The 144179-nt window shown below is 43.3% G+C and overlaps 5 protein-coding genes and 1 long non-coding RNA gene across 10 annotated transcripts; 3 read left to right on the forward strand and 3 right to left on the reverse strand.

The window, feature by feature from the left end:
- The first annotated feature begins 1916 nt into the window (after positions 1-1916).
- On the forward strand, positions 1917-8481 carry LOC115373506 (m-AAA protease-interacting protein 1, mitochondrial). The gene is made up of 5 exons (XM_030071943.1): positions 1917-2414; positions 3121-3192; positions 3768-3894; positions 6050-6194; positions 7908-8481. Exons 1-5 carry the CDS (start codon positions 1992-1994, stop codon positions 7990-7992), a joined length of 852 nt encoding a protein of 283 aa, XP_029927803.1. The 5' UTR covers positions 1917-1991; the 3' UTR covers positions 7993-8481.
- Positions 8482-11392: 2911 nt separating this feature from the next.
- LOC115373508 (uncharacterized) lies at positions 11393-15734 on the forward strand. Its single transcript, XR_003929549.1, has 3 exons — positions 11393-11514; positions 14420-14732; positions 15455-15734. It is a non-coding gene; the product is annotated as an uncharacterized LOC115373508 (long non-coding RNA).
- Positions 12795-19342, reverse strand: efhb (EF-hand domain family, member B). The gene is made up of 13 exons (XM_030071942.1): positions 19149-19342; positions 18968-19027; positions 18576-18719; positions 17991-18168; positions 17716-17826; positions 17184-17313; positions 16989-17051; positions 16824-16882; positions 16340-16494; positions 15405-15609; positions 14411-14638; positions 13575-13756; positions 12795-13477 (listed from the first exon to the last, which is right to left on the reverse strand). The coding sequence occupies exons 1-13, from the start codon at positions 19215-19217 to the stop codon at positions 13331-13333; spliced, it is 1731 nt and encodes a 576-aa protein (XP_029927802.1). The 5' UTR covers positions 19218-19342; the 3' UTR covers positions 12795-13330.
- Positions 19343-21123: 1781 nt separating this feature from the next.
- rab5ab (RAB5A, member RAS oncogene family, b) lies at positions 21124-33958 on the forward strand. 2 transcript variants are annotated; one of them, XM_030071944.1, is made up of 6 exons: positions 21124-21320; positions 23406-23632; positions 26014-26165; positions 28522-28644; positions 28980-29073; positions 31769-33958. In XM_030071944.1, the coding sequence occupies exons 2-6, from the start codon at positions 23467-23469 to the stop codon at positions 31882-31884; spliced, it is 651 nt and encodes a 216-aa protein (XP_029927804.1). In that variant the 5' UTR covers positions 21124-21320; positions 23406-23466; the 3' UTR covers positions 31885-33958. The 2 variants fall into 2 exon arrangements, with proteins under 2 accessions (XP_029927804.1, XP_029927805.1); XM_030071945.1 differs by lacking the exon at positions 21124-21320 and adding an exon at positions 21522-21628.
- A 450-nt stretch (positions 33959-34408) lies between these two features.
- Positions 34409-35777, reverse strand: LOC115373714 (protein phosphatase 2C-like domain-containing protein 1). The gene is given in 3 exon segments (XM_030072215.1): positions 34409-34716; positions 35290-35665; positions 35667-35777. Coding segments are annotated over 3 exon segments (795 nt in total).
- A 16174-nt stretch (positions 35778-51951) lies between these two features.
- On the reverse strand, positions 51952-116039 carry znf385d (zinc finger protein 385D). 4 transcript variants are annotated; one of them, XM_030073242.1, is made up of 9 exons: positions 115985-116039; positions 113798-113931; positions 103123-103265; positions 83363-83470; positions 71170-71338; positions 59460-59810; positions 57890-58071; positions 54756-54860; positions 51952-53263 (listed from the first exon to the last, which is right to left on the reverse strand). In XM_030073242.1, the coding sequence occupies exons 2-9, from the start codon at positions 113883-113885 to the stop codon at positions 53015-53017; spliced, it is 1395 nt and encodes a 464-aa protein (XP_029929102.1). In that variant the 5' UTR covers positions 113886-113931; positions 115985-116039; the 3' UTR covers positions 51952-53014. The 4 variants fall into 4 exon arrangements, with proteins under 4 accessions (XP_029929102.1, XP_029929104.1, XP_029929103.1 ...); XM_030073244.1 differs by lacking the exon at positions 103123-103265 and having other exon boundaries at positions 113802-113931; XM_030073243.1 differs by lacking the exons at positions 113798-113931; positions 115985-116039 and adding an exon at positions 110199-110472.
- Positions 116040-144179: the final 28140 nt, after the last annotated feature.

Below are 144179 nucleotides of genomic sequence, written 5' to 3' on the forward strand. Positions count from 1 at the left end.
TCTTGGTAGTGGTTTGGTTAGTTTGTTTCCTTTTTATTCTTTCATAGATATATATTTACATTTAGATCTGCACATATCTGCACCGTGTTTGTATGTCTAACTCTGTGTAAGTACATGAGAGCTGCAGAAGTGACCCGAGTCAAATTCCTTGTATGTGCATAAATGCCTGGCGAATGAAACTGATTCTGATTCTGATTAACAAAAGCCAGTGTCACAGAGTTCATCTAGAGCCAACTAATCAATAATCAATCACAAAGCAAAATCAGTTAATTTACTGATTGAAACCATCATTTAAACCTAAGAAACTGATGAATACAGCATGCACGAAAAGACAGAATGCAACAGGCAAACAGAACAAAGCACAAGAGACAGAATATGTCACAAAATGATAAAAATGCACAGCAAAATGGACGATGACATGAGAATCAAGTAAGGCGATGAGAAACAGGAAGTGAGAGTATGTTTACTGATTGCTCGATTAGATTATCAAAAAGAAAAACGTGATGGTGAGAAGATGTGTTATCATAAACGCGTATCGGCACATGGCTTTGTTTGCGACTCATTCTGAGAAGCTCCTCAGTGCACCCTGAGGTCAGTGATTTCTCTATGACAGGCCGTTGTTTCACATCTCGTCACTCCAAAGTCGTGAAATAACTCACGACACGTGCAGTGAGACCTTTGGCACCTCCCTGGTCGGCACCTGCAGACAGTCCTGCTGGTCAACTTTTTAGCAGAAGCCTGTAATTACTCAAGTATGTAATAAAAATATTAAATCAACATTTGGTGGTAAAGAATTATTTGTGTTGGAATTGTAATTCTCTGCTCTGCATCAGAGTTTTTAGTCACCTTGTCTGCTCTTTGGACAGGGTGACTTTGATTTTTATGCTGAAGACACAGTTTTATTCGTCTGTACTGTTCCATTAAACTGGCTACTCAGAAGCTGCAGCTTGACTTTACTAATGTTCAAAGGCACTCATTAGGTTTAAACTAATATTGTATGCTTATAAAACCCAGATTATGTTTTTTTCTTTTTTTTTTTTTTTTGAGGGCCAGAAACACAGCCTGCTGGTCATCTTTACATGAACAGGAGTTGTTTTCCAATGTCGTGCAGAGAAAGGGTGGTTGATGTGGATGCAATTTACTGACATGCCGCCTCTTCTGTCCTCGAGTTCTTGGCTGCTGTTTACAATTCAGATTCATTACTGGTCATAAATCTAATACTCATTACTGCATATTATGTGGAAATTTTGGCTGTTCTTCTCGCATAGTGGGAGGACACCGACATTGGTATCTCTATTGCCTCCATACATTTTTACACTGGAAAGCCCATTATTCCTGAGCAGCAGAATGACTTGAGCCTCCTGGATCGCAGGTTTGATTAGATTTGGGACAGGCTGCTTTTACTTTTAATGCTCCAAGACCCTGGAATGAACTGAAGAGGACCTTTAAACTTGACATTTCTTCTACCTGAGGATTTCCAATGTCTACTTATGAATCTGGTTATATTTGATTGCATCTGTTTGATTTTTTCTCGCTGCTGATCGTTTATTTTATTGTTATTGGTTTCAGCACCTTGAAAGTGAGGACTTGGCTTCAAAGCCGTCAGGGGTTTAAGATTATTTTTGGTGTTTTTGTTTTATTAGATAGGCAGAGAGGAGAGAGATGAAATACAAGGTAGAGAGAAGGGATGGCATGCAGCAGTGGGTCAGTCAGTCAATCAATCGGTCAGTCAATCAGTCAGTCAAATGTTGCCTCCGCCTCCTAACTGCCCCACTTCTACCATCACAAATTCCCATTTCCCTGTGAGGACCTTCCCTCCTGTTTGGGTCGCTCACTTTGCAATCGCGACATTTCCGACGTCACTCGAAGGCAGCAATGCTGTGTGTGTACACACAGTCCAGAAGGATTATGGGTAAAGCATGGGGTGAGTTGCATAAGGTTGCCAGGGGAAGCAGCAATGGAGGTTGTTTCATCTCCGGCCCTCTGCAGAAATGCACAATGCAGCTGGTAACGCCGCTCTGATGCAGCGGATCAGCGGCCTCGCTGCATGCCGGGAGCTCGGCGGCCTGGCAGCCCGCTCGTACCGAGCCTGGCCCCGGGACAGGGGCTCAAACTCCGGGCTGCCCGCCGTGCAGTGGGCGGGGGTGCGTGTCTTCACCGGAGCAGCGGCGGCTCCGGGCCGGAGGCTGGGCAGGCTGCGGGGACGGAGGTTCGTGTTCGCCGGTCAGACGCACAGACTGTTCAGCACCGAGCCGAGCGGGGAGCCGGGAAGCTCCGCCGGGCACCGCGGCATCTCGGTGGTCGGTATCCCGGACCCGATCACATGGATCCGGTGTAAAGTCATCATGTACCTCATAGAGCTTTATTTTGAGTTAGGCATCACCTCGGTGGAGTTTGACAATGGAGTGAAGCAGGTAATCCACTGACAGGGCCGTGCATGAATGAATGAATGAATGAATGAATGAATGAATGAATGAACAAGAGCTTAATAATCTAATTTTAGTCAATGCCAAGTCCTTTGAGCTCAACTCTGACAATACAAAAACGTCTTAACGATGACAGTAAAAGTGATGGTGATTATACAATACACTTATCATAACCTGCATCTAAAGGTAGTGTGCATACTTTACAGAGGGAAAAAAAAAAAAAACATCAGCGAATATAATGAGAGAAATGTAAGACTTAGGAGAAACTACATTAACAGAAAAATAAGTATGCTAATGAGGACACGAGATTAAAACAAGAGCTATTCCATAAAGGTGAGTTGAAGAAGTCATTTAAAAAGATGCAGTATTTAGAGAGCTCTCACAAGGTACAGTATGAGGCTTTGTTATGGTAAATTTACTTTTGTCAAGGGTCAAAGTTATTAAGGTCCTCAGAGCCTTTTAATCTCAAGACATTTTAATAGTTTTAAACCCATTTTGTGTTCTTTAGGCAGATCAAAATGTATAGATACATGCAAGAAAGGTCTAAAATCAAATATGAAGCCTATTTGATTTTCACCGTAGCCAGCTGAGCCACCAGGATGCCAACCTAAACGTGTTTTGAGGACCTGCAGACGCCATTTTTAGTACGAGTGGATAAAAGTCACTTTACTGACCAGTCGCTCATCTGTCGCAGGCTTTGGTCCATGTTTCTAACAAGATGTCCAGGGGCAAGTTTGAGGAGCTGAGGGGGCTTGTCTCAAACGAGGTATCCAATCTCTCTGTGTGACACACACACACACACACACACACACACACACACACACACACACACACACACACACACACACACCAGGCCAGATGCCCTGGCCTGCAGATTGCATCCTCCAGATGTGAGAGGGCATGTTGTTTTGGCACGGGCCCCGGGGGAAATCACATCATCGTTTTGATATCCTCGGAGGTGAAAATGGAGATTGCGGTGCAGGGTTTGTCATTCCCACTGAAGTCATGACGACGTCTGTGGGATTAATCACACCATATTGTTCCACCCTAATTTTAATGTATGTACGTAAGATGCTGCTAAGTCTGGAGATGAATACCATGTAATATTATGCAGTGACTTAAAACCCAAGAAAAATTTCTCTAAGGGGACAATAAAGTATATCTTATCTTATAGGGGATGCATTCAAAGCCACCCGTCCATTTTCCATACCTGCTTACTTCTTTGCACCCACACAAACACACACACACTCATACACAACAGCAACATAGGATCGATGCAGAAAAAAATGAATTAACGCCCGTCAGTGTTCTCCTCTCTGACCTCCTCCGTCTTCGTTCCAGATGGTCAATTACGTGGAGAAGAAGTGCAAGTCTCTCACTGACGCTCAGCGACAGCAGCTCGCCATCTCGATGGACGATATTATATTTCTGCTTCCTGAGGACGTTTCTGTATTCTTCGATCAAAATGGTAAGTCTTGTGCTGTAAGTCTGCGTGCACACACAGGCGTGCACGGTGCACAAGGGCCGAGGCACAGATTTTAGTCTTTAACGTTGATGATCAGGTGTGTCAGAACTGTCTTTTTGTTGATTTTTACATGAAGTTTTGTACTTTTTCACTGTATATGAAATTGTAAGTCAGGCAGTTGGATTCAGTGGAAAGTCGCTGATTTAGTTCCATGAGAAAAATGTATGTGGGGAAGTTAATGAGGCTGTAATCACACAGGATGTTTTGTTAGAATATGTGTGTGTCATTTTTTTCAGTTATTTCCCAAGGTCTGGTCATGTCAGGGGTTGCAGATCTCCTCCAAACTGTGCGGCTCTTGTTTTGGCCGTGACGCGTTTGGTGTACGCTGCGAGTCACAGCGTAAGCCGCAGCACTGCACGTGGCCTGAATGTCACCCTCCAGTCAGCTGAGCCGTTTTACAAGTCGAGCAAGTCAGTGGAAGCGCTCGGCAGCGGCCCCTGAGACGGGCGCAACGAGCCAGAGCTCTTAGATGAGACGATAAGGCGCTCTCTGTGAGGATGTCGATGTCGTGCAGCCACATCCTCTGTTTGAGAGCAGGCTGCTCGTCTGACGTCTTCAAGTGCGAGCAGAGAAGCTGCTAACTTTCTCTTGCCACTTGTTATATTCATCAATGCTACACCCTTTGTCATCTCCGGTTGCTGTGAAACTTTATATTGTGCAGATAGGAATAAGAATGACGTAACCCCCCCCTTGCATCCTCTGACATTGGTGTCTCTTCTGCACTTGGAGCAGGAGACAGAAACAGTCCTATCTGATCACAGGCTTTAAAAAAAAAAAAAAAAAAAAAAAAAAAAAAAAAAAAAACTCTAAATCTACTCAGTAACTACTGCCCAGATCCAAGGCACCAAACCCCCAGCTGCTCCTCTGGCCAGCAGGAGGAAGCTGTTGCAGATACTGATAGGCCTAAAGAGAGACACTAATAACTGAGATTTTACCCAATGGTCACAGCTGATACTAAAAATCCCGAGGAACATGTTCAAAAATTCAAGCACACTGTATTGGCACAGAGAAGCCTGTAGTTTTGAAATGGAAAGAGGGGAAAAGAGAGATTTTACATAGGGATGCACGTCATCAGTGTCAGCCGATATTGGCTTTAAAACGAAATATCGTATCAGCCTGAAATGGAAAATCTCTGCCGATGTGACCCGCTGATATGTGAAATATGTCAAGATTGCCCTGGTTGTTGCTGTTGCCAGGATTTTCTCACGGAGAGCATCATCCAAACATGTTTAAAAAGATGAATCTTACAATTTTGTTTGAAAGAAAATATTTTATTTTGCATAACCTGAGTTGAAGTAATTTTCCTATTTTGTCCAGTGAATGTGAACATTTTGAAAAGCATTGTTGTGTTGTGTCTGCATCTGTCAGTGGGCCTTCACAATAAGAGCAGGCATAATAAACTGCTAATTCTACCACAGTAGAGACTAGATGTTCTCTGTAATTAGATGGGAAAAGATATGTACATATATCAGTATTTGAAGAGTTGAAAGTTATTGGTGTATCGGATATTGACAAAAAATCCAGTATTGTGCATCCCTAATTTTTTATCATTATTTGGTCCAGAGACCCCAAACTAACAGTCCAAGTCTCACAGTGTAGTGAAAGTAATGGATTAGATCAGCGTCATCATAAATCATCATACTTTAAAGTTTTACACTCAGCATCAGTGTTTTTATTTTATTATTTATACTTTATTGAACATGTGAAAGACAGGGATAAACAAATAGAAGTATGACATGTAAACAATATGAGCAAACAAAAGCTAAATTGACCGATCGTCAACCGAATAATATAGTTCATGAATTATATTATTCGGAATGGAAAAGGGGTAGGAAGAAGCAAGAAGCTTTTCAAGTCCTATCCCTTCATACTGGCTGTGTGACTCAAAAACAACAAATCATTGTTCTCTGCACAAATCCAATCATCTTGAAAAAAAGGTTAAAAGAAAAAGTGTTGATATTGAAAAAGTGTTATCATGCATCCCTGGATTGCAGCTGCAGTGCACCAGAAACCTCCTCTGGTCACTCAGAGTTTATAAACCTCCAGTGGTGTTAACCGAGCTGCCTGCCGGTCTCCGTCTGCCTTCTGCTCCTTCCAGGGAGGAAGTTCTGCTTCGTCGTCATGAGGTTTTGGCTCCTGTCCACACTGGAAGGCCCCGACGACCCCGAGGGCTCAAAAATCTTCAAAGTCACCTCCGACGAAGACGGCGGCCCGCGGAGGAAAATAGTGACCGCCGTCTATGAGTAAGCAGCACACCTCATTCAGCTCGTCCTACGTGCACGTCACAGTCGCACCATTCATCCAGATGCACGGAGGATCGACATCCAGTCTTTTCCGTGCAGCGCGCGCCGCTTCTTTTTGCGCTGAAAGCATATTGTTGTCATTTGCTATGATTTGCTTGGTGCCAAAATCGCTATTTAGTCTACTTTTTTTTCCATTTGCTCTGTGTTGAATCAGCCACATTTAGCAGAACACTGGCAAAGGCCCAGAATTACCTGCAGGCCCAGCGACGTATAGTATGTCTACATTCAAAAGGGTAGATACGAGAGCCAAAGCTATTAAAAAAAAAAAACATATTGCAGCAAGTTGAATGTTCTGCAAATCCGTGTAGAAGTTATGGTTTACAACTTGTTTATACCTTAAAGGGGAATTTTGGCAAGACGCACCGGAGTGTCATGTGTGGGCGGGATGGAGGGGTTCATGTAAAATTTAATGCCTGGTTAGAAAAATGATGAATATAGTATATTCCACCGGGGTATTGTCACTATTGTGCCTCAAAAAAAGAGACTCATTAACAGACATGTTGCAGTAAAAATAAAATTAAAAAGGTAAAGCAAATAATAAAACGAGTAAGGGACTGATCATGAATGGCCTGATTAATCATTTTCTGTAAGACAGCAGTGCAATTTCCAAACTTCAAAAAGCATGGCTCGATGGCAAAGTTAAGAGCCCGATTTTGCATCTTTGCCGCATGAAGCTGTGACAGGAAGTGAGCATAATTTAGATTTTATTGTAATACTTTAAGGAACTTGCTGGGACTTTCAGCGTCACACACAAACAACCTCGTCGACTTCTGGCATGCAGAAGAAGCGCTGACATGATTTGCTGCAGAGACAGAGAGAGAGGAAATAATTGCATGTCCGATCCATGGGATAGTAAAAGCCTCTTTCCGTTTCCAATCAGTAATCCGGTTAGGAGTTGGACCACACGCTGCGGCTATTCTACCTAATACCCACCTATCGAGTTAGCCAGATTCCCTCTCCCATTGTCTCAGGCCTTAGACTCCCCTGTCAGAAAGCCTATTACACCTCAAATGTTATCCCTGCTCGAGCAAACACACAGTTAAGCAGGATAAGGAAGCCGTTTTCCTGAATCCTCACCTTATTATTTTCAAGGTGAGGCGAAACAAAACTTTGAGTGAATGTTCATGTTCACATGCGTTGATCCACCTTGTCTCTCGGTGTGATGGAAACTTTTTTTTTTTTTTTTTTTTGCTTTGGAAAAGAATTAAACTGTGTTGCTCTGAAATCCTACCTGTCTGTATTCGGTGGTTCATCACTGACTGAAAGAATTAGAGAGGAAAAATAACTCCCAAGACATTTTTTTTTCATGAAACAGTAAGTGATGTTTACCTCATCACAAAAAACATTCATATGATAATTTATTTACCCAAGGACATTCAGCTTTGCTATTTTATCTTTTTTTTTTTTTTTTTGCTGTCTTGGTTTGTTCAGCTGTACTATTATACTGTTATGTTGACATTCAGTTACCAAAGATGAAAAAAGTGACAGGACCAAGGATGTTTTTTTTTTTTTTTTTTTTTTTTTTTTTTGGTTAAATCAAATCAAAATTTGTCTCGTCTGCCTTGTATCACAGCCTTAGACAGCACCTCATATTTAAAAGAGCGAGTGAAGTGTCTGAGGTCCAGTGAAATATGTTCCTGTCCCCTGTCCCAGATTCCACCGGGAGCTGACGACCGGAGCGCCGCCTGATTGGACGGTCACCAACGTCTGGCACTGGCACTGGAAACTGGCCGAGTGATCTGTGACGCCGGCCGTCAGGATACAGCAGCAGACCAATCGCAGACTGAACTGTACCTTTCTCTATGAAAGACAACATTCAGCTGGACAGTTTATGAGCCGAAAAGATGGCAAGAGTTGCGACGGTGTAGTGGTGCCACTGTGGGGAGGGAAAAAAATGATGGAGCCAGTGAAGGAGGAGGAAAATATTCAGAGAAAAAAAACCTCAGAAATTCTCTGAGATTAAAGTGGTAAATTTACAAGAAAAAAACTTACAAATTTATGAGAAAAAAAACTCAAAAATTCTGAGATTATAGTCACAAATTTGTGAGACAAAACTCAGAAATTCTGAGGTTAAAGTTGTAAATTTATGAGAAAAAAATCACTAAAAAACTTGGAAATTGGAGTCACACATTTGCCAGAAAAAAAATTGGGAAAAAAAAAAAATATATATATATATATATGTGTGTATATATATATATATATATATATATATATATTATATTATATACCATGGGATTTAGTAAGAAAGAAGGAAATCCTGGTGATTTGAGTCCAGAATCACAATATACTCATCAACATCTGGACTTTGAAGAGACATCGCCGTGACTTGGGCCGATTCAGGAGAACATATTTTGTGATTTTGTGCTAAAATCAGCAGGATTTCCTTCTTACTAAATCCCATTGCAAAGCAGAATTTGATGAGGTCATCGACTGCAGGCCTGATACACGGCGAGCGGCAGCGTCTGCAAAGTGAAGCCATGTGGTTTCTTTGTAAGAGTGTATTCTTCTCATAATATTTATTTAAGTAATTTTTCCTCTCCCCGCCGCGGCCCCAGTACGCCGTCGTACGACAGCAGGTGCGATCGCTGTCCAGTTGGATCGTATGAAATGTGACCCAAAGCCACGACACTTGAACTCCACCTCAACACCTCAAAAACTCCCTTTGTATATCAAATGATCCTCTGACCCTCAGGTCCCCCACACTCCACGATGCCTTCAAAGACCCCTCCAGTGACTTTAGCCCTGCTGGCATGACAACAAGTCACCGGTTTGCAAGGAGAAGCAGCCGGAGCGACGGCCGAGAGAGGCGCAGCTGCTCCTCCCTGCTCCTCCCTGCTCCGCCTCACCTGCTGAGCGGCAGAAATTGAGATTGATTGAGATTGAGATTTGTTGGAGGAGCAGCACTTGAACCGTGTTAAGTCTCGATAATACAGTAGATATACAGGATGAATGGGATGCTGAGGTCACTGGAGGAAAGATTTCCAAGTATCTTTTTAGCATAAAGTAGTGCCTACATGTTACGCTGAGTCTGTCAAAGAATTAAAATGTGTGAAATAAATAACCTAATCTGGGCACTGAACTGCATTTTTGTCTTTTTTTTTTTTTTTTATTAACACCCAGTCTACACCCCACTAACAGCATGCTTCACTCCTGTGGCGCTTTACCTTACACCTAGCACCAGTAGGTAGTGAGCTCACCAGCAGCATTTTAATGGGACAACTGTCCCTGCATCAGCATTAAAGGTGAAGTCCTCGTATTTCATAGTTATTTTCTCCACGTGATAATATGACTTGTATTTGGCACAAGAGTCCAAATATCAGTGTTGTGGTTCTGCTGATAACAAGCAGTGCGCAATAAGATAATCGATTTTTCATACCAAGCAGGAGGGGGCGTTTGTTCTGTATGGTTGTCGGCTGCGCAGTCGACTGTTTGAAGTACTTTGTCGGCCGACGAGAGATCACAACATGTGCAAGTCTTTAGCCAAATCATCAAAAAAAAAAAAAAAAAAAAAAACAGTTGTGCCGCAGCGCTACGAGCAAGAGTGACAAATTCCAGCAGAAAATTCCCCACCCGATCAAGTAACTCGAACGCATCCCGTGTTTTTTAGAGACAGCTGTAACTGCCAGAAACGTGTCACTTGTCAGACGCATCACGACTGACAGGCCGGTGAATGCTGCGTGTCATCCCATTCTGTTAAGGCTTGCAGCAACATTATTAATGTTGACAACATATCTGACAAAAAGAGAGAATTCTGTCATTAGCGACCGATAATTCATGCATAATCAAATATGCTAAGGGATTATTCTAATTTTCTTGCACAGTGATAGGCGGTCTGTGGAAGTTTGCGTGGGGGGTTTTCTTGGTTCCAGTGGAGCATTTCGAAGAGTCATAATGAGATTATGTGAGTGCGGTTAGCTTAGCACATGTCAATATGCTCGTGGATGCGGTGCGAGCACATTAAACAATTTCTCACGCCCGTGCGTCATTCAGTTTAATGGAAATTAACAGAGAACAAACAAAACAAGTGGTGAATGAACAAAAAGCTAATGGTTTTATTAGTAGTTATTTGACTGTTTTGTAATGTTCTGACATGTGGATCAGAAAAGGCTGCGTGCCAACTCTGTTTTCATTAATCTGGTTAGCGCAACTGATTCCAAATAATTCCTCTAACCGCTCCCTTTCTGTGTGAGTGTGTGTGTGTGTGTGTGTGTGTGTGTGTGCGTGTGTCTGTGTCTGCAGGCATCTCAGCCACAAATGAATTGTTGCAGCTGTGCCAGACTCACATTTTAAGGTTAATTAATAAATTTACAAAGTAGAGTTGAGACCAAAGTAACTCACGACCGAGGGCACAACAGGCAATAAAATGTGTAAATGTCTTTCTACATGTAAATGTGATAATATCCACTGCAGGTGTGAACTAAAAAAACAAATCACACAGAACATGCTGCTACATACAGGCTTCTGCAGATGAAATCCCTCAGATCGTTGGGGAGAAAATGACGAAAAAATCAGTAAATTCTCAATAAATAAATGTGAATAGGCAGGAAAAAACCAGAACTAGAATCAGGACTACAGCCCTGAAATGCTTCATAGTGGACAGAGACTGAAATATGGATATAGAATGAAAAAACACTAAGTGACAAATGTAGTGCTGAAATGATTAGTCACTTAACTGATTGGTCAAACAGCTAGAATATATTGATAAAGGATAAATTGTTTGGTGATACATCAAGTAAAAATCCCAAGAATTTGCCGATTCCTTACTTTTCTCCATTCATATCATTGTAAAATTATTGTTTTTGTTTGTTTTTTTGTTTGTTTTTTGCTGGTCAGACTAAGGAAGCAATTTAACTGCATCACTTTGGGCTCTGCTAATGAACATTTGACAGTTTTGACACTATATAGCTATATAACTAATACATCTATTAATAATTAAAACAACAAAAACAAACAAAAAAAAAACAGATAAATTGGTAATGAAAATAACCATTAGCTGCAGCCACAGTGCACTGAATTTATCCACCTGAGGGTGTTCTTCCTCTGAGGGAGATTCACAGAAGTCCGTCTGATGTTTCTGTCTGATTTGAAGACTGTCTCAGATCTTTCTGGCTCTTCCTCTTTGGCCACTGACACGGTGATCAATGGTAAGAGTGTAATGATGCCTTCAGGGTGCTTCCTCCTTCTTCATGCCAATTGGTGCTGTCAAAGTGCTGTCCGTCAGACTGTAACTCACACACCTGAGGAGACTCCCAGCCTGCAGGTCGGTCACATGCCTAAAAGGGCTCATTGTTTTCACCTTAATGACATTTTGGCAGGTTTGAGAGAATAAGCCCTTACCTGTGTCTCCTCCAGAGGTCGGGTTAATGACATTTGACTACTGCAGTAAAAGTAAAAAGTGTCTCATTTCAAATGTCCCGTCCTCCTTTTTCCAAACAGTAACTGTGTTAGCTGTGATCTTTTCCATGCTTTTAAAGGGCCATTCTGCAAAATTGAAGTGCAGGACCCTGTAGACTGACAAATGTAGGCTAAGCACATAATATGGCAGCTGAGTCTCCATGGTTCTCATCATCAGGCCAACTCATTGATATTTTTCCTCTTTTTTCCACACTTGTCCTACACTTTTTGCCCATTGAGTCTAAATGGTCCTTGCTACAGTCCTTTTTTATTGTGCAGCTTTTATTGTGAAATCTGGATATGCCAAAAAAGTAGAAGCAGATTCCTCTTCTTGTCTTTGCTGACTGAGCTTTTACTGTGAAAAGTTCGACAATAATTCATTGATCATTTGTTCTCTGTACTGGATGTGATTTAAAAATGTAGTGAAGTACAATCAAGGAAAAGTGTACCTCAGTAAAAGTATAATTACTGACTTTAAAAAACACTAAAACAGCTACTCGATCACAGTAACGTGAGTGAATGTAATGAGTTACTTCCGCCTCTGGTCAGGTTTTTCTTGGAGAAGATGCTTGAAATGGCTTGAAGGAGCAACTCTGTTCTCCGGTGTGTCATCACATGCCAGCGACTTGATGATCACTAGGAACAAATTAACGTATTGAAGAGTGTGTAGCAGGTGTGTCTCCACGCATAACCCTCTTCTGGTTGGGTGCTCTGCCAAAAACTACAGACTGGCTCCCAGCGAATCCACCAAGAAACACAGGAGTGGCGGCACTCCAAAAACCTTAATCCAAAAAATAGGACAAGGCACTACTCTGATGGAGGCTTATATGCCGAAACGAGTTAGCCTGATGTTGGCCATTGAAAAAAAAAAGTTAAAACTGAAGTTTACTTCTGTTTTTTTTTAAGTAGTTTTACAAGAGTGTTGCCATTCCTGTGTTTTTCATGGATCAGTTCAAATCCACCTATTCGTCAGTTAAAACATGTCTATACAAAATAACAATATAACACAGAGGGTAAACTCAAATGTTGAAAATAACAGCATTTACTCTCATTTTTTATGTAATACATACATATTTATTGATTTTCCGAAAACACAGCACCCAATCTTTAGTTAAGTCAGTGACCAAGTCAAATACACTCCACTAGCAACTATTGATAAGTCCAAAGACATCAGTTAAACACTAAACAGATCAATCTTTGGTAGCTTGCAATTATCAATAAAAGAAGATACAGCACTCCCAAGAAAAAAAAAAGAAGCTCAAACTGAAAATTGAATGCTGACAAGATAAACACTGACTTTTAGTTTATTCAGATCCACAACGGTTGAGTTGACCGAGGTGGCAGCTGCTCCTCCTGAGGTTCACAGTGCATTCACAAATTAAAAGTAACACGTTACTGCAGGCAGTTCACGGCGCTGACACAGATGGCCGAAATGCAAAAGAATGAAAGCAAACCCGAAAAACAGGTTGAGTAAATAACACCAGGAGTGCAGCAGACTGACCTATTGCCATTTGCACCGGAGATTTCTCTTTTGTTGCATTTTAAATTTTCTTGAGAATAATACTTATACAAAAATGTATTGTTATGTTTGCGCGTAAGAAACACAAATTTGCATACTGTCTGATTTTTTTTTATTTTTTTTTGATGAGAAAACACTGTGCAGGTGAAAGGAGCTTTGTGCGTTACATTGCTTTTATTTCCTTGAGCACGTTACGGAAAACCTCGACACAAACCTCCCCGGTGGGATGCCTCATGGACGCCAGCCTCCAGGCTTCCTCAAAGATCTCCTTGGAAACGCTCACCCCCATATTTTCGAAGATCTGTGCCATCTGTGGAGAGAACGGCAGGGCGCATGAGGTGAGACCATGCCCGTTTAAATATCTTTAAATACTTTGTGTGCACCGACTCCACCCCCCCGTCGCTTACCTCGTCCCTGCTGCGGGGACAGAAGAAGTGCTCCTTGTGAGCGCCGTAGAGTGAGTGAAGTGAGGGATACAGGAGATCTGCTGCCGTCTCGGTGTCACCGTAGTTATTAGTGTCACAGATTCTCTTGATCCTTGGGGCGGGCAGGTCAGTGCGAATTGTGGGGATCCCAAAGGTACGGCCGTCTGCGGAGAGAGAGAGAGAGAGAGAGAGAGAGAGAGAGAGCGATCACATGTCGAGTCCGGTTTGTGAGTGACTGGGAAAGAAGAAACTCTGAGTCTGAAAAGTGACGCTGTAAAACTGTCAAACAACAGGCTGCTGTCCACAAGCAGGCTCACGGTGCGGAAACATGAAGTGCTGAGGTGACAAAACAGGTTACAGCAATTAAGCAAATTTCTGTTTACGGCTTCGTGTGTTTGTTCTCTCTCTGAGCTCTCTGAAACGGCACTTCAGTTTTCCCCTCCAGAATGCGTCTTTCATATGTTTGTCAGCAGCTTCAAACACATCCATACACATTTGTGCAATTAAAATTCACTGGTATTGCAGTTTAAGGAAGAAAACACACATCAATGCACAAAGGAAACAGGAAAAAGCAATCACAATCCAAAAGCCATAGTGGAGTATGTAAGAAAAACAAATAAAAGTACAGAGCAGTGAATACAGAAGAAAACGTGTTTGTTGGCAAGGTCAGACTGATGATCTCTTCGACTGACACTTTGAGAAAGCATTAAGTTTGCTGAGTAAACTGAGCGTTTGTGAACGAGTCAGCTGTGTGAGACCAGAGACCGCAGGCCAGGAGAAAGTCACTCCTCACAACACACCTTTTCTCTCTGACTTACCTCTTGCAGACGGATCACCGGCGACGGCCCCGATGAGGGAGGAGGAGGTGCTGAAGTGGTGTGGGACCGTTTTCGGTCGGCTCAGGGTCCTGACGGTCTTCTGTGAGCTGCCTGGCTTCACGGGCTGCAGGTCTTCAGGCTGGATCAGCGGCCTGGAGTCCGGAGCGTCCGCTGAATCCGACGAGAGCTCCCTCTGCAAGCCGGCCGGGGCCGTGCTATTCCTGCACTCTGCGGCAGACAGAGGGAACGCAAAGCGAATGAAGTGAAGGACCCCTTACGGCAGATTCAACTGACGGAAAAAAAAACATGGTGTAATCTATCAGTGAGTCAGACTGGCAATGGGAAGCATGTAGATTCACTATCAATGAAAGAATGTAATCAGTTCCCGCACACACTTTTTCACCGCTGCATTGATCCATTGTGAGAAAGGGTCTTGTGATCAAAATGTTAAGTACCTCCCTGTGATGGATCAATGCAGAGGTGAGAAAGTGTGTGTGGAAATTGGCTCCATTCTTTCTCTGGAGGTGAATCTTCGGGGACATTGATTCCCTGCACCACACGACAGGCAGGGCAGGTGTGCGTGTTGCCTTGTACTCATCAACCATGTAGACGACCACTTTAATCAGCCCTTTTCAATTTTTCACAGTGTGCCTTTAAAACCAGACAAAAAAAAGCCTAAAAAAGGAATGTCAGATTAAGCAGCATTTACTTCAGCTGTGACCGGGCTTGTTACCAGGATGTTGGCAGTGCAAATACCCTGATCAGCTGAGTGAATCTGAAGTGGACAAATTAATAAGTAACATGCACCCCTGTGAAGGTGAAGCGGGGCAGTCTGACAAAAAGAGCACACCTGCTCACCAAACCCCTGAAGGTTAAAATAATCAGGCAGCGCCTTAGCAAATGTCTCATTGGTGATTTAAATCAATTAATGTCTGTATGGAAGTGAAGCAGAACTGGATGGAAAAAAATAAAAGAATTGATTCAAAGTCATCACTTGTTAGGATGTCTTGCTCCCGGGTGTTGATGGGCATTTTGTCCTTCCAGGTGAGGAAGTTGGCGAACTCCACGAAGTTGATGAAGCTGTCTTTGTCCGCGTCGCAGTCGTCCATCAGGTCGCTGAGGATCGGCTCGCACAGGTCCAGCTGCACCTCACGGCACACAGCCAGCAGGTCCTCCTTGTCAATCATCCCCCTGCCCTTCTGTTCAATTACACACACACACACACACACACACACACACACACACACGCACACATGCACACACAGTCATGGATGTGATTTCCTCCAACCATGGACTTTTTCAAAGTTTGTCAGTGGTACCACCTCATTTATCAAGTAAAATCCCAAATATTCTCCAGTTCAATCTTCACTAAGATCAAAGATGCAAAACATTTTCCTTTCTCTGCTCATGTCATTATGAAATACTTTGGTTACTGGTCATAATCAGAAAGCCATCTGAAGACTTTGGGCTCTGCCAACTTCCCACAAGCATTTGCTATAATTTCTGTTATTTTACAGAGTAAATGACAAATCATTTTTAAAAATTAAAACAAAAATGTATTATTGAATGGATTAACCATCAAATGAAAATAACAATTAGTCACTACTTATCTCAAAGCAGATAAACCTGATATCATGATATCATCAACAGTTTTATATGCAATACCCTAACTGATCTTATTTAGCGATACAAAATTATTTCATTAACTGTTTTTTGTTTTTGGTCCGGAAGTCATATTATATTGAATTTGATGATGATGACACTTGAGAAGCTTTTCCAAAATGCTGCACAAATTGCCCTGGATTGTGCTGCTGTGGTCGAGCTGCACCTTCTTGTGGTTTATTAAAATGTGATGAGTTCAGTGAGTGAGCCGACTGCAGGTTCAGGTCAGCAGTGCAGAGTGAGAATGTGGCCCGATCAGCTGCGTACCTTGTCATAATGCCTGAACGCCTGCAGCAGGGAGGGGAAGTTGTGGAAGTTGACCTTCTTGAGGAGATTTCGCACTGCGCTGACCAGGGTGTGCCGGCGGTCCCGGCCTGACGGGTACTGGCCTGGCTCAGCGCAGTGGATCAAGTCTCCAGCGCCTGTGGAGCGCCAAGGCAACACTTCATCAGCTGGCGTGAGCAAAAAAGACCCATAGTGCTGCTGTCCAACCAAAACCTTGTATCTCCATAATATGACCTTTCCAGAAACTAAGGAGAACAATCTTTATTTTTCAATTTATGTCATTCGTTTTTAAAGTTTTATATCCCAAAAGGCTGTAGAACTTTCTGAGTCCATGTAAATACGCTAAACCATGAACATCACCAAAAATGGAGATACAACGATTTCACCTGACAGCTACAATAGTCTGTGTATTTATTTTCGAGTGTATGTAACTGTGTTTTGTTTCAAACTTAGAAACAGACAATACCATGTTCATCTGGAGGCAACATAAGTCCAAAGGCACGATTGGATGGAGTGTTTGCTGTCCTGAAAACACAAAAGTGTAATGAGAGCATAACATAAACCAAGAATACCTGCAATATAAAAAAGCGGTAAATGTACATGGATTTCGTCAGAAAGCTCTGACACTTACAGGTTGTTCACTCCACCAAGCTGTGGCTGCTTTTTTTCCCTGAAGTTAAAACCTCTCCTACTCCTATGGCAAAATAATGTTGACAATGACATACTTTCTGCAAATACTGAACTGAATACTTTATTTGAATTGAAGTGGTGTGTGTGTGTGTGTGTTTTTGAGCAGAGGTGTGAGACACCTGAGGAAAGCACTTACCTCCATGTCTCCCCCAGCCACTGCAGAGATTTAGCGACACTGCGGCCGTCGTGTGAGTGGGGCACGGAGACCCCAAACCTGCTGTCTTTAGCACAGCGACTCCAGCTGTAGTTCCTGTCAACTCTCTCACCTGGAGTGCAGCAAAGCGGAGAGAAGAGCGAGTGACATTTCAGACATGGTTTCAGATTAAAAGTTGGAGAAAGACATGAAATGAGAAGTGACGCCCCATCAGCTGCAACTTCTTTTACCGTACGTGTTACAAAAGTGGCAGTCAGTCAACATTTTCATTTCCATAAGGCGTTTTCAGCACGAGCGACTTACAGCCACACAAATCAGTTAAAACAAAGTCAGATACTGTGTCTCGCTGTGCTTTCTTTAGGAGTCATACTTGCAACATGTTGTAGGAGGCACCTAGTAATCCAGCTGGGCATTATCCTTAGTCTTTCTTAGAGGTATAAACTCGCACACACATAAACCTAACCTAAAATGATCAAAGTGCAGGACACAATAAAGAAATGCTTATGCCTCTTACCGACAAAGTAGGCATTGTGGCTACGAATATAAGCCTGGTGTCCCTCCTGAGCCTCCCTCTCCACCTCCTCTGTTGTTTTAGGCGGGTTGACGACCTCACGTGCACTTAAACCTGAACACAGAGGAGCACATAAAGAGTTAAGTACTCAGTGTGTCCATCCTTTCAGTAAAGTGACTTGGTAACATAAGCTTTTTGAAAAAGAGTGGACCTTTTTTCCTAAGTCACATGAGGCCAAGTTTATTCTGACCTGTGACTCTCTTGGGTGTGATATTTACCTTTCAGTGACTTCACACCAAACGTGGTTTTGTCATTGTACCAGTTGGGAAGCCTGCCGCTCTGATCGTGCGACCTGCCCAGCGGGGCTTTTCGACTGGAGGCGTACACAGCCTCGCTGAGCTGAAGCAACTTCTGCTGACAGAAGCTCTGCCGTGAGGGATTCACCAAGCTTCCAACCTATTGGAATCAAGATTTAAAACAATAATAATAAAAAAAATACACCCACACCCCTGCTGAACTGGCATCCAAGTTGAGCATGTTAAAACTTGAAAGACTATGTTGATGTTTTGGCAAACAATGGCCAACCACTGTGGCACCATGTTCATCATTTAACACATTTTACACTGCTTTTTGAGATCAATGTGTTGCTTGTGTGATAAAACTGAACACAGATGTGAAACTGCTGCACGTTATGTTTTTGCACACCGTTGTGTTGATCCAAGAGCTTCCATAAGAAACTAAAGCAGATTTTCGAATTTGAAACACTATGACTTTGACAACTCCTTACCCTGACCCCACGTTTAAAGCTAAAATCTATCTTTTGCCCCTTTAACCTACAAGACGTCCAGCTGTGCAGGACTCACAGAGAGGGAGGATTTGGTGCTGACGCCGTGGACGAGGCTGCTGGCAACATCTGGATCATCTGCTTTCCCTCGCAGCACTCTAATGGCTCCTGGCTCGGGCCGGGTGTCGTTTAGAAACTTCCTAATCACCGGTGGGGTCGGAGCCTGGGAGGCCAAAATATGAACACAACAGCAAGAGGGGATTTATGCACCTGGGACTTGAAGAGTTCATTTTCAACTGAACCCATGCACCAATCACACACACACACACACACACACACATCACAGGCCATCAGTGTCAGAATACACAAACAGAGGCTACCTGTTCAACTCTGTTTCACACTACTCTCTCTCTTTTACACACACACACACACAGACACACACACACACACACACACACACCATGGACCTACCCTGGGCAGCTCTTGTAAGCAGGTTTTAGCTCTTTCCCCAACAGGTATCAGTTTCCCCGCCTGGTAGAAAGAGAATAATCTTTCATTAACTTCATATTTTCACCATAAAAGACAAAACGTGCATTTATATCGCCGGGTTTAGCTAGCATTAGCATCAGCAGCAGGTGGAAGCTGCTCTTACCGCCGGTATGTCCGGAAACCTGTCCGTGTATTTCCAGGTGTGTGTTGTGTTTCCGTCTGTCCAAATCATCCTGAAGACACATGTGGCAGCAGCCCAGCTTCAGGCTCTGTGTCTGGACACAGTCTTTGGCAGCTCGACAGAGAAAACCCGGTTTAGTTTAGTAAAGTTAGACGCTGTTGAGTCGGACAGCGTTAGCTAGCGCTCCGGGGCTGTACACAAGTTTAGGTCTGGTTGCCTAGCAACACATGCGACGTCCTTGTCACGTTTTATTTTTTATTTTTTTTATTTTTGTTTTTGCTTGTTTTTTTTACCCTCTCTTTAGTTAAGTATTGGTCCACAATAATTTACCTACTTTTCAATTTAGGGACTTGAAAATATTTATGACATTTAATAGTGAGTTTATAATGGCCTTATATCATACTTTTTAAATGATGATGTGTATCTAATTAAAAATATAACTATAACATCGTTACATATAATAATATAATTTAAAAATCCATAATAAAATGTAAGACCTATGTCAAGGATCGGTGGATTACATTGAAGTTAATGTAATTTATGATACAAGGTTTGCTATAATAGTCATAATATTGTTAGACTGATGACGTGTACCCTATCTCAAAATGCTATTGAGTTTGATTTTTTTTTTTAAACTCATGGTTTCACAATGATAGAATGCAACTGTGTGATTATAGTGACTTATTTTATTTTAGCTTTATATTATATGGTAGGCAATGGCAAGAGGAAAATTCTGTATATTTTCTATATAATATTTTAAAGTTTTGCTGTAGTATCTTTCTCAGATGAACATGGGATTTGTGGACTTCATGATCATCTACAGTGCATTATGAAGGTCCTCATAGATCCTGACACTTTATCAACCCTCCTATTATCTTTGGGGTCGATTTCACCCCATTCAATGTTTAACATATCCAAATAGATGATTAACATACTTTTTTTTGCTCACTTTTCCCAATTTAATGGGTACAACTGGGTCAACATGAAACTGATATTATGATATATTTTTGGTGTTCAGTGTTTGATCCTGGGCTCTTTTTTAAGCCTTATAAAACCCATAAGAAATATCATGTCACACAAATTCGTTTTAGTTGTTTTGGATGACACTGAGGAACTATAACAAGCCACTTATAATGGTCAAAAAAAATTCCTGTGCTTTAGGGCTCTCACCTGACATAAGGACACCTGTACTAGGGCCAGAACCACTGACAGTTAATGTGACATGTTGGATCATGACATTTGATTCCCACATGAACTTTGATGTATAAGGAGGATAGATAGATAGATAGATAGATAGATAGATAGATAGATAGATAGATAGATAGATAGATAGATACTTTATTCATCCCGAAGGAAATTCACAATTTCCAGCAGTATCCACAGAGTACAAGATTAAGTAAATCAAAAATAAAGAATAAGTAAATCAAAAATAAAGAATAAAGATGACCCTCGAGATCTAAAGATCTAAGTACCAATGTGCAAAAAAACAATGTGCAAAAAACCAATAAAACCAGTGTGCATCGATGTATACAATGTGCATAGATGAGGGCAATGTGCAAATTTACAGTATAAACAGATGATAAATAAATAAATAAATAGCACCCAGATGATAAATAGATGATAAAAAGCCAATAAAACCAGTGTGCATCGATGTATACAATGTGCATAGATGTGGGCAATGTCCAAATTCACAGTATAAACAGATGATAAATAGCAGACTGGTTAATGAGGTTATGTTTTTATTTTAAGGGCTATTTAGGTAGTCGACAAGACACATAAAATTGGGTAATAATTTTTATTATAATTATTTTCTGGACATTTTAATCACTGGGGTCAAAATGACTCTAACTGATTAAAAAAATAGTAAATTTGAGTGTAACAGGAGGGATACAGGGATATTAATTGGCGATAAATGCCGCGCTGTGATTGGCCCATTCGCGGCGCTACGTCACACATGTCAATTCCAGTCATACGATCTGTCATCATCCTTCGTACGATGCAAAAAAGGGAAGTTGAAAGAAGTGGGAGAGGGATATCGCAAGCCTTATGAAGCCTAACGTCAGCTAGACACACAGTCGTCATCCCGTGGACAGGCACTGAGGTGCAGCGCACATTTTACCGGGACATCCCTCACATTTAGTCGCTTCGGGATAGGTGAGTAGCTCGTCTTAGGCGGCTAGCGAGCGGCTAAAGCGGAGGGCTCCTCCCGATGCGGGCAGCTAAACGGCGTTAGCTTCACGTTAGCCAGGCCGAATGTCGTTTTTGTCAGCCCCGCTATTAGCTGGCTAGCCAACGTTAGCTAACACCGGTAGGGCCGACGTAGTAAGCCTAGTGAATTCACAGCACTTTCCTGTAGATGATTCACACAATAGTTATAGTTTAGTAACGTAAATAGCGGTTGTAATGTGATATGGCGCATACCTAGCGCTAACCGCAACTCATAAGACCGCTCACTAAATTAGGTAAGTTAGCCAGCGTTAGCTAGCTGACATTAGTTGTACACACCCAAAGCTGCATCATCTGTGTTGGGGTTTTTACTCTAAAGCTGAATAGTTAGAGCCACATCTTGTCTCGGTTTGTCAAATGTGTTCATCCACGCCCCGTCTGAGGCCAGATAAAGTTAGGTTAATTTGTGCTCGGTGACAGGCTGATATTGGTTTTTGTCGTTTCGCACTTTTTCTGGTGAGCTAGTCACCTTACCGACGCTAGCAGTCGTTAGCGTGCTAATTTGAGCCTGTCAACAACAACAGAACAGGTTATTTGTGGTTATCTGTGTCGTAACACGATTTCCAGCAACTTGACAGCGAGTATTTCTGGCCTGCTTGACTGTGTTTACTTGGTTGGTGGGGTTTGAGAAATAACTGCAGGGGAGAAATGCTAGGTAATTTGTTGGGATCTGGGGAATAGTTGTCTGCTAAGTGATCAATACGGCTATAATGTTAGATCCGCACACGCTTGAGCACAAATCAGTCTCTATTTAACCTTGAACTGTATACAAAGGTAAAGTTACATGCCCAGATCCCTGTCACACTAATCTGCTTTGAATCAATCTGCCTCACAGAAGTTTTGGCCTCTGGAAAAGTTGCTAGAGATTTTTTTCTAACAAGTTTCCACATGCAGATCTGCTTTGACAAACCACCGGTCAGCTCTCTGACTTGCACTTTAATCGGTACCGGTGACAGACATGGGCAGCTTTCACAAATGTTTTATGATACAGAGAGAATATGCCAAAGTGTTTTGGTGGATAATATACCCCAGCCACCTGAGAAACACTGTTGTGATTTGCCCGTACCTGGTGTATTTATTCATTCAGCAAGCCATTATCACGAGTTAATACCAATCCTGCAGGTTGTGTGGTAAAAGTGGCTGCTGAGCTCCATCGCCAGTGGGGCTGAAGTATATTTCCCACCCTGGTTGCTGTTTTTGGTGTCATTAAGGCCTCTATATTTGACCTGCTTGACTGTCCTACTTCAACATGCACATTTATGTCTACCTTTGTTTCGACATAACTTACTGTTTCTATATCTTCATTTGTTTTATTTCCATCTTATTGACATTTGTTTCACTGCCTCTGCTCTTTGTTTTTCAATTGATTGCTTGGTTTTAGCACACAGTATTTGCACTTACCTGTTTTATACTCTTGTTTTTTCACTTTATTGTGAAGCACTTTGAGCTACACCCCCTGTATGAAAGGTGCTATATAAACAAAGTGTTATCATCATAATTACTATTGTTAAATTACAGATGGATAGTTTTAAGAGGAACTATCTACATAAATACGTTTCATTTTGTATTTCTAACAATTTTCCACAATTCACGACAAAAGTGCAGCACTCTGTTTCTTGTCTCACACATGACTGAACATTTTTGACCATAGTTTCTGAGCGTATGGAGTCTTTGAGGGTTTAGATATGACAAGGGAAGTAATAGGTTTTAATGAGCGAGGTCTCGTGTTTGGCAGAAAAATGTTATATTGTATAACATGTACGCATATTTTTTTTATTCTGGGCTAGACTGAGAGCGGTCCTGTGTAACCACAACACAGATTTGAGTCATTACACAATAATCATAGAAGTTTCTCATAAACATGGGCAGACCTGTAAATGGCATTTTTACCAACTTTAGTTTGTCCGCTATTTTTTAATTCTTATTCTTTGCTGATGTTTTTTATATTCTGTAATTTTTTTTTCTGAAAAATCTGGTGGTGACACTTTGCTTCCTTTTCTCTGTCGCTTTCAGTCATTCAGGACAACTCCACACAGCACGTCAGTGTCCGGAGGAAGAGACTGGAGAGTGTGACATGGCAAGTAGAGGTGGAGCAACAAGACCCAATGGGCCAAATGCAGGCAACAAGATCTGCCAGTTCAAACTAGTGCTCTTAGGGGAGTCGGCCGTGGGGAAGTCAAGTCTTGTCCTCCGCTTCGTCAAGGGACAGTTTCACGAATTCCAAGAGAGCACAATCGGAGGTATGACACTTTACACACATGTAGATTTACATCATTAGACTACAAGCAGACAGCAGCAACAAGAGGAATGGTCAGAGCCATAGTTCCCCCACATTAGATGTAAGAAAATGCTGTTTGAATGATTTCAGGGCTAGAAATGTTGCTAAGAGCTAAGGAAGTGGGTAGAAAAGCATGTGTGGAGGTGGATGATAGAGAAGAGGGAGAATTAAAGGGGGACTAATTTAAGGGGGATTAGGAGAAAAAAAGTACTTTTTTTTGAAGTGCTGAGTTTTCAGCTTACAACTGCAGACAGAGTTGTGAGCATGAAAGTGTATTTTAGGAACACAGACAGTTGTAGGAATGATCGTGGGAACTCTCAGATATCCTTCTCTGGAATTTCTAGCGGCTTACATAATGTTAAGCCCATTCCTTATTGTCTCTATTAAAGCTCATACTAGTGTTCAGTCAAATTGTCCTCCTTTGTTTCTTGTTCTGTCATTAGATTGCTCTTTTCAAACTTGTCGTTTCCTGGAGGAAAACCAGAAGACCTTTAAATTCCTAAACAATTTCAGGAACGTTTCACAGACACTCCAAATATCAGGAAGTGTGACAACCAGGAAGGAAATATTAAAAAGCCCGTCGAAGCCCTGACGTAGACCTCCAGCATTCGAAATACATCGCCTTTTCAAATGTTTCCCTCCTCGTTGTCACATTTCCTGATATTTGCAGTGCCTCGATCCCCGTTTCCAAGAGCACCCAACACATTTTTGATATCTGTCTGATCACATGGCAGCATCCAGTGATCTTTTTCTGTTTGTCAATTTTGGGAAACGTATTGTAGCACACAAGACCACAGATTTCACCTGTTTTTCTTGTCTTGCAGTCTCATATTTATGAGCATAACTGAGATTATCCTGCTGACTCTTGATACACCTAAAACCTCCTACCTCCTGGGAACTCAGGCAATCCAGCATGAATGAAGAAGTAATAATATACACTGGAGAAACAAATAAATATGATTTGGGTAAAATCATGGCTGGAGAAATTCGGTCAGCATTGGATGATACACCTTTTATGTTATTTACTTTGTATTTTAATTTTTTTTTTTTTTTTTTTTTTTTTTTTTTTTTGAGAGCTGTAGAGGTGGCTGAGCTTTTTCAGAAAAAAAGGTTCTGGGTCCTCATTGGCTGCTGGCAGTGTCCACACTAAGGCCATGTTCACATGCAGCATTTTTTTTTCTCTGCTGCCACTGGCTTTTTAGGAAAAAGCATGTGTACGGCATAGGAAAGAAAAAAATAAACAGCCATTGAGGTTATTTGCACGCTGCTACAGAAAAACACAGACTGACGTCACAGACTATTTTCCTGTGTTTTAAAAAAAAAAAAAAAATGTGTCAGTACTTTTGATCAAGCCCCCCTTTTTTCTTGGACTTTCATTTTTACTGGAATGGAGAGGCTCTTTGGGTTTTTGCTTCCACTTCTGTCCAACCTGCAGATTGTTTCCCAAGAGAAGACGTGGAGGCACAAACAAATGGTTGGCAAAAAATGGAGCTCTCTGAGGAATATCTTCAATCATGCTATTTTAGAGAGCTGTACAAATCACCAGGACCATTAGCAGGTTGTGTTTCCTGTTGAAAGTCAGATGGACAGCCCGAGAGACCAATCAGAGAACGGTGGGATGGGTCTTTCTCCACAATTATCAGGGACCCTCTCCCAGGCTCTCTGCTGTAAAAGCCTGGGAATGAGGTTAGGCAGTGGAGCTTTTTAGGTGTCTGTTTTAGAGGGTCCGCTTTCTGAGCCGCTTCCCACAGGAGTCCATGTAAAAGAGGACGGAGGTGACAGCTGAAAAAAAAAAAATCCCCCAAAATACCACTTTAGGTCTTAAATATGACTCATACCTACATGCATCATTCATAATATAATATGAGAGCTGTTGCCAGGATATGAAAATTTAGGGCTGTGCAGTTTATCAATATTATATCGCTATTGTGATAGGAGGCTAGATCTTCCGGGATTTTGGATATCATAATATCGTCATATGGCTTAAATTAGTCTTTTCCTGTTTTTAAAGGCTGCATTACAGGAAGGTGTTCTAGCTGTTTTATTATTTGCCTTTACCCTGCTTAGTTATTATATAAGCATTACTGATGATAAGTTATCAAAAATCTCATTGTGTAAATATTTTGTGAAAGCATTTTGTGAATAGTCTTGGCTATAATATCTTCACAATATTGGTATCAAGATATTTCGTCAAAAATGTTGTGATATTTGATTTTATCCATATTGGCCAGCCTTTCCAATAATTCTCTAGTGTGTGTGTGTGTGTGTCCAGCCTAAGTGTCAAATTATTCCATTCACGGTCACATTTGTCATTGGCGTTTGACTGTTTTTGTGCCCGTGCAGCTGCCTTCCTGACTCAGACAGTATGTTTGGATGACACAACAGTCAAGTTTGAGATCTGGGACACAGCTGGTCAGGAGCGCTACCACAGTCTGGCTCCCATGTACTACAGAGGCGCCCAGGCGGCCATTGTGGTCTACGATATCACAAACGAGGTGAGTCAGGAGCCAGTTTCTGTGGCATGTGCTCACGCTGGTTATCACCCGAACAATGTTTTTGTCAAGGATGAGCAGATAGACAAAATACAGTGTCAACACCACTATCAGCTGTGAACACTCCTCAGTCATGAAGCCATCGAATATTTGCTTGTGGAGCTGGGCTTTGTTTCAGTCAACCACGCGCTGATTGTGCTAGTTTTGACTGTTGTGGTGCGTGAAAATGTAAAAAAACGTCCTCTTTCTCCTCTTTGAATATAAGACGTGTGCACGTCCAACCTGTTCCTGGCATGTGTTGGATAAAAATAAACTTTAGAGCAGCTGCAAAATACAATCCCCACACTGTGTTTACTCTGCAGTCGACGTACAACAAACAATACACTCAAACTTGGAAAGCAGCGTTTTGGCCAACATGGTCTGGTTGCTTTCATTTAGTTTTGGGCTCTTGAATCCAGTAAGTAGACAGATTTATATTGTATTTGTCCTCTTTCCTTTCTCTCAGAATATTGGAATGTTTTGCAAAGTGCTTGCTAGGATTTTAAAGCTCCACACATCCCGTTTAATATTATTTTACTATAATTATATTTTGCCTAAATTGCTAGCTCACCAGCAGTGACAGGATCCACCTTCAGCTGCTCTCCCTCTTGGCTGTAACAGCTGTACAAGGAGACTATAAGTGAACACCTTCCCCAGCTAATTAAAAATAAGCCGTTCCGTGTCTCCGGGGTCACAGAACATCAAATACCAGGCATGTGAATTGTATAAACCCAGCCCATTCAATTTGTGGCCCGCGGGCCACATCCAGCCCAGAGACAACCACAGAGTGGCCCAGTGAGCTTGAAATAAATACGATTATTTAAATAGCATACCATTTTAATTGTGATATTATTGTATAAAAGATATTTGTTAAAGCAATGTTATTCTGTAGCCTAAATAGTTACAGCACTGCGAGCATTGTCCAAAATCCATAACCAGTCAAAAAGGAAAAACCAGTGTGAGAAACACCAGGATATGTTTCACAAATCAACATTTTCTCATGAGACTCATTTCCGACCCTGCCTGGTAGCTTTTCAGAAGATTTGGCTTTTGACAGTCACAAGTAGGCAAGTGCTCTCCTGAAAATATGTCTCTGAAACGTAAAACTGACAATGAGAACCGCTGGTTTAGCCCTGTGTGTGTGTGTGTGTGTGTGTGTGTGTGTGTGTGTGTGTGTGTGTGTGTGTGGGAGAGGGAAGGAGATACTGGTAGGGAGAGACAGTGTGTTATTGGTTACTGTTATTGCCACTTATTGTGATTCTGTGCTCTGATAGCTCCTTTTTATTCAGTTTCTGCACAGAGTCTGATGTGTCTGGGTCAGATATGTGACCAATAAATAAATATATATATATATATATACATTTTTTTTTATTATTTCAAAAGTGAAACAAGTAACATTGCTATTTTTTTTACAACATTAATTTGGTTTGGTTAAAATTTGTCATTACCAAAAGCAAAAAAAAAAGTGTTTTTCAATCAGCTGCTGAAAATCTGGCCCAACTGAATTTGTAAATGCACAGCCCCGGTGTGAACCAAAACCTTACTTTACATCTTCCCAATATTAGCTGCAAAACAAATGCTCAGTGTGCTTTTAATCAGTGTGATCAGGATAACCTCGCAATAGATCCCTGGTTTTCTTTAAAACAAGGGAATATGTACAATGTCGACCTTGTTGAACTATATTTAGACAATTCCTTGTGACTGTTGACATTTATAAGTACAGTTTCTTCATTATTTCCCTACAACTTGTTATATATTTTACATAACTTGATGGATGAAGGCTGTCTTAGAGGATTATTAGCAGGAGGATACTGACTCATGAATGTGCTTCAGGCGAGCTAACTGTAAGATATTTTGTAGTAAGGGCAAAGTCATTATGGTACACAGTGGATTTTGCCAGTTTTAATCAACTAGCCTCTTCTTAGTCAAGAGAATCATTGTAAAATCATGTAACAGGTGACTCATACCTTGAAGACTCATTACGTCTTTGAGTGTTAAGAACAGGCATGTAGCCCACATTTTATTTTTTATTTTTTCATGTATGCACATCTAACTTCTGCACGCCAATATAACCCAAATCGTACTTCCCAGACATGATGTGGCTTTTACTCTGGAAAAAAACGCTGCTTTTGATTGTCATATTTCATCAGGTTATCTTCTGATGAGACTGTGTCCTGGACTCATATCGAAAGGCCAATCAAAGCCCAGCCAGACATTATGGGAAGGGTCCTGCTGTCCTTATCTTTCCACCACATCGGTCTTATTGTTATTTGACCGACTGAGTCACTTCTCTCCCCCCCTTCCCTTTTCTGTTTGCCAGGAGTCATTTGTACGAGCGAAGAACTGGGTTAAAGAGCTCCAGAGACAAGCCAGTCCAAATATTGTAATAGCGCTGGCTGGGAACAAGGCCGACCTCGCAAACAAGAGAGCATTGGACTTTCAGGTTTGTATCCGTATTCATGAATCAGAACCACAGAAAGCCATCAGCTCTCATCAGAAGTGAGGCTTAAAATCCTGCACTGTCTCTGTTTTTTGCCAAACTTCTAGGAAATGGAGGTCACAAACATTGAAATGAAGCCTAAATTTGGGATGCTAAATTTGTTTCTAACTGATTGTTGCATCTGGGTGTCTGAAATGATGAACAGTAAATGTAATGAAACACTGATTTGACAAGCACTTCTCTGGTTCTGCGCTTCTTCAACACTGCCAAATGTGAGGTACTCTGAGTTCATTTCATTGTAATTAATGATTTCATAATGTTTGTTTCGCTCTTAACAGGATGCACAATCATACGCAGATGATAACAGCTTGCTTTTCATGGAAACATCAGCAAAGACATCTATGAACGTCAACGAGATATTCATGGCGATTGGTGAGTGTCTCTGCCGAAATTCAGGATGTGTGTTTGACATGTGCTTTGACCTGCGATACTAACAAGTTGGACCGTTTATCACCGCACAAATGAATCTTAATCCCTTTATGTCTGTCTTCAAAAACATATGTGCCGTATGCAGGCATTTTCGAGTTGTGGTGAAGCTTATGATAAGGAAGCAGAGGTTGTGGAAGGAGCTATCACTGTGGAATTATTTTACAGAAAGAGAGCAGCCTGATAGCTTTGTGCAGTGCTTGCAGTGCAGGTATTTCAAGCAGCTGCAGCAACAGGCGTACCCTCAGTGTTTGTGCACTGAAAAGGTAAATAAAGATAAAAGAATCAGCTATGTATTCTTCAAGAAGTTGTTAAACTGTGCATAATGCTTTTCTGTCATGAATTGATTGGCTTACAGATTGATCAGTGTGATGCTTGTAGCCCACAGCTGTTTAATTTATTAAACAATAGAATGACAAAAGTGTTTTATCAGCACAGGGTATCAGTGCTGACAGATACTCGGTGTTATATGACTTGGATCGGCTTGGTGGGGAAAATAGGATATCCGTAGTGCTGTATAGTATTCTTAAAAATCACATTATTGTTGTGAAACTGATACCTTGATATATATGGACGACTGGTCGCCTCTGACTCTGGTGGTGTTAGTGTTTCTCCAATTTTAGGCCACATTTCCCATAAACATCTTTGCTTCCTGTCACAAAGAGGATGTCGGGGCTCGGCGCCCCTCCCCCTCACTTTGTGTGCTTTGCTGCACTTTGCATGCATGGATGAATAGGATAAATATATTGCAAGTGATTTTTCCATCAGCCTTTCACTGCCTTCACCACCTGCTGCTGAGAGAGAAAAGCTTTAGCTGTGTTTGTGCTGGCAGAACAGCTTCCTCTTTAAGTTTTCTGCTACAAATCAAAGCAGCAGATTCCCTGCACAGCCTGAACCAGCGGCACACGAGATAAAATGCAGTGACGGGGCCAGTAGAGGCTGACAGTCCTCTTAGTGATGGTCTTATTTGTTGATGGTAATTATGCTAATGTCCCAGAATGCATGTAGTAATGCTTTTTCTAATGTTAAAATGGTACACATAGCATCTTTTTTATGTGTTGTAGACAAGATCTTTTTTTTTTTTTTTTTTATCAAAGCTTGTCTGATGATTAGTGTTCCAGCTTTATGTTTTAATGTTGAATTTCCATGAACTATATAAACGTAACATGACATTTTAAATTTCAAACACAGTTCAGATTCGGAGATCTTAGTGTTTGTTATCGATGTTTATCACTCTGCAGGGGAAGTGAAAAAAATATGTTTAGTGGAAAACTAGTTTAACCTCTCACCATTCTGCTCCTTTTTTTAAACCCGTATTAGTGAGGTGACAGGGCGTCTTCAGGGCAAAATAAAAGGTCAACAAGTAGATGCCAAATAAAAGTGGCATTCATCTGAGAGCTGGGAAGCTGAAGATTGATTTGAGATGCAGCTCAGCTCTGTGTGTCACGTTATTATACTCATGAATCTGGAATAAACCCTGTGTTTTGGTTAGATCTGTTTATTTATTCATTCATTCATTCATTCATTCATTCATTTAGAGTGTATAAGGGTTAGAACATTATGATGGGAGCATGTGATGGCCATTTTCATGTTCAATTATGTGTCATAAGTTGTTGCAGCAATTTTGGGGTTCATACCATTTGGCACACAGATTTTGTGCAAAATGTAACCATTTTTGACCACTTCAGAATTATTAATCATCGTCCAAAATCCCTCCAAAATACCACATTACAGCACCAAGACCTTGAGGAGCACCATAGAAAAAAATCATGCTGTGATTTGATGTCAAAAACATTTTACATTTGGAGATTTCTCTGAGAATTGGATGGCAAGCATTCTGTTCTGGAAATTGCTTAGAAACTCCCCTTTATTGTCAGTATTCCTGGAAAACCAGGCATCCTGTGAATGCCCTCAGTGTCTACTTTGTGACTGTAAACTTTCATGAGGCTGTGATTATCCTAGAGGTCACTGTAGGTCATTTTATACAGTGATATCAAGTGTAAAAAATGGTCTCTCTACAATGAAATGGCTGCTATGGGGGCTATCGTCATCACACATGAATAAAATGAGGCTCATTGACTCCGCAAGAGTCTCAGCTTTCTGTTTAGACCCCAGTATGCACAAATACACCATTTTACACTAGGCCAGAGTAACACATTTGCACTTCATGCAAAAAATGTTATTGTTTGTGGTCGAAACTACATGTGATTAGCCTGAGATGGGCATGTCTGCCAAGGGGAGACTCTTTAGGTCTTGAAGATATCTTGAGGTCAGAGGTCAAGGGGCCCCTTTGTAGAGAGCCATGCCAGTTGTTCCTTTTGCCAAAATTTGGCTTAACTTTAGAGTGATATTAAGCCACCTTGCTGACACCATAACACTCTAGCTTGAAAACAGAGCCCTCTACAGCCTCTGAAAGACAGCATGTCGCCCACGCTTGTTGGCGGGTTGTCAGAACTTTCAGGGGTTAACTGATTTTCTTCCTTTTTTCTAACCCGAGGCTGACAAAACTCCCTGTTAGTCCTTTGACGGTCCCAATATTTTTGTTAAATTCCCAGACTTTTACTAGAAATTCCATGACCGGTGAGCATGCTGGATAATTGTTGGCAGTGTCGTCACTGATGTTGTGACTGTTTCATTGCAGCGAAGAAGCTACCCAAGAACGAGCCTCAAGCCGCCGGAGCTGCTAGTGGACGAAACAGGGGAGTGGACCTGACGGAGACGGCCCAGCCCACCAGCCGCCCCTGCTGCAGTAACTAACCCAGCTCTTCCTGCTCTCATCCTCCCCGCCTTCCCTTCACCCCTACCAACTGAATAACATCTGGACATGGAGCTGCTCGGCCTCCTGACGTCAGACCTGACCTTCAACCTCACTCCCCTGGAATAGCTAAAGACTCTGTATAGCTGCATTTCTAATACTTTTTGTTGATGTTCTTTTTTTTTTTTTTTTTTTTTTTTTACTTTTGTTTAAAAAAAACGTGTATATCAGTATAATGGATGCATGTATCACTACAAGGCCTAAAAAAACACACATTTTTATCTTTATTCAGTTGGAAGACTAACCCCCAATGAGAAAGATGAGCGAGCAAGAAATGGGTGAGTGTGTGATTGAGTATGTTGTGTGTGAATTTCAAGAGCGATTTGCTGATGAGGAGGTGTAGCCCCACTCGTCAGTTCACAGGGTCGACGGGATGTGAACGATGTTGCATCTAATACACTGTGCGGTTGAGTTTTGCTCACAATCAAAAAGAAACCAAATTGTTCCCATCATGACACGCCTGGTGGCTCTGACTGTTTGATAAGGCATCAAAGCGTTGGCGCGGTGCCAGGCGGGCGTCTGCCGTGCAAACCAAGAATTCCTGCATCCTGTTACACAAGAGGATATCTCCCTCCATGGTTCCTGCTTGAGTTTGGAGAAGTATGAAAAATGAATTTGGTACTTTCCAGTTCTTGAAAAGTTTGGGAAAAATACACAAAAAGTCTAAAATATGTTACAAAAGCTGCTTATTCAGCACACGCCTGACTTCCCATTATGTGTAGTCACTGTCATTCAAAATAATAGCAAAAAAAAAAAAAAAAAAAAAGTTGAATGTGATTTGTAAGCTATAGCGTGATATGGCCTAGTCACATTGCCCTGCTTGTGTCAGAACACATCACACTGAACAACAATCCAAATCCTGACATTCAGTGGTGAAATCCTGGTCTGGAAAACACGGTGTTTTGAAGTGGAAAATGTGCAGGAACCCTGTTCATCCGCAGAGCAGCTTGGCAGGAACACGAAGCATCATTACCCCCGAGGCCAACAAGAGGCCGGTTCAACAGGATTCTCAAATGTGGTTTTTCAATCGGACGACTTTCATGACTCTGCATAATCGAGGCCCTCAGCGGCTTGTGTGTTACAGAAGTCCCGTGTTGTATTGCGACACTGTTTAAAAACTGGATGTTGAATCGGTTAACGATGTGGCTTCAAAAGAAAAAACACCGACAGGAACTTGGAGACTGCCGAGCATACGCCATCCTGCTTTGTGACTTGTCTCGCAAAGACTTGAACATACGACTAGTCTTATGTTAATCCTTCGTCTTTGTTAATCCACACTGTTACTGTTCAGGTCGGCAGTCAACCTCCATCCAGTTCGCTGGTCTGAATCGAAGGGGATTATTTTAGAGTAGGGTTCAGACAGCACACCAACTGAAAATTTTACTATTATCCATTGTCACCTCTGTGGAAAATATACTCTGATGTTGTTATAGGGTGCAATGTTGCAATGTTGTCTTCTTCCTCTTCTAGTACAGCTTGCAGAGCATAAGCTCACCAGGAAATTATCTAGAGATTCCGAACAATTGTACAGTTCAATATAGGTCTGCTTTTTTTTTTTTTTTCTTTTTCTTTCTTTTATTATTATTATTATTATTTTTTAAATTTTCATTCTAGACCTTGTCACAAACTGGTCAAATGTTAATCAGTGGTGGTCTTTTTAGGTATATGTAGTGTTATTAACAAAAAACAAACAAAAAAACAAACAAGCAAAAAAAAAAAAAATCCTTCCCTGGTGTCTTGTTACTTTTTCTCAAAGATGGTCCATTCATGTTTGAAAGGAACTTTTATTGCATTGCACAGTGTTGATCATGTTTTAATTAATGACTGCCCTTCAATTTTATATGATGGACTGTATTGGACTTGCTAACCTACAGCTATAAGCAGGTAGCATAATTAACCTATCAGGCAGTCTCTCTTACAGCTCAATGAATTTTAATGATGTAAGACAACATTACTAGTGATGGGCTGATCAGTTTTGAGTGTCTGGATACAACTTAATAAATCCAATAAATGAGATCTCTTGTATGGCTTTTTTGATCTGAATGTCACTGGCCTCACGTGTGTAAGTGCGGCAGAATGTTGAAATAACACGACACGTCTTGGTTTCTACTTTTACTCAAATTGCATTGTCAGATTACATATAATCTGTTGGGTTCTGGGCAGTGCTCTCACCAGCTCTATCTTCCAAGCCCTTGAGCAGTATGACTTTGACCGAGATGTTTTCTTTTGACTCTGAACTGAGCGCCGCATCCACAAGCTCTCTGCAGATCTCAGCCGCAAGGTGTTCGTAGTCCACGAGGAGATTTCCAGGAGCTGCAGCCAAATTTTCTTCTACGTTATCTCTAACTTCCTTGCTCGAGGACTGGTGTCGGTTCCTGGTTCTGAGTTTCCTGTATATCTCTGCACTGCTCTTGCCCTCCTGGTGTCTCTGCTCTTGGGTGTGAACCTTCCCAATCCTTCACTCTCTCAGGTTTGGCCAGGTCTCAAATCTCTGGGAGACAATGACCTCTTAGTCTTGTCAGTAACCGTCTTCACAATCTGATGAGTCACCCTTTCATTGAGCACATCCCAGACACCACTGGAGGCAAGAACCAGTGGGTGGAAAGAGGGATCGTTAGGCAGACAAAGTGTAAAAGGCACAGGGATCACAGATTTTTTGAGTCTTTGGTCTCTGAAATGGCCGTGGCCTTGATGAGCCCTTCCGTTTGGGATAATGCGCTGACGTTCTTCAAAGTTGGATGTGCTGTGGTCTTGGGTCAGTCGGAAGGTTTTCTCTTGACTCTAGAGGACAGTGTAGATGTTACCTGTCGGGTGAAGATGAGTTTGAGTAGTTTACTACAAGACCACTGCATTGTGAAACAGCTTTAGAACAGTAACTGTGGTAAGCACTGCTCTAGAATAAGTCAATCTCAATATTTTGGCTCAATATTTGCAAGTGTAAACATGCAGGTCAGAGAATTTCAGCACCAAATGATGATTTTCAGGGAGAAACCATTCTTAAAAGAAATTGTGAAAGGATGTGAATTGCTGGTAAGCCAAAGACACAACCATACTGTGTAAACATGATTTTAAAAAAAATTATTTCATTCATCACATAAATCATATTTAGTTGCTTAGGTTATTCAGGTTGAGAATAACTGCACTGAGGTGGTGATGCACTGGACAACTTTTTGGGCAAGTTGAAAGAAATATTACTTCGGCCATCACACAAACCAGAAAACGTTAAAAGGGATTTTGGACCTTGTGGCTGACTGTGTCATGCTGCTGGGAGAGCTGCCCATCAGCTTCACCCTGAAAGCTCCCTAACGACTTTACAATGAAATGCTCAAACATAAATGACTACTCACCACAGTTAGAAATCGTAATCATTCCACTAGAAGAAGCCATTCCCGGATTTTTCCAGTCTTCAATAAGGCAGACCACGGCTGTGCAACCACTCCGGCGGATTCTTGATGTTTCATTTCTCCCCGGTGTGAGAATGCACTCCGTCCCGTGGAAGGCAGTGTGAAAGGCCTGTCCCATTTCGACTGAATTATCCTGCTGTGATTCTGAATCAGCACCCGGTCAGAGGGGCATTTGTGTCCATGCTCTCCCCATAACAGAGACCCTCAAAGCGGGACAGAATGTCTCTGCGAATGTCTCCAAGACGAATGAAGGGTCATCTTTGGAGAGCTGGTCAAGAACTAGTAATGGCAATTCCCTCGATGCTATCAGTGCTGAACTTTGCCTCATGGAAGCCATCGAACACCCCAAATAAGCTCGCCCCCTCCTTGCCTCCATACTTATCGATGAAGACCGTTTCATCCATGTCTTTCCTCCATTTGGAGTTCTTCATTTCACAAATTGAGAGCAGATCTGCGGGTTTCCACTCTTGTAGGTGTTGATGTAGGATTCTTCCATGGGACAAGGTTACCCTCACCTTATTCTAGATTTGAAGACAAAGTATGATTGAGCATCTTCTCATCGAGGGTGTAGTGTTGAGAATAAAGAGCTCTGGTCCTCAAGGTTAGGTTAGGTTAGGTTTTTCTGAGCAAAGACAGATATGGCATCCTGGAGGGAGCTCTGCGAGTTTTAACGGTCAAACTGATGGATTTCCAAGTTATCCTCTTCTCAGACAGCACCAGTCTGTGTACGTGAAGAAAGCACTTTTACCACAAATCAATTTCTTCTTTCTTCTTCTAAATTAAGATGGTATTTCAGACTGGATTCAGCCGTTTGCTGACCTTTCCATGCCAACAGTTTCCCTGGCAACAAAACCACTTTTTGAACTGTGCAGGTCGTGTGTCTGCAGCCTGCCAAAGGGAGTATGGCAAAGACGGGAGGAAAAAAAAAAGTTTTTCAAGATTTTTTGACATTTTGGAAATGAGCCTGTGAGGGAGGCGTTTTCAACTTTTGATAAATAAGCTGTAAAAACTGCACTGAGATGAAGTTTTGACAAATTAGAGGAGAATGCCACTGATATTTTGGACTCTATTTTCTGCCCTGGGATTATTCAGTATGGATTTTTAAGTACTCACTATTGTCGCTCATAGCAAGAAATGACGGTGATTGTTTGTTTCACCCCCAAATTTGGGACATCACACTCAGTAGTAAGCATACTGATGAGTTGGAAAACATTTGAGACTTCAGCCATTTGAAAAATGTGTCAGCTGCCCTGAAAATAAATCACTGTGATATTGAAGTTATGCATGCATCTGCTCTTCTCAAAGCATTTTTAGAAGACATCAGCATCTGTGTTTTTTAAATACCAAGTAAGGAACGTCAGGATTTTTTTTTTTTTCCTGAACCTGATGTGTAGCATTTTGGAATTTGTCCTCTCTTATGGAAACTCTGGAGTGGAGCAGAGGATTGTGCCGAGGACGGCGCACCATTTTCCACTTTAGACCATAAGCATCACTGCATAAAAATGAAGCTCAAAGAAGTATTCTGCATTTCCAGGAAATCATTGTCCCATTCATTGTCAGTGGAGCCGATCCGGGTCAAACATCCTGATGTGACAGGTAGGTTCAGTGGGTCTGAGAGAGTTCACGTTCAAAAATGTTTCACAGGTCAGAGAAATAATACGTTGCCGGACAAAATCAGTATGAGCAAAAAGTTTTTCACAGGCAAATGAGACCAAACACCCAGATGATCAGCCAGAGTTTGTTCTTTCAACTACAGGAGCTCAATGGTCTTTCCCTTTTTTGGCTTTACATTTTTCAAATTTGACCAAGCAGATCATATTTTGTGCAGTTATCATTACTTCTACAAAATTACTTATTGTTAACGGACACGTATTTTTGAAGCAGTGCAGTTTTAAAGGGGTTTGAATGACTTTCAGGTCATTTACCACACAGGCCAAATGAGCATGTGAAATTTGTTGTGTCTTGTTTAATTTCTTCATCTTTTCTTCATCACAGATTGCACAGTCGGGCATTTAAGTTACAATTCATTCAATTCAGTTTTCATTTACCTTTCAAGCATGTTTTTGAGAAGTCTGGGTTCTTGAAAATCTTTGGCCTCAGCCGTTTAAAACTGCATTTCACAGTGTCCACCATGAGGGGGCAGCAGTACACTTTGGCAACTTTTAGGAAATGATCCTTGAACAAGGCCAGGCACTTTCACTCTGCTGCATCTCATCTATGAAAAAACCCAAACCCACCCACTCCCCCCTCCTACCTCACACACACACACACACACACACACACACACACACACACACACACACATCATGTTTATGCATTTACATAACAATGTGAGCGAGTTCAGTTGGGGTGAGAAAATTAGCAGACATCCACAGCTGAATTATGCATTTTTCATAAATACATCCCTTACAGATTTCCAACAGTTTCCACTAAGTGAATTTAGCTGCATAAAATCAAGCGGGCCCTGAGAGTGAAGAAAAATGTGAAGTGCGGAGGGGCAAATGTCAAAATTTTCAAACTGAGAAGAGCATTTTGACATTGAGGTGCCTTTCACGCCAGTCTGCACACTGGAGACGGTCTTCATGGCAAAGGTTTTATTTCTCTGCACTGATATGTGGAGATATAAGGAATGTGGTGATAAAATGAAAATAGAAAAATCTGGGAAGAAGTAAGTATGAACATTGTTTTTTTTTGTGTGTGTGTGGACCATCTGCCTTTATCAGATTGTCAGTGTTTATTTATTTCTTCAGTTATTTATTTTCATTTAGTATTTGCACAGGAGCGGTTACATCAACCCAGCAGGCTGCCATCTTTACAAAATTTTAAAGTGGTAATCTTGGCGACTTACACTATATGGGCAAAAGTATTGGGACACCTGCATAATACACCTGCAGGAGCTATTCTGACCTCACATTCTAAATCCATAGGCATTAATATGGGGTTGGTCCCTTTGCAGCTAAAACAGCTTTCATTCTTCTGGGAGGTTTTCTACCAGATGTTGGAGAGTGTCTGTGTGAGTTTTTGCCCGTTTATCCAGAAGAGCATTTGTGAGGCCAGACGCTGATGTTGGAACAGAGGGCCCGGCTCGCAATCTCCGTTCTAGTTCATCCCAAAGGTGTTGGATGGGGTTGAGGTCGGGGCTCTGTGCGGGCCGGTCAAGTTCTTCCACACCAAACTCGCCCAGCCAAGCCTTTATGGAGCTTTACACCGCTCCATCCGACGCTTGGTGTTGTGCTCGGTGATGTGAGGCTTGCGTGCGGCTGCTCGGCCATGTTCAGTTTTTGTGCTGATGTTGATGCCAGAGGAGGTTTGGAGCTCTGCAGTTACTGAGTCAGAAGAGCGTCGGCCACTTTTACGCACCATGGCAACCTTCGCTCTGCAACTTTACGTGGTGCTGCCCCCTGGTGGCTGAGTTGCTGTGGTGCCTAAACGCTTCCACTTTGCAATAATCCCACTTCCAGCTGATGGTGGAATATCTAGGAGGGAAGAAACTTCACCAGCTGACTTGTTGCAGCGGTGGCTTCCTATTACATTACTATTACAGCACCATGCTGGAACTCAGTGAGCTCTTTAGAACAAGATGTTCTTTCACTAATGTTTGTAAAGGAAGACGGCATGGCTAGCTGCTGGATTTTATACACCTGTGGCAATGAGACTGAACGAAACACCTGAATCCAGTGATCCAGAGGTGTGTCCCAATACTTGGGTCCATATAGTGTATTTGATGCTAAGTGCTTTTCGCTGTGTTATTTCTGCACCGCCCTGCAAAGAGATCGTCCATCAGTCAGACAGAAGCACAGTCACTTGATTGGTAAATTTGTTGTGCAGTAAGGTTAAAAAGACACACAAGAGACACACAGTGTCATAAAACATAACCCGGTGTGGGTGATTTTCTTGCCATGGTGGCTGTCGCTGCTCTTGGATCCACACACTTCCTCTGTTTATTCCAGACAAACCAGAAACTTAAAACGAATCACTCCCTGTGCCTTCCTGAGGTTGTTTTTTTTTTTGTTGTTGTTTTTTTTCCCAGGAAAGACCTACCAGACGCTGCATGTTGACGACAGCAAATGTAAACGCTTTCACATCCTGGATATGGTTTGCATCACTGTCGAGTTCTATCAATCATTAATAGAGAGTATTAAAACATTTATGTGGAAATGTTGCACAGGGATATTTTTAAGGTAGACAGCAAAAGAAGTGCCACCTTTTCCTGACAATTAGCAGCAATATCGGCTGACAGGTAGCATCAAAGTGCTGCTTCCCTCGTCTTGCCTGCCTGCATTTGATATGTCAGAGCGAAACACAAGGTTAGACCTCCTGAAAGTCACGCCTGTTGCCTGCTGTGATCTCCATAGCCGGCGGCATGCGTCACCTGTCCTGGCTGTCATCGGTAACCCTGGGATGTCGCCACGGTGACAGTCTCATTACGATGATAACTCTGCCGGCTGAATATATTACTGTTATGTTCCTCATGGTGTTATGATGGCGCAGTGTTGCGGTGATGACCGGGGGGCCAGTTCTGCAAACTTTAACTCCTGAGCTGCAGGCTGTGTGATATTTCACCCGCGACCTGCAGGCGAGAGACGAGGAACAGAAAACGGTTACCAAAGAGACAAACCAAAACGGCCTTGGAAGATAAGCTGCTGTGGTTTATCGCTGTGTAACTGATGTGGATCTGTAACCTGCCCCGGTGTTCAGCGCGCCTCAAAATTCAACAGCTTAAGCCGCAGAGCATTAAAACCCATCACAAAAAAAAAAAAAAAAGTCCTCACAGGTTTTCACAAAAAAAAAATAGATAACTTTTCCAACTTTTGATACCTTATACTTTTCACCAGAAAACAATAATTGAACTGCACTCTTTAAATTATTCTTATTATTATCTGGTACTAATATGGACCTTTGTGTCTGAAATAAACAATTAATCTACATTACATACAGTATATTGCTATTATTGCATATATTTTTATGTGTATGCACTGTGACAGATTATGGTCAGACCACCCTGATATATCTGGATGATAGAGGCCTCAAAAACCTGGTATCAACCAGTTAAGTGTATTCCACCCAGTAATGATTATGAATATTTATGGATATAGTAAATGCCAACGCTGCACCTTATGTCTATGGTAAATGTGAATGGTACATGGGAAATAACCTGAATTTATTGTAATGTGACCTTTTGACTTATTTCACACAAATGCATAAGTGTGCATCATCATCATTGTTATTATTATCATTATTATTGATGTTAGTAGTCATTGTATTAATATTATTACTTGTTGTAGCAGTTGTATCACTAGTATTACTGTCATCATCCTGGGTTTCACTGAAGAGATTTATTCATGTAAAAAATATCAGCTATCAAAAGTTTCAATCCAAAAATATGGATATCAGCCTCAAAAAAAAGCCTGTTGAAGCAAAATATAGATTTAGTAAGATACTGTATTTTACACAGTTCAGTACAGCAGAACACTGACCGGTTATGTTGCAAACTTCAAGTGTCATATCTGTGCCATTTGTCTCAGAAAATAATCCACAACTGAGAAACAAAACAAGAAACGTGGACATAAAATGTCACATGCTTCAAGTAAATTTCTCAAAACGTGCTGCATTATCATGAAGCAGGAGAAAAGAGATCAAATTAGTCGAGTATTCAGATCACTTCACCCTAAATATCCACATAACAAGCCATTTAATTGATATTTTTATCCAAAGCACCTTTGAAGCGGCATATATTTTTAGTATTTTCGGCGTCGGTGGTCCCAGAGGGAGGCCGACCCCTCAGTGAGAGCTCCAGTGTCATGCTCTGCCGGCTGAACCGGCTGACTCTTAAAATAAGCTCAATAAGCCTGAGCACGAGATAAAATCACTGGCTAAGCTGGTCATTTTTCCACAGTGCAGGGCTCCGGGAAGGTTATATTAAGAGATTGTGATCTCCCAGCCGCCTCCACCTTGCATAGTACCAGTGGATCTTTCCTCCAGAGCAGATCCTTTCCCCCCACATGGCCCAAATTAAATTCATTAATGTGTTCTACTGGAATGCTTATTTGGTTCCTTGAGGTGAAATGGAGCAGTGTGGCATTTATACTGTCACACAGGCTGATGTGTGGGCCGGTCATTGGCATGGAACCATTTCTGCTACTAGTTCCCTATCCTTGTAATTTATAGCGCCTTTCAGATGTGTTCACACATGAGTGCTCAGGGCCAGACGGTCAGACACGCTCTCCCCGTGTTTATAGCGCTGGGATATTCGCCAGGGTCAAAGTGTCCGTCTCACTTGAATGACATCTGTTTGAGCCAATAATTAATGGCTCAATAATTGATGTGACCGTCAAGGAGATTACGGCGAGGTTAGGTCAGTCGTTAAAGCATGCTAATGAAGGAGGGGGGGTCACCAAACAGCCTCTCCGGTGGTGCGCTGTGCAGACTGAGAACTGATGAAATGATGAATATTTCACTCTCCATCATTAGTGCAGTGGTTACATGTTACATTTACCAGAGTCTAAATAAAATATGAGGTTGTGTGTCCACTTTTTCCAGGTGCGGTGTGCTCCTGGCAGCAATGATAGCAGGGTTTCAGGGACTATAATCCGTAGAATTTAAAGATAGTTTACCTTTCAATCATAAAAAAGTGCCGCACTTCGGCTGAGTTTTCAGTATTCACACCGCAGCAGCAGCAGCCACGGCCAGTGTGTTTCCCACAGTCATCTGTTTACCTCTGCTGGGTGTAAAAAAAGGTGCCTGGAGGACAAAATGGCTTGGTGACACCGCGCTGAATGGAATCACTTTGATATCTCCTGCAAAATACATCACAGTCCTCAAAGTGCTGGGATTCATGCCGCCCACCGAGCGGCTGGGCCTGTTAACTGCTCGGGTGATAAAAGCAGCCAAATTCTTTACTATATTTAGTTTATTTTTAAACCTTTCTTGATGCCGCATTCCAGAGATTCAGGAGAAATTCTGACTTTTTACCAGAGGAAAAAAAAATGCAATGCAATGGCACTCCATAGAAACATGGCAGCATATGATGTAAACACTTCATCGCATGACTTTTAAAATGGTTGCAGCCCTCAAAGTGCAATGAAGTTTTCAAAGATTGCATGACCTCATACTGACGAATTAAAGGTCATGCAATATAATATGTTGTAATAAAAGGAAGTTGAGCTTCAGCTGAATGCATTTTATACTTTCAAGCAAATAGGATCACTGCATGTAAACTGCTGCTCTTTGGTGCACACTTGGGACTGGAAATGGTCGCACACCTGCCCACACTCAGAAAATAAAGCACACTGTTGTACCATTAGGGGTGCAGGGTCTTGTCACTGAGGCAGTACCCTCAAAGGCTCAGCTTTTGCACTCTTTTTGTACATCAGGTACTTATTTGTTCCCTTGTGGTTTGTTCCAGTCTTGTTATTATAACTGCAATATTGACTGGATAATTGTGTCACCTGTTTTTCATTTCCACACGTCTACAAAACGTATTGAATTTCAAAGCTACTCAGCCATAGCAACCATAAAAACAGTACATATCTGTCCCTTTTACTGCTTGGGAATATTTATGCACTGTGTGGCTCTGAAAAAGGTTCACATAATTACCTTGAGGGACAATAATTAGCCCTAGGGGGTAAATTTTTGTAGACTGTACCTCTTGTACCTTTTTGTCAACTTGACCTCAAGTCTATGCAAGATTACGCACTCTGATTGGTTGGCCACAGGTGGATATCTCTGTGTATGGGAATTTAACGACATGCACATTAGCTGCATTTACACGGACCCTAATATTACACTAATAACATGAACAATAGCCCAATCAGGAATAAAAAATGTCTCATGCAACCACTTCAATCATTAGAGGCTGGCACGATCAGGTCGGGTTGGACAGGCTGGTGTAAACCTTCGATAATCTGTTCAATATGGAAAATTTCAGCGCCTAATAACCATGCAAACGCTTAATCTGATCATTTCTCTCTGGTCGGGGTAAATATATTCTTTCTGTGCATGTGGTGGGAACATTATGTGACAGGGCGAGTTTCTGGGAAGGACAGAAACACAGCGGTAGCAAACCGTAACTAGTCTGTGGCTGATGAAACTTTTTTGCTGTAAAAGATTAAAGATTAAAGATTAAAGATGAAGATTGAGTCATGAGTGATGAATGCCTCCGTGGTCGAAATGCTCGAAACCACGAGTCCTTCAAACAAGTTGTGAAAAGATGAACAAATCCACCGAACCATCGAGCAAATCAAAACCGCTGCAAAGGTTTGGAGGCTGCCCGTTACGAGGCTAAAGGTCAAACGTGGTTTTTCAGCCAGTTTTCTTTTTTTTTTTTTTTTTTTTCAGTTTTATGGACCACCTGATGGAAGAGCGACCACTGGCCAACATGACTTTAGCAGATATTATATTCATATTTCCGTCAGATTAGCTACTGAACCACTTTGAAGAGTGAAGCTGGAATCTCTAATCAGGATTTCAGTCGGGTTGAGGAAACAAAAACCTCTCGTTGCAGCTTTAAATTTGCTCTTTACCTTTTACGTTTCATTTGACTATAAAACGTGCCGCTGAGTTGCTAATATTCTGTGCTGACCGGCTAACTAACGTTGTGAAATTTCCCTCCGATCACATCAGCAGCTGCTCGTCACGCTGGGTGTTGAGTTGACAGATCATGCGGTCTGTTTCTGAGCGCCGCCGCGCTCCTCGGTCAAACGGCCTCGCCCCTCCTCCCCCAGGAGCCGCAGACTGTGGCTGTGTCAGGACAGCCAGCTCAAATCCAGTTTTTTGGCGTAGGCCTATCTGATTTAAGACGGATACGGAAAAATGCCACATGAAATCTGATTTTTTTTTTTCTTTTCCAATCTGACTCACAGCACATTTGTATGTGGTTTCAAAAGCAACTGAAACTGCATTTCTTCACATGCGACTCAGTTTGACCTGTCAGATCGGTCTCACGTGGGTTATTTATCTCAGTTAGTTTTTTTAGGTGAAAAAAACTAACTGAAACGATATTGCATACTTACAAAACTCATAAACTAATAAAATAAACTAATTAAAATATAAAATAAAAATGTCTTTAGTTTTAGTGTTTGTCATTTTGGTGAAATTTATGGCACCACAAGCATGAGGAGGCGTTGCTGCTGATGTTTATTGAGAACAGGATGTCGACATGACTGGCTGCCCTCACAAAGTGTTGAGTTTGTATGGTAATATATATTCTGAACTTATTAAATCTTAATCATAAAAAAACCCGAAAACTAATACAGAAACTCATAAAAACTAAACCAAACAAGACATCACACACAGAGCAACAGAATAATCCACAGCAATCATTTTGCTACTTGAACCAGTTGGAAAAAAAAAAAAAAAAAACTGTTGCACACGAGGCAGTGAAGGTACACCTGCATCGTTACTATGACGACCAGATGCAAGTACAGTCTGAACGATAAATCAGACCCGACGGATCTGGACTTGAGGTTCGGGCAGCGGCACAGCGGGGCCTTCAGTGCCTTGCTCGAGGGCTCTGTGGCTTTACGAGTGGCTGCTGAGAGGACCATCAGTCATCAAAGAGCGGCTGAAAGACGAAGCCCTGCTCACAGGTGTTGTTTTGGAGAGATATTTGCAGCGCTCGGTGTTTTTGTCGGGCTCATCTGTTACACTTCAAAGCGTGCCGGCTTTGTTTCATCCCATCATGGCGTGAACTTTTTCGTTAAGGTCACACATCAAAGTTACACATCACTTCATCTTGGGGGGGGGGGGGATCAGCACACTGATGACAATAAGGACAACATCTCATCAGCCTGATATTTTTTTTTCTCTCTCTCAGTGTGTGTGTGTGTGTGCGTGTGTGTGTGTGTGTGTTTCCAAGTGTGTTTGCACGCACTCAAGCTCTCACCAGGCTCTGTACAAGAAATGCAGTTTACATTTGATTCCAATCCAAGGCTGGCTTTTGCAGCAAATCTGTAAAGATACCAGCTTTCATTGAAAACACACACACACACGCACACATACACACACACACACACACACACACACACACCGTGGCTGTTAGCTGTTAATGCTCATGTTGTGCAGTCTGGTCCACATCTACCAGTTTATAGGCAGTGGACTTCAAACAACACCACTCTCAAAGATAGATGAACAGTTTAATGGATAGGTTTTTTTTTTTTATTTTATTTTTTATTTTCTGTCAGCTGTTATTGTGAGTCCCAGTAACGGGAGAAGACAATGCTGTCTATATTCATGAGCGCTGTGATAACACAGCTGTCAGGCAAGTCCTTGAAATTTTTCGAATTGCAGTCTTACTGTTCATGTAGCTCTGTTGTATTTTTTTTCTTTTCTTTTTTTTTTTTTTTTTTTTGTACCACAGCGCCGTGGTTTTCAGGAGCCAAATTCATGCCAGTATCTGACAGCGAGACACTCCACTACCAGGCTGCTATCAAAATCCATCACAGCGTGGTGAACATCGTTTTCCACGAATCATGTCTGCTCTTTATTGAGTGCCTAGTTTTATAAAAGTGGATAAAAGTTGAGTTGGAGAGAAATTTTAATGAGGGGTCTTCACCTTGGCTCGGAGTTTTGCACACCGTGTTCATAATCTTTTCATTAGCATATGCAGATGAGCTCAGCGAGCGTGACATGACAGGAGCGGGGAGCTTTTGTCTTGCTTCTTTGCATCGCACGTGGGCATCAATTCACTGAAACTTAAAGGAACAATCCACTCAAAATGCTATTTTCCCACTTAGCTCCGGTGCAGGCTTTCCATCTATTTAGATTACTTTCTACTTTTTTCTGCTGCGAGCGCCCACTCTCTCCCTTCATCCCAATACCAAGCGGCTGGATGGATATGATTTCAGGAGCTCAAATCATCAAAAACTGACATGTGAAAAAAAAAAAAAAAAAAAAAAAAAAACTCAACTCAACCACAGCTCTTTCCAAAACAATAACACAGATTCCTGACATAATCCACAGCCCTAAGGGGTGACAACATTTTTTTGTTGTTGTTGTTTTTTGTTTTGTCTTCCTTCTTTCTTTTGAGAACTATTTTCTGCCGCCAAACAGCAGCTTAACTGTATCGATACGCCTCTAGTTTGTACTCGTTCAAATCAAATCACACAGAAACTATGTGGAGGTGACAAGTTGCACCATGGACATATGGGAAAATATCTATTTTTTTTTTTTTTGTATTTTGGGGGAACTGCTCCTTTAAAGCGCTAATCTGCCAAATCCTCCTAAATGAAGCGGCAACTTGGACATTCTTATTTTGTTTGCATGATATGATTGATTCGATTTGATTTGATGTGAGTCACCACGCAGCGCAGAGGAAACACCTGTCCTGAATGCCCCCAGATGTGATTTGTTTTTACATTTCTGCTGATTTTTACTGTCTTTACTCTCCGTTGTAACGATAAAGATCATATTTTCCCTCGCTTAGGCTGAGGTGTGTTGAATGCTGTTTATGACAAACCACGCTGCTGTGTTGTGCTGGTAACACACCGCAGGCTGTGCTAATGGCTCATTTGCTGCCGTCCGCTCGCGAGCCACGGAGCCCGGAGTCGCGTTCATGTCTTTCCCTGTTGTTACAACATCAGAACTGCGTGCTTGCTCTGAAGTGATGCTGCGTTCGATTACACTGGGAACTGGGAAACGGCCAACATGGAATTTCCTGCATCCCACCGTGGAGAGTTAGACTGACTGAGGTGGGAACAACATGAACGCCTGCAAGAAAGTTGCGTTCATTTGGCAGCTTTCAGTGCAGAAATTAGTTGAACTGATGATATGAATTAACATGCAAATACAACATCAGGGCTAAAGGGCCACTGTGCACTTTTAATATCGATGTTAAGTAGAACAGGTGTCCAACTGTATTGCTTGATCTTAAAGTATGCCATGTGCAAACAAAAATAGTGTAAAAGCTTAAATTTTAAGCCTTAAAAAACGCACCATGCTTTAAGCCTTAAGCCTTAAAAGATGCTGTTGTTTTTTGTTGCTGTTGTTGTTTTCCACTGTGAAAGTCACCATGTTGATTTGCAATCATACATCACAGAACTTCACCTCAGATAAATCACCGCTCTGAGAAATCTCTGCGTCCAACGAGGAGTTATGAAGCTGAAGTTGAAGTATGACGTTCGCGTGGATTTTTCCAACTCGGAAGTCAAAAAAAAAACAAAAAAAAAAACTTCCCAGTTCCCACTTCCAGTGAACGCAGCACAGGTCGCTGAACTCCACAAACATGGGGGAGAGCTTGGTAGTTGCCATGTTGAATCTGCAGTTTGGCTTTCGTGATTAATGATGAGCTCAGCGTCCCCTAAGAAAACTGTCTGGGCTGCAGAGTGGAGGAAGGAAAACACCCTGTTTTCTTCTGATTTTTCAAAAAAAAAGAAAGAAAGAAAGAAAGAAAGAAAAGAAACTAGCAAAATAAATAAATAAATAAATGGAAACATCATATATCAACGGAGATGGCAACAACAAACTTTCCGTCATGACAGCACATATTAATATTTTCTGTTGACATGGACTGGAGAGACTTGAACCAGCACTCAGTTATCTTCTTTGTCACATCTGGCTGTTTTGATGTTTTGTTAACAGCTCATGGCTTGGAAAAATTCAAAGCATCCTATGGGAGCACTTTGCCCGGTCGAAGCTCAACACCAATTTCGTCTCTCCGTGAAGACTGAGACGATGCTTGGCCTTTGTATGAAAATATGAGGGTATCATGAATGTTTTTACACTAAATATGACTGTATCAGGCAATTACACCTGATTTAACGCCATTAAATATTAGGCCGCATTGCCGGGCAACCAAATAAACAGAAATTAAAAGGGACATTAAAGTAGATATGGTGGATTAAATCACATGAAAAGCATGGGAGACTTGAAATAATAAACAAGTATCTTGATATGCAATGTTGTCTCAAATGCCCAATCCTCAAATGTGAATTGGAAACAGTTAACACACTAATGCTGATCCTCTAACATTATTTTACTGATTACCTAACATTTAGATAATGTTTGCATGCTTTCGCTTACTTTTTCAGACAAAATCATCTAATAAAACCGGCTTTAATTGGCTTTTCACCACAAATCCACTGCGGGACGTCCAGAGCCTCAGCTGTTTGTTCTTACTTTGATGCATCTGCTGAAAAGTGATTTAAGTGAGTGTGTGTGGATGGCTGGGATTGGTGATTGCGTGTGCACACTTGCATGTGTGTGACGTCCAAATGCTGCAGCTTTGGCGCTCTGAGCCCGATTTAGGCCTTCTGGCTGGTTTCGTAAGTCACTCGAACAAATTGCAAAGTTGTTTCAAGAGCAAGCCTCTCAGCAGCCCCTGCACAGCGCTCCTCTGCAGCCGAACCTTATCTCCCCTGTCTGCGGCTTAAAAGGCGCTAATACATACAGTGCAGGACACTAAAACCGGGCTGCATTAATGCTGGTGTTCTGTCAAATCCGCAGGCAGGACCGTGTTTCAAAAAGATCGCTGGCCAGGAGGGAGGCTTATTGTAAACTGTGAACGTCCGGATGAAGTAAAAACGTCAAGTCTTAATGGACTGGAATGTTAATTGAGGCGTTAATCATACTGCAGAATCAAAGCTTTTCCACGGACGTGCGAGCGAGCTGCCTGGATCTGCCCGGCTCTGCCGAGAGTCCCGAGGGTTTGGTCGGCGCGGTTCGTGTTTAGTATCTGTTACAACATCCTGCCGATGTGCCGTAGCCTTTGGGCATGTTTTTCTGCTGCCAGCTGAAAGGCAGAGAGGGGGAAAAACAACTCGGTATAGCTAATGAAAAACAATGAACTTCTCTGCAGCTCGCAACGGCAGAAATGACAGCAGCCGTTGTTTAGACATAATGATCCCAGCCGAGGTTTGTGGTCAGATGACACAACTCAACTCTGCTGGCAGCCGGCACACAGGCCTACATTTTTCCCTTTTTTTATATCCTTATTTTTTTTTATCCGTTTTTATTATATTTCTGTTGGAATGAATGGGAGAAATGCAGAAGTGAAGGCAACGCGGAGGGGAAACACCACACCAAAGCCTTCTTTTCCATCGTGAATATTAAGCAAATGCAGTTGGAATGTTTTATTAATTAATTTGAACACATTATAATATTTAACAGTCGATATTTTAATCATCGCTGCTATTAAACACATCACAGCTACCGCTATTACCACTATAATTCAGCTACGGCTCATTCAATTTCTACTGAGGGGTTTCACTTGGAAATGTTGTATAATCCATCTGAGAATTAAAAAAATATATATATTCCCCGGTCTCTCACAAAGTACAGCCTCTATAAGGGTATTGTTTTAAAACTAAAGTGCCTGTAACTTCAGGGAAATTCACTGGTGATTTGTACTTTTAGGCCATAAATAACTTTGTCCGAGTGGGTGTTAGATTTTTTTTTTTCTTTCCCCCCACATGGGGGATATCTCAGCGGTTCATGCAACATATCTTTGGCTGCTTTGGCAGTTTGCACCATTTCTGCTGCTTATTTCATCAGAGAACTTGAGCAAAATTCACCATGTGTCATAATGCATGGATCACAAGACTGTTTTATCACTGCTATTGTCTGAACACCCTGCGAAATGCATACAATGGCTTGCTTGTAATATTGATGATCGGTGAATTTTTTACACAGCAGAAAATTTTAAAATATCCAAGCCATCATTTTTTGGATCACATTTTTTTGACAAACCTGCATCAAGTGTTTCAAAAGTTATTATACATTTTGATACATTATTAAGTCACATTGCATTTTCCTTCTCTCTAGGTACTCAGCTATTAAATGCTGAGTCAAAAACTGAAATCAACTTTGTTTTTATTATTGTTATTATTTTTTACTATGAAACCGCATACCTACTTTTGAAACGTAGTGCATTTCAGCTACGGCTAGCGTGATTTCAGGTTTCGGTCAGTGCTAGTCATCAATAGCCGGGACCCTCCCCTCATCCTGGCTGCGCTCAGGCATAATCTAGATTCCAGCGCTCGCTTGGTTGGACATCCAGCTGTTCAGAGTGTTTTCCCCGCTGACGGGAACGGAGTCAGGCGGTATTTTTCTGCTGATAGCCCTCCTGAACAGCAGATAGAGAGGCTCCGCATCCCACTTACAGATGTTTGTGATCATCGTTCCAGGGGAGAGAAAATGGAGGTGAGATGGTGGCCAGAGATCCAGCTCGCGGAGCCGTTCCCTGGTCGGCAGGCAGCCCGCCGTATTGGTTTTGGAGAGGGAGCGGGGGCTTTAGTGGAAATAAGCTCCCTCCTCAGGCTGGACCGCCAACTTTCATGCGTCAGGGACTTTGTCTGGGGGGGAGTAGATATACTGCAAACTTTAGGGATAGATGAATAAGCTTATGGGTTCATGGAAAAGTTCACAGTCTGAACAACCGAGTTTAATGTGTACCGTATGAGTTATGGTGTTGTGGTGAATTGGGGTCTCTCCAAAATGTCAGAGTTAAGACGCTGAGACCTGCTTTTGTCAGTGATGTTATTTCCTGGATGGAAGGAAGCCATCTGGGCTTTAAGATGTCAGACAACGTGGATGTATTTATGGTGTGTGTCTGCATCAGTGTCTGCGTGTGCCTGCTCTCAGATAATGTATGGGCTGGCATTTGGCCGCCATGTGTGCAGTCTTTTATCGCTTTAAGATAACATATGCCTTTTAGTGGGCGCGTTTATCCAAACTTTACAGTTACACGGGTGCATACATGGTCGGGGCACGGCTCGTCCCGTCGGGAATCAAACCCCTGGCAGTGTCGTGTTAAAGGTGCACTCTGCAAAATTGCTGAGGACATTAAAAAAAAAAAAGCGTGGAATAAGCACGTCATCTGTCAGTGTCATGAGAACCACGGAGGCGGCGTGCTTATTCCGCATTTCTGCCATTAAGTCCAAAAGGTCCTCATTTCAATTTTGCATAACGCACCTTTAAAAGAAACATGTGAGTTTGTTAAAATATTGGCTTACGTCACTGCTTTGCAATAAAAAGCCATACAGAGTCACTCACCCACATCAGTCGCATTTTAAATGTTGACAGTTTCAGCTTTGGTCTCGGCTCCCATGTGCAAAACAGAAGTCTCTGCTTTATGTTTGCCTCCAAAGTGTACCTCAACTTTGTGTTTTTACATTACTCCCTGATGTCGGGTCTATTTATTCCGGTTTAAAAAGATACCCCAGTAAGTCAGAGGATGCCACATTCTCTTCTTCAGTATCGATCTCCTCTTGCTGCTTAGCGACGCCGGGCTAAACAGCCTCTAGCAACGGATCCGGCTTGTTTTGTTTACCTTCTCAGCGCAGCACGATTTGGACCAGCGGGATCGTGTCTTATGTTGTGTATCCTGTTTTATATTCAAATTAAGGCTAAAATTGAATGTATTTCCAAACAAAGAGATGCCTGCAACTTTTTTTCTTTTTTTTTTTTTTTGCAAGCTTTTGAAATATCTTTCATCCTTCTCCATGTTTGACATGGATGTTTGCTTCCTGAAACACTCGAAATTCAAAATGCGACTGCAGGAGCGACTTGATATGGCTTAATGTCCGGGTCAGCGTTTTAGCAAAATTGCATATTCCTTTATTTGCCATTGAACTATACCAGATCACCAGTGTTAACAAATTAGGACTCTTTTATTTGAAATTGTTCACCTTTTACACACTGACAGGTAATATACACAAGCCTTTGTGGTCCCTCTGGCCCAAGACATGGTCAGTGAAAATGTGTGCTGGACATCAACTAGGATGGCTTATGGTGGATGGCAATCTCACACACACACACACACACACACACATTCATACACACATACATACACTCACAAATGCGCATACACCCAAACATACAGACAAATGCCAACCCTCAGGCACACATGTGGACGAGTACACACACAAACACACTGCACACTCATGCAAAAGCACCCGTGGGACACCCTTTCTCACACACACACACACACACACAGACACAGACACATACAATTATGAGAGAGACAAAAACAACCGCACAAACACCCATTATGCAAGAGATAATACGACACGTACTCTAACCATCTAACACAGTTTAGCCATCTAATGTAGACATCAACAGAGGAGGGGCTTAAAGTGCATACAGGAACAGGAGGGCCTTGCTCACTCTTTTTTTTTTAAAATCAGTAACAGCCTTTTACACTATGAGTGATGGTAACCTCCACTAAAGCAATGATCTTAGTGCCACACTGTGTCTTTACAAATAGCATATCCCTACCGTTATTTATAGCTCAAACTGTGCCTTGCATCACATATTAATGACACTGCATAGTTCACGGGTTAGTCTTATACATTATTGCGGTACATTATAGGTCCAGGTCCAGGGGTCCGGGCGTGAGCCGTGGGCGAGAGAATGGCACAGAAAGCGTGTGGGCTATAAATGCATAGCCCGGGTTTTCACTGGGACGAAGGTCACGGGGGATAAATCCGTCTCGGTCAGGCGCCGACGGCAGTTCGGTTCAGCTTCAAACTGGTGGATCGGCGCTCTGGAGCCGTAACGATATTCCAGACGAGGAGAGGAGAGGATTGGGACTGGTCCGGTAATGGACTGGGACGAGTGTGTGACGTGTTTCCCAGATGCATAGAAGGAGCGACGTGACTCCTTGGCCCGGCGCGGGGTGAAGCACGAGGTTGGTCCATTGGCGGGAGGCCTTCACGGCCCCGGATCAGAGGCGTCAGTAGGGCGCGAATAGGACTTGTGGGTGGGAGGTCCTGACAGGCCCGGGGGCGGGGCGGAGCAGCGCAGCGGGGAGAGTCTGAGTCTGGAAGAGGGCGGCGTTCGGGGTGGGGTTGGCGGCCGCGGTGGAGCGGAGGGAGAACGAGTTGCCCATGGCGACTGCAGCTGCCGCCACCGCCGCCAAGTGACTCGGTATAATCTGAGCCGTCAGAGGCTGGCATCGGTCCTTAGCCAGGGCCAACTTCACCTGCCAGGGAGAGAGAGAGACAATAAAAGAAAAAAAAATGAGAAAATAACAGAATAGGAGAAAATAATTTTTTTTACAAAGTGACAAGGACCTCCCAGATAAGAGCTGTCTCCAGGGAGTTAGAGAAAGTGGAATTCATTTCATGGGGAAACATAGCTGATGTGTGTAGAATGATGTTTTTTCTGTTTTGTGTTTGGTTTTTGGAGGAAACAAAGACGGCATGAAAAAAAAAAAAAAGAAAGAAAAAAAAAAAAAAAAACCCTCAACACCAAACAGACTAATAGGCTAAAAAGGTCACCAAAGTTATCTGACTTAATCTTCTGTATCAGTAATGGAAAAGTTACGGTCTCACAGCATCAGGATGGCAGCAATTGTCACGGGTTATCAATCACTGACTCAGGCATCGCAACCCCATGGGAAGCATTCTTTACTCTCCACTCATCAAAGAAGCTCCTCTCCGTTAACTCAGTCAATGATGGGTTTCAGAAAAAGTCATTTCCCCCATACTGTTAACCCGTACGCCTCGTCTCGGCAAACAGTGGGTGTGATGAATGCCGTTTTGCCGGAGCAGAGATGGAAAAAGCCAGCGCCTCTGCCATCTTTCCCACATTGAATCCACACGGCTCCTCCATGCATTCGACCACACCTGTGCCATACGGCGTTCGGGAATAAATCTCCGCATTTGTTTTAACCTGCCCGGAGCACGACATTGTGCTGCGGTGGTTTTGCCGCACAGGACGACGAACACCAGAAATTTCAAACAATGTCAGGAAACTATTCAAGACTTAACCGCCTGAACCGTCCTGATGCGGTAAATCCAGCCTTCGAGGTGCTCCACGCAGGTTAAAGCAGACATTTGTAATGATCTGTAAACAGTATCCGACTCGGGTCTGCATTCCACCTCTATCATGCTGCTTCAGACTAGCTCCGGTTACACTTCATGCCTTTTTTCTCAATAAAACATCAAGTTTTAAAACCGAATCCCATGGCTCCCTGCCACTGTGTTTCAATAAAAAGCGGGGCAGAAGGTGAGCCAGTCATAAAAGTTGACATTTTATTGAAATAAGTGCTATTGGGTGGATTGAATGTGACTGGTCAAAGTAGAGGCCCCAATCAGACGAGGGCTGTATTCTTGACAGATAAGCAAAAAAAAAAAAAAAAACTTGAATCTGACAAATTCTGGCATGCAGTTTCCTCTGAGGTTCTCTCCCATGCAAAGAGAGAAAGGCAGAGCGGTGTGTGTTGACGCTAAACACAGACCTACGCTTTTTTATTTGACCTGCAAACTGAGGCAACTGGCAGGGGCTGTAATAGGAGAATAACAATGAACACACAGTTTTAGATAGCAACAACAAATAGCGTGTCTTTATTCACGGGTTGATATGTCTATCTGCCAAAATGTGATTAAAACTGAGTCACTGCGATTGCTGTGTCTACACCGCCACTTCTGATATGGACATGATAAGCTGGCCGAGGCGTAAAAATGACTCACCGGCTGCTGCTTTGTTTGGCCTTTTTGCGGTTTGCTGTAGGGACTGTATTTGGGTTTGGCTGGTTTACCTGCCGCTCTGTCTTTATGACGCCGGCTGCTGATGTGCTGAAAAGGACAAAGACAAAAATGGAAAGCTTTCAAATGAAGTGCAGATGTTTCACTGGTTTTATTGCTGTTCATGTATAGAGTAGTTAAAGCTGCAATATGTGAGTTTCTTTCTTTTTTTTTTTTTTCAACAGAAACCTGGATCCTCGGTGACGCCTTGTGTCTTAGACCCTAATTTGGTAAAGATTTGCCAGCCAGTGGAGGACTGTGTTAAATATGACTGCTCCCCAAAAATGAGATCATTCAATCCTCCTGATGAGCTCCACAAAGCAAAGTGTCTAACACCATCCCCTTTTACTGCTGGCTAATACTTGCTTTTGCTTTTTTCATGTATTCTTTGGACTGATCCACTTTATTTATTTAGTTACTTTTGTTTAATTTGTCTGCAGATATACATCTCTCTTAGTGCTGAGAGGTAGATTATGAAGCTATGTACTCTTGTTCCTGTGCAATATCTGGACAAACTGTTGCTGTAACACATGAATTTCTGAATTTGGGGTCGATAAAGTGCATCTCGCTCTCTCCCTCTCTATCTATCTATCTATCTATCTATCTATCTATCTATCTATCTATCTATCTATCTTATAATGCTTGCAAAATGGAAGTCTGACCTGATGGTGGCGATAGAGGAAAAGGTCATGAGGTCACCAAGACCAACAGGAGCAAATTTGAAGGTTCAAATAAATGTTGCAGAGCTATAAATAAATAGGATAAATTATACAATATGCAACTTTTTTTTTTTTTTTTTTTTTTTTTTCTTTAACAGAAACCTGGATCCTCGGTGACGCCTTGTGTCTTAGTCCGTAATTTGGTAAAGATTTGCAAGCCAATGGAGGACTGTGTTAAATACGACTTCTCCCTAAAAATGAGATCATTCAATCCTCCTGATCAGCTCCACAAAGCAAAGTGTCTAACACCATCCCCTTTTACTGCTGGCTAATACTTGCTTTTGCTTTTTTCATGTATTCTTTGGACTGATCCACTTTATTTATTTTGTTACTTTTGTTTAATTTGTCTGCAGATATACATCTCTCCTAGTGCTGAGAGGTAGATTATGTAGCTATGTGCTCTTGTTCCTGTGCAATATCTGGACAAACTGTTGCTGTAACACATGAATTTCTGAATTTGGGGTCGATCAAGTGCATCTCGCTCTCTCCCTCTCTATCTATCTATCTATCTATCTATCTATCTCATAATGCTTGCAAAATGGAAGTCTGGTCTGATGGTGGCGCTAGAGGAAAAGGTCATGAGGTCACCCAGACCAACAGGAGCAAATTTGAAGGTTCAAATAAATGTTGCATAAATAGGGTAAATTATACAATATGCAACTTTTTTTTTTTTTTTTTTTTTTTTTTTTTTAACAGAAACCTGGATCCTCGGTGACGCCTTGTGTCTTAGTCCCTAATCTGGTAAAACAGTTTTGCCAGCCAGTGGAGGACTGTGTTAAATACGACTGCTCCCCAAAAATGAGATCATTCAATCCTCCTGATCTACTCCACAATGCAAAGTCAATAAATCCCTCAATCCCCTTGTACCTGAAAATGTGTTTTTACTGATGCTGGGGTCGAGTTCATTGATGGATTTCCTGGTGAAACAGCCTGAAACAGGGCGAGGTTTAACACAGAGGGACGTCTTTTCAAGTGTAAACCAATTATTGATCAGTTTGTGGGGAAAAAATGTGGTGTTTTAATTGGCTGAAATGTTTCTTTACACCTGCTGATTCAGCATGACATCAACACTGAACATGCATTATTTTCCACTGTTGTTAAATATGTGGATGTTCTGTCATGGCGAATCATTTTTCAGGGACATGGAAATGAATATCAGCGTTGTTTTTCTTTTTTCTTTTTTTTTACTGCTTTTTTTTCTCGGCTTTACACGCTGCAGCGGCCTCGGGCGAAAACGCGGCACGACACCTCATCAAAATGACTGACAGGTGCTGAGGCAGGAACTTGGCCGAGGGACGAGCGGGGACTGACGGTGCACTTCCTGTCTCAAGGTGAAACTCTCCATATTGTGGCGTTAAAGGGTTTAATTCCCACCGGAGCCTCCTGTGGCGAACGTGAATACAATTAGAGTACCTCAGGACACCTTAAGGTACATTTAAAGTCAAAATCCAAACCTCAGTCGTCCTATTGATGTCTGGCACCTATACACCGACCGCTGATTTAATGCAAAACTCTTTGAATGGCATATTCAGAGACTAATGTCGAACTTTGAGAATACAAAGCATTCAGTGTAACTACACACCAACAGTGAAAGACAGTTTTTTGTGTTTTCAGCCGAATTTGGAGAGTCCTTTGCGGTGGATTTAACAATAACACGTTTCCTGCGGTTTCAGGGTTGACTCGAGCCGGAGCTGAAATTTGTCATACTGGATTCTTTTCACCGAGAGTCGTGGCTGTTCAAAAGTGCTCCGAAAACGTCTCCGCATGAAAAATTCATACAAAGGCCTGTCTATTTTCGGCGAGAAATCTCAAGGTTAGATCAGACAAAACCAACTCGTTTTAAAGCCCTGTAGATGAAATTCAGCCGTGATGGGATGATCACCGAGTACAAGAGGGGGAAAAAATAAAACAGTAACCCTAAAGCCGCAGCTACGATGGCGTATCCAACGTTTTGTACCGCAGATTTGAGCCAAGTCACAGCGAGATGTCCGCTGTACTGACAGAAGTTTAATTGGAACAGAGCAGAAAGCCGGAGCCAGAAACCTGGGAAGCAGGCGGTTTGGGGGTAAAATTTAGGAAAAACAAATCCTCTGTTCCAGGCCCCAAACCCTAAAACTGTGGTATTTATACTGCAATAGAAACCTTCTATTTAAGTTGATAAAATCCAATAAAATCCAAGATTACAACTGTATTAAGTGGTATTCACATTGCTGATGTGATACTAAACCACCGTTGCTGTGTCTCTCCCATATTCTCTATTTTTTCCACATTTTCAGTCAAATTCAACGTGCTTTACTGTAATCAAATTTGAGAATAATATCGGCAAAACTCAATTTATGTGTGTTTGTGTGTCTGTCTCACCTGTTTTAGCTGAGTCTCTGAGTTGACATGCACATCACACGTCTCACAGTGAAACGTTTTGTTCTGCAGGCCCGTGGACGATTTGGAGGGCGCGGCCAGTTTGCTCTTGACTCCCGGCCGCGGGAAGGACTTGATGGAGCCGACGCCGCTCCTGGCCTCGAGCATCGTCTTGTGCTTTGTACCTGCGAGTCAGAACAGGCGGTGCGGTCAGAGAGCGAACTCTGACCCTGCGGCGGTCCCTGAAGGCAACATGAGATCAGCGGTATGCAAAGTCAGACTGTTTGTCCTCCTTCTGGAAGTGGCAGCTGCCAGTGTGAAATGTTCGCCGGGTGTAATTCAAACCCCGTAAAACGACCTCGTTTAGGGTTAGGAGTTGAAAGCTGCACTAAACTCTGCTTCCTTTAATGTGAAAGTATTTGACCCTTTTGTCTGTCATGTTGTCCGTCATGTCCAACACGGGATGTAAAAGCAAAACACGGCCGGGTTTAATGATGCTGGAGAGTAACAGCCACATAACAACCCCCTAGCCCTCTGATCTGGACTCGGGCTGCAAGGTGGTAAAAAAAAAATCATTCTGGAATTATTTTGAAAGATATCTTTAACGCAATATATTTCACGATTATAGTCGGAACAACAGCTTTTGCATCATAATTTTCATTTCAATCTCTGTAACACCACGATGCTTCATTTATAATGCTGCTTGTCGCATGTTTTTTTCTCTTGCAATGTCGTATTTCATTGGGTCATATTGCAATTTTGATCATATTTTGATTTGTTGTTCAATTGCTCCGATTATTTATTTATTTATTTATTTTTACATTTTAAGGCTCCTATAAAAACCACCAGCAAATCAAAAATGTGAAAAAAATATGTCAATTTGTTTTGTTAAATCTGGCATTTCAAAAAGACAAAGAAAGAAAGAAAGAAAGAAAAAAAGGAAGAAAGAAAGAAAGATATGTAAACACACATTAATGCTGGCACATCATATCTCAGGGAAGCTGTACCATATGGACAATATGAACTATATGAGCTGTGCTGTATGAAAAACTGGAGCATTCCAGCCACACTTAAGCTTATAAAAAGAGAGAGAGGGAAAAAAAAAACCCTATTCATGGAAAAGGAGTGGGGAATTCAAGGATTCTGACAGGCACAGATATATGAGAAGCAAGCGGGTGAATGCTGCACGAAACTGCATTCAACTCAACAGCAAAAAAAAAACAAAAACAACAACCTTTGAACACTGACAGGGGCATGTATTCGTCATGGAAACCATTCAGACCAATCGTGTGAAGGTCATGACAAAGTGATTGAATCTGATAAGGAAAACTGTAGGAACGCAGAACATTACAACCTCATTTACGTCTGCGGGCCCTTTTTTGTCTTCTGTGCAAAAAGCTCTGCTGCAATCACGACCGACACTGAAAATCAATTGATGGACACAGAGCTTCGCTGCAATTGCTCCTCGCCTCCAAGAGCAGTAAACCCCCTCCACAGAAACCCATTAAAGGGTCAGCGCCCGGGCTCGCGACTGCACGGGGTCGTAGCAGAAATGTCGGCGCGCGTCCCTTACCGCTGTTGTGAGCCTCCAGCTGTGACGCCGAGTTGACAGCCACTTTGCAGAGCGAGCAGTAGAGGAGACGCCGAGCCTTTTCCTCCTCTGTTTCCGCGTCCGTCTCCGCTTCGGGTTCAGCCTCGGGCTCCATGTCTGCTTCTGACTGCGAGCTGATCTTTGACGCCCCGTCCTCCCCTCCAGCAGCTGAGGTAGTCTCCGGGGCCGCCGGGGCCGCCGTGGTGCTCTGGGCCGGCGCTGCTGGGGCCAGGGGTGCCAGCGCCGGCGTCTTAGGGGCTGCCAAGGATGCCAGGGGTGATGCCAGTCTGAGCACAGGGGAGAGCGGGAGGGGTGCCGCGCCAGGGACGCCATCTGCAAGGGCAACAGATGCACTTAGGCGCTGGGAATGACAAGCCTCCATCTATCATTTTGGGCAAAAATGTATTATTCATGTTATGTTGTTCTACCAAAAGGTCTTTACATGTGGCAGTGTCTTTGAATTTTTAATAGCTCTGTAGTCAAGACCACCTCAGCCAACAGTACAGTCAATTCCAAGAGCAGGGGCCTGATTAACAAAGCCTTCCTCAGAAGAAACAATGGAAATTATTATAATCTAGGAAACAGTTGTGATACATTTCATTTACTTTCTTGTTAACCCCTCTCCTGTCTTTAAAATCCCTCCGTGAAAAGCTAAGCCTCTGATTTCATATTCAGACAAGCCAAGCTTTAGCCAAATCTTTTCATATACCATCTCATTTACTTAACCATCATTTGGATTTGTAGTCTAATACATCAAACAAGTTTTGTGCTCCCTGTTAGACAGCATTAGTATTTACAAACATACCTATTTTAACCAATGAACCTTTAAAGTGATTCATGTTCAATAACCATAATTAACTCAGGCCATGCTCTGAGAGGTTTGTCGGTAAGAAAGTTCAATAAATCCCTAAGAAACCAGACTGTTATTTAGAGAGTATTCAGGAACTGCACTTAAGAGTCTCCTGGAGAGCTCTCTAAAATTTCTCTTCCTGTAATTTCTTGGGATCTAGCTGAAAAACAGAATATCTTTGTGAAACTGGGTAGATTTTCGGGTCTAAAGGTCAACAAGGGACATCATCAAGGCTGAGCCCAGAGCGAATCAAGTCACATTCAAGACCAAGAACAAAACATACAAAAAATAAATAAATAAATGAATAATAAAAACAGCCTCAATAATTGCTGAAGAATGATGAAAAGACACAAATATCAGTCTGCATCCACAGCGTCCAGCTAATTAAAACAGGAATTTGACAAATGCATGCTTAGACATTTGTGAAGAGTTGGATAAAGTGGGATGTTTATGCAAGTGAAATCCCTTAAATCATTTGTAATGCTGGAGAGAAAATAAAACAAACTAGAAAATACTTGACAATAACCCAGTCTGTGTCATTTTGGATGGAGAGAAGCTAAATCAACATCTAACAGTGGCTATAGTCATATAGTTGGTTAATTCACTATATGCCGTGTGATGTATGGGAATTATGAGTTTGAGATACAAATTCAGTGTCAAAGCTTTCTGCTGCGTCGGCTTAGCTTGTCACAGAACACAACATTTAGTCCGCTGTCAGAGTCTAAACGTGGAGACAAATTAAAACGTTCCAAATGCAGCGTCTAAAATATCTGTCTGATCTTTCGGGAGGAAAGACAGCCAGGGATCAATATAACTGACCCGCAGAAAAACAGCAAGAGTCGTTGCATAGAATATAGTGGACTGCTCCCACTTTTTTACGAAAATGAAATTTTGCCTTGGCGGCACCCCCCTGATCGATGCCGGCGCCTCTAAGTTCTTCATACTTCAGTGTCACGAAATGAAGATCGGCCGGGCAGGAGAGCAAATCAATAGTAAATTATGTCATGCTATTCTGGTGAGCCATTATGTATGGTTCTTATTTATCCCGGCGCGGGCGTCAGGGATGGCACGGTGAAACTGATAGAAGTTAGATCGTCGCCGCGTTCGCATCTATCAGGGGTTTTTGAAAACATGTCCGACCTCGGGCGAGAGAAAGGGCTCGGAGGCTCTTATCTGTCACGGCTGCAGGTGGAGCAACGCATCCTGTGCTAAAGAAGAAAAAGTAGAAACACAGACTATTTCTATTCTGAAAGCTCTCCGTTTAGTATTCTGCGGCGTCTATTATACGCGGTTACGTGAACATTTGCAGTGACGGCGGTCCAGGAATTGAACTTGATTCTATTGTCACTCTCGCAGAACGACCTTCTGCACGAGAGCGTGAGCTAAACGCTGAAAATGTAAAATGTAAATGCACGCATTATGTAAGAGAGGGTGTCTTTTTTTGTATTTCAGTACTTAGGAGTGCTCGATCCATTAACCCCTGAATGTTATACGAAATAGCTCTGTGCTGCACTTATGGGCTTGTTCTGATATTTTCCTCTTACAGCTGACTGGCTCTCGACGATGAAAATTGCAGCCTTTTCATGAAACTTACCGCATGTGCCGAATGCAAATCTTTCATTTCTGTGTAACTAGCAACAGCAGGTGGTAGATAGATGTACCAGATAGAAAAAAAAACAGGATATTTGTATTGAAATGTAGTGAAGCAAACATAAAAGCAGGCTTGGGTCTAAAAGCTCTGTGCATTTTGGAATAATATGAAATTGCTCAATTGGTTTTCCACAAAACAAGACTGTGTTCTAAGGATGTGGCTTTTTTTTTTTTTTTTTTTTTGAATGACTTTGATATTTTCTGACAGTATGCTTACACGTGGAAGCGAACCAAACTCAATGTAAAGGACAGCCATTATGTCTTGATGAGTAACAGGGCGCACTCGTTAAAGAGCTCCTGATCAGGCGGTGACTCGCCGGCAGGGTGGAGTTAGGGATCTTTAATACATACAGGCCCCGGTGGCTGCCTGCCTGCTCTGAATCACCAGAGAAAACGCAGCCAACAACCAAAACAGAAATCCACATGGAGGACAAACAATCTGACGTGTAAGCTCCCTGTGAGTCAGCGGCCAAATGTATTAAAAGAAATATTTAAACTCGTGTACGCCTGCTTTCTCTTATCTCCTCAGCTGTTCCGACGCAAGGGCGCACATTTCCAACAAGCGAAGCGCTGACAGCAAAGTCGCGGGGATGTTCAAGGTTGATTTTGCTGTTTCATTTGGGTGCACAGCATATACATTAGGCGTGATTTTTTATTTTATTTTTTTTTCCCAAATGGGTAAAGTTATGCGATATCTAAACTAGATTTGCTACGCCACGCTAAATTAAGCCACGTTTGGTGGCGGTGGTGCTCCTCTGCGCCTTCGATCTGTCATTTTCAAAGGTGGGTTTGTCTTTCCACAGCTATTTATACACTCAATTACGGCAGTGCAGTCCGCCCTTGCCAGAGTCCGTCTGTCACATGACTGGGAGGGGAGCAGGCGACCTTAAACAAGGGCGCCTATCGATTACTGCGGGCCGGCATGGCGGGTCTAATTCACCTCTGCCTATATATCTGTGCGTTTGGGGCGGCTCTCTGGGCTGATTTAGAGAAGCATGTCTGCACGCCTGGCACGAAAGAAAGGCTGTTATTACGGACTATTAGACCTAACCACATGAAGGGAGCATTCATCTAGAGGCCGTGGGCTCCAACCTGAAAAGGGGGAACCGTAACTTCTGCACCAGTGGCGCGTAATTTATGTTCTGTTTAATTTATGTTGGTGCAGATTAAAGTGCAGGCAGGAAGCAGAGGCAAATCTGCAGGATCTTTCCCACACCTCGAACACGGCCACATTTACAGCAGGATCACTGCAGCCTGATTTCAAACAATGGACAGATGATTGCTTGGTTTCTTTCTCCCAGAAAAGGCATTTTGATCACGTATCAGCAGAGGCAAATATAATTCAACACTAATGACTAATGATTAACTAGTCATGATGATAACACCGTCCAAGTTCCTCTATTAAAATTGGAAATTAAATGCATGCTTTACTTCACAAGCCGCATACTGTTGAGGCAAATAAACTGCAAGGAATAAGCATACAACACATATATCAATTTTAGCAGGGATTTTGGCAGCAATCAGGTGTTATCCAACCTCGCAATTTCTTTGAAACAACGGCCACCATTAATCCCACATGACTTTATTTTGCCATGTCCCATCAAGCCGAAGCCATTACCACGAGAGCAAATAATTAATCAGTGATCTATTTATAATGCGGCTGACCTTGTCACTTCTGATGAATAATGTTGATGCCAAGAGCAAGCGGCAGCGACCTCTTTGCTACCTGCAATTAACAGCCACCTACTCCCGGTTCACGCTCGTGTGCCAGGCATCAAAACAACCTGCAATCACAGCGGCTCACTCGCTCGATCACAACGTGCTCACCAGAGACCAAAGGCTGTCATCACACCTGCTTCTCTGGGCAGCTTTTCAACGGCCAGACTGAGACTGAGACCGTCTCCAGAAAAGTTACAGGGGGAGGTTTGATGTGTGTGCACGTGTGGACCTGGGAGTGTTTGTCAGTGTGTGTGTGCACTGCGAAAACGCAAAATCTTACCAAGATTATTTGTCTTATTTCAAGTCAAAAATGTCTTATTTCTAGTCAAAATATCTCATTATACTTAAAATTTGCTTGAAACAAGTGAAAATTTGCTCATTTCATTGACAAAATTTGCCAGTGGAAAAAGTGAAAATTCACTTGAAATAAGTGAAAATTAGCTAGAAACAAGAAACAAATTTTGCCAATGAAACAAGCAAATTTTCACTTGAAACAAGAGACAATTGTCTAAAAACAAGTTACTTCTGAGGTGATCGTGTCTTATTTTAAGTGTAATGAGATATTTTGACAAGTAATAAGACATTTTTGACTTGAAATAAGAGAAATAATCTTGGTAAGACCAGCCACCGGCTAAATCCTGGTGAACCTGTGCCTGGCGGTGGTGCGGTGGTGAGCTCCCAAAATCTGTTGAACCGCAATACAAGCCTTTATTTTTGTCTTAAGTGCATGCATTTTAATTTATATCCAATTACTTTTTCGCAAAAAAAAAGCCTGAGCTGAGTTTGCACAGTTACAGAGTTACAGAGTCTGTGCACTTCTGTGAGGTTTGCGGGAATGTTCACAGACTCAAGAAAAATGACTGACAACAGACGAAGCTGGAGTTTGAAAGAACATGATGATGGAAAAAAAAATAGTGAAAGATATCAGGCACAAATGTCAGCACGTGCCTCCAGAACACAGGAGGGATGCACATCCTGAAATATGACACTAAATCTGCGAAACCCCAAACTAACAATTAGGATCGAGGCAAAGCTGCTCACACACACACACACACACACACACACACACACACACAAACACACACACCTTCGCACCAGCACTCCAACGTGCTTAGCCTTGTGATCTTCGCTTCGCTCGGCCCTGATTGGTTGTTATTAAAAGAACGAGACATGAGAGCAGAAAAACCCACCTCTGAGGAATCACATGAAAGAGCCTTGTAGTTGTAGAGCGTGCACTTTTGTTCGATGGACACTGATGCGTATTACGTAATTTATACCACCTTTCAAGCTCGCAGTGTGGAATGCTGTTTCTCCTTGGAGAAAGACTGAGCAAGTTCACGTTTTCAGAGAGCTGCCACAAACTGAATATAGGTAGAACCAGCTGCAGAATGGCCATTTTATTAATAGGAAAACATGTTTGATTTGTTAAACTAGATGCGAGATGGTGGCCAAGCTTCGTTCAAATCCTCAGAGTTGTGCTTTATATCGCAGCCAAGATGCCATACATGCCCTGCTGAATCACTTTTGGACTCTTTTCCATTTGATATGATACTGCCGCCATGAAAAATGTCAGTCTGAATGGTGTGTTTTTACAGTATATATCAGAGATCGAGGAGTTTCATCACCTACAGCACAAAAGGCAGCGGTGAGGAGCACTGCAGTGCCTTTGCAGTGACAAAATATTCCTGTATCCTGGTAATAATCCCGTATAATGGAGAAAAAAACACGAGCTGGAGGGAGAAGGAGTAAAGTTTCGTCTCTGTTCTCGTTTCAAGGCCCGGGCAGCGAGGCCTTCTCATGTTAATCCATGCATGTATTTGCCCTTGCGTCGCCGCGCGCCCATCAACCATAATGTCATTACGGAGCCATTTGCCGTTGGAAGGGCAGGTGATTAAAGTGTACTTTGGCTGGCCTAGGACACCCTCCACTGTGGGAAGCCTCCCGTAATCCATATCCCCAGTCACTGTGACCTAACTGGCTCTGCAAGGCCCAGTTAAGAACTCAATCCCCTCTCATTAATGGAGGTAATGACTGTGATCAATCTAAAGTTGGTGCGGGTGAATGGGGGCCGACAGCAATGCGGGAGGGAGAAAGAGAGAGAGATTGAGGGGGGAAGAACGGAAGGGAGAGAAAGGCGAGGAAAAGAAAAGAAAAGAAAAGAAAAAAGGATAAGTCTGGCGGACGGAGAGGGAAATAGACCTCCGAAGAAGGGAAAAAGTGAAATGAAAGTGGATAGGGAAGGGTAAACAAATGCTCAGGGAACGGGAGAGTGGGAGAGAGAAAATCAGTGTGTGAAATAACAAGAAAGAAAGCAGCAGCAGCAGCAGGAGGAGGAGGAGGAGGAGGAGAGGACCTGGGAAGGTGAGGGGGGGGGGAAAGAGGAGATAAAGTCAAAAGAAAGTAAGCGAGTAATGGACACAGCTAAGAGGAGAAAGTGAGAGGGTGGGAGTGGTGAATGCAACAAAGGGCAAGGGAATTAGAGCAGGACAGGTACCTCGACCCTCTCAGACAGCTGACCGTCCCTTTTTTTTTTTTTTTTTTCTCCTCCATTTGTGTACCTCGGCTTCTCCCCGACTCTCCCCGGTGATTTGCTTTGGCGATAGAGCAGAAACGCCGCTCTGAAATCCTTCCATTCTACTTAGGCTTTCAGGCAATCACAAGGCTCCCCGGAGATCTGATTACCTTTCTCAATGATGCTGGATTAAGCTCTTTAATTAAAATGATTGGGCCTCATTATATTCCGTCACAACTTAAAGGACAGAAATCCCTCAAGGCTCTTGAGTTCTGACAAATTCTATTGTACATCTCCGATTTTTTTCCATCCCCTTGTCAGTATCCGGCATTAATGAATAGGAAAAGGCCGGCGACAGACGGTTGAACGTTCAATGAATAAAAGATCGATAAGGTGAAAAATTAGCATTCACAAATAAGTGCGCCTCAATGGTTACGATTATCTTTTTTTTTTTTTTTTTTTTTGGCAGGAAACGGCTAAATTATGTTCAGATATTTTACAGCAGCAGGAGTCGTGGATCTGAATCCACGCTGATTTATCTCTTCCCAATTTCAGCCGAGAGCAAATGATCCAAACCTAATTTCTGTTGGAAAGTTTCTGCTGCCTCGCGTTCCCCATCCAAAACCCCCACAAATGAGGACATTTGCAGCTCCGTGCAGGTATGGAGCCAATCTAATCACCGACTTCATCAGGTTTCGCTGCTGCCTCTGATGTCTCCCCGTGAAGGATTTTTCCAAGCCGGCACATACGGGACCGAGGCGCACAAGCGGTTTTTGGGTGGAGGGGTGTGTGTGTTTGTGTGTGTGTGTGTGTGTGTGTGCGAGAGCAGGGGTGGGAGGGCGTTGGTGGGCGAGGGAGACCTGAGGAGGGAGACGGGGGTGTCTTGTGATGGCTGAACAAGCCTAAGCTAGCCTCCTGCCTCCCTGCAGCCCGCTCCATTGTACAGCTGCTGTCAGTGCTGGCATGGCTCCCCTGACAATCTGCTCTTTAATAGCTAATATCAGGGTACATTTCCTCGGGCACTGGACTGGAACTGAGAGATGGCGGGCTGTGCTGTGGGCATCTCTCTCTCTCTCTTTCTCTTTCCCTTGTTCTCCCTCCTCTGTCTGTCTCTCTCCTCTCTCTCTCTCTCTCTCTCTCTCTCTTTCTGGCACTGGTGTAAGGACACGCAAGCTTGACAGGCGGTCGCTGAGTCATTGGGCTAATCTATACTATCTTGCTGTGGCCAGCTGTCCATCTCTGAACACACACGAGTTCACAGATGAAGAGGAGAGGGACACGATCGCTCGGTGCATTTTTAGCGTAATCCACCCCGCGATTACACGCCGTCGCAAATAAACTCATTTACTCGCGGTCTCCGAGCTCGCGGCTCCTTCGTCTGGCGAGCGCACATCAACCCGCCACAAGCGGCAGATGGAATTACAGAATCCAATTGAAACCGTTTCATTCCGCAACGAGTTTCCTCATTTAGGTGAGTTAAACGTGTTTTCATAAAGGCCCCTCGTCCTCTCCCGCCAAAAACGGATCCCATCCGCTTTATTCTTGATTCGGCGGCGATAATTCCCGCACAGAAACCCGACATAACCCCCGAATCTCCACGCCATTTGCAAAATATGTCACCTACCTCTCACAAAAATGACTGCTGCTATGACAGTAATACCCGCTATGGATTATTAATGAAGCAATTAGTGAACTGGGGACCTTTCATTACAAAGTAGCTGCACATTGGGTGATGAAATCTGGCGTATTCCTGGGGGAAAAAAAACAAAAAAAACAGACAAGCACTCACATTACATTTGGTACCGAATGCTTTGTTGTCAGTGGTTTTAGAGCAAAACAAACCCATTGAGAGCCCACTCTGCAAAAGCAAACAGAGGTCCGCCTCCCCGCTGTTTCTTCCTCCTCTGTGTGCAGCCATTACTCTTCCCTGACCTCGGCTTTTCATTAGAGCCAGTTCTCCGCCACCGATATACCGTCAAATACTTCAGCCTTGCAGATAATGCAGCATTTACCCGCCTCTCCAATTAATTCTTCTGACATCTGAGCACATTAATATTCATTACCCAGAGCCACTTGTGACAAACCACCGCCCCCACGTACTGTAGACATGATAGCAAGATGGTGTAGAAATGTGCTGGTGTGTGTGTTTTTCTTTTTTTTTTTTTAAGACCACTGAAATGATTAATAGTCATTTGTCTGTTTGCTGAGGTGTTTGACGCTTTGCTGCTGAAGGTCTGTGGAGTCTCTCTTATTATTTTTTTTTTTTAAACCTTGTGTGAAATATACTTTACATTATTTCCTAGGCCTGAGGAAAAAAAAAACTCATCAGCAGGTATGGAGGGGATCTGGTCAAACTGTGAACTTGAAGCCTTGAAGCTGCAATAACACCAACTTAGTTATTACAGGACGTTAATAGTGTCCTGTAATAATTGCCAGTACCTTTATTTATTCATTTATTATTGCTTTTATTCTGGTAGTTGTAGCTTCTTTTTTTTTTTTTTTGTTTCTGCTGCCTTTTTATCTCTTACCATTTATCTTTCAGCATCCTCCTGTTTTCTCTCTACTGTGTTTTCAATCTTTTATTTTCCTCTTTTAACCTTATCTTGACTTGTTTGGCTTTTCTGCACAGCCTTATGTTGTTGTTTTCGCTTTCTGGTTATTCTGTTTCTCTGTTATTCTTTAAGGCACTACATAAATAAGGCTTATTATTATATTATACATTATAATGTGAGCAGCCCTCTTAAAAACCCCAGGCCAGCTCTTTTTCTCTAATATCCTGGCTAGCGTTCTACCTAAGATGTTTTCATCATATAGTCTGTTGGCTATTTTGTACTGTGTGCAAAAAGCATCCCAAGCTGGAGCCATGATGGAGGTCCACTGGTGAACTGGCTGCACAAATAAGGGCTGAATATGAGGCAACTGTAAAGATACCTCAAAAGATTGTTGTGGTTTGGCCTCAGATCCATGCAGTAGGGTTATTTGTAAAAGTGAATAGTCTGATAAGATAGATTTGTTTGAAATCGAGGTTACTGTGCCATAGGAAACTCTAGGAGATTAATCTTAAGCCCAATAATAGCCTTGTTGGTTGTTATCTGTCTGTCTTCTAGCCATTGCTATTACTAACCTAGAAACATTAGCAGGCAATTCAGATGTGTTTACAAGACAATGGTGGTTACAGCGGACAAGTTCAAGTTTATTTAGAGACCTTAATCGCTGTTTGCGGTCTCAAAGAGCTTTACAGGCCCACAGTTTAAAGAAAACAAAAGAGGACCTGACCTGAAACCTCATAGCAGGCAAGAAAAAACTCCCTCAAATAATCCCCAAAAGCCAAAAAGGGAAAAAAAGGGAAGAAATGAAATCTTGGGAAGGATCACAGAGCGAGGGAAACCCCTTCCAGGATGGCCAGAGCTGTGATTTTCGAACCAGCACGCTGCCAAAGAGCACAGAATCCACCAAAAGCGCCGGTTAGGAGGCAGAAACAGCACAGGAATTAACCCTGCCCGTTTAATTATTGTCAAGACCAAGTCACACCTTTAGAAGGGAGTTCACCTTATCTTAGCCGCCGCTGTCCAAGAGCTGTTAACCTGCAATGAGGCTGCCACAGGGCACGTTAAATCAAATGAAAGCCTTGTATTTGTAACAGTAAAGCTGTAATGTAATGTAATATAAACAATGGAGCTCTTCCAACGGTCAGCACACAGCTCTATGAAATGATCATACATGTGTGTGTGTGTGTGTGTGTGTGTGTGTGTGTACCACTGCACTTTAGTAACTCTGTGGGATGAGAGACAGCCTGCCATAAAGGCTTTACAGCTCCAATAACATAAAGACAGTAAATGACCACATGGTGAAACACATGAAATTAGAGGCTTCATTCTCTCCTCTTTCATCGCTCGCATGATGAATTTGATACTTTTCATGAGACTTTTTTCCCTCATGTGTTGTACATTTGGCTGATGGTCACTTAATGCTCATTTCTTACCTAGGTCTTGTAAAAAAAAAAAAAAAAAAAAGACACTTTTCAACTTATTTTTTTAACAACCTTATTAAAAATATGCAATAATTATGACCCGAATCCCACAGGCTGCAGATTGAATTCCTTGCACACAGCCTCGCAGGTAATTGACATGGTCGGCTGAACTGTTCGCTGGCAGTGTTTGCACCCCGAGCTGTCTTTTAGTAAGTGTGAATAGGTACTGTATCCAGCAATGAGAACCCAAAAAAAAAAAAAAAAAAAAAAAAAAAAAAATAGGTCACGGTATGAGCTCTAGAAATGTGCTCCTAATTTTAATACTTGTGGAACATTGGACGAACACTTGGGTAGAGGCAGAATTAATCCCAGAGACCGATGGCTCAATATGTTTCCAATTCTTTTAAAAACTTCTATTCTTATGGTGAGAGGGGAAGACTTTCATTGGGCCAATAGCATGACATAATAACAGGCGGCTTAAAGAATAATTTAGTGGATTGGACGGGGACGACAAAGGCCTCTCGGCGGTGGTTTTGGATTTCCAACGCGGCTCTCTTCCGCAGAAACCGGCGCGAAACGGCGTGGATAAATCAGTTAAGATAATCTGCATCTGGTTCTTGTCTCGCTCTGAAAGCCGTAGCTAGTTTTATTTACTTTTCAATCATTTTTTTTTTTTTTTTTTTTTCAAGCAGCAGCCCCTCTGAGATTAGGAAGTGTTTTCAACAGACACCTGGCCAAGATCACCAGATTTCAACAGACATCTGTCCAAGAAAGCCGCGCCGTGATGAATGGCCCATAAAGTTGCACACAAACAATGCACCGGAGCAAAAAAAAAATGTAATTAAAAGTGGCATAAGAGATAAATCCAAAGTTAAAAATTCATTATAAGGGTGCTGGAGTGGCAGTTGCTCGTTCTGGCAGGTGTCTAAAATTATAACAACAAAGGCTGTGTTTTTGCGGGGAGTCTGCAACAGGCAGTAGAGAGACCAACCTTTCCTGTCGGTGCCGTTGGGGACCTGCGCAGTGTTGATGCCCCTGGCAGTCTCCTGGTTGGTGGTTTCCTTGGTGACCACTGAGCCTTTGAGCTTACTTTTCGGCGCATCCAGGGCTTTTAGCTTCTTGGCATGTTTGGTCCCCTTGTAGTGGGCCAAGGCCTGGCTCTGTGAGGAGAACAAATAACAGGCTCAATTTAAAGCGGGAGAAGCAGCTAAACCGAGGGGCCAGAGTCAAAAAAAAAAAAAAAAAAAAAATGAAAACTAGACGAGCACAGTCGGTAAACGACACAGACTAAACATAATTAGCAATGGACAGCTGATCCGCCTTGCAGTCTAGCTGAGTGTCAGCCTTTGAAGAGTTTTGTTTCAGTAGCCACCAGCTGAAAAAAAAAGAAAGACTTCTTCTCTTACACACTGATTAATTACACAAAATTAAAATAAATTACAGCACAGAGTAAATGTAACTAGAATCCACACTTTTCCCACACTGGCTTCTCTATATTATAGATATATTGTGCAAATAAATAAATAAAAAAAAAGTTATTTGTTGATTTGTAAAGGTATGTATTTGCGCAAGCAGCATTTTGGAAACCAAGCATTTATTTTTCTAAGGCCTTGCTCAGCCTTATGAGACGCGGATAATAAGCCAATGCTCATGATGAAACAACAAAGAAACGGTTTTGCAATAATTTCTTCCTCCTTTTATTAAAAAATTCATACGCGCAATCCCCCCGCAATTGGAATATGTGACCTTTGATGTTTAATGTATGAGCGCGCGCGCGCGGGTGTTTAAAGTCCGAACACGTAGCGCCACCAAGACTCACCTTCACAACAGATTTACCCAGGCACAGAGCGGGGACATATGCTAAGACTTTGAGCTGTCCTTGTTTACCTCCGCACACTTCCTCACACACTTTGCCTGTGGCAGGAAGGAAGGCATCAGGAGGGACGCAATTGCCTCTTGGAATAAATAATTGTGCCAACCACACATCCCCAGAAGACATTTGTAAGAATCTGCATTTATGCGCCGTAGCGGGGGTTTTCGCTAAAGACCGCTGGGACAAAGAGACCATTCTAGTTGGTATTCTCCACGTTATTAGATAAACACCGTCTCTATTCCTTTTTGGTTCCTCGTGTAAATCACAGTGTTTATTGCCTAAGCACCGGACAGCCTGTTGTGATTGTGTGAAAATGAGCTCATGGCTTTGTAATCCCAGATCTCGGTATAATCTCAATAACAGTAACTGTCATAACACATTGTGATGAAAGTACATCGCTTAAACATCTGTAAAAGGTTCATAGTCAACACTGGTAACTGGTTACATTGAAAAGGTGTAAAAGAAGCCAGTGTGTGGGTGTGTGTCTAACACATCAATGAAATTATCCGATTTGTGTATGATATTAGATATGAGAGATACAAAATGATGCATGAAGAATATAAAAAAAAAATCCTTTGAAAATGAGTCAGTAATTTGGAAGTGGTGCAGGCGATGGACATGAAACAGCTAAAATATCTTAAATGTGTTTCCATAGTGATACCTTCATCCCGGCAATTATTTTTAGAGTGGGTGTCACTTCTCCAAATGCTGCTCATGTTGTTCTGGTATGAAACCATTTATTTTGGCCCGTGCCTCGCTCTCCACGCACCTGAGCGCTTCACTGTTTTTTTTTTTTTCCCTCACGAGTCACAGGTGAAATAAGCCAGCGTTTAATGCAGCTAAGACAATCATTCATCTTTCATTAGAGCGATGACATGGAGGAACTGCGCGAACTCTGAAGTCCTGACACATGCGTGATTAAGGCTCGGAGGAAAAACTGTTTGTTTTCCAGATGATCTACGGGCGGAAAAAGGCACCAAACAAACCAGATTCTCAGGCTCGGCTGCCGCTGCTGCCGGAGAGGCCGCCCTGCGCCGAAAGGTCACCGTTTCAATCCCAAAGTGCCCACCAGCAGCCATGTGACCTTGAGCAAAACAAACCCTTTTGGCATTTCAGTTCAGTCTGGAGAAAGGCATCAGAGCTTAACACCATAATTTAAATTATAACTCTATTAAATCCCCCTGCCATCGCACTGAAAACAAATGTTTTTCTAAGCCTATTTTTTTTTATTATTATTCTCACCAGAGCTAACAATGTAGATTCTGCAGCATGAACATCACTGAAAAGACCCACATAAAAAAAAAACATTTTTTTAAGATTTGGACATGCCAAAGTTTTGCTTTGTAACTGAGCTTATTCCCATGGCGGCCATATTGAATTTACAGCTCACTCTGGCTGAAACTCAATTCAGAGGCGCAGGCTACTGAATATGCTACTGTTGTGTACCAAGATGCACGTCCTACAAACAAACATTTATGATTTGGCAGCTTCGCCGGTGAAAATATAGAGAAACAAATGGATTTAAAGAAAGTCGAGGACTACAGGTTCATGTTTAAGATGAAATATTTGACCTACTGCAGATATACCAGAATCTACATCCTCGGTTGCTGATCTCCCCACCAAATCTTCCAGAGATTGCTGATACCTGTTAGGTTCGCCTGTATAGCCTTCACTCTGTTTTGCCACATAAACTCAAAACGGCTGCCGAGGGAATAAGGTGGATGATCAGTGCGTACTGAGAAAACTATTTGAACTGCATAAATCAGCGTGTTCGAAATCACTGCAGTCACCCGGGGATGTGATCGGGTCAACACAACACAGCAGGAGGACGGGACAGCGGAGGATAAACGAGGGGAAAACCAGACATGTGCAACTGAAATGAATAAAGGCTGTGTCCAAAAAAAACAAAACAAAACAAAACAAAAAAAACCTTGTCATACTAAAAAGAAAACAAGAACAACTGCAAAGTGATTTATTGGATTGGTAATTGTCTTGAGCTGAGAATCTGAGAGGAACGTGGGAGGAGAGTGCTTCGGTTTTGGGGTGAGTGTGTGTGTGTGTGTGTGTGTGTGTGGTGATCTTGTTTTCGCCTCTTGCACAATTTACTTACTCAATGTGATTTAAACGAGCCGCTGACAAATTCCTTCCATAAACAACACACCATCTCTGGTGTGACCAAAACTGCTCAAAGCGACTCAACCTGGAGAAAAGTTTTATGAGGATTTCACCTTGTATTATATTAAGTATTAAGTATTAATTCACCAGATTCATGTGAATATGTAATGTCGCTATAAAAGCTCTAAAGCAAAACATTCACATGGCTGTTAATTATTATGTCTGCGCTCACGTGTGCACATCAGCAACGAAAGGGTGACTCATCTTGTTATCTGCAAAATAGATTTTACCCGTTTGTTATTTGTAGAACACAGCTCCACACACCACTTTTTTTTTTATTTGCGGAATAATTTACCCACTTTTTATTTGTCGCACAGTGTTTACCCACCATTTTTAGCCTGCCACAAATCTTTATGACCTACATTCACAGAATACATCATGCAGCGAGCGGTATAAAAACTGATGTAAGTGACATGAGGACAGAGTGTTTAACAGGGGAAAAAATAACGTAAATTAACGCGTGGCCCCGAGTCGTATTGGTTTTTGGGTTGCTGTTTGTGTTTTAATGTTTACTGACTGGAGGTTTGGGGTTTACCCTTCTCTTTATTTACGATTACATCACTCCTCACACTCACATGCACACACTCCCACACTCTCACAGTATCATGTGTTAAGTGCAGCTGAAACCCCCCAACAAAGAACTACTGGCCATTGTTTTGACCCATAATAGTGAATGGAAGTGGGAGTCACGGTGTCTGAGGGGGAAGGGAGGATCAAGATCAGGTGTCATGGGAGGGAATGCAATGCAGCCCTGCCTCATCTTCCTCCTCTTTGTGATGCACACATGGTCGTACTGTCGCCTGCTTCAATGGAAATAAATGTTCCTGCGAATATTCTCCTCCCCGCAGCAAGAAGGACATGTTCTTATTATGTACAGTATGTACATAATAAAGAAAAAAACACATCAAATCTAATCACTCTTGCTTACATGGACAAAGTGGGGCTGCAGGGCTTGGTTTACAACCAAGCAAATGTTTAAACATGAAGTAGTGATTTGGTAGTTTAAGAACAAATGTTTGACGTAATGCAGAAACACTGAGTGCTGAGTTAACTGATTCTCACCAAATGTCCCTGTGTTTTTCCAGGTTCAGGACATGCATGTTGCTGAGTTACCGAGTAAATGACCATTAACTGTAGCGTAAGAATTTATTCATGGACTTGAAACGATAAAGGTTACAGAATTTCATCCTCAAAAAACATCTACTTGGAACAGAAAGGTAATGTTCCAAAAGATTACAAAACATCCAAACACTGGCTGGTGGAGAGTAGGTGTGAAGTCGGTGTGATAAAGTCTGATTTGTTGATCTGTCCTTCAGCAGCATTGTGCATTCAGTTCCTTTGGGCCTCAGGCTCGACAAGGAACATTTCAAATGACGCTGTTCTTGCCTGCATTAATCTGACAAATCATGCTGGAGGAGAAACCCATGCCCAGTAGCATCAGGATGGCAAAAGCAAATGCAGTCCCCATGACCGAGTCCGACACTCTGTCCAACCACGTCATGACATGCGATATACACGGTGTGGCGTATATTTCACGTCCGTCCAGGAGGGTGCAGTTCCTGGAGGTGTCGGTGCAGTTGCACGAGTTGGGCACCACCGTGGAGCTGTTGCCCCAGTCCAGATGTCCGTCAAAAAACCCACAGCACTTCCCGGTCCGCTCCACCTCCTGGAACGACTCCTGCACGTCCTTTGGTTGTTCGCTCAGCGGGATCAGCTTCTGCATACTCACCTTCACCAGCTCCTGTGCAGCTGCAGTTCTTGATAGGACTCCCAAGCCTCCCACCGCCAGCAGCACGAGGAACATGCAAAGTAAACCCGTGAAGAAGAGGGCCAGCAGGCAGCGGCTCTCTTTAATGGCTCCACAGCAGCCCAGGAAGCCGAAAACCAGAGTGACCGCGCCAACAAAAATCAAGAGGGTTATGGCTGGGAGAATCTCATCAGTGATCTGGTAGTCTGCTCTGTTGCTCTGGATGTGTGCAGATAAACCAAGAATGATGATCCCAGCAATGAAGAATAAAAGGTTGAAGGTGAAAAGCAGGTATTTGATCGCCTTGTTCACTGCCATTGTTCATCCTCACTGGCAGACGAGGAGCAAGGAGAATGTCTTTGTGCTGTTGGGTGCTACCACCTCCAGATTAAGCACAGGTAGAGCTGCAGGGGGCGGGGACACCTGAGGCCTTTCCTCCACTGGCTACCAGTCGAACCAAGTTTTAAAAAAGGGTTGGGGGCGTGTCCGGTCTTTGTTGAAATCAGAGCTCGCGGGCAACTGACCTGCGAGGTTGAAAGTAGCTCTGCAGGTTTAAAAAATGGCACCCAGCAGCAGCACTCTCTGCCATTGAAGACTTCTTTGATATAATTTGAATTGGATTCTGACTTCCAATTGGTTCACTGTGTCACATTGAAAGACCAACATGCACACCTTAACCTTGAGTTGTAATAATAATAATTATGATGTCTGATGTAAATGGTGCCACCCAAAAAACAACACCATGTAAAACCCCCATGTTTGGTGTAAAAGTGGTGTAACAGTCCTCTGATGTAACTGTTCCTGTCAAGTTGAAAAGGCACAGAAGGAAAAGAATGGGAACTTGAAACGCTCAGGGCTCAGGCGAGTCCGGTTTAATATAACAAAGTGTACTCCAATCGCATATAATTTGTGCCTTTCCTTGTGACTCTTTTAAGAAAATTGACAGGGACATTCCTTGAAATTAGCAGCTTTTAGCTCCTGGAAAGTAAACAAGTAAAATAGAGGGTTACCATAACATAAGTCAAGGTCAGAAGATAAAGAAGTGTGGTAAGTGCACCAGATGTAAACATACACAAGTCATAAAATAAGCCTTCTTGTGAGAGTGGGCCAGCACGTCTCAGCAGACCCTGTACTTAACAAATTACAGGCTTGAATCTCGTCCATGAACTTGACAACTGCTCAAACGCATCTTATAATCTTTTAAAACAAAAAAGCTCTTCTCCTTTTAAGCTCAGACCATTAACTAGTTTCCCAGCAGAGATGATGCTTTGTGCTCCGGAGCGGAGTGAAGCGGCGCAACAACAACAGCAACAACAGGCACTTCCTGCCTCCCGCTCAGCATCCTCCCTCACTCCCATTTGGACTCCGCATTGCCAGTCTGACATTATGATAAGCTGTCACCGGTGCAAATTAAGACACACTTCAGTTATAGCTTGGGCTTGGATGAAAAAAAAAAAAAAGAAAAGAAAGAAAAACACATCCAGGGGGCATTTTACACATCCCCAATCTCTTCATGGTGCAGAGATGATGATTGACAGGTAAACAGAAGCTCCATCTCTCTAATGGAGAGTTAAAATTAATAGCTGACGGACAACGAATATCCTGAGATAGACTTCAACGCCGGAGACATAATAACCTCATTTTGAGTAATCACTGACACATTCAGCGTTCGAAATGGATTGATAACTTCCTTAATGAAAGCTCCATGACACTGCCATTTAGTGCTGCTGTTGATTTAACAACATCCACCAATTGCAATGATCGTGTGTTTTGTTATTATTTTCAAAATAGTATGGAGATTAGATACAGGGAGATCGAACCCCATCTGCCGGCCCATCAGTTAGATTTAGAAAGGTGGTTTTAATGTGATGCATTTCATTAGAATATATTGTAGAGCGTATGAAGTAATGAATGCGGTAATGCCTTGCAGTGTACAAAACCGAGACTGCATATCGCATTTAATACAATCTTGTTTCTATAATCTATTTTGCAGGCATTGTGCATATTGTTGAAACACAGTACAGTAATCACAGAAAAGAGGACAGAAGTCTGATCATAATCACAATACCGTCAGCCTCGGTGAGGATGAATGTAAAGAATGGCAAACAAGTGAATAGCCTGAATACCAATACGCAGGCGTGTACACAGAGTGAACCCTCCTCACGCTGCAGGCATGATGATGTTCACAAAGGCCATATGCACGCCGATACTGTTTGGTTGTACAATGGCATTTTAAAGCTAAAATGATCTGCATCTTCACAAGCATTTTAGCAACATGCATACTAACGCCTGAAAATGCATATCACATGACCGTTCACGTACACTAAGCATGCATGTGTTGGTTTAAACGGGGAGCAGATTGTCAGACACAGGGGGTGCAGAGATGGCACTAAGCTAAAGGCCAGGCTAATGGAGAAATGCAGGAGATGTAAACCATTTATTTCCTCATGGGTGATGGGGAACATGACCTAAGCAACAGCAACACACCTAATGCTTAAAAAACCAAAGATGGGGGAATTGCATTGTTTCTAAAGATCGCATGCTGGAGCCCAGGGCATGTGGCAGTCAAGGAGACGAGATTGTTATCCATCGCCGGAGAAAGCCATGGCGATGGGAGAGGATGAAATCACAAAACGGATGTACGGTCTGGCTACAATGTTTCGGCTTGTCGTGCTTCGTCGACGCTTTGTCTATGTCACTGTATTTAACATCTCCATATTCATTCATCCACAGGACTAAACAACCCCAGAGTTTTCATACTAATACACTGTCGGCTGTAAATTCAAAAAAGAGTGTGGATACCTGACCCAAGCCCATCGGCACCTGGCGGTTTGGACCGGGCAGACCAAAATTAAGAAATTATACTCTAGTGGAAAATAAATAAAAATGATGGGCCTGCTGTCTGCTCTGGGTGAGTTCCTGTATAGTGTTGGAGTTTACATGATGACACTGAAGACAACACATAGGCTCTGTCAGGCGGTAAATGTAACCTAGTTAAAGAGAAAAATATCTCAGCCCGATCTGCACTCTGGTTTAGACGCCAGACCCAGACGTAGTGCAGGTTATGCATCTTAAGGCCAAAACATATCTGTGGATGTGGACAAAGATCCTAAATCCTCTGTTTTTCCAGTGGGTTTCTACTGATGGGTGGCTGCTTTGTGTCACTGGCAAGCTTTTTTTTTTTTACCTTGTAAATAAAGTCATTGTGTTAATGGTCACATTACAATAACATTAAGCACCTTATTACTTGACTGAAAGATCCTACAATCACTTCTTTTGTTTTGCCAGGGGGTTTCTAATGAGCGGGTGTGGTTTTGTGTCCTGTTGACATGGTAAGCTGGTGATTACTTTGTAAATTAAGTCACTGTGTCCAAACCGGCCTCAACCAGACCTCTCTGCAGCCACAGCGGGGTGCAGCTAGCAGAGAGGAGAAATAGCCATCATTTCTTCCTATCTGTGGACAGTGGCCACCTAGAGATGGTGTGAGGGTTAAGGCTCTTTCCTCTGGAGCCAAATCCATGCTGGATCACAGACCTAACCCATAAATTTGCTAAAGCCCACATATTGGCGCCTGCATTTGCACAATCTGCTGTGAGAGAATCAGTCAGGATCCACATGTTGAATAAAAACCTGGCCTGTGAGCTTTTGTCGCCGTAATAGAAAGATAACAACCAACAGTGTGTATTTTTATCCGCTTTTTGCTGACTCACACTCGACCGGACACCTGGACTGCATGCAGGCAGCTAACTGTGTGTCTGCTCTTTACTGGAATCAAAACCTCCTGTGACTCAACCTTTTTCTGTCCCACTTTCCTGCTCCAGAGCAATCTCTGTGAAAATTTAAAAAAATGACTCTACTGCCACACCAAAAAAAAAAAAAAAAATCATACATTCTCATGTGTTGATCTATGCTCATTAATCTTACCTGTTACCTTTTCAATGATTTCATTAATTTATTCATTCATTCTGTCTCAGTACTTTGTACTGTGCTATTTTGGATGTTACATAAATGCCAGAAATTCATTTATATTTGTACAATATGTTTTTTCTCTCGTAATTGTTGGTTTGTTTATGCTGAATGCCACCATTTATTCTTTAATCTTATTTATTCTTATCCTTGCTTTATCCTACGAGTGTAGCTCAAGTGGTGCAGAAGCACCAGTTTACATTTCCATTACCAAGGTTACTCTGTCATAAGGGTAATACTGATGACGGATTTTGTATGAGGCTTCTACTTATTTGTAATTTTATACTTGTGCGGACTGATCCAGGCGTTAAGTTGTATTCCCTCAAAGAACAGACGCAAGTATGGAAAAGTCAACGTGGCACATTTAATCATGAACTTGAAACAGTGAAGGTCACATGAAGTCATTCTCCAAAAACATGTAATTGTTACTGAAAAGTAACATGATTATGTAACATTCAAAGACAGGCTGGTGGAAATCAGTCTGGAAATTTAAACAGAGGTGCAGACGAGTGTTGTTTTCAAGTCGGTGTGATAAAGTCTGATTTGTCGATCTGTCCTTCAGCGGGATTGTACATTCAGTTCCTTTGGGCCTCAGGCTCGCTGAGGAACATTTCAAATGATGCTGTTCTTGCCCACACTAATCTGACAAATCAGGATCGAGGAGAAGCCCATGCCCAGTATCATGAAGATGGAAAAAGAAAACGCTGTCCCGATTAAAACGTCTGACACTCTGTCCAAATACGTCATGACATGCGGCATGCACAGTGATCAGTAAATCTCACGTCCGTCCAGGAAGGTGCAGTTCCTGGAGGTGTCGGTGCAGTTGCACGAGTTGGGCACCACCGTGGAGCTGTTGCCCCAGTCCAGATGTCCGTCAAAAAACCCACAGCACTTCAAGGTCCGTTCCACCTCTTGGAACGACTCCTGCACGTCCTTCGGTTGTGCGCTCAGCGGGATCATCTTCTCAATGTTCACCTTCACCTGTTCCCGCGCAGCTGGACTTCTCGCCACGACTCCCAAGCCTCCCACCGCCAGCAGCATGAGGAACATGCAAAGTAAATCCGTGAAGAAGAGGGCCAGCAGGCAGCGGCTCTCTTTAATGGCTCCACAGCAGCCCAGGAAGCCGAAAACCAGAGTGACCGCGCCAACAAAAATCAAGAGGGTTATGGCTGGGAGAAGCTCATCAGTGATCTGGTAGTCTGCTCTGTTGCTCTGGATATGTGTCGATAAACCAAGAATGATGATCCCAGCAATGAAGAATAAAAGGTTGAAGGTGAAAAGCAGGCATCTGATCGCCTTGTTCACCGCCATTGTTCATCCACACAGGCAGACGAGGAGCAAGGAGAATGTCTTTGTGCTGCTGGGTGCTACCACCTCCAGATTAAGCACAGGTAGAGCTGCAGGGTGCGGGGACACCTGAGGCCTGGCTACCAATCGAATCTGCTGACCAATTTTCAGAAAGAGGCTTGGGGGCGTGTTCATTCCTCACTTCTCTTGTGGGTCCAAACTATAGGAGCAGCACGCCGTGCACGTTGTAGAAGAATCTGTAACACGATAAATTGCATTAACGTTAACTCTCATTTTTATCAAGACACTGTATTTGTAACCAAAGTGAAATGAACACAATATGAAGCCTTAAATGCTGCAGCACAAAGTGATATATTAGAAAACTGTTTTCACATTAACAAAATACACGACCATAGAGTACAGTAGAAGAATAGTAGAGTAGCAGAAGAAATGTAAAGTAGAGCACAGTATAGAAGAACAGTAGCATATAGAGTAGAAGAACAGTAGAGTACAGGGTTAGGGTCTATTCTACAGTATTGTACTGTAGAGTGCAGTAGAGTAGAAAAACAGTGGAGTAGAGTACACTACTGTACAACAGACTAATAGAATAATAAAGTGGAGTATTAGAATAGTAGAGTACATCAGACTAGTAAAATAGAGTACAGTAGAATACAGTACAGTGCAATAGAGTAAAGCAGAGCACTGTAGTAGTTTGTGTTATTAAAAGTAGCTTACCCTTCGTCTGAGTCTGCGAAGCCCAAGTCCATCCTCCGTTAAGAAAACGTCCAACAAAGCGATTCTTCTGATTATTCGTTGTCTCGTTTCCTCTCTGGCCATTTCGGCCCTGTCGAATTCCTCTTCGAGACGTCTTCTCCGCTCGTTCATGGCTTCCACCGCCATGTGAACGAAGAGACACGCCAGCAACCCAGCAACCACCTCGGCTCCTTCCATGTCGCTAATTGTCTTTCTTTTTCTGCTTTCTTCTTCTTACTTCTGCCTTGTACTTCTGCTCCTTCTTCTCTAACAGCAGTTGGGAGGGCCGAGCGAGAGGACGTTCCTGTAGTAGCTCCTGCCCCCTAAATACTACCAGGAACTTCTTAAGTGGAAATGGGCCTTTTGTTAAAAGACCCCAAGTTCACTTCTTTTGTTTTGCCAATGGGTTTCTACCAAGTGGCCGTTGTCCCATTGACATGGTAAACAGGTTTTTACTTGGTAAATTATGCCACTGTGTCCCGTCTTGACCAGATGTCTCCGCAGTCCAGTCCCATACAGTTGATAAAACCCACACACTAATGCACCATCTACTGTGAAAGAATCTGTCTAGATCCAGTTGATAAAGCTCTATGAGAAAAAAAAGTGTGTCTACGCTTTTGTCACCACAGTAGAAAAATATCAACCACTTATCCGCTTTTTGCTGACTCACGAGCCGACACCTGGCCTTCAGGCAGGCAGCTAACTGGATGTCTGCTCTTCACTGGAATCAAATCCTCCAGTGACTCAACCTTTCTCTGTCCCGTCTCAGCTACAGAGCCATCTCTGTGAAAATCAGCAGGAACGACTCCACTGCCTCTCCAGGAGAAAAACAAAAAAAATATAAAAAGTAAAAAAATGTATATTCCCATACATTTTAATGTGTTGGTCTAATTCTCATGAATCATGTATTTTTCAAACATTTCATTAGTGTGTTCATTCATACATTCTTACTGTTGTATTGTGTTATTTTGCATAGTAATCATAAATGTCTTTACAAAACGATGCTTGTTGTTGTTGAATTCAACCCATTTACTCTTTATTCTAATTTCCATACTGAAGTGGGTAACAGCAATGAAGCATGAGTATGAGGTATGAGACATCTACTCATTTGTAATTTTATACGTCTGCAGGCAGATCCAGGCATGCTCCCTTTCCCGCACCATTCCTCAGGTTGCCATGCCGCATTTATATGCAGTTTATTCCTGCAAATAACAGACTCACTGAGGGAGGAAAGCAAATACGGGAAAGTCAACATGGCTAACACGGCAGCAGCAAAACACTGAATCTGTGAGTGCCGAACGGGGGCTGGTGAGCCGTTTTCCCCCCTTGGTGCACGGGAGCGTTTTGAACTTTGAATCCTCCTCACAAGAAAAACTTGCTCACCTGCGAGTTAAATCTCAGCTGGCAAACGCTGCAGGAGACGTGCTTCCTCTTGGCGGAGGGAGGGAGTCCGAGTGTGTGATGTAGAACAGCTTTCTGCACCGGGTCCATCTGAAAGAGAGAGAGACAGAGAGACAGGGGTAGAGGCTAATTAAGACATAGCGCTGAAGCTGACCTGTAAATCAGCCTCACTCCTTCGTCCCTCACTGCGCTGTACGGAGAAGACACTTTGCCCGGAGCTTTCTAGGAAGCCGGGCATCTATCTTCAACTACAACAGGTCCTCTCTGGCTCAGACGCTAACGCAGATATATAGGGAATTAGCTCCTTGTTGCCTCACTCCAGGGAAATGCTGTCAGCCTTCAAAGTGAGCATATTTCACAGTAATGGCTATAATCAAGCCCCCCTCAGTGTGTGCACGCTTAATTCCAGATTCTAGGCGCTGATGAGTCGCCCGGAACGCAAGAATATGAATAAAACACCCTATACTCAAGAGTGATGATACCCATATTCTTCTTTAGGACTGTCTGGGAGCGGTAGTTTTACTGCAGTGCTGCACGCTCCTTGTGTGTTTTTGGGTAAGCGTGCACCTCCATCTGTTTGGTGCCAGAGCTCGGGATGAACGAGCACATCTGCCCAAGCTCAGGGAGAGGCTCAGTAGGCAGCGCTGGGACGGCAGAGGTGGAAAGGTGCAGGCATTGTGTGGACGGTTTAATCCACCCTGACAACTGTGCTGCAGGAGGGACCGCACAGCCGAGACACAGAGGTGCTGCTCTGTCTCCTCCTGCAGAGGTTGTTTGGCTGGCTGGGAACCATTTTCTTTATTTTCGGGGTTTCAGATAAAGCTAGAAAGAAAGGAGATATTCATAATTGAATAAAAGCGGCGGCTTTTTATACGAAATGAACGAAGAAGTACCGATCCATGATGTTCTCATATGAAATTCTGTTCTGTGTCTCTCTTTCATTAATTGATATAATCAATACATCCCCTCTCCACTGTGCTGCCGCTCAGCTCCAGTTGTTTAAAGGTGCAACGGTTCAAAATCGAGTGTTGATTGATGGAAAGACCATTTAGACTCTGCTGGAAAAAAAGTGAAATATGCACATAATTTATCAGTGAGTCAGGCCAGTGATGTCTAAAGGGTCCTCACCTCAGCGCAGTTTCATATGATGGACAAACAAACGATGATGTCATGAACTGCTTTTGTGTTCTTTCTTGTCATATTCTTTCTTTTTTTTTTTTTTTTTAACATTTTCAACTTTTTTATTCTTTGGTCCAAATTTCAAATAGCACCAACTTTCTCTTGCTCACCTCTAATTTCCACCCTCAACTTACGTTCTGAACTTTGTTATATTTTGGTGTCCTGGGACGCTGAATTGCACCATATGGAGAACAGGATCGTGTCGTAAGTAGCAGAGGCAGAAGTGAGCGACACACAGCATTAATAATAATAACAGAGTAGACAGTAGGTGTTTTTGTCGTGCAGCATTAGTTAGCATCATCAGATTTAAGAACAGGGTGAACTGGCAATATCTCACTACCATAACTGTGGTCGTGTCCAACATGACAAATGATCACCGAGTCTGTGATTTTTCAGCTTTCCAGCCTGAAAACAAAAAGCTGAGCTGACAAGGAGGCGTTGCTAGATTTAGACTACATTCACAATCTTATTCATGTGTCAGTAACATGATAAAGAATGTACAATAAAGTCTTCTGAATCTCCTTTTTTGTATGACATGACATTAGACTCTTATTGTGCAAAAAGCCCCAAACCAATGTGTCAGTGTTTCAGTTCAGGTCCTGTCTTCTCCTTAAGTCTGCAGAGTCACAGGTCAGTTGTTCAAGTTCAGGTTGAAGTAATAAAAATGCAATAAATAAGGCAAATATAACTCTTGCTAAGATACGTCGCTGTAGGTTTGCTGAACAAAAAGCAACCGACAACAAGGGACAAAAAGCCCTAAAAGCCTCTTTTTGTATCAGCGTCTCAGGTCCTCACTTGCAGTAGGAGAGTCAGACGGTCCCACACACCCGACGTGGAACCACCGGGTCAGTTTTCATCGTCATATGGAGATTTATAATTCCTAAACTGCTCCAAAGTGTATGTGCTCATGCCACAAACAAGGTATGAAAAGACGTCAGGAAATGTTACTCGTGGTGGCACGTCCAGATCACCTGTCCACTTTTTGCACCAGTCCCTGATCTAGCCCGTTAATTTCCTTTATTTCCTCAGGAATGTTCCCGGCCCTTTGCTTCCTCTCTGCCTGAAGAATCCTGTACTCGCTGTTCACCCGCTCCATTTGTGCGGCTTATTTCGCCTTTGCTTTTATCGTTTGTTGTCGCCGTGTTGCTATGCTCTCGTAGCTCCTGTGAGCTAAATTAATGTAAACAAATAGAGCGTGACATAAATCACAGCCACCACTACCCACAATCCAGTGCATATTACATGGTCTCCTATTTTCTATTGCCAAGAAAGAGTCGGTGTTGTTTCTTCAATCATTTTTCCTTGTAATAAGCGACCCTTGGTTTTTTTTTTAAGCTGCTGATTGATTTAAAAGGAATAATACTACTAATGCTAATACCCGGCAGTTCAATTAGTGTAAACATTACAACATTATCCTAACTTCTGGCCCCTTAAGTCACTGGTTCCTTGGTTTCACAGCAGCAGCTTTATGGGTCTGACAAAATCGGAGCTACAGCCAATTTCCGCAGCCAAGCACCAGCGTTTTTTGCTGTGGAAACGCTCAGAGCGGCTCACACTTTGGCACCTGCTGCAGCCCCAGCTCCAATGGAAAAGGGATAATTGCGATTCGACATATAGGCCAGTTCATGTCTTTCCCATGAAAAAAAATAATAAAATAAAATAGAAAAATCCCCTGGCACACAGGAAGTGGTGCGTTTTACACATCTGGCAACGGCAATAGCAGTTTGTTTTTGAATAAACAGCAAAAGAACTGGGCATTAGCGGCGATAGCCATCGTGGCTGAACAGAGACAGGAAAAAAAGCGACGCCTCGAGAAAAGCAAAAGTCGACAGCAGAAAATCCATGTCACAGTCGTGCCCACACTGCTGGTACCGACAGCTGATCTCCGGGAAGCGCCTCGCACAAACACCACAGCGATTAGCACCAAAGATGGAGACAATATAAAAAGAACAAAGCTCTCGAGGATTACCAATCTGAGCGCTTTGTTTCGCGACGTCGTCACATTTTCACAGACCAGATCCTGGCAATGATATGCGCCCAGATGAACACACTGGGATTTGGAATAAAACCGGAGTTATATCGAAGTGTTCTTGCACCAAAAAGAAAAAAAAAGAAATGAAGCAATTGAGCTGATACAACAGGAAATGAATCTTGCATAAATCACTCACCGTTTTGCTCATGTTTATAGGCAATACACACCATCGACAAAAAACCTCCTTAGTGAGTGTTTTGAGATATTTTTATGATCTGCTGGATTGACTCTGTCACTTTTTTATGTTACTCAGTGATGCATCACTGAACTTGACTCCAGTGTGTTTCTGAAGTCCAGCCTCAACATCACTTGCAGCTATTTGGTGACCTTGACCCACTGACCTGCAGTTTTTGAGGAACAGCACAGTAATTCAATGTAGTGACCCACCAAAAAATAAAAAATGGGAGCACTTAATTCTCCTCAGGAAATGTCTAAACATTTTTGACACAGAGCCCCAGATGATAGTCAGCTGGAAGACTGCATATTTTTACACCGACGTGTGAGCTAACTGGGATCAAATCAGGACAGGCACAAGGTGACTGAGGTGAGGTGATTTTTTTTTTTTTTTTTAAAGTATTAGTCGAGAAATGCACAATCATAAATCAGAGCAAACTGGAAAGAAAGTAGCGTGCGCTGTAACTTGCTCCAAGCGGTTTTAAACCAGAGCTGCGTTTAAAAACCAATCTTGAATTTATATTTCTAAGTAGGTTCACATATATTAACATGAATTATGAGTTTTCTTGACTTGGGGATATAAAAACATTACAAAAGCACAACAACTCATAAAAACTTTTTTTGAGAACTTGGATTGAATTGAAATTTATTGGCGTATCAAGTGAGGTCAGACAGAAACATGTGTCTGAAGGCAGACTGTTGTTTTTGCACTGATAGCTGAGGAATCTTTTCACACCAAAAACATTCGATACTCAGCGTTTCCATCAGATTGACATTCATGTCAGAGGCGGAAAGCCCTGGAAACAGCGCTGAAACCATCACGAGGCACAAAACTCTGCGCAGAAACCTCAACTAAAGCCGCTCTTTAAGGCAGAGACTTATCCCACCGAGTGAATGGCAGGGAAACTATTGCCCTGTTCACACCTGGGATTACCGCGCAGCTTGGGTGATCCGATCACAAGTGGACAGCTCTAAGTACGGCCATTCACACCTGGCATCGCAACGCCTCTCCACATGCCTCTCAAGTGACCACTTGTTACCGTCTGTCCTTTCCCCTGAACGATATGCAAATAAGCACCAACATCATTTCCTTTTGGAAAGACCAACTGTAACCATTTCCCTCTACCTTTTTCGTTTTCTGGGTGATTTATCTCATGATAAATCACCCAGTTGGGATATGAATCATCTGTTGTACTGACTCTTGGACCCAAATGGAAATCAGACAGGGAATTTGGTGCATTTTATCACAGTCTAATATGACGACACCGCAGCACAAATGAGTCAGTGTGTCCTCTTTTGAGTAGGCGGTCCTTCAGAGTGGCCCAGGATATAATAGCCACCTTTCCACTCTCCATCAAACGTGGCCGCAGTCCTGCCTGCCGAGGCCAGCTGCGTTGCCATTGAGTATGTTTACATGCACACCATAACCCTAACCCTAACCCTATGCCTGTTCCAACCGGAATATGGAGGCATGTAAACGCCTTAGTCGGAAAATGCCCCGAACCGGAATATTCAGTCACGACTGCGCATGCTCGATTCACAAGGAATTCTGGGGCGTCTTTGTTGCTATGGTTACTGCAAGCGGGGAAAACGACTGCCAGTCTGCCTTCAGCTGATCAAAGACTTAAATATCATGGAGTGTATCAATGGGAGAAAACACAGAAATAGCAACAGAAGAAGAAGAAGAAGAAGAAGAAGAAGAAGACTTCTTAACCGGAATATTGACCCGAACCGGAATATGGTGTGCATGTAAACGTAGTCATTGTCACTTCTGGTCTTTATTTGCGCCGAGGTGGGGTGACGCCGAGATCAGTTTCCAGGTGCGAATGGCTCACCGAATAACCGTGGGCAACAACTGGCAGTGCTGGTCAAACGGCTCAGCGCAGCATCTAGGCAGAGGATTATGTCCAACGTCAAATCGACAATGTTTGCCGAAATGAGGATGTTATGCGCTACTTAGAGATCTTAGAGAGATCAAACGTACAACGGTACAGGTCAGCAAAAAAATTGAAAAAACCGAGGCGTCACTACAAGGCATTTCAATTGCAACTCGCAAAGTGGCGACTAAAGGAACGACCTGATGGACGGTGTCCTCGGCCGTCGTCTGGCAATCAACGGAGAGACCGCATGGCCGTGTCGCCGGAGGCAGAATCAGCTGGGGAGTGAGCGTGCATGGGCGGGTTATACGGCTTTTATACGATTTTTGCTCTCAGGTTGGAGGACGCGGGCCATTAACACCGCCAGGCTCGAGGATAGCCTGAGCTTGCAGTGTTGGTGTGACAGTGGAAAGGCGGCTATTCTCGTCCACGATGCTAAAAGAATGTGGCCCAGACCTCCTCCGGGTGTCCTCCAGACTTTTTAATGCCAGATGCAAACAGGGCCTTTAGGATACATCATTAACATTAACCAGAATAAGAAAAATGTTGCTGTGAAACTAAATTAACAGTGCACAAAGAAAACAAAACAGCATTGCAGGTTTTGTGGTTTTTAATGTAGCTGTGCTCACGGGGGAACCTCCGTTATAACACAGCTGGACGATTCTGACGGGCTGATATTTAAAAAAAATAGACCCTGATATCAGCCCCATTTGTCAGTCTCAGGATATAACCGTCCTGCGATTTGCTCTGCCTTCACCTACATCCTTTCTTTTGTTGCGCTGATCGTTATGCACAATCTCCGAGTTATGAAACACATTCCTCTGAGTGCGTAGGCAATGTCAGAGAGCTGGAACCTGGTAATGGCCACTTCTTGTGCTGAAATGCCTTCGGTGATCCTCACTGAGATGTGCAGCCCGGCAGAAAGATCCAACTCTAACAATGACATCATTTAGGCCACACTACCTGAGCGGGGACTCTGTCTCTCTCTCTCTCTCCCTCTTTGCCCTGCTGTACTTTGTTGCTGAATTGGAGCAAAAGAAAACGTTACGCAATAGTCTTCCATTATAAATCTCACCCAAGTTTTTTTTTTGGGGGGGGGGGAAGAGAAGAGGATGACACATGAGGTTGGCGCAGATCCCTGGCAGGGGAAACACTACAGCAGAGAACCAGACACACTGCAGCCTGCTGGGAAAGCAGGGCCTGAGCTCCGCAGAGCCAACGTCAGTTAAAAACATCTGGGCTGCGAGAGAAACGATGACCTCTTAGCAGAAACACGCACTGGGCAAGAAACATGTTATTTCACCCTGAGTCCGGTGCAGATGCCGTGAAATGTAGTATGTAGTGATGAGGCTGCACTAAATGTCACAACCCAGCAAAACAATCAAAAGAAATTCTCACATACCGGTGGAAATTTAATTAATCAATGGATGTAAAGGGATAAAAACGGGGATTGAAAATACTCTGTCTGAATTTATTCCACTGTGATTCTTGGCGCAGTCTCTAAATTACCCACAATTCAGTCCGGTAATTCCACCACCTCCCGTGCGTCTTTCCATGTCTTCATAAGAAATCCCGCCTGTCATTTACCATTTCATTCCCTCCCAGCGCTGAAACATGATGTGTTTAGGCCTCGTCTGCCGTGTGCAGCTGCACTGCCAGCGATGTGTTATTCCCTCAGCTCTGCTCCCATCAGCCACCCACTGCGCCACATACTCCACATGGATCACGCCTGCGAGGGACTGAAATGTTGCTTGGGCACACGTGCAGCTGCACACGTACAAGCTACACACACAAACACACACACACAGCAGTATACATGCTTTCCTGAGGCTATCAAATTCAGCATCATCTTTTAACTCGCTCTAATATGCAACTTTTTCTCAGTTGGTCAAGTTCTGGTCCCAGAGCTCCTCACTCATCTTGATGGGCTGTCTGCAGTGAAGCAGCATCTCGCCCGAGGCTGAGGTTCGTAACATCCGTAAAGCCGCCACAGGCGCTGAAGAAGCAGACGGCGAACACTTCCAGTCTGAAGAAAAAAGCAGGAGTGATGTTCACCCCTGTTTCTGAAAGGGTTTTGTATACCTCCGAACATCCCTGTTTATTATTGTTTTGATGTCAGAAACAGTTGCACAATGCAATTTTAAAGCAGTTTTGTTGTCTTGTGTTTGATTTACCCACTTTAAACCTCATGTTTAAAGTATGTTTTGTCATTTCATTTCACATATTACATATTCATGTTGTGTTTTCCGTTTGGTGCCCGTCTTTTACATTTGTACTGTTCTCGTTTTTATGCCTTTACGTGGTGCTTTGTAAAAGCCGCTCAGTGGCACATAAATCAATGTTTGTCTCTTCTAAGAAAATGTAGAGAGGTAGAATAAGTAGTCTAGTAAAAGCAAAGCAATATAATAAAATATAGGTTGTTGTTTTTTCCACCCTTCTTTCTGTCTGTGGTGTCTACTTTCATTCGTCTGCCTGTCTTTGATTCGTACTGATGTGCTTCTGTCAGGGGGACGCTGGGCCGTGTCGACAGCGGGGGAGAATAACCAGGCCATTTGCCGGATACTATCTGACAGCCCACAGAAGGCCTGTCCATCTTAAAGTTCAGCACGGCGGCGGCCGCCGATGCTTTCCCGCTCGGCGCTGGCGGATAATGTGACAGGACAAGACAGTGATGAGCTGAGATGGCGTCTGAGACCGGCTGACTTTTACAGCAGAGGACTGATAAAGAGACAAAAACACATCAAGTGCTATCTATTTTGGATTTACTAGGCTTCGTACGCCGACTTTATGTGATACGGGCTCATTGGAAACACAGACCGTTAGTGTCACGCAATCAAGACGGATTTAAAATAAGTGACAAAGGCCCGGATTTATCAAAAACATTAGTGGAAACTAAAACGTTTTCAGCGTTTGAAGTCAGCATTACGACTTGACAACGGTACAAGGCAATCTTCTTGACCAATCAGGGGTTGTGTTACTGGCTTTGCACACACTAAGAGTTTTCGCAGTCATTAAAAGGCTTTGGTAAATTGGTGCCAAAGTGTAGAATAACCCGTTATTTGACATTTGAGTTGAACTCAGTGGTTGGCACATTTTTCCGAGCGTGAATTAAAGTTACTTTAAAGGAGCAATAAGTCAGATTTTTACTACCCCATTGCACAAAATGACCATATTAAATCTGCAGGGGTTGATAGGGTTGTTGATCAACGCCAGTGAGACAATGAATAACTTGGCTTACCGCTGAGATGTATCTGGCTTTCAAGGCTCACTTTTTGGACCATACGTTTTTTTTTTTTGCAAAGCAAGCCTCAGCTTGTTGGAAATGCAAGACGAGACCATAAAGGCTGGTGCATTTCGGAGTGTAAAGGCTTTTTTGCAACGTCGCCCGCTACAAGGGGGCCATGTTATCCTGTTCACATTGATAATGAAACACAGCGTGCCCAGCCACCGGATAATACATACCTGTCCAACAGACTGCTACATAATCTATTATCCAGTGCAGACTAGTTTAAATATGACGTATGACTCAGAGGCACGCGGTGTCCTCTTTGCAAGGTCCTTAGGTATTGAGGAATGTAGTCTGCAGAGGTGAGAGGGTATTAAAAATTATATATCTACCTATTTATCTACATGTACCGTGTATGGAGAGTTAGAATGACTGGTCAATGGAGGGCTCCAGCAGTGAGGTCTGAATGCTCTATTCACGGCCGCCAGCCTCGCTTACTATTAACTAAAGTGGGATGAATGACCTGTCAAATGTAATCCTCCCCCCTATGTGTCTCCAATTACCTCCGCCGCCTGACCCAGTCAGTTAGTTATCATCAGCCGACGTCGCCACCATAGATTGTAACCACACGGGAAAGACATTTTTTCAGAAATTAGCAACTCAAATCCGAGGGGGGGGGGTTTCATTGGCTTATAATGAGGAACAACAGGCCTCCAGGTGTTCGCAAAAAAAAAAAAAAAAAAATGCACGGCCCTATTACACGGGAGGAAGTTGAGCGGCGAGAGGAGGGGAGCAGCCATCGAAATATGAAGCCGCTGCATTTGTCAGGAAGAGAAAATGACGCTCAGCCCAGCTGTGGCGTTTCATAAATAAAAGTCCAACGTTTTTGTGCTAATGCCGGAATGTAATATTTGCAGTTATACCGAACACTTGACGCCGTATTTACTTGGAAATTATATTCGAAAAACGTGCAATTATGTGCGGTATAATGGGTATAATGACTCAGAGAGACATACACACAAACACAAACACACACACACACACACACACACAGAGGGAAAATGAGAGAGACAGAAAGATAAGGAGGCAGAGAGGAAGAGAAAGATATTTCATTGTTGAGCGCTCCAGTGAATAGGAAAATTCACACTGGCTGTGCTTTGAATAAAATTCATAAAATCTCTATATTCAGTCTTCAACCCATTTCATATTCTAATGGTTTTAACCGGGTTATTAAAGATCTGTTTGATCTTCCTCAAACTTTAAGCTTCCCTCTCAAAGCCCCTTTTCGGAAAAGTCTGTTTCCACTCACTGATTACGCTTGTTTATCTCCCTTCCTTCAGGGTGGAGGCATTTCAGATCGAGGCAGATCTCTTGTCTGCAATACCCAAACCAGATTAGCCTAAGTATGTGCATCTTACTTTTATTGCAAAATGGCAGTGGCTCTGTTTAGACCCTCAGCCCTATGTGAAGCAATAACACTAACAATCCGCAGCAGGCCAAACAAAGGCAACGCTGGAGATCCAGGCCACTTAGTGAGGAGAATCTGAGACATGAGAGACACTGGGAGATGAAAACAGAGGTACTTCATGGGCTAAATGGATGCAAAGTGCTAAACGCCGCTGAGTACATCGCATTGGAGGCCGTGAGCAAGGTCGCACATTGCTATCTGTCTTATTCTTCCTTTATTCCTCTGTAGACACCCTTGTTCTCTCAGCTCTGTCTGCATCCCTCTCGCAGACAGTACAGTGCTTTTTACATTTTTCCATCGCTGTACCTTTTGATTTCAATCCCCCTCTCTGTTTGTCGTTAATATCTGTCCTCCTCCAGCCCTCCCTCCCACTCTCAGCTCACTCTCTCTCCGTGCCTCTCTCTCTCTCTCTCACTCTCTCTGCTGCAGACAGTACTTTTCCTCAGGTATGAATGTCCCCCTCAGTATTTTCCCATTGCTCTTCACCGCTGACCCCACTCGCAGCACCGGGCCCCGTCAGGATGAAATATTGAACTGGGAGAGGTCTCTGTGTTCCCCCGAGGCGCGTGGCAGCCTCATACTCTGTCCCCGGCCCCGCTGAGATGAAAGATAAAAATGTCCAAAATGTAACAGCGAACCCCCCTCCCCCCCACTTCTGCACCAGGCTCGCCCATCACCTCAGTCACACCGCTGCTCCGACTCTGATATTGGACCTGGTGCTATCAACACATGCTATTTATGTAGTAATCCATGTCATTTTTACATCAGCAAATGTCGGTTTTGCTGCCGACAAACACTTGATGTAACAAACTAAGCATGCACATGGCTGGAAATAACATTAATCTGTTACTAACAACCAGTCAATCAACTAAATTGCTAAAAAATGTACACGATTGTGCTCATGATTATAAAGAACAAACGTGTTTATTGTTCTTTATCGAAGCTTTATTTCAGCATTTGAGGTACAGATGGACATTTAAGACGCATGAAAACAATTTATTGATATGAAGGCTCTTGTGCTAAAAGGGTTTAGTAATGAAAGGAAGGCTGCAATGTAGCCTATAATCAATCTATGTTCTGTACGAATGAAAAATACGTGGAAAATACAGAAAATAGCCTCCACTTATATAGTGAATCAACCATCGATTAAAGCAACTACAAGGAACTTTCATTTTGTGTTGATTTTAGCGACCCCTGTGGACGAAAGCGGTAGTGTTTCCTGGAGTGAAGTCTTGATCTGGCCTTGTTGTGAAAGTGAGTGAAAGAAAGACGTCAGCATAGGTTGAGTGACCAGCTAGCGGGGTGACGGTTGGTCCGGACGGCGGGCAGAGGAGCCGAACCTGACTTATCAACGATTAACAAGTTCTCAATTAATCATTATCATCTCCAGCAAATAGTCATTTAATCTTTTCCCGAGTCATTAAAGCTTTTATGGCTGCTCCTCTAAACACTCAGTGTCTGGTAGAGGTGATGTATTTCTGGCAGCAGCGGTTTTTATAATAAATGGTAGAAAAAGAAACAGACGGTCAGCATGAGCAGCGATAGGCACCATGCACGCTGAACAGTGAGAGAAAATAGCGCCACCTACAGAAACTCAAACACAATCAACGGAAAATCCAAGGAGAAGGACATCCAGCCCGCACCGTTTGATCGGCGGGTGATCGCTGGGGAGTGCAGTGCAACGAGCAAGTAGCACCAAAAAGTCAATTTAAAAAAAAAAAAAAAAAAAAAAAAAAAAAAAAGAGAGAGAAAAATAACAATTTGATTTAAGATAAACTTTTAATTTGAAAAACAACTATTATATAAAATATAGATGTTAAAACTACAGTAAACTGAACTGCAAAAATGAGGACCAGTTAGACTCAACTAACATAAATGAGAATTTATTGATGACTCAGAGGCTATGAGAACCATAAAGACTCCATGTGTTTGTCAGCAGAGTCTAAGCGGTTCTTTTGTTTTTATTATTGCGGCTTATTTAAAAGGTTTCTATGGTATTTCTTAAGGTACATATTGTATGCATGAAGCGCACTTTGAAAAAAACACACACAAACAGTACACCAGGCCTCAGCACAGCGCAACATCACCACATCGAAAAATGTTTTTGCATACAAATCGCCCTCCTTTGGTGCAGAGACGCTCAAGCGGATCGCGCTCGATTGTATTTTTTTTTTTTTTTTCTAAATTCCCTCAAACGGCAATTTTTAATCAATCATTCTATCAAACCACTCCAGAAACACCCACAGGACAGAAGGGAGTGTCTCACTCATGACAGATTCAATAAAAAATGAGATTAAACGATTTATCTTCTCATAACATTCCACCCTGAATATCAAACAAAGCTGATAACGGCGGTAATGAGAGCGGAGCCCAAGGAGCATGACCATCTATTGGATTCCCAAAATCAATGCCCTCTGATAGAAAAATGCATGAGCCATCTGCAAACATCCAAGCTTTAACTCTTTAACAATGCATTGCGGCGTATCCCCTGAAACTTCCCTCGCAGGCCCGGCACCGCTTTAACTTACTAATCCTGCATTCAATGATCTTGCAAAGTTTAGGTTTACTTATGCAGGGGAAGGTTTGCTGAGCAAGCCCCTTTATATAAGTGCACCTTGCTTAACACTCATGCTGTTGTGCATACTTACACACACCTAAGTACAGTAAGTAAGTAAGCAGATTTGTCCTGTTAAACACGAAGGAATAAACTTTACTATTAGCACTATTTTTTTTATTATTATAACTTGGGTCGTGTGCACAATGGGGGCTTCACGTGGGATTTCTGTCACAACAATGGCACTTCATGCAGGAGAGGCTTTCTCATTCACGTTTTCCAAGCAGATTACTTCCCTATCCTTCGCAGGCGTTCAAACCAGTGCCTTTCTGTTCACAAGCCAGTTTTTTTTTTTTTTTTTTATTATTAATTTTAAGGCTATCACTGCTCTCAAACGGGAGTTTCGCAGCCTGAATGATTTATGGCTTGTTTTCTGAGTTCTCCGGGCACGCAGGGGACACATTTATAAGCTCACGTGGAGGAAAACTTAAACACAGCTCATGAGAAAAATACATATCATAAAGCTTTACAAGGCCCGTGGAGGGGAAGTATCAGTGCAGCCGGGGGGACCGAGAGGGCCAGGCGCTGGGTGTGTCCAAAGACCTCGTACCACAGGCACGCGGCTGTGCGAGCCCCGGGCCAAGTCATCTAAACGATGATTTAGTCCTGGGAGTCTGTCACTCTCGTAAATCCCCCGGTCAGCCTCGTCTCCGTGCAAAAAAAAAAAAGACACAGCTCGACTCTCCCTCAGGGACTGGTGTGCTTTTCATTACGGGAACAATGGTGTTGCAGGTGCGAACTGCGAGAGCTCACAACCCAGCTGGTTCTGCTTTAGCGGTGAAACATGGTACACCGCAGACCCAACCATCATGCACGCACACACACACACACACACACACACCGGAAAAGATGTACTGAGGTCCGGATGGGTGAACACTTTGAGCACTCGGGGTCATGAGAGACAACGCATGAGAAGAAACTCAGAGAGCAGCTGAACGTGCTAAAGGCCAACTGCGCCGAATTTGCCAATTTTCATAAGCTAGCATTGTGCAAGTGGAGTTTTGGTGATATAAACAATGTTGTGGAGGCTAAGCTGCTCTGGAGGCAGAAATAATCTCATCAGTTGGGTTAAATCCTCAGAGACCCTTCGTTTTTTTTTTCCAGTTAAGTAACATTACACGGAGGCCAAGTATAAAAGTCGAGGATATGCAGTAGCTAATACTCTGAAGTCCAGTGTGCCAGAGCTCAAACCGGGCCTGACGTTTTGAACCTGAGGAGAGATTCTCGTCCGAACCCGACCACAACCAGCCAGAGCTTCAATAAAACCTGACATTTAAAGGCTAATATGGAAATGACTTTACTATAGTCTCCACATTACCTTCTACCCTCAGATTAAAATGGACGGCTAGATGGAAAATCCAGGATTAACATTAGGATACATCAGTCAAATCCTTCATCAGTTCATGCCTTAAGACAACATACATCCATTATCCTTTAAAACTTAGGCTAAAATAAGAAATGAAAATGTGAAATCTATACATCTGCATCTGAAACGCGACTGCTATGATTATGAAATGAGCACCACTGCTGTTTTTTTTATTTTATTTAATTTTTGACCACTTCCTTCGTCCTCCTGGTTTAAGTTTGCCTGTTCGCCAACTTGCCCTCCTTAAACCGCGGCTCTTTTGGCTCCGCCCACTCAGGTTTAACTCAGTGGAGCACTTTATCTCGGTCTCCAGGGCAGCTCCGCCTCATGCAAGCGCTCGTGTAATTAAAACTCCAATCTGCTGTTATTGTCTCCTTAAGTCCGATCGGCGCACGCGAACAGGAGCGGCTCTCCCCCAAACCCAGAAACCGATGAGCTAAAACTCAAACTTGTGTTTTCATCTGCCGCGCAGTCGAGAATTCCCAAATTGAGAGGTATTCCCTCTTTAACGTGGCCAGATGGACAGTTAAAGCTGACATACTTTTGTTTTTGCCTCACAAAACCTCGCACACATGGTAACACCATCAAATAAGCAACAGACTGCTCCAGTCTTTCACGTCTCCCTCGAATCCAAGTCTCTGCTGCGTGCGGTGGCATCTAAACACAGGAGGGGAGGTGGCGGGGGGGGACCAGATATGAATTATATCACCCACCTCCCGTTCAGAAAGGCCCATAAATGCATCAATTATCACACAGCGTTTTACATTTCACAGTATTTAAGCACAGAGAGAGCGGCTTTGCAAGATGTTTGCCCGTGTAGCAGAGTGCCAACAGGTTACTCAAACAAGGAGATGCAGGGCTATCAGCGCTCCCCTCGCCTGGGAAGCTGGCACTAAGCACCGCCATAAAAAATCGTCTTGAGCTCCCCGCTATTATCTCTGCATTCCACTGGAGAGAGCGGTCTGCTGGCGACTATCCAGGGAGAGTGAAATATTATCGTGGGAGAACACATCGAGACCAGCTCAGCCAACATAAAGCTACTGCAAAGTTCAGGGGTTAAAAAGCCCCGGAGCGCCCGCTAAATGATAAGGGCCGCTGCTTCGCGCATTAGACAGATATGCACTCCGCTCCACTCCGCCAGGTGTGACTTGCTAGAAGGCTGCCGGCACCGCGGTGGTCCCGCTCTCTCCGGCTTTGATCATTCCCCGCTGTTTTTTTTCGCGGGCTCGCTCGCGTTCCCTCTGGGAGCACAATTTATAGAATCCATTAGATGTTTATGGGACTGCGGGATGTAAATCAAACGTGATTCTGCAAAAACAGCCATGATTCACTCACCGTGCACCCTTTGTTCTTTTATCCCGACCATGCCACGTAATATGTTTTAAGCCATCATCTATCATTTAAAAGGAAAAAAAAAACAAAACAGATGAAGCAATACGGAGTGATTTGGCCTGTTCTTTGTGCTTTTGCAAATAAAAAAAAAAAAAACACATTTCCATTACTGGTGCTGGTAAACAAACATTGTCTTAGCAGGGCTGTTGGAGGGAAGGCTGCCTGTTGAAGTGGGCTGTGAGGCTTGAGAGGAGGCAGGCTGAGGCCTGTGTGTCACTCCTGGTGCAGGACTACAAAGCAATTTTCCAGCGTGCAGATCGGCGCGCAGAATCGATAACTCACATTCCTGATTACTCTGCAGGGGGAAATGGAGTTTGTATTGTTTCTCCAAGACAAATGTAGGCTCCGGGCAAGATAGATGGTATTTTCAGAGCCAAAGAAAGACCCCTGCTCCCACCGCCTCCTCCAACCCCTCCAACCTGAAAACTACTTCTTCCCCCTTTCACTTTTCTCTTTCATTACCCTGCAAAGCTCACCTGTTCATATTGAGCTTTCACTCTCGCCCCCCTCCCTCCCTTTTACCTCTCTGGTTTGTTCCATTTTCTCTCACGGTGGCCATTTCAATAACTCTCCCGCGACCGATTCAATTGGAAGTTGCGGGGTTATCAAAAAAAAAAAAATCCTCAAAAATCACCACTTTCTGTTTCTTCGGCCACCGTTTGGCCTCTTCGCTCTTAGATAACGACACGCCACCTGTCGAGTGCAAGAACAAATATCTGTTTTTCATTTCCATAAAAAGCAAAATCAGTCGCAGCGTATATGTTTTATTTTATGTGCTGCTGCAATTCCTCTTTCAGTGACTGAAGGATTACACGGTGATCTATCAGGCTCACACTATAAAACCCTTCCGAAATGCACGGGAAATCCTCAAAATGCACCGTCACCAATCTTTATCTCAAAGCTGCTCCTCCGTTGTGACTGAAAAGTTGACATTTTGGGGCGATACAAGGTTTACACCCGATGATGTGACGCGGTGAAAAAGTGACACATGGCTCCGCGTTCCCCTCGCTGAGCTCTCCTAATTCTGTCCCTGGAGTGAAACAAGCCAAACATTGAATCTTTTCCTGTGTAATATAAAAACAACCGAGGGCTATTGAATCAGACAAAGCCAGAAATTCCTGGTGCAACAGATACAGCAGATACAGCACATTGCAGCTAATTTCATCCGACTGTCTCTTGGATACAATAAAACCTGGAATGTGAGCAGAAACTAGACCCCCGACTCCGATGCGTTTAGCTCGGTCCCTTAACACAACAGCAACTCGCCTCTCCCCATCCAGCTCGGGGCCTCCTGAAAGGCCCTCAGCGTCCCTGCACACATGTATATACATGCACGGAGGCTGTTTTACGAGCTGTACGCACATTTTTGTTTTGTGTATCAAGACGCCCCACAAGAAGAGGAAGGGAAAAAAAAAATTGCAGTGGGATGACAAACATTCCTCCCTTCCCCTCCGGCTATGGACATCCTGATTGTGTCAGTCACTCAGCGCCGAGCAACGCGCAGCCTCGACAACACACTCTGGCGTCGCGCCCGCTCTGTGCAGGTGTGGCCACGCGCACAACTCCGTGTTTTGTTTTCGGCTTCCAGGATGACGAATGCGCCTGATATTTTCGCATCCTGCCAGGACGAGGAGCGTCTTTTTTTTTTTTTTTTTTTTTTTACGGCCGCAGCAGTAGATTAGTGGAAAAATGGTCTTCATCGTCTATAGAATCACTTTTGAATAAGAAGAGCATTAATGTTTACTGTGCCCCGGAGGCGCGTAAGTAAACCTGACCTCATCTCAGCAGATAGAACTATATACCCTTTCATTGAGACTGCAGATGGAAACTATCTCCAGCCCAGTCCCTAAATCACTGAATCTGCCGTATTGAATAAAACAGCCATTTCCTCTCTCATTTTCGGCAGAAAAAAACATAACTCTATCCACAATTATTATTATTATTATTATAGATCCACAAAAAAAAAATAAAAGTGCCCAATGAATTACTTGATTGGAGTGGTAGGTTTTCACTCCTATGATTTCTAAAAAACGCTTCTCACATCACGCAAGCCACCCACGGCTGACAGCTTCAGTGACACCTAAAAAAAAAAAAAAAATTCATCCCACATGCAGGGGAACAGGCCTCATCCCTTTGTTACGCCCCCGAAACCAGACTTACACCGGTTTTAGAAAAGCACAGCAAAAGGGCAGGTGTAGGCAGAGTAACAAAATGTAGAGCGGTATAACTTGTGTAAACTCTCTTTTTTTTTTTTTTTTTTTAAATGTGGCGGTGCTCGTACCGACTTGCGCTTTTACAGTCGCATTACCCGTGATGAGGAAGTCACAGGCTCCCGAGACGCGTCTGAGAGGATAAACAAGAGCGAGATGGGAAGTACGACGAGACTGACACCGACGCAGAGCGACTGACGGAGAAAAGTGTGTGTGTGTGTGTTTGGGGGGGCTGAAAGAGCAAGAACGGTGTTTGTGTGTGTAAGAGAGAGAGAGAGAGAGGCAGAGAGGGCGAGCGAGAGGTGATTACTTTGTGTTAATCTAGTATCAGCTTTCCACCATTTGGAGGCTTCCCAGTGCATTACTCATTATCTGTGGAAAAGTCTGTTAAATACAGATTAGAGGGCCGAGAAAAGAGACGCAGCGCGCCTGAACTTTCTCATGAAGCCCATTGGCGAAACAATCTGTCTTCTCATGGGTTATCTATAACGTCGCCGCTCGCCTCCTCGATGCGTGTATGTGTGTGTGTGTGTTTCTCGATCCCGTCCAGCTGCGCTCCATATTTCAACTTCGCTTTCCAGCAGATTTTAAATTGAGCCATCCCCGTAATTCAAAAGCATGAGAGGATGAGAGGCCCTTTAGACTTTTATCTGTCAGATTTTTTTTTTTTTTTTTTTTTTCCCTCCGGGAGTCATCGCATTTTTTTTTTTTTTTTTTGATGACCTCGCTGATTCGAACCGCGTGGGCCGGCATATTTCCCCCCGTAATTACTCTCTGCTTTCAAAGTAGAAAATCAATAGATCCATACCAATGCACAGATGATTCCTGGTAAGTGCACACTGGGCACATTTCGCTCCTTTTAAAAGGCAGTGCCTCACCGGCCGCCGATTCAATGAGGTCTGTGTGGCCGTATGTCAGTCGCATTTCTTATTGATATTTCAGAAATGTCCACTTAAAGAGTTTGGCTTTGAAATGAGAAACCCCCACGGTGCAGAAAACAAAACGCAAAACTTGAAAGTAAGCCTGATGATTTTAAATTAAAACAGATGACGCTACAATTTTCAGTTTTAAAGCTGCAATACACAACTTTTAAGATGAAAATCACAGCATAAGTCGGATGTAAATATGAGATATTACACATCGTATGTCTGTAACTGGGTTTTCGGTGATTGTGAGGGTTTTGGGTCGTACAGGATTTGCCGTGGGCGTAGCGACTTTGGATTCGGGTTGCGGCGATCAGCGTGAGGCTGGCGAACCGTGAAAGGAAGTCGCAGCAGCGGCGGCAAAGCGGGATGAAAAAGCAGGAAGAGTGGAAAGCGCAGAAGCTAAACGTGCAGCAGACAAAGCCCGTTCACAGACACACAGAGAAAATTGGCATCGTTTTTCCACCCCGGCTCTATCTGAGGGAGACAAAGAGCCGAGGAGCGACACAAAGCTGCTTTGTTTACAGGTGGGATGCAAACTTATTTGCTGCGTTTTGTCTGCAGCGGGCCGGGGGAGGAGGACACCGCTTCAAACACGCTTTACATCACTAACTTTTTTTTTTTTGGTAGATATTACAGCGAAACACAATGATGAACTTCAGGCTGGGCTTAGACTTTATCCATGTAAGACTAGACATCATGTGGCATCTTGGACACAGTAAAACCACGACATGACATCAGTGTTGCCTTTTCTTGGCTTTAACAGCTGCATTACATGAAAGGAATTCAATTTTCTGAATTTATTAGGCTGTTCTGTTATTGCCTTTACCTGCTTGGTTATTAAATCCACATGACTAATGACTGTTACACACATATGTACATAAATATTGCATTAAAAGCACCAATATTCATCCCTACAACGTCACATTGCACAGGATCTACACAGGATCTTTATTTGAAAGGGAGACAAACTAAAATATATTTTCCATTGATCTCCAAAGAGCAGCTGATTCTCATTTGCTCGATCGAGGACCCACACAGCGTTCCTACCCTCTTTTTTTGTTTTGCATCGTCACATTTGGTTTTGTCTGAATCGCCCAGCCCGACTCAGGCGGCGGCGGCGGCGGCGTTTTGGACATTAAAATATCCCTGTCACTGCAGCTCAGTCAGCTCTCACAGTCAAACCACAGCAGGGACGCCTCATCGTGCGACCCTCAGTCAGGGTCAAACAACACCCAGAAGCCGACCTGCATCATCACATGACCCGGGGATGAGACTCACCGCGTTGAATCCTGGGAAGAGGCTGACCGATGAGGACGTATCCAAGGGAAACGGGAGAAACTGCTTCACGCCCAGTGAGGGCTGGACGGTCGGCAGGGTGGGGCGCACCAGGGTAGGCATGAGGCCATTTTGACATGTGTTACCTGCAGGAGGAGGGGGGGGGGGCAGAGACAACATGTTGGACAACAGACAACAACAGTGGGATAGTTAGCGCCAATGCCCTTCAGTTCACATCCAACTAAACGTTCAGGGTGTGTTGGTGGGGATTTATATCAGACATCGGCTGCTGCATGTGTCATACTATCCACTTGTGCAGTGAAGCGCTGTCGTTTTGTCTCGTGCGTCACTCAGTATGAGCTGTCGATTTATCTGATGCCACCAAGGCCGCCTAGGTGAATCCCACATCCGCGGCATCACTTTAACTGTACACAGAATAAAGCGGCCTTGGTGTCCACCGCTGTGAAATCTCTCAACGCCTCATGAAAAACACCGGCTCTCTCTCTTGCTCTCGGTTGCAATACGCTGACTAGACGCCGGTTTGTGGCTTCCACCCCCCCCCGAATTCAATTTCCTCTCGTAATCAGAGCAAAACCAAAAAAGTGTCCGCTGAGAACAAGTTCACATCTCCGATAACGACGACAACTGTGTAATGCTCGCTGTTTATACTTGTCTATCTCTTCTAAACAACTCTGTTCTTGTGCTGAAATTGCCCCCCCAACCCCCACCCTCTACCCTCCCACCCTAAAACTGCCATTGTGAAATGAGATCGTCAGGATTATAAGATGATTCAATAGAGAGAGGGGCCTGGGCCGCAAACCCCTAGCAAAAACAAAAGTAAATACTTCACTTTTATTGTCATTTGTGTAAGTCACGCCAGCAAAGCGCTTTATAAACCACGAATTGGAAACAGCACATGGCTGATTTCAACAAGGCAGGATCAAAAAAAAAAAAAAAAAACGCAGAGAAAACTATCCCAGCCTTCCAAAACATTAGGAATTAAAGAAGCCATTTCGCAAAGCTGTAATGAGAACCAGAGGGATGATTTTTTTATCGCCGCACATTTAACAGCAGTGGAACTCCAGCATGGCCAGCATGACTCAAAAAGCACTGGCAGAGCCCATATCAAACCACCGGCTTGAGACAAATAAAAACAAGGTTTGCCACGTTTCGGTCCCGGGGCGGTGGTAAAGGGTAAATAAAAAGCAAAAGTCATAAAAAAACGAGAAAGAGGGGAAAGCCACAGACTGTCCCCTCTCTCTCTCTCTCTCTCTCAGTGTGTCTTCTGTCTTCTCCCTCCAGTCTCCGGAGCGCTGCCATCTGTTGGAAAAAGATCACATGCCGTCTCTCATGTGGAGGCACGTCCCGGTTCCCCTTTAACAAAGCGTGTCCTTCTCCAGGCATCGTCCCGCCGCGCCATCTCTCGACATGCTCGCCTGACGTCAGGCCGTAGGCACGCCTCGCCGCCGCCGCCGCCGGGCCAGCTCCGCCATCCAGCTACACGACGCGAGGAGTCAAAACAAACCCTTGAGACGCGGGATTACGTCGACAGCGTGCTGCAGAGTGACAAACAGGCGCAGGGGGGCCGTTTTCTTCAAGTGTGAATCTGCTCACAGTCAGCAAGAACAAAATAGAGGGATAGTGTTTCCGAATTGTTTCATGAGTGATCGATGAAATAGGAGATGCCACCGTATCTGAAGTCTGGGAGGTTTGTTTTAGTTCTACTCTGCAACCCCACACAGAGGTGATTTGCTTGCTTCTGAACAAGAAATCACAGGAAAATCTTTTGTTTCAGCGTGTTGACGCCCAGGCTCGGCTGCCAGTTGGGGCCCGGCCTGTTTAACCTCACATCATTAGCAGTAAACACAGGTCCATTTATTTTCTTTTTTCCCCTCCGTGATGAAAGGTAACGGCAGCAAAGCGCCCAACATGTCCGAACACAAGGACACATTCCAGCCTGTGGCGGCGTTGCCTCACAGGGTTTGTGTTTCAACTCCCTCCGGCCTCCTCGTATGTCATCAGCTGCTACAATGCAAAAGAAAGGGCGGGGTCGGAAAATGAGCCTGTAGCTGCTCACCCCGACCCCGACCCCGACCCTCCGTGAGCCGCACCGCCTTAAATCACCTGTCAACACGAGGCAGAAGATGCTACTTATGAAATAAAGTAAAACACAGATGGCATCCGTAATTACCGCTTTCGCGAGAAGTGTCAATATTTGACTCGAGTTTGGCTGAAAAATGTTAATGTTTGACTTGTGTCCCCAGCCTCTGAATCTCGATTCCGCCGGCAGCACGAGCCCAGGTGGGCTAAGCCTCTCCAGCTGGCACTGTCATTTATTTTGCATCAGGCTGAAGGAGAGTCGCTGGAGCAGCCGCCCGGCGCTCAGAGGTCACCGGGTCACTGTCATTAAAATGGCGACAACATTCCCGTCTGATCGGCCTGAGAATGAGGCGCCGGCAACATCAAAGCAAAAAACAACAACAACAAAAAAAAACCCTCAAATGTCAGGGAAAAGTTTGAGGTGTCAGTGCTCAGCCTTGTCTCAAACCATGATTCATTTTTATTTATTTATTTATTTTTCACTTTAAATTTGGTCTTCATTTCTCATTTACAAGTAAATCACAACAGCCAAATCAGTTCCGTAGAATGATCATAGGACTTAAAGGTTCCCTATGCACCGATTAACATGAGGCCCCTGTTGATTTGACTTACAAAAACATGGAATAGAAACGTAATTTTCTCGTGAGTCAGTCCGACAATGAGAGGCATGTTGGTTCAACCATCAAATTACACATTTATTTATATTTTATATGCCCACTTTCCCCTCGGGGATCAATAAAGTGTCTCTGATCCTGATCCTGATTTATTACATTTTTTTTGTCAGTTGGGTCTAAAAGGGCGCGGTGGGACCACATTGGAAATACATTTTGAAAACTTTATATTCATTATATTCTCAATGATTTCATTAACCACCCGCTTTGTTTCTATTGTGATCTTGAACGTTTCACTGAAAATTTACTGATTGAGCTTTTAGTTCAAGCACAGACAGCACATGGTGGCCTCCGCTTGAGCGTTTTTGAGTGTTTTAAGGTTGTAAAAGTTTACTATTTGGGAAAATTGTAGACATGCTTGAATTTTCACTTACAAAGAAAGCTCCAAAAAGCAAATTTTCTGTCTACAAAAAACAGCTGCAATGATAATAAAGGCTGGAGGTTGACTAAATTGACAAAAATAGTGGAATAAACACAGAATTTGGTGTTTGGGGTCTACATGGTTCTCATCATCATCGTCATCAGAAATGATAAATTACACGCTCTACATTATTAGGTTGGCTGAATCTAAAAAACATTTTTGCAATTTCAGTTGTTGCAGGTACTACTATTTCATCATTATTCTTATTATTCCATGCTTGCCAGTGCAGAAGACATCTGGAATTGTCCACAAATTTGGCAAGGATGGGACCAATAAATCAAATGTAATGTAATAGTAAAAACAATAATCTCCCACTGTGTTTAGGCCATGCCTCAGTCTACCTCAGTCACACAGCTGCTCATGGAGCTCACATTGATTGTTCTCGGAGATTTAAATTTTTTTTTTTTTTGCAAGAAACGCCTGCCAGACAAAAATCCAGTCGGCTACAGCAGAAGGCTGACGTCAGCTCGGGGTAACGTTAGCTAGTGTTAGCGTGCAATACACCGAGCAGTGGAACCACTGGAACAGAAAAGTTTTGGAAAGGCAGCGATGTTTTCTCCAGCGTGGATTTAAAATACACTGGAAACCGGGATACGTTCAAAAATATCCCCAAACTTTTCAGGGATCATCACGTGTTCGCTCATCTGCTCTTCTTTTCACTCTTTGGTGAATCCTGATCCAGCATTTTTGGATACTATCCTACAAATTCCAGTGTTTAATACTGGAGGCATCTCTAGTTGCAGGTTTAAAAAATACACGTGAATATGGGTGAAATTTTACACATTCAGATAAATGCGTGACTGTGTCTTTAAGGTCAACATGATGTGCCATGAACTGGTAAGAGGGGGTGTTTCAATTCAGTACCAAATGTTATGGTGACATCAAAAAAACAGGGAAATGTGATGTGATGCAAAAGCGAGGTGACATCCGGCTCCTCCTCCTCCGAAAAAACATCCATGAAAGCAACAGGATTTATTTTTCAGTTTTAAGTCACTGGGCGTTGTTTCTCTCATGTCCACAGGCGTGCGTTTGATGGCCCGGTGCACAAACAGAAGCTCGGTGGAGCGGCGAGTCTTGCGGCTACTGTACCATGTCGTGCCTCCGACTCTGGCTGTCCTCCGCATTGCCCTTCCTGAAACATTCACTTATCTGGGCTCAAGCGTTTTTACTCCTGCGGCAGAGTGTCGAGAGAGAGAGAGAGAGAGTAAAAATGATGTCTGGAGGACGCCGACTGGCATTAATAATTAATCATCTTCTGCCGCTCTCCTCCACCTCCGCCTCTCTGAGTGTCCTGATCCTGCCTGCTCCTGCGATAAGATCTGTCCAGAGAGGCGGAGATTCCACGCAGCCGGAGAGCCTCAGTCACAAAATAGAGAAATCGCCTGGCCCCCGGCTCTCCATTTCCCTCAGCAAATATGAATCCAATTATTAGATAAATGCGAGTTCAACCGGGAGTCATTTGCATGCCGATGACGTTTCCGATGTGCTTAACAACCTTTATGTTTTGAAGGAGTTTGACGATTGTGTTCGGCGACCCTTAATATGCACCGGGATCACTTATTCCCCCTCAGACAAAAACGGGATAAAATCATCTCACCCCAATTAAAATGAACCAAAAGTGTGTACAAAGGGGGTAGATTTAAAACATTCTCATTTTATGAAAGCCAAACATCTGCAGATTTTCCAATTAACCTTTTCGAGAGAACGCTCTTTATGAGGGAGAGGCTTTTGTATGAAATTCCACAAAATCTCATAACTGCACGACATACAGCTTGCATTTGGCTCTGGGGTAACCGCTACTCCCCACCACCACCTCCTCCTCCTCCTCCCTCCTCCGCCACAGAGAAGCAGAGCTCTCGCTGTTTGTCATGACCGTAGTGCACTAATAAACACAGCTGTCTCTGAATTTGATCCAACAATCACTTCCCATGCGCTCTGTAATCTGAGGTTAACCAAAAAGACGTTTACGTGCTGTTAAACTTCGACCGCAAGGCCAGACGCTCCAGACAGATTTGCTCCTGGGGCCTCCGACTCAAAAACACTAATGGCTTGTATGATTGCAGTGTGCACTTAAGACCTATTATACCCCTGCCGGGTTACGTTTGTTTCATTGTGTGTTTTTGATGCATCTGGACAGCCTCAGTGCAGGGGAACGTTCGACTTTTGATCCGTCGGTTTTCAGAAGTTGCACACACGCCGATGTCACCCGATGTAAAAAGGCCTCGCCGTTTCAAAGGAAAAACAAATTCAAATTTTAATCGGACCACTCCAGATCGGGTAAACAAACGCCCGTTATAAATCTTTTAGAAGATAGCATCCATTTTCTCGGTTTGTGTTCCAGCGGTTCGGGATTCATGGGTGCATTCATAAATGCTAAAATGATGCATGTTGTGCACACAAATAATGCAAAAAGTGACCTTTCCCTCCCTCATTTTCTCCTTTTGTACTGAGCCGGTGGAGATAAGTTGTTCTTTCGTTTCAGCGCTTACTCACTAATGCACCTGACAAAACGTGCACCAAACAGCGAACCCAACCGCAGACCGCGATGGATGTTAAATGTTAGGGGTTGACGGTCAGCAAGGTCCTTCGTGTTTTTCCGCGTTTATTTTTTTTGGGGTGTTTCTCTAACAGGAACCATTTCAGAACTATCAACCCACCTGTCCACCAAAGGACACCCGACCCGGATCAGCCCTATGTTCCCTCTGCTTTCCAGAAGCTTCACACCTGACCGACTTTGGCGGTGGATCTCAAAGAGCCTCAGCCTTCTCTCTACCTGACAGCTTATTCATTTATAAGCTCCCCCAGCTCCCATTCCCTTCCCAGTGCAGCCCCCCCTCCCTCCATCCCCCTCCCCTCTTCCAGCACGGCATAACAAGAGAAAATCCTTCTCACTCTTACAAGCCACGGTCTGTAACTTCAGATCGCTTTAATCCCCGGGATAAAAAAAGACACTTTCATTTAACAAATCACCCCCTTAGAACTCCGGATCCCTGTGTAATTATTCCTGCGATGTGACTGTAAGCCAGCCGTGTGAAGAGCACTTGACGAGGAGCCACTCGCGCATTAAGCTTCCCTAAGCCTCCTCCAGTCTCCTCCATAAAACTAATGGAAGGGGGGGTGGGCTGGGGGGGGCCCTGCGTTCGATTCGCCCAAATATCCTACGCGGAATATCAAGTGGCTCTTAAAGGCAGGCCACTCACCGGCCTCGACTTCAATCTTATTTGAATTCCCGCACGATAAACCCGTCGGACATAGTCTGTCAAACAGCCACAATGAAACCCAAAGCCGGGATTCGCGACAATCCCACCACATGGGATTTAGTCTAACAAACCAGAACATGTTTTTTTTTTTTCTCCTTTGGATAGAGGAGGGTGGGTGGGAGTGTGAGGGAGAGGTTTGGGAGGTGGGGAGGGGGAGAGGAGGGGAGGGGGGGGGGGGGGGGGGGCACCTGGTGAGTGGGTTCATTCAGCAATGTCAGGTCTCCTCAGTGTGTAACTTCACGCTTTTTCACTTTAACAGCATCCAGCCCCACCATCCATCTCTCACTATCCAGGACAGGCAGGAGCACATTTACACATGCGTTTGTAGAGGGCATATGTGTGTCTATCACCGTGAAATGAACACACACACACACATGCACACACTCACAATCGGGTTCTTTAAGTGTGTAACTTCATGCTGGTTTGCTTTATAGGAAAGCGGCACTTGTACTGTGTTTGTCCTTTACTATCCAGAGTGAGTAACGTGGAGATTCAAATGTGCATTCAAATGAAGGACTCGGCATACGACCACATGCGTGTAAACACTGCACACACACACACACAAATATGTATATTGACATATATGTGTACACACACACACACACACACATGCAGAAACACACTCACCAAAGAACATGCTGCTCTCCATAGCTCCTCAGACTCGGGGGTCGGCTGTATTTCCTCTCTGGTGCCCTGCCAGTGTGCATGTGTCCGCGGACAGCAGCCTGGGCATGTCTCATACACTCCTCAGGGGTGTGTGTGCATGCGTGTGCCAGTGTGTGTCTATGTGTGTGTGTGTGTGTGTGTGTGTGTGTGTCAGTGTGCGCGCACCGAGTTCAATCCAAGAGCGGCATCAACAGCCAGTCTGCATGCTGCACTCTGCACGCCGTGTTGTGTGTGGACCTCCGTGCCTGCCTCTCCCTCTCTCTCTCTCTCTCTCTCTCTCCCTCTCTCTCTCTCTCTTACTCCTCCCCTCCCCTCCTCTTTAGCTCTTCCTCCTCCTCCTCCTCCCCCTCCTCCTCTCTGCTTTAGCAGCGCTGGCCCCTCCACACGCTGGATCCCCTCGCTTCTTTTCTCTCCGAGGTGTCTATCTACATTTTCCAGCAACAGCTTCTTTACAAATACATTTCTCTCTCTCTCTCCCTCCCTCTCTCTCTCTCTCTCTCTCTATAGGTGTCTCATCTTTGTTTTATGTGTCAAGCAAACCTCTTTCTCTCCTCGCTTTCCCTGCTGCCTCTCCTTTATTTGATCTTATTCCCCTCTCCCTCCTTCTTGTCTCCAGCTCTCGCTCATTCCCTTTTTTCTTTATTCTGACTGTTCTCCCCGCTCTCCCTTGGCTCTTACTCCTCCTTATCTCTCTCTCTCTCTCTTTCTCTCTCTCTCTCTCTATCCGATTCTCCCTCTGTAAATATCTATGCAATGTTTTTTTCTCTCTATCTCTCTCTCTGCCTCTCTCACGCTCTCTCTCTCTTTATCTCGTTCTCCCTCTCACTGTTTCAGCTTTTCTTATTCATTCCCTTACACTTTTTCCCTTTTTCTCATTGACACTCACTCTTGTCTTTTCTCTCTTTCGCCCTCACACACCCTGAGTCTTGTGCTCACCTCTTTCTTTTTGCCACCTCACTGTCCTTCTTTTTTCTTTCTCGTGGTCTCTCACGCTTTCTTTCTTTCTTGTTGTGCTCTTTCTCTCTTTTTTTTCCCTCCTCCCTGCCTGCTTGTAATCAGACTCTACAGGAGCTGATATCAGGCTTTTGCTGCTCTGCTACTGCAGCCATGAGACTTGCTCCACTGCTCCTCGCCTCTATCTGTGGTCCACACACACACACACACACACACAGATACAGATGCACCGACACACACACACAAAGATACAGATGGACACATGCAGACAGACTCACAAACAGGCATACTGGCATACACAAATGCCCATACACCACACACACACACACACACACACACACACACACACACACACACAGATACATCTACAGACACAGACCACCTTGCTTGCACACACACACACACACACACACACACACACACATGCACACGCACACAGGCGGATACACAGACAATCTCACACAAACTGATAAACAACCACACATGCTCTTTAGTACTAACAGATGCACGTGCACACACACACACACACACACACACACACAGCTCAGCCGGGGGCCACACAGAGTGTTGAATGATTGCTGCTAACCGCAAGGCTCTGCAGTCCACAGCCACACACTGACTACGTGTGTGTGTGTGTGTGTGTGTGTGTCTCTGCAAACATATGGGTCTGTATGCGCGCACAAAACACACCTGCGTGCATTTTTCTTTTTTTTCAGCGTGTGCTCGTCCGTTTTGCAGGACGGGGCTGTGCGTGTCGGCGTGGGCGTGCTGTGTTTACGTGTCGACGGAGGTGCGAACGATCCTCGAGGTCACGCTGCCGTCCCGGCGGGTGTGTCTGCACGTGTGTGTGTGTGTGTGCGCGGCTGTCACTCGGCGTTTCCGGGAGTGAATATGGGTCGGTATTCCCGCTCGGGCCTGACCTCCGCCTCGGCTCTGGTCAGGCTTTTTGGTCTCGCGGCGCTCCTCCTTGTGATCGGCCGACTGTAATGCCGCTGAAGGTCAGACGGAATTGACCGCCGCCGAGCTCGGGCCGCCGCGATCGACTGCAAATGAGATGCTCCTGATCAGAGCGATGTCTGTCCACACACACACACACACACACACACACACAAAAAGCGATAACCATCCAGCCACTCAGCTGGTGACATCATGACCGTCTCTTCAAGTGCTGGGAAAAAAAAAACAAAAAAAAACAAAATCGATGTTCTCAAGTGCCGCAATTTCTCCCTGCTATCATCTCCTTCAGGCTCCTGCGTTGCGGCCATTTTGCACAGCACAGATGTTTTCAATTAATCCTGAATCCCCATTCTCCCTGTCTGTCACCCCACCCACCCACTCCACCCCCCTCCATTCTCCTCCACCCCCCCCCGAGCCCTCTTCTTGTAAATAAGTTTATTCTATATCTGAAACGCCGGCTCTCGCTCTTCCTCTGCACCGCCGCCCCTGCCTCTCTCCCTGCCCCCCCCCTTCCCCTTTTCTCCCCCACTTTGCTGTCCTCCACCGGCGTGGCTTTGTGGCGAATGTGTTTTTTAACCTTGACTCGCAGGTGTCTGTGGCGGAGCGGGGGCCATTATTTGTCACCATAAATAGCGGTTAAGGAAAAGCCCCGCTGCGCCGCGTGCGAGTGCAGCCCGGGACACTTCATTAATCTTGCTGTCACTTCCATGACGCTTTTCATTAGTTATACGGCTATCTGATCAACAGGCGGACTCTCCCACTCTTCAAAGCCTTTTCTCGCCGGGCCGGCTATCCGAGAGAGGAGGTGGACGGAGGACGACGAAAGGGAGGAGAGGAAAGCAAGGGAAGGAGGGTGTGTGTGTGTGTTTGTGTGTGTGTGTGGGTGGGGGGTAAAGAGAAACAAAGGAGGCATTTTGATTGGATTCGCCGCGTCTTGACCTCAAACAAACACACCTATGGATTGCAGGCGGTCCAACGCGACCCGTGTGGCGCCTTTGCAGCGACGTGCGGAGTCACCTTCAGCGGCTTGAGCTCAGGTACGGGGACGGCACGTGCCCACGCGGCGACGCACAAACCCAATAAGCGGATAACCCCATCAGAGCGCCGCCCCCTCCGTCATGTAATTCATACGTCTGTCATTTGTTATAATTCCTCTGTTTAGTATTTGTGGCCAGGCTCAATTTTCTCTACCGGGGCCAAATGTTCTCATGAAGCAGATGCGAGGCATGAATATTTATGTCTGCTGTCCATACTGACAAGCCGGTGTAATGCAAGATGTTGTAATACCCGGTAACATCTATTACCGCGCGGGCCCTCGAGAGCGCAGCTGAAATATCATGACAACAGCGGTGGAAGCGAAAATAAAAAAATAATAATAACTCAAGAGCGTTTCGTTTTTATTTCGTCGGGATTGAGAAGCAATTATGACTCATTCGTGGAGAGAGAGAGAGAGAGAAATGTCATAACTTGCAAAAGTGGAAACTTAATGCCAGATGAGAACGCTCTGGCTCGTGCTGTGACTCAACCACAAGCTTCTCTAAGTAGACCAAGTATTACGCTGATGACCGATGGCTTGCTATGAGGAGCTTATGAAATGCAACGTTACATAAAGCCGGGGCGATGTCGAATGTGGCTTGTGTGTAACCCACCTACATGTGCGAGGACGCCGCTGCGGCCTGCATCCCTCCCACTAAGCCTTCTGGGACCAAATCTGGTTTCCCACCATTTCCTCGCCATGTGCTTTCGATCATTTGGTGACTAAGGCGGGAGATACCGCTTCTACCTGCGGGGACAAAAACGCGAGCCGAACAAGCTGGTTTGAGTTTTTGCGCTGAAATGAAATATCTACTGTCTGAAACAAGTAGCACTTTCAAAACACATTCCTTTGCATGGAAAGCAGCGTCTGAGAATAGAATCCATGGCATTTGAAATATTGAGAGACGGTATGCGCCTATTCCAGGGGCGAAAATCCCATTTCATTATTGGGGGGGGGGACAATAAACAGCAAAATTTCTGAGAGTAATTGTTGGGGGGGACATGAAAAAATTGCTGTCTGGCACGACTGTACCTCCCTCTTTCTCTCTTACGCTCCTTTGAAATTTGCCGTACAGTGTTGAGCCCTCAGCATATTCATATGTTTTAAATAATGCGATTAAAAGCAATAATCCTCTGAACAATTTCTTTGCTCACTGTTCTATTTCAACTACAGTCCATCAAAGTAGCTTTAGAAGCACTAGAAACTCAAAATGAGCTCTAAAACTAGAGGAAATACCTTGAATAATCCAACTACATCAAACTATTCTTCAAAAAAAACAAAACAAAACAAAACAAAAAACAAAGCAAGATATGGCATCAAATAGAGTGGTGAAGTCCCGCCCACCCACTTCCGGTACATGGGTCCTCAAAAGCAAAAAATTATGAATGCGATCCAATGGGTAGATAAAAATTATTTTCTGGTCCCGTTTGAATTGTGCCATGGATTTCACATATGTTGTTTGAGATATTTAAAGATAATTTTTCACGCAAAGAAGACTACAATTTAGCGCGAAGAATATTAATAATGTTAGGTTTTGTGTGAGCCCGCTTTGTGAACTACAACTCTTCGCTGCTCTCGGTGCGAATGATATACGTCACCACCCGCACTGGAAGCCTACAACAGACATGGCGATTTCTCTGCTCCGCGCTGAGTTTTTGAGGTTCTGAGTTTTTCCGCCCGGCGGCGGGGTCCGCTCGCCCTCTCGCCCGGCCCGGCGCTCCGTCGGCCTTCGGAGACGCGGACAATCGGGAACAAAACACATCGGCATCTTGACTTGAATCTGGATGGAGGGAAACGGCGATGACGTGACGTCACATACGCGACACAGTATGTAGTCTTTCTAATTGTGTTTTCTCAACAGCATTTAACTGAACAATGGCGCAATAAACGGTCAAACTCTTGACATGAAAATTTTTAATTTTAGCCTATAAACAACATTTGTGTAATCCATGGCATAACGATGGGGGGACCAGAAAATAATTATTTTCTGTCCATTGAACACCATTCATTTTTTTCGCTCCAAAAGGTCCCATGGGGGCCCACCGGAAGGGGCGGGACTTCACCACTCTATAAACAGCAAAATTTCTGAGAGTAATTGTTGGGGGGGACATGAAAAAATTGCTGTCTGGCACGACTGTACCTCCCTCTTTCTCTCTTACGCTCCTTTGAAATTTGCCGTACAGCGTTGAGCCCTCAGCATGTTCATATGTTTTAAATAATACTACTAAAAGCAATAATCCTCTAACCAAATTTCTTTGCTCACTGTTCTATTTCAACTACAGTCCATCAAAGTAGCTTTACAAGCACAAGAAACTCAAAATAAGCTCTAAAACTAGAGGAAATACCTTGAATAATCCAACTACATCAAACTATTCTTCAAAAAACAGAGTTATTGTCGTGTCAACAAAAAACAAAGCAAGATATGGCATCAAATAGTGACATACAGTATATGTTTGAGCTGTACACTGTCCCTTTTAGATCAAATAAGAAAATAAATGAAACAATGCCACAAAATAATGCAACTTAAAATGCAAAAAAATAGATATCTAGAGACAAATTCAAAATATCAGTCATCAATATTTCTGACATTAATATCCTGACAGACTTTTTGAAAGAATAAAAAGCTCAGTATTTGCTCCTCCTGTGGTCTGTCCTCTCTCCCTCACTTGTAAACAATCATTAGCTGTTAGCTTAAACAGAGAGCTGAAAGAGGCAGGTTTTGGACCAAGCAGGGGAAAAATATCGTTTTTCATATTACAACCTTGTGCTTGGTGAACAGGTGGTGTGATAAATGACTCACTGGCTTTCACTTGAGGAGGTTTTCTTGCTGGTTCTCACCAGGCTGCTGCCTCTCCGGCTGACGGACTGAAAGTTACCGAGCTGCCGCTCTGCCGGCAGGGTTGCCAGGTCTGTGAGACAAAAGCAGCCAAACAGCAACTCAAAACCAGCCCATAACCCACCCAACCTGGTATAAAAAGGGCCCAAAAATCAGCTCAATATCAGAACTCAAAATATGCCCATAAAAATCCATATACAGTGGTCCCTCGTTTATCGCGGGAGTTACTTTCTAAAAATAACCCGCAATAGGCGAAATCCGCGAAATAGTCAGCTTTATTTTTTTTTACAGTTATTATAGATGTTTTAAGGCTGCAAAACCCCTCACTGCACACTTTATACACTTTTCTCAGACAGGCATTAACATTTTCTCACTTTTCTCTCTTGTTTAAACTCTCAAAGTTCAACCCTTCATAGAAAAATAAGTCCACTATTATAGAATGAACGCATTCTGTACTGTACAGGAGACATGGCACAGAGATTGATTGACAATGGTCTACAGTCCCTTAGCCAATGAGGATGCAGAACACAATGCGCTGTAAAAAAAAAAAAAAAAAAAAAAAAAAAATGCAAAATTGCACTAAAAAAATCCGCGAAACTGCGAGGCCGCGAAAGGTGAATAGCGAGGGACAACTGTATGTTGCTGTTAAAGTCCAACAGCATTGCTATAATTGCAAAATGCACTATAATATCTATAAAATAACACCATAAACATTAAAGGCAATTTCCCGAAACAGTTCTTTCACCTATGTAATTTACAGTATATCAGAACTTAAAATATAATATGGGATGCCTTACTTCAGCTGACAGGCACTGGGCAGAGTGGTGCTGACGATGTGATTGGTCATGTGGCCTCACACAGCATTGGCATATTATTTGTCTGTGGAGCAGGTGACATATGTGGATAGTTTATATGCTGATCTGGCCCGGAGTCAGTTTGACAGGATTTGGGTATAAACGTTGGTCATTCAAAATATGAAACTTTATTCATGTCTGCCCAAGCCCAACCCGCGGACAAAATTTGTTACCCGCGGCAACACTTAAAAAGTAGCCCAATTTGGCGGAAAAAACGCGGACTTGGCAACCCTGTCTGCCAGGGAGCAGGATGCGGACCAAACCACTTTGAGGCATGGGGGGGGGGGGGTCATAACTTTTTAACACTTAAAAACACACTATTTTACATTTATAATTAGCACCACTTGCATTGTACTTTTATTGAATAGTACAATATTATTCAAAATTATTTATTAGTGTTAACAATGACTTTTTTTTTCGGGCGGGGGGGGGGCAACTTTATGGATGGAGGGGTCTTGTCCCCCCCGAGCCCCCGGGGATTTCCGCCTATGGCCTATTCCATCTATTTGAGTTTTGGGCTGAGTTTGACTGCACCCTGCAGCCATTTAGAAAACAAAATGATGCATAGAGGCTTAATCCTGTGCAATAACACTTCCAGTTGTTGTAAGATTGAAAATGGAATCGAAACGGGACTTTCAGGTAATCAACCCTGAAACACCGCAGCGGCATACTCCCGCAGCAGCCGACCGCTCAACCAAACTGCTGATCAATTTCTCATCCGGCCTTTTTTTTTTCCCTTTAAGTTTCTCAGCGAGAGCGGATCAAAACGTCCACAAAGTCCTTCTTAACTTCCAAGTTCCTTTGCCAACACACACCCCCCCACCTCCACCTCCACCACCACCACCACCACCAACTACTGAGGTAATTGGAAACAGATAGGGAGGCTGGTTGGACGGGTGCTGTGATTGTTAGCAGGGAGGCTGGAGGCTCTCAAACAGGATGTGCCATTTTCAACACAACACGAAACCAGCCAGGAAATCAGAGAGTTATCAAGGAAAAGGAAGAGATCCGAAATAGGCCGACCTATTCATGCCTTTGCCTGTGATTTGTGAATCAAATTGGATGGATCTCAGAACATTTCCTCCGTCATCTCCTCCTTGTCCTACATCCATGGGTCCACACACATTTGCTTTACATTTGTCCACTCAGCATAAGTTGCGACAGCGTTCGTCCTGCCGGCATGTGTTCCCCATGAGGGTTAGACAAATATTTAAGGCTGATATCGCACTTTTATTGCATATCAGATATCATGTCGTCCGTTTTCAGCATGACAGGGTTCCCTGCTTGACCACAACTCCGTATAAACAGTTTGTAAAACGGGCAATGAAATCTTTTGTTTTCTCGGCGCGTTTTCATTTGAAGGCCCTAATGTCTTCCAGAGTTTCCCTACCATTAAATAGGTGTGGTGGGTCACCAAGCCGTAAAGAGCTGCTAACGCTAAAGCTGTTTATTAGTCTGGTTTTCAATTTAGTGCTGGTGTCCCATAATGGTGTGTTTCAGAGGCGGAAAAAAAACGTTCGAATCTCTTTAAGTCTTGAGGAAACGCAGGGCGCTTGTGATGTTTTGAGAAGTGAGAAGTGGTCAAACTTGAAATGTCACGAGCGTCCGCCTTCGAAAACCCCCCACGTCAGGCACTCTTCTTCAAAACATGCTGTATATTTTGTGAAAAATGGACACAAATGTGCGCTAACCCCGACTGAACCCCTGATACGCTGACAACAGTGCTGTAACCTTGATCTGAAAACATCACGTTGGCCGAGCAGAATACGTCGGGGAATTCATGCTCCAGCAATAAAACCAATTCCAGATTTTCTCCCCAGTGAGGCTGTGATTCCCCTCCCTCTATTTCCGCCTCTCTCTTTTCAATCTCTCTCTCGCTTTCCACTTTATCTTTCTTTTCAGCTTGTAAAGAGGAACCGTCAGAGAGAGACGAGGGAGGTATTGATCTCAGGGGGAGGGAGAATTACCGCAGTCCAACAAACACAAATTGGTGTCAAAAGCTCATCACTCGACTAAAATACAACGTTCCCTCAGATAAATGTTCACCGCCCCTCAGACAGATCTGACCGGCAGATTTGAATGGAATGAGAGGACGAGGTGAACCGGGGTGGACAGACGAAGAGCCTTCAAGGTGGGTCAGGAGAAGGACACGGCTTTATGGCGCTTGAAATCAAAATGCCTGATCAACTCTGGACTCTTATCTAGCCTCGGGCCGTTTTATTGTGTTGTTCTTTCCATGCTTGCGTAGCCATAATATGGACATCGAGAGCTGTAATGAAGAAACAGTTGAGCGCAAATCCTCTGTTATGAGGTCCCCCGGTGTCAGCGAAGGCACGTCAAAACAGCTCCGCAATATTGCTCCGTATCAACACGGGAGCGGCGGTGGACGGCGGAATGATGTGATCTGGGCAAACAGGCATCTAAAATGAATTTTTGCTCTTTTCTGCTTCGACCGCCAGCGCCGTCACTTTACAATTACCCTGGGATTATTCTCTCTCTCCACTCCGCTCTGACACCAGAGGGAAGAAAAAAAACCCGAAACCGCTGAACTTCTGCTCCGGCCAAAATCTACAAGCAAGGTTCGCCCGATTTTTTAACAGCAGCTAATCGGATTCTGATGTTGTCCTGACATGCTCCTCTGTGAACCAATCGCGGCCTCTTTTAAAAACGCCGTCCGTGATCTAAATTAGGAAAAGGGAAACACGCCAGAGGACACGCACTTGAGATGGCAACTATCTAAACATCCATTTTTACGAGGAACAGAGGGAGTAAACAGCCTTTTGCAACACGTTCGTAACCATGGGAGACACCAATGGCAAACGAAGACAAACAAGGACATTGATGCATGCCGTTACATTAATTAAGACAAAGCGCAGACATAAAGACTAATCGAATTGGATGAGATATCCACTGCGGCTGCACATGATGAAATATAATTGGCTGGCTGCACGGCCAATCATCTGCCTCTTGTTATCTCGAAAGCCGAAGAAGTATTAGCGGTGGAATGCCATTAGCTACACACCGGAGACAGTTTTACGATCGCTCTTGACAAACTGTGTCATTGTCGTGACATTGTCAGGTCAACTTGATGACTAAAACCTCAAAGCACTGCCCAAGTCACTGCACTTTATCCAGCCTGATCACTCAGTGGGACTCTTTGCTGTTGTTCTTGGCGCACTCGGAGCTTAATTAGACCTGCCAGGGACGGGGATTTTCGGTGGGAATGAATCAGAGAGTTTGCAGGGTAACAGACAGACACGTGGCACTAGAGCCGATCTAGTGCAGCTGCATCGATTGCAGCCTCCCCGGTTCGCCCAAGCCTTCAGGACGCCGGGTCAATGTGGATCTGATTTGCATCACCGTCCGCGAGAAGGGGAGCTGAAAGTTTCCCTCAAGTCTCCAGATGCAGGCTCGCCGTAGCTGCTGGGTGTGTGTGTGTGTGTGTGTGTGTGTGTGAGAGTGTGTGTCTCAGGTCATTATGAAGACAAGGTAGACTGGCTAGAGGAAGTGACAGCAGAAACAAACCTAGACTTAGTTTCACTTCACTTCCAGTTTGATCGTGTCGCCATCGGATCAAAATGGAAAGCTGCAGCATCGCCAGATATCATAAAATTGCACCGAGTTTGTTTGCTCGCTCGCTTGTTTGTTTGTGTTGTGCACAGGTTTCATGCCAGAACTCTGTTTACCCTCCTCAAGCGGAACAAGGTCCGCTTGAGGAGCTTGCAATCATATTACAAAATATTATTATATCTTACTAAGCCTCGAATTTACAGCGAGCGTCTTAATGTAAACGTTTCATATCAAGTGTCCCTTTATTCTCTTTGCTCTTTGAGTCTTTCTGATGTCTTTAATTGTTTTGCAACCTTGCTTTTGTTCAGTTCTTTCTGTTTTTATCTGTTTTTGTATAAAGTCTTAGCTTTTTTGTGAAGTTGTACACCAATAGTTTATTAATCTGCTTATTTTTTTACATTAAACACAGTGATTAAATTCCTTAAACTGTTCCTAATGAGTAAGTAAATGCCTTCACTCTGATAATAACACTGTACTATGTTATGTGGATGGATATGTTCACTGAAACTGTGAAAAATGTGGCATTTCATTCACAGCAGGCATCACCTTTTCAACATCTCATTATGGAATAAAACGGAGTGGATATTTTTTTTAACCTCACTCCCCCACCAAAAAAAGTTATAGCAGACCCAAGGCTTTGAGAGATCGATTTTCCTATCAAATCCATCTTAATTAGGTTTTTAAGAACGAAAAATTTCCTTGACATCAGGAATGCAGACCTGAGCAAGCATTTCACCGCCTATACAAGCGTGTCACACACTCGCTTACAGTGCTTAAGATGCATTTTTTTTTTTTTTTTTTTTTTTGGCCGGATCCAAATTTTCTTGGCTGGTCAATAAAGACTGCCTTTGTAAACGGTTCAAGAAAATGTTTGCTGTATTTTCCAGCATCACTGGATGTTGGGGCTCAGAAAGAGAGAGAGGGAGAGAGGGGGAGGCAGAAAATTAATGCAGCAGGCTGATATTATGGCATACTTATCTAACGTGATGGTATCAATGAGACCTCTGGTTAATGGTGTCATTTATATCCTGACAAAAGGGCGAGTTCAGCACATCTCTCATTAACAGTGCAGTCACATCGAATGGCCCCGGGTCTCATCGTCAAATGTGTTATCCCCCATAATATTTTATTTACAACCAGTGTGAAGACACATTAGTTATTCCGGTCCATTGTGAGCACATATAATTTATATCCACAGAGATTCTTTTATTTTATTTCTTTTTTTTTTATTTACTTGGTTGGTGTCCAGCACATCATAGCTTTGGCATGTTTTCACATCATCGTCAGTCACATATTGAGTCCAAGGTATCTCTTCCTCCACTGCACTCCACTACACACTACACCTGGAGTTGCACTTGTGCTTGTATATATTTTTATTTTATCATTTTTACCCCCATAGGGATTCAATCATAAATTCAACACAATGTATAACTCAATAAAAGACATAACCCTGAGGTTATTTACCCGAGGCCTCTAACCACTATCATCTAGACCCATAATGCACGGAAAGAATGTGCACCTTGTCACAGGATGACACCCAAAGCCCAATAAATCCCGCCACCGCCACTACACCACAAGATAAATGGATCCCTCCTCCAGCCGGCCCTGCACCACCCCACCAGGCACTGTCAAGGTTACCCAGAGTGATGCGCTTTGTAAGGGACTTAGCGCTCTTTATTTTCCATCATCACCGTCTTGAGCCCAATAAACTCGAAGACGGTGGAAGAGGAGAGCGGGGATCTCCGAGCGCGCCTGTCACATGACGCCTGGCCGTCGTTTGAGCGATGACTCGCCGGCCTGGCCGCCCTTGAGGAATGAGAGGGGCTGGCGCAGCGTTTGTTAGTTCGAGTTCAAGTGTAATTAATAAGCGACAGATGTGGTTTTAAAAACAGTGCAGCGGTTATTTGCGTCCGTCACCGCGCGTCACAGTCAAATCCATCAGCGACTGAGACGCTCCATCCCCAAGTCGGTGCTTAGGTCATTCAGCCTCCCGCTCATTCCATTGTTTCATGTCCTTGAGTAGCTCACTAGATCCCCCCCCCCTCCCAGTATTGTTAGGGAGAGCCAGGGTTCAGCTTTTTTTTTCCTTTGGCTTATTTGCTAGTGTGTGTGCTGGTTGTGCATTTTATTTCAGATGCAGAGTTTTACAGTCCCAAACATTTCTTACTGCGTTAGTGGGATTTGTTAGCTAACTGGCACACTTAAGAAGTTGGCGATAAAAAAAAAAAAAAAAAAAAATAGGAACGAAAATGGGATTTTTTTCATCATTTTCACCATTAAAGTCAACAAGCAAATGATCAAACATGCATTAAGTGAGTTCATTTGGCCATTCCCACAGTTTTCCAAAGACGTTGCCAGTGATGTCACACTCTAATTTGCATATCCATGACCTACAGATTGTGTGCATGCAGTGGTGGTGGCACACCTTGTCTGATGAAACCTCTTTCAGACTTGCAAGTAGCAAAATCAGCATCAGCCGTGCCAATTTGTCACCGAACTATTCGATATTCAACTCATTGCACTGCAAAAACTCAAAATCTTACCAAGAATATTTGTCTTATTTCGAGTCAAATTATCTCATTACACTTAAAATAAGACATGATCACCTAAGAAATAACTTGTTTTTAGACAATTTTCACTTGTTTCAGGTGAATTTTCACTTGAAAATTTGCTCGTTTCATTGGCAAATTTTGCAAGTGAAACAAGCAAATTTTCACTTGTTTCAAGTGAATTTTCACTATATCCACAAGCAAATTTTGTGTTTTTTGCTTTTGCTTTATTTGATGGTGACAGCAGAGACAGACAGGAGGTTAGGAGGGAGGGGAGAGAGGCGATGACTTGCAGCAAAGAGCCTGGAATCAAACCCGAGCTGCTGGACACGTGGTGGTACGCGCTCTACCAGGTGAGCCACCGGGGCGCTCTGGACTTGCTTCTGAGAAAAAAATTCAGAGAGGATCAGGAAAAATCCCTAAGGATAGCAACAAATGTGCCAAGTTGACAGCAATGATCCTTAATCTGATGTTATTCAGCCAGAAAAACAGTTTCTGTGACTCCACCCGTTGAGATGTGTTTATTTCAGCATCTGCCACCACCCAAAAAAAAAAAAAAAAAACCCAAAAAACCACTGAGTATGCATCTCATACATCCCTGCTCAGATTATGATGGCACCCTGGGGAGTGATGAATCTCATCAGTGTCTTACATGTTTAAAATGACCCTGATTGGCCCAGAGGGGAACGCGTCCAAACGAGGTAAAATATTTGTTGCTTGGCTGCGTTATTCATGGGGACAAGCTGTACCGCCGCCTCGTTACTGGCGACGGCACATAAATCAAGAACAATAGTTTTGAAGTCCCTGAATTCAATAAGATCGAAGGGCCATATAGGACTAACCGCAATACAATTATGTCAAAATTGTATGCAATTTCTCTTTTTGGCAGGCTTGGGAAATGAGAACCATACAGACTCACTGCTCAATTGCATCCATATTGTATTGTGGCTGATTCGGCATGGCCTGCATTCCAGTCTGAGTGGAGGGAGCGTATCTACGCCACAGCAAAACAACAGCAAGAGGGTGGAAGCCCAGATATTTAAGAACTGGTGCCGTCTTGATTTTATTAGGCTTTCACAAATCAACTGTGTGCATTTACCTCGGGGGGTTGGGGGTCTCGAACAATAAGAAAAGAGGTTAAAAAATAGGAATAATGGTTATAATCCATAATCCAACAAAGTTTTATTTCCCTCTCAAACAAAAGCAGCCGTACAAAACCGTTCACCGCTATCAGAGCTGTTTCGTGCTGCTGGCCCCATTGAACACCTCCAACTTGCCAAGGCCAGCTCCAAGACTCCAAGCAGACAAATTAACCGCAGCGCTATAACATAATGAGAACAAAAACAAGTTAGCAACAAGTTCGTGAAATTTTTTCAGCTCAAGTCTTAAAAAGAAAATGAATTTCCTCAGCCAAGTGGTTCCAGAGGAGCAAAATGCTCAATCGCTTTTGGAAACGAGACGGACGCCCTGATTTTGTGGTTAGCCCTCGTCCAGGCACCGCAACCGGCTAAATAAATTACATGTCATGCTGGGTAGGAAAATATTCCATGGTGGCATGATATTTAACCCCTCACTGTAGCAATCAAAATAGATCTGCTGATACGCAGCACTTCTAGTGCGAGGAGCCAAGGGGTTATTTTGTGCCATGGATGACGTTATTTATTGTGCAACTCAGATTTGTCAACATGTGTGTGTGTGCCATTGCCCCCAAGCCATACACACATACATTTTCTGAACTACAGGCAACTAAAGGGAGAATCTATCCTCTGATACTCCTCCACTGTCAGTGAGTTATTTTATGATAATCAGTAAAATGAGATTTACTTTTTTTGGTGTACCCGCTTTCCTTCCTCCTGTCCTGTTGACTTATTTATTTCCTACATTTCCCAGAAAGCAGGTGTGCACGTTTTGCATTCGGCTGCGGGTTGTGCCGAGTTGTGAGCTCTGTGTGTTTGCATTCATTTGGCTCACAGCAGCCACGAGAGCATAAAAACACAGCGCCAATCAACGGAAAAAAAAAAAGCAACGGCGACGTAAACCTGATAAATAAATGGACCGGGCGAATACAGGATTCTTTACAGAGAGAGGGGAAGCAAAGCCCCGGTAATGTTATTTAGAAAATGAGGTAAATTAACAAGCCGGATCCATACAAGCACAAACAGCGGACAGGTGATCTCAGCGTGCTGCCACAAGTTAACTTTTCCTGCCGTTTCCTTTTTGTACCTTGTTTGTGGTATTAGCACACACACACACACACACACACACACACACACACACACACACACACACGTTGGAGCAGTTTAAGAATTAGACAACTCGCTGTGATTCAGGTGTTCCACGTCGCAAGTGTTTCCGAGACACACACAAACATGAGAACTTAAACTAGTTGTTTTTTTTTTTCTGTTTGTTTTTTTCTTTTCTAATGCTTTTTTGCCCACTGGGACTCACCTGTGCAAGAGTTATATTTGCTTCATTTAATGTGTTTTATTATTGGAAATTGATCTTCTATCGTGAACAGCTGACCTGTGGGGCTCTTTCATTTCTTGCTTTATTTAAAGCAGGGACAGTGAACAATAAATGTATTGCACCAGATTATAGCACGATGCTGGTTTCCATCTGTTGTCCCTTGGGGGGGGGTGCACTTAAGCAGAAACACTGAAACATTGTTTTGTAATGTTGTGTCATACAAATAAGAAGATTCAGAAGATTTCACTGCACATCATTTATTCTTCTCTTACTTGTCATTTTTTTTTCTTTCAGGCTGGAAAAAGCTAAAACAAATCACACGATCAGCGACCAGTCGTCCACGTCGGCTGTGGCTACACTTGTGGTAGTTTATAATAGAGCAAGATTTTGCCATTTCACCGTGTTTTTAAGTTAGATAAACGCTAAACTTGGCCGAAACATCTGCCGTCTCCTCGGTTATCACCCGGTCTGCACCGTAGCCTCCGTGACGTAAAATACCACAAGGCCTCGTGCCGCCCGCGCCGCGATCCCGCTCTCCATAGGAAGGTCACCGCCGATGGCTTTTGAGGCTGCAATGAAAAAAATCATTAAAAAGTCGTGCTTGGCTCGTGATTCCGGCGTTTAGTGGTTTATTTTGTGAAGTGAGGACAAGGCCTCGATCACATGGCTTGGTTTCCCTCCCAGATCAAATGGGTGCAGCTGTGAGCGTTGCATATAAAACAGAGAGCAAGAGTACAAAGAGCATTACATCATTCCTGTTGGTGAAGCTGGTAATTGTGAAGTGAAGAGGCTGAAGAGCCCATTTTATACCGAGGATGTAGTTAAACGTAATGTTACATCCCTCCAGGTGCTCTCGCTGTTTTTTTGTTTGTTTTTCGTTTCCTCTTTTTGACATTGACATAATGTGCCGTGCAGCCAAAGTTGTGACATGTTCAGCTCGGAGCTCCAAAACAAACCACAACCAAAATGCAAAGAAAGATTGTGAGGAGACAGGAGGCGGCCTGCTGCATCCAAACTCGAGAAAATAACTGGAAAAAGATGCAGCAGCGCTCACAAGCACGTCCCATGTGATCCCTGGCTTTACACCAAGATTGCTGGCAAAATAAAAAATTTAGTAGCCTGTTAATATCATCTGTGATAGCAAGTCGTGTGTTGTTTCATTTTGTGTTTTAAGAACAGGGAACACGGGCTAATGAGGGGAAATAGGATCCAGATACGATCTAAAACACCCCGATCACTTGATATAAAGCACAATCGCAGCCGCACTTAAAGCATCTCGATGTGGCTTCAGATTGCAAACGAGAGTGCAGTTGAAAAGAAAGAAAAACACACCGCCAAATGAAGCGTCAGTCGCCGGTTTCTATCCGTTAAAGTGTTGGAGTGATGGAGGCTCTTTCCTTGAATTCGATTATCGCTGTATGATTTGCGAACTCGCAGCACGCTGAGGCTGTGGGTGGGACGTCCAGCGGTGTGATGATACAACATACCATGAAATGAGGAGAGGAGAGCAATAAAAAAAATAAAAATACAACTCGGATTTTATACAGCCTGTGAGGAAGGATGCCAAGGCAAGAAACGTATGTAGCCGGCACTGTCACCCAGACAAACAGGAAGAGGCAGCGCTGTGGTCCCCGGGGAAGCTCCAGAGTCTGGGAGCTCTGTTTTGTCAATGAGGCCCAAGACTGTGGAATATCATTAGGAGAAAAGGCTCGGCTGAGCAGAGCAGCCCCACTGCTTCAGACACTCACATCAGCAGAATAAAGGCAGGAGAAAGAACAAAAAAGAAATGACACTGGTGAGAAAAAAGCGAAGAAAAACAGATCAGAAATCGCTAAGGTGAGACGAAAGAGGGAAGGAAAAGTCGGAGGAGGGATGAAGCCTAAACGAGGCTGTCTAACTGAGGCACGAGACAAAGGCAGGAGGAGAGATTGGCAACAGCGCATGCAGGATTTTATTTTATTTTATTTAAAGACACGTTTTTTTTTTTCCCACACCCCGTTTGCTTTGATGAGATCTGCACTTGCCAGCAGGGCAACAGCAAGGCACCATCTTATTTCACCCTCCTGTAAAGTGATGAACACAGCATTTCCTTGAAGCCTTATCTGCAGCAACACGGTAACACGCAGCGTGCCGCTCCACTCCAATATCTCCCGACATATTACCAGAGCAATGTAAGAGGGGTTGCCTCTGCTGTTATCACATAAACAGGAGGCAATGTGTTAAAACACTGCCGCCACGTCTATGTTGCTTCTTTTCGGCGCCGTCCCATGAATATGCAATCAGACATCTGATAGATGAATTACACTCACACATAAATCATGCAAGGGCAAAATGTGCTCCACTTTTACATACATGGGGGTTGGTAACCCTTCACCTGACAAATAGGAACTGACAAAAGAGAGGGTTGTTCATTTATCAGCTGAGGGAATATGAAAAAAAAAAAAAAAAAAACCCTGATATGCTTTTGCTTTTGCATACAGATTGCAACGCCTTATGGGACGGTCACCCACGAAAAGGCGCATCTGTGATCATCTAAATCAAAAGTTGCTGGTGCAGTCAACAAGTTTCAAGCATGGTTTATTTTTTACATCACATCACGCAGATGTGAAAGCGCTCGTTCAGCTTTGAGCGTGTTTTAAATCCTTTGTATCCTTAAAGGTCAATTTGACAAACTGCTGTTGGGCGTCGGCTGAGAGGAGACGGAGGGGAAGGAGAAGATGATCTGATCTGTCTCAGACGACTGCCGTTTTTTGGTAAAATGCCACTCTGCGAAACACGGGCGCAATATTACATTTTCCTGATAGGTGAAACATAATCTCCGACAGCGCTGTTAGGAGTTTTTGTCAAGCATACGTTTATCCTCGGGAAGTCGACTAGGCGTCGTGTTCTTTCAGCAGCACAATGCTTCACATTTCACTCACAGACATTCACACCCCGGGCCGTCCAGAAATGCTCCTTAGCACCAGTGAAGGGCGAAAGGGCGCAATAGTCCAGTAATTTTAGGCCAAAATTGGTTACTATATAATATATAACAATATAAAAGGTTACTATATAACAGTGAATTAAAAGGTTACTATATATATAGTAACCTTTTAATTCACTGTTTAAATGTCTCTTCTGGCATTTAGTCCTCATATTCCTTATTGGCGCATATCCAATCAGATCATGTGTGATATGCATGTGTAAACAGAATAATTCAAAGAACTCGTAATTGACTTTTTTTCTTGTCTTTGTGTGTGTAATCAACTTGTGAATTTTTATAGTGATATCTGAAAGTAAAATTTTGAACCCCTTTCCCCTGTGTGTTAAAAACAGTGTTTTTTGGTCATATGTGGTCATAAATAGGTGATTTTCAAAACTTTCCACCAATGGGATTTCTTGGGACTTTTTCCCCCTCACTCAGGACAAACTGAGGATACAAAATCAGTTGAGTTTGCTTCTCTTGCAATTTGTCCTAGGTTTTTTCATCAGATGACTGGACTACAATATGCTCAGTGTTTTTCAACCCAGCTCGTATTAAAATGTATAAAACGTACCCATCATTTATAACAATACATAACACAACCTGAGTTTTATTGACAAGAAACACACGGCTGCAGCGTCTCGCCGGCCTTCAGCACGGTGTTGTTTTCAGCCTCCAAAGCCAGAACAAATGGACTTTTTGAAAACACCAAACTCACAGCGCAGTCTTGAAATTTTCCACTCCTTCAAAAAAAAAAAAAAAAAAAAAAAAAAAACTCTTACTTGCTGTGAAGTCTGCGAGCGTTGTGTTCACTTTGACCTGGACCTCAGAGCCTCCTGTCTTGGTTCAGGCTAAATGAGACCTGTTAGAAAGCACCGCCTGCGACCTCTCGCTCTCTTTTTTCTCCTTTTTTTCTGAGGGGACGTTCATGATGGTTTCTGAGGCTGACAGTGAGCGCCCTGCCGCACGGTGTTAAAGGCCAGCGAGAAGCTGCAGGCGAGGGCTAATTTGCTGTCACTGAGGCTGGCGGTGATGTTGTGCTGTGAGCAGTTACAAATAATATCTATCAACATTTCAATACTTCTTTTAAGTGCCTTGCCCAAGGGCATCTTGACGATGCTTGTGAAAGTAGTGGACAGCTTTATTTGTTCGCTTCTCCTGACCGTGTTTTCAGAGCCGGTCAAGGGATTTGAACCAGTGACCCTGTGATCACAAACCTCTAGGCTGCTGCTGCTTTAGCCCTCTCCTCTCTACATCCACATTATTATTATGAAATAGCCCACATAAATATCCTTAGCTCACCATGCATTTTTGAAAAATGAGTCTCCTCAGTACCTTTTCCCCATCGTGCAGGTGCAGTTACAACCAAGTTAGCCATGGGCTATATACCTATTCTGATTTTTTTTGTAATAACGCTTTCAAAATGACTGTGTGTTGGCGTTTGCAGATACAATATCCTTAGTCTTGGATATTAAACATTAAACATTAAATAGATTAATTAATTCATGATTATTAATATCTGATGATGATGACTTAATTATAAATGAGGATTCTCGCTGTTAGGGAGGATATTAAACATTGTTGGTAGGGCAGGAATAAAGTTTTGCTTTAACCAAAGGAGCCTTTATTTTTTTCCCTCAGAGCTGCTTGAGCATGTTTAAGCACAGCACCCTGACTTGGCCCAGTTTTTTAAAGAGGAGAAAGGAGGCAACAACAGGCTTGTTTCATCGCCTGCTTTAGTATTGGCACAGGGTGTACACAAGTCTCATTGCCCGCTGAGGTGGATACTGAAAACACAATACAAAAGCAGACAGCCCAATCCATTACAGGGCCTCTAGAATTACATTTTCCTCAGATACAGTGCAGCCCTGTGAGAGCCAATACACAGTGTTCCTGGAGATGGAAACAATTTGGCCCGCTTTGGCTAATTCTCCGAGGCTGTGTACACTGACAGCGGTGATGGTCTCTACACTATAAAAGGGTCTTTACGCAGGGACTTTGCAATGTAAGTGCACTGGACACCATTCAAGACCGATGCATTCCTCATTACGGGGCAGACTTAAAGCATCTGGCCGTATTCCCTCCAGTGCGGCTGATGAGCGAGATTTAACCTTGGCATTTCCTGCACCGACACAGCGCTTGTGCATTTGTGGCTTGAGCGGCTGAAAAGATGTGTGTGCCTTTTGTGCAACATTTTCAGTCAGTGCAGACAAAAAAAAATAATAAAAAAAAAAAAAAACAGGCACAGTAAGACAAAAAAAAAAAAACTGTCTGAATTTGGGAACAGATGGCTTCCCTTGAGAATAGCTGAAGGGTGGGATTCAAATTAAAATAAATGAATTATATGTGGTATGTTTTGATTGAATTGTACCCTAGTGGCTATCACCGAGGGACACTATTGAAATAATGTGCTGTGAAATGTGGGAGGAAGAGAGAAGAGCTCGCTGTCCATACGCATGTGGGTGTAGGTTTTGAATTGATCTGGCTTCGGGATTCGGGGGCGTATATGCTCCTCGGCGTTGCGAGCGAATGGCAGAACATTTACATGACATTAAAAGGAGCATATTGGGGCCGTCGCGTCAGCTGCCTTGCCTCGATGACATCAGTAAGATAAAGGACATTTGGTATGAAATCTGGCGGTCTGGACCCGTGACATAATCCATCCACAAAGCGCCGAATTCTCACAATAACCACCAGGCCGTTCCTCGGCAGCCAGCATAATCCAATTTCATTATTTCTGTGCTCCAAGAATGGGGACGGCGTTGAGGAAGGAAGCCGCTATTGCACATCAGTGGTCAGGAGGGAGGTTTTTACATCTGTAGCTTGTAAGTAAATGCAATTTCCTTCCTGCTTTTTTGTAACAGAGTCCTTTAAGTTCAAATTTCCACAGGAATACTTTGCAACATAATACTTGAGTCCGCCCTAATATGCTGTAAAATTGCATTGACAAAGGGCCTCCAGGCGACGGTCTACTTGCTGTGGAAACTGATCTCAGTGGGGTTTGTATGGACAAAAGGGCAAAAAGAGCAACCATGTAGAAATCTTTGTTTTAGTTGTGTTGCCTTTAAAAAAAAAAAAAATCACCTATGTTTCAAAATCTGGTTCATTTTGACTTGCATCTCAACGGTCAACTCTTTCAAAACGCAGTGTTCATAGAGGCTCGACTTGCCAGCTAATGTGCAGACATTTTCATATTTCAGTGATAAAGAGTTTTAAATGAACCTTAACTTCAACTGTTACATGCATTTTATAGTTGAATGTAACATAAACATAATGTGAAGTGTTAATGTCAACAACGTGGCGACACCAACATTGAGCCTTTTGTTCGATTGCGTTGGAAGAAAGGTCCCATACAGAGAAATCACACAGTGATCAACCAATCAGAGAGTCAGAGGGCGCGACTGTGCATGCACCACCTGCAGAGGCACTTTTCAACCCCAAAACCCCAATGACACTTGAGTTTTGGATGATCGGCTCACAAGTGGACAGCGCTAAGTGCAAGTGTAAACGACCGCGTTGTGATCCGATCGCTGGAAGCGCTCGCCGAGGCGCTCTGGGACACGTTTGACCACGTGTCATTAGCGGCGTAAACGCTAATGCGTCCCGATGCGTCCCCGACAAGGACGCAGCGGACGAGGCGACGCGGGCGGCGACGAAAACCGGACACAGGCCGTCCGCCCGCCGAGACGCTTTTCCAGACGCATGATGGAGACAGGCGTGAACAGAGATGTGTCTCGACTGTTCACATCACAGGGACGGATAATAAAACCAGGTGTGAACAGAGACATAGTGTCAGTTTGTGCAGAGATGATATTTTCACTGATGTATGTTGTGTGAAGTTGTGGTTTGAAGGTAAAGCGTTTGTTACGTAACCCTGTCTGAAACCTTCCCCTGACCTTAAACAGACTGTTTCACTCGGCTATAATTAACTGCTGACTAACCTTTTCACATGACAAGAAAATGGCCTGTCACATTAATCATGTCCACAATGCACACTCTGCATTTCACAGTTTGTGGCGGTTTCACAAAATCCTGTCGGCCATATGTCGCAAATTTGCATGTGGCCGCATGTTCAGCTGTGTTTCTAATTTGGGCAAGTTAAACTTCACTGTGTGCTTCATTGTATACCAGCAGATTAAAGTCCAAAAAAAAAAAAAAAAAAAAAAAACAAATCCCCACTTTGTCTGCCCTTCTTGTGGCAGGAGGCTTCAGCTTTAGTGTCGCTCATGTGCCATTACCTCACCACAGAGCGAATCAAAATGAAATCTTTGTACCAGCAAATTCACCTTTTAATGATTTTAACTGTGTCAGAGAATTTATTTATTCATTTATTAATGGTGTATTTGATAGGGGCCAATATAATACAGTGCACATAGGCAAACTGAAAACCGGTGTCCAATGCAAGTGTTTGTAGCGGATGCTAATTTGCAACCCCTGTTGATAGAAGGGCTTTTGTAAAAATGCAAGATTAAAATAAAAAAAATAGAAGGTAAACTGTGCAAATTATGCAATAACTTCATGTCTGCTATTAGAATATTAATCGGTTTAACCAGAAACGTAAGCTCTTTGGCTAGCCGCATGCATCATTCGTCCTACCAGGTTGAAAGTTTTGTTAGACGACGATGGAAAGCGTCTCTAACTGTGTCAACACAATGAACAGAATAACAGCATAACTATTTATTAGTGGAAAACAAAGTGTTGGATTCCAGATGCTCGCACGTGCACGTCTCTAATGTGTCTCTGATGCCACAGTGACAGAGCGTTGTGTGTGGAGCATCATGAGATGCTTTCAATTACCTCTTTGCCCTCTGCAACCTGATGACATCGGAGAAAGGAAAACAAAGATAGATGAATGCAATTTCCTGTCATCCCCGTGAAGCAGCAGGCGTCCAGTTTGGCGTCGTCTTCATCGCGGATGTTCCAGCCACTTAGCCCGGGCAGACACACGAGCCGCGCAGCAAGACAAATATACTGTTTCACCGCCGTAATTAAATCATCTCGCTCTGGCTTCCAAACTCTGCGTTACACTGCAGGAGCAGGTAAAATTGAGGCGGAAATTAAATCTGGTATTTTTCGACTAAATGAAAGCGTGATTAGTCACTGAAACAGATGTGGCGCAAGGGATTTCCATCACTTGTCGCACCTCTGGCAGCTCTCTTTGATTTAGCCTTGATCCTCCGTCATTGTTATAGAGCAGCGTGAACTGAACAGCTTCGTTCCAAAAACGAGACGTCCACCGTTTGAAAATGACACACTCCCTAGAAAAATCATTTAATAAGGCAATGTGAAAATGCATTTTAAAGAACAGGAGGCAAGTCCTGTCACAAAGCGATAACTCATGTGAAGACACTTTTACAGATGCTCTCCATTGTGAGGATATTGAATTATGTTGTTGTTTTTTTTGTTTTGTTTTTTTTTTTCCATTTGTAAGGAGGATTTCTTGCCGTTTTTTTGAACATAACTGTTCAAAGACAAACAATAAAAGATCTCACCATGTGTGCTCGGGGAGGAAGTGTGTAAACGGCGGTGGGGGCTCCCGCTGCGTCTGGGCCGGGAAGCTTCCCAAAGCCAGCGGAGATCACATGTTCAGAGACGGGGAGCGGGGGGGGGGGGGGGGGGGGGACACTCTTTCCTGTGTTTCTGACCAGCGCTGCGTTCACCAGAGCCCCCCGAGCTCGTCTAAGTGACAGCTCCATTGACAGCAGGCTGGTGACACACTGAACCGGGCGCATTATAACACAGACTCAAACAGACTGAGAAATTCGGCTCCCCCCAAGTTGGCCTTTGTCAGCGATGCCATTAAAATTCCTCGGAGGAGAAACGGGCGGATGAGAGATTTATGAGCAATTACTTCCCTGTAAGCTATTGCAATTGCAAAAAGAGATGTTGCTTAACCGTTCTAAATTGGTACAACTCAATAAGGCCGCTTGTTTTTGTTTTCAATAAAAAAAAAAACAGCATGTTGGCAAGATAAACCTGTTTCATTTCAATTTTAACACCAGAGGAATTCAGCGCTCAAGGGAAGAGAAAAGAAAATGTCTCTTCCTATCTGTTCAGCTATCTATCCATCTATCCATCTCCGTGTTATATATTCCTGACTTCCCTCTGTCCCCGGGGTCAGACCGTCTAACCGGTTAAATTCCAGCAGACTCAGGCCGGGGGTTATTTGTCATCCCTCATTTCTCCTTTGATCCCAGTGCAAATCTCTGCTTTCCAAAGCGAGGGCGATTCAAGCCATCCCCATCACCCTTTTGTAATTAAGAACAGGCTTCTTTCTGGGGATTTCTACTCAACTCTCTTTTTTTTTTTTTTTTTTTTTTTTCCCTTAACCGTCCAGCTGCGTCTCTGCACGGCCCAGAATAATCATTTTTGGGCCATTGTTGGTGCAGCCTCGCAGTGAAATGCACTTTATTTGCGTTTCTGAGGGAGAGGGAATGGACTGGCTGTTGTGTGTTCGTGCCAGTGGGCAGTGAGAGGTTGTTCTGCTGCTTTACTGGCCCACCTTGGACCTCAAATGATGTCATTTCCTATTAAAATAATTGGTCTTGATAGGAAACAGGAGGGCCCTCATATTTTCTTCATCCAAAAATATGAAACTAATTATTTGGGCTCACATAGTTGTTTGTGAAAATGCAGTGGGATATTACTTTCCACTCAGGGATATCTTCGCTATTATTTTTCACTTATCTGTTACGGCGGTTAATCAGAGACGAGGTTTTAATCAGAGACGGAATCAGGCTCAAAGGGCACCGGGACCAAGAAAACATTAGCTGCAACTGCTGTGTTTTGCCTGGGAAACGTGCCAACGCGTGTAAAGCGGGACTTTGGTTCCCGGCGCAGTATGTGGTCTATAGCTGTGTCCAGGCCTCTTCCCAGCTTTTGACTCAGTCGGGGAAAGAACGGATGAAAGAAAAGCAACGGGCGGGGGGTGGAAGAGAGAGAAACTTTGGGCCTGTGACAAACTTGAGGCAATCTTTTTGGGTTTTTTTTGTGTGGTTGCTACAGCTGCGGTCACACTGGACGATTTTTACACCGTTTCTAAGCCTGACAGAGGAACTCAGAAGACCTGATCCTTGACTCTGATTATCCTGCGGCGTTAGCGGGGTTCAACTCCGGACACTTCAGCCCTCCGAGTGAAAATCCAGAGGAGACGTCGCCTGCAACAGCAACTCCCACTGACGTCGACGGTTTACATCCGTGGAGATTAGCTAATTTGCTCCAGCCTTGATAAATTGCTGTGTATTTGCAGGAATAAATTGGCGGCGTGCCTGAATAAATATGCAATTACGAAAACGATGTGAAGGACATTTCTCACCAAGTGCTTTATCGGGGTTTCCTTGAAATAATCACTTCAAAACACATTTGTAATGTAAACTGCGGCTTCTGTGCCATGACACAAGCCGCCATCGAGCAGGTTTGTATCAGCTTTGTTTGTATTAGTGGAATCAACAGTGAAGTGTTTTTTGGATGACAGCGCCGGTGAGTGTGTGACTCCTGGTTTGCATGTGTGTGATGCACTACAACACACACACACATGAATTATTTCATCTGAACTCCTCTTGTCCAGGCTGAGTTCATTAAATTTTGCAGGATGACCGCAGCGTCTTAAAATGCAAATAATGGAGTGTGTGCATGAACAGTGAGAGAGAGGGAGATATGTTTCCCCCACCAGGAGAGGATTAAATGTGCAAGAGGACACAAGCAGGAACAGGCAGCGCTTTGACGCCGAGGCAGAGCAGTGGAAAGTCAGCGTGCACAAGTCGAGGGGTGCAGATGGGTGGAGAAGTTTACCTTCAACTTTGACAACCCGGGTTCAGTTCCCAGCTCATGACAGCAAGGTTCGTGCCGGGAGGAAAGTTTTCATTTTCGGGGAAAGTTTTCATTCAACTGTGACCAAAAACATTAACCCTAACCTTAAGGACTATAGCAGTGCTATTTCCACATCTCATCCACAGCTGAGATCAACTCGGTCACAAATATCGCTTCTGTAGTCGTCCACAGAATATGCTTTGGTAGCTTAGAAATGTATTTTACCATAAGTCACATTCACAGAGTTTGAAACATTTGCTCTCTTGCGATATATTATACAAACTTGGCCAGTGTGTACTTTCACTTAAATAGCTGTAATCCATTAAAATGCACACTTTAAAAGATTTTTTCCATCTAATTCTGTTCACCAGCCATTTTCAGCTTTATTGTTATTGATTGTGATCGACAGCTAAAAGCATCATAAGCAAGAAACCTGTTCCTCACGTAGAAACAAAACTAAGCACACAGCTCCAGCCAGGCCGCTTTTAACACTATATTTGATATTAATGCCCAGATTTTAAAAGTAGGGTATTCAGTGCAGCGTGTGACCACCGGTGGCGCTGCAGTGCACCTCGTGTTGTTTACGTAACATGTTCCTCCAGGACGCCGTGAGCATGGCGGCGACGCATTAGACGCGCCGGTAAATGCATCTTTCAATATTCCAAAACAAGGCTCTGCAGCGGAGGTCATCTGGGGTGGCGAATGCACTCAGCATGTTTGCCGAGCCCCGATGAGAAACACAATGTGTTTGGGTGAGAAGTTTTGAACGTAAATAAAATCAAGCGTGTTTACAAGGAAAACTTCACTGGGTACCTTTAAGTGATTATAATCGAATAAAAGAGTAATTTTAGCAAAACATATGCGCGGGCCAGGAATTCACAAGCTGGATTTAACTTCATAGCCGTAGCTTAGCCTCGACTTGAAAGCTGCCAGAGCGTCTTCTTACGCAACCAAAAAATCAGTATCAGACATCAAATCAAAATAGGACCTGACACCAAATTGTTTTGGTTACCACACTTTAAAGTTGGCGATCGTTTTTCATGGGATGAATGTGAGAAAACGCTGAGCTGTGGCACAACCTTTTCTCGCTGGAGGACTGCAATCCGTGCGCCCCCCCCCCAGCATGCAATCTGTTATTCAGAGTTTGTGCTCATTTCGCAACGTGGTTTGAGCCGGCGTTGCCACATCGGGCAGCAGCCTAACCTCGGCTTAAGTGGAAGTTGGAGTGCTTGTCGAGAGGACACAATGAAATATATGGCAGTGAACCAGAAACCTCTGCCGTGATGTGCTATTATTGCGCTCCCTTGTGTCGCCCTATTTCATTTCCCCCTTACCACTGACCTTCATTGAACAATGGATCCTGCTGACTTAAAGGTTCCTCTGTCCTTTCTGCATGGATGATGGACGCTCCCCCACTGATGTATCTGTCCTCTCTCGCCCGGCATGAGCGCTGCACCGAGACAGATATCTGTGTCGGGGGGTTGGAGGCCCGATAAGGACAGACAGCGCTAGTCTTCCTCTTCTCTTCCGGAAATTGACTGCAGCCTCGTCAATTATTCACACTGTTGAATAATGTCTTTCTCTATCTTTATCTACGCTTAACCTGAACCAGTGATCCTTATCTATGATGGCTGAGTAATGGCGGAGTCAATGGGAGGTGGCAGGATTTCAATGGGCTGCGGGCGTCGTCGCTGGATGTTTGAGGGGAATAACACCGTGATTCGGGCGAAGAAAAAAGATGCAAGGTTGACAGTTTGCTCTCAGGATGTTTACCCAAATATATAAGGTTCATGCTGCATAAACAACCTAAGCTGGACACATGGGGTGCTTTCAGCTTCAAGTCGTATCTTCACTCCAAAACTACAATTTTTAATCATTATGCGTTTTCCATGGATTAATTAATGATCGGTGTCAAGGATCTGAGATTCAAGCCACATATTGTGTTATTTACTTTACTTTAACTCATCTTTATTTATGTACGCAAAAATGATTGAGGATTGCGTCTCATTCAGTCAGCATAGCTATGACAAAAAAACACACCAACACACAAGTCCAAGCAATACTGAGGCTTAGTGCAACAGTAATAAAAGTACATAAAAGTTGAATAAAGGAGCCAACAAACTAATTTAAAACAAACACAGGAGCGGGGAGGAGCAGCCACGTTGTAAAATCAACTCTCTAAAATATGCAAAAGAAATAAAAGCATCGATTGTAAGCGTCTTATGAACAGTTTCATGTGTAAGGTGCTTTGAAATAGAAGGCTGACCTCGCTCAGTGTTGAGCGTGTCACTCCATCTGATGCCCTTTGACATGTTTAGTTTCCTTTACACCAAATTAAAATAGTCAGATGATGGCATTTACATGACAGTTTCAATAGTCACAGTATCGCCTTACCAGGATTAAGAGTGAATTATTGGCGTGCATGTAAACGTACTCGTGGGTGAGCTGAAAATCATTTTTATTAGAGTGGATACCCGTTCACTTCACATAAAGCAGACCTACTTGACTCCACTGAAAGGTGAAAAGCCGGTGATTTATAAAGATTTCGAGGGAGCATTATCAACCAAAAATGAGAGCCATTCTTCAATATGACAAGACAAGAAAGTGCGCGCTCTCCCTTTTGCCCTGTTCAGAAAGTACGCTGACAAGAAAGAGCAACGGCTGTGCCTCATGAAAGACGCCACATTCCCGAGCTGTCAGTGCGCTGGAAGCATTGACACACACATAAACAAATCATTATCCGGCAGAGTCGCAGGCACAATTGAGAGCAATAACGAATATATTACCTTTAAAAACTTCCATTGTGTCCCTATGTATGTTTTCCAAGTTGGCAATCGCAGTCTATCATGCGTTTCTCAGCCTGCGAGATAAAACCATAGATAATATTGAAATGCAATTACTTTTAATCAAATTATATCCATAATAAATAAATCTTTACTCTGTATTGTGCAAGATGGAAAGCAATCGGGCAGCAACCGCCCAAAAGAGTGACATGACTCATAGCACAATAATTAAATTTTGGATAGGCATTTATGAAGATGAAAACAATCCCTCCCTCTAAGATTTCCCAGAAGCCCGAACTGGTATCCATTAGGTTCAGTTGATTCTGCTCTTTGATAACGGCGATGCCCAGAGACAGAGAGCGAGACAGAGAGAGAGACCCAGTGATCCCATCTGAAACCACATGACTAATCTCTGACAACGATCTGTTCTTTATAAGCCTTACATAACGCGCCATCATTAGTCATGTTCCATGAGCCATATGTCGAACTAATTGACAATAATGGCAACAGCGAGGATGAAGTGGAAAAGCTGTGGAAAGTAGCGCACCGACCAGATGTTTTTGTTTTTCCTGTGTTCGTGGCACCTTTCCCCTCCTCAAAAAAAAAAAAAAAAAGATCATCTCAACTTTTTTTTTCTGTTCATTTTTCACGTCACAGAGAAAGTAGTGGGACCTCTGGGTAACTCTGTGGTGCGAACTACAGGGGAGCCAGGGGCAGCTCAGCTCTCCTTAATAAGGCATGAGCTACTCTGAAAACATAATTTGAGGATTTTTTTTTTTTTTTTTTTTTTTTTTTTTTTTGGTCTACAATATGAATTGACACTAGCTGAGTTTTCCTCTATATAGTACTCGGAGGTGGCCGCCTTTCTCAAATTTCATGTCGCCTGTCAGTCCCGGCTTGATTAAACACTTTTTTTTTTCACTCATAGTAATAACCACTGCTCTGCACAGTGGTTTTGCTAATTTGACTGCAATAGCAGAAAAGAAAAACACTGTGGCGCTATACCAAAATCAGCACAGCGCACCCAGAGAGGCGCAGTCAAAGAAGACAACGAGCTGTCCCGGCTAACTAGAGGCGATGTCAGACAGACAGCGAAACCAAGCTGTGGCTTTTCATCACACCGCGGCTTCATACACATGAATAAGGCTGTTTTAAACTTTGCAAATATGCCATAGTAGAATCATAGATTTTTTTTTTCCAAGAGAGTTGGAGAGAACGAAGATGACAGATGAAGCACAAAGCCACAACCTGTTGTGGGCTAATAAGCAAAGCGTCGGCTCCCACTCCTAATTCACAATTCATGTTACAATGTCAAGTAAAAAGCTGCACAGGCGGAGGATAGTCAGAGAGAGGACAGTACTTTATTAGAGTATTATTAACATTATTGTTTTAATTTACAGGCATTCTGCAGTAAAAACCGCATTTTCATTACAATTTTCAGTGTATATTATGAAACTGCTTAGACCTAAATAAGACTATATTCATGGTCTTTTCACTGTTTCACTGCTTTATAGGAATATAATGCTCCTGTAGATCAGCTGCTCTGTAATATCTCATTCTTACTTCTGCGGATACTTGATTGCGGGTTCAGACCTGTGTCACATGTCACCCAAACCCCACCCACCCTGTTTGCTCTGTGCAGTATAATGAAGCAGAAATGTTTAGGCCGCTGTTATACTTGTCGTTTTCCGTTCAACTTTTATCGTCCAATCACTCCGGGATGCGCTAAGTGGCAGGTCTAGACGCACAAAAATTGGATTTTGGCTCTCACTGCTATCTGATCGTCTAAATGAGATACTGACGTGTTCGGGCTCACGCTGTGATTGGAATTCTTCGTGGTCTGGTCTGGACTCAACCACAATAGTCATACAAGCAGAGTGCAGAAATGGAGAGGGACAGCGGGGAAAGGTAATGCAGACACAGATACAAATTAATGTAGTCACAGGAAATTCCAGCAGACATTTTTAGGCCAAATGTGAAGCTGCCTTGATGTGATCTCATAAAATTCAATTAGATTCAAAAATAATACCTTTCAAAACAATGTTACAGTGTGCGGTGAGGAAACTAACAAATGAAGTAACTGTGAGGCTTGTGTACAAATTAATTTATGGACAAGAGGAAGGCTTTGAAAAATACTGACAGCTTAAAAAGCACAGTAGACTCGTAAAGCATCAAAAACAAAATAAAAGCGTGTACAATACAATTATGTGTCATACATATTTAGTAACTATCAAGTGCAAACATTACTTTTAACCTCACTGAGCTGAACAGTGTAATGCGAGTCAGTGTATCACCTTTAGTTTCAGGATGTATCCAAATATAATCAGCAGAGATTTTTCCTCAGACATAGAGTAGCGCTTTTTCTCAAATAGGGTTAAAATCTGTAATACAATCTGTTGCCAAAGCATGTATTGCCTTGAAAGTGATTGATTGGCTTTTGAAATCCGTCCTGATTCCATCCTGCGCTGGACGCCAGTGTAAACAGGCTAAAATTGGATTGATTTGTCTACTCTGTTCTGTTCTGGTTAAAGGCCTGGCAGCTGCATTTTACACTAGCTGAGGCAAGACAGAGCTTACCAAATGAGGCAAGATATGGTTGATATGATACAACTTAAGATATGATACACTACAACAACAAACTGCAGGAAATGATCTCAGTCTAGAGATATTTATTAACTGACAGAGGCAACTTTGAACAATCCTTTTTTCCATCAATTAGAAATTACTCCATGCATGCAAAAGGTTTTCACATGGTTATTTGATCTATTCATTTATTTGATTGTATTGCAATTGGAAGTAAAAAGCTAAGACTACCTAAGCTTCATTTTTATTGAACTGTAGAGGATTTAAAGACATGCAAGTCTTGATATTGGCTCTCTCAGCTGGGTGTCATTAAGATACAAATGGTGATACTAAAATAAAATAAAATAAAATCTTATGCTTGCAATTACTAGAGTGTAAATACAGAATAGACCTGGGCCCAGGATAGACCCTTGGGGCACTCCGTGATTACCTCCCAAGTAAATCCACAGTTACGTGAGCACACAGCTGCCTATTTGATATGTACTGGTAATTTCATCACTATCACATAGACAGCCCTTTTAATTATGATGATCAATAGTGCTAAGTGTAGCATTAATATCAAAGGGAACTCAAACAGTCGGTGACCTTTTCTCAAAAATTAATTAGCTTTTAAGAGAAGGTCACTGGTAAACTTCACTAGAGCGCTGTGACAGGAGCAGAAACCAGACTAGAATTGATAAAGCAATTCATCAATGTTGAAGAAGTCTTTTAACTCTTTATAGGCAACTTTCTCTGGGAAGTAGACCTGTTGTTGGTTCATAATATGATGGCACTGAAAAAGAGCTGTTGATAACACAAAGAATTTTTTTCGTACCAAGTGGTGCCATAACCTCCTTTAGATTTGGGTTAGAAAAATACCTGTGGGACAAGAGGTGTATTTCACACAAGAAACATTCTGCAGATATCTTTCAGTCCACATTGCTTTAAAACATCCTTGGGGAATATTTATGTTGTGTACCTGTCAGATTATTGAAAGGAGGCATAGTCTGATTTCTGGTGGGTTTTCTTCCTTGAGGCAAATACAAGAAACTTTCCACTCTCCTCAGGGGAGAGCTGAAGGTAAATAATAGAATTTGGTTAGTAGTTCCTGCTTTATCAATAACAATAAATAATTATTGGGTCATGCAGATTTTAAAAATCTGGTTAGAAAAACATGTGGCTCTTAATTTTTTAACAATGTTGTTATATTTAATCATAGGTCATTTCATTTTTATCTAAATGTCATGTTTGTAAACCCTCTATTTCCTATCAGCTTTTAAAAATCATACAAGAAAAGGGAATCTTAAGCTTTCAATGGTTATCCCGCTGAGGTGTGTTGTGAGTGATATTAAAGATCAAAAAAGGATGTTTCTTTGCCTCATGGAGAAATACACATCAACATAGCTCCCTCACACCCTCCAGATCTGAGATGTAAACACACAACATGAAAGCAAGCAAGGAATGTGAATGCTGGAGGTAACGCTAATCGGGGCAGATGTGCCCTCCCCCGAGAAAACCCCCCCTTTACCATCCACCAGTGAATATTTCCAAGGCTAACGGCTGGAAACCAGTCAGCATCCTCTCTGTTTTGATCATCAGGTTTCTGACAGAACTACTGATCGTACATCACATTTGTTTGGAGCTATCAGCCTCCTCCTCCCTTTATTTGCCTTGCTTGCACATTTTCCCCCACATGCAGCACTTTGCTCTGTGGCATGCGTTGCCTGATGAATGGGGGAGACCTTTGGCCCTGGTAGCGGTGTTTTTTTAAGCAAAGTGGAGTGGACATGAAAGTCAACGCGGCCTGCAGGCTACAGCTAGTATGCAATAATTCATCACAGTTATTCCATGCATGTCATTGCAAAAACATCCTAATGAAAGTACTAATCACAATGACCTTTATAATAATAATATTTTTTTTGGAACAAAATCAATACTATGAAATAAAAGGAAGTAAATGATCACACATCTGAAGGAACAGTAGCTGCAGTTTCTTTCTCACTTTCCCAGGACTTTGTCCTAAGGATATAAAAATCAACCTTGGACCGTTTTCTCTTTGCATTGTTCCAAGCTTTACCAGCGTTACTGCCAGTTGTACTCAACCTGAACAATTAGAGCTGACCCGTACTCAGAGCAGTGCCGCTGCTTTGGCCCGGTGCTTCAGCCTGGTGTTGGCAAGGTGGGTCTGGCAGAGCATTTGGCAGCACCAGTAAACTCAGGCTGTGCATCACATGGCTAGTTGCAGCCTCAGGGAATGACTCATATGGGATCCATATGCATGGTCAGCACTCCCTTGAAGGGGTTAACACTAGCCAGGGCCGGGTTGTCATGCGTCAGGGGCACCAAGTCTTTGATGGAGCACTTCTTGGTTTAATGCCGGAGCCGCCGGGAATTGGTCAAACTAGCTCTTTCCTGGAACATTTGAAGTATAACGAGTGACTTCAAGCTGTGTCTCTAGAGCTGAGTGCGTGATTTAAAGCATTGTTTCGGGTTCACATGTTGCGCTCTGGCCTCGGAGAGAGTATCTCCACGTACATTCATTTAACAAGGGACTGGACAGCTGATAATGTTTAAATACCTGGTGTCAGTACATAGTACTGGCTT

The sequence above is a fragment of the Myripristis murdjan genome, chromosome 16, assembly GCF_902150065.1.
Source record: "Myripristis murdjan chromosome 16, fMyrMur1.1, whole genome shotgun sequence".
NCBI lineage: Eukaryota > Metazoa > Chordata > Actinopteri > Holocentriformes > Holocentridae > Myripristis > Myripristis murdjan.

Excerpts from the sequence above, each read along its gene's own strand:
- znf385d (XM_030073242.1), bottom strand. The coding sequence starts at position 113,885 with ATGGCGAGGAAATGGTGGGAAACCAGATTTGGTCCCAGAAGGCTTAGT. Across the intron at positions 83,471-103,122 it reads TCTTCCCAGGATTCAACGCG|ATGGACCCGGTGCAGAAAGC; the intron begins GTGAGTCTCATC and ends TCTCTCTTTCAG. Across the intron at positions 54,861-57,889 it reads CAGAGACTCAGCTAAAACAG|CACATCAGCAGCCGGCGTCA; the intron begins GTGAGACAGACA and ends TGTCCTTTTCAG.
- rab5ab (XM_030071944.1), top strand. The coding sequence starts at position 23,467 with ATGGCAAGTAGAGGTGGAGCAACAAGACCCAATGGGCCAAATGCAGGC. Across the intron at positions 26,166-28,521 it reads TCTACGATATCACAAACGAG|GAGTCATTTGTACGAGCGAA; the intron begins GTGAGTCAGGAG and ends TCTGTTTGCCAG. Across the intron at positions 28,645-28,979 it reads AGAGAGCATTGGACTTTCAG|GATGCACAATCATACGCAGA; the intron begins GTTTGTATCCGT and ends CGCTCTTAACAG.
- LOC115373506 (XM_030071943.1), top strand. The coding sequence starts at position 1,992 with ATGCACAATGCAGCTGGTAACGCCGCTCTGATGCAGCGGATCAGCGGC. Across the intron at positions 2,415-3,120 it reads TTGACAATGGAGTGAAGCAG|GCTTTGGTCCATGTTTCTAA; the intron begins GTAATCCACTGA and ends CATCTGTCGCAG. Across the intron at positions 3,193-3,767 it reads GGGGGCTTGTCTCAAACGAG|ATGGTCAATTACGTGGAGAA; the intron begins GTATCCAATCTC and ends TCTTCGTTCCAG.
- efhb (XM_030071942.1), bottom strand. The coding sequence starts at position 19,217 with ATGATTTGGACAGACGGAAACACAACACACACCTGGAAATACACGGAC. Across the intron at positions 17,827-17,990 it reads TGGTGTGAAGTCACTGAAAG|GTTTAAGTGCACGTGAGGTC; the intron begins GTAAATATCACA and ends CTCTGTGTTCAG. Across the intron at positions 16,495-16,823 it reads GTTGCCTCCAGATGAACATG|GCGCTGGAGACTTGATCCAC; the intron begins GTATTGTCTGTT and ends GGCGCTCCACAG.